The sequence below is a fragment of the Bufo bufo genome, chromosome 3 (genome assembly GCF_905171765.1).
Source record: "Bufo bufo chromosome 3, aBufBuf1.1, whole genome shotgun sequence".
In the NCBI taxonomy this organism is placed as follows: domain Eukaryota; kingdom Metazoa; phylum Chordata; class Amphibia; order Anura; family Bufonidae; genus Bufo; species Bufo bufo.
In genome coordinates this window covers 573795043-573939221 of record NC_053391.1, presented here as the reverse complement: position 1 = coordinate 573939221, position 144179 = coordinate 573795043, and positions in this window count along the sequence as shown.

Genomic DNA, 144179 nt, shown 5'->3' with positions numbered 1-144179 from the left:
ATGGCCAGGTCCGTACTAATAACCTGAATCCGAAACTGTCCTTATTAAATCTGCCTGTGGCTCTATTAGCACATAAAACTGGTTTTTATAACCTGTTATTCACCTACCTAAGGAGCCCAAGGGGACGTCGCTTCATACAGTGTGCCCGGCTGCACCCATCTCTGTCTGGTGCCCAGCGCCGCCTTCCCAGTTGAAATCGCCGCCTTCCTCATCTCAGCCCCGCCTCCGTAATCGTCCGGTCCCTCTGCCAGATCCCGCGCGTACGCACTAGGCATAACCTGAGGGACCGGACGATTGCGGAGGCGGGGCTGAGGTGAGGAAGGGGCGATTTCAACTGGGAAGGCGGCGCTGGGCACCAGACGGAGATTGGTGCAGCCGGGCACACTGTATGAAGCGACGTCCCCTTGGGCACCTTAGGTAGGTGAATAACAGGTTATAAAAACCAGTTTTATGTGCTAATATAGCCACAGGCAGATTTAATAAGGACAGTTTCGGATTCTGGTTATTAGTACGGACCTGGCCATATGTTTAGGTTATAGGCCTAAAATGTCATGACAGAATCCCTTTAATATTCCTAAATATATCAGGGGTCAGTACAGAGATCTATCCCATCATCTATTTATCCACAGGACTGTGACGAGGGGACATCCTCTTCGTCTGGAGGAAAGAAGGTTTATACACAAACATAGAAAAGGATTCTTTACGGTAACAGCAGTGAGACTATGGAACTCTCTGCCTGAGGAGGTGGTGATGGTGAGTACAATAAAGGAATTCAAGAGGGGCCTGAATGTATTTCTGGAGCGTAATAATATTACAGGCTATAGCTACTAAAGAGGGGTCATTGATCCAGGGAGTTAGTCTGATTGCCTGATTGGATTGAATTTTTTATTCCCCTAAAGTGGGGGAAATTGGCTTCTACCTCACAGTTTTTTTTTTTTTGCCTTTCTCTGGTTCAACTTGCAGGATAACAGGCCGAACTGGATGGACAAATGTCTTTTTTCGGCCTTATGTACAGTCGTGGCCAAAAGTTTTGAGAATGACAAAAATATTAGTTTTCACAAAGTTTGCTGCTAAACTGCTTTTAGATCTTTGTTTCAGTTGTTTCTGTGATGTAGTGAAATATAATTACACGCACTTCATTCGTTTCAAAGGCTTTTATCGACAATTACATGATTACAATTACATGATTACATTTATGCAAAGAGTCAGTATTTGCAGTGTTGGCCCTTCTTTTTCAGGACCTCTGCAATTCGACTGGGCATGCTCTCAATCAACTTCTGGGCCAATTTCTGACTGATAGCAACCCATTCTTTTATAATCACTTCTTGGAGTTTGTCAGAATTAGTGGGTTTTTGTTTGTCCACCCGCCTCTTGAGGATTGACCACAAGTTCTCAATGGGATTAAGATCTGGGGAGTTTCCAGGCCATGGACCCAAAATGTCAACGTTTTGGTCCCCGAGCCACTTAGTTATCACTTTTGCCTTATGGCACGGTGCTCCATCGTGCTGGAAAATGCATTGTTCTTCACCAAACTGTTGTTGGATTGTTGTAAGAAGTTGCTGTTGGAGGGTGTTTTGGTACCATTCTTTATTCATGGCTGTGTTTTTGGGCAAAATTGTGAGTGAGCCCACTCCCTTGGATGAGAAGTAACCCCACACATGAATGGTCTCAGGATGCTTTACTGTTGGCATGACACAGGACTGATGGTAGCGCTCACCTTTTCTTCTTGCCCCAAACAATCGGAAAGAGGCTTCATCAGAGAATATGACTTTGCCCCAGTCCTCAGCAGTCCATTCACCAGACTTTCTGCAGAAGATCAATCTGTCCCTGATGTTTTTTTTGGAGAGAAGTGGCTTCTTTGCTGCCCTTCTTGACACCAGGCAATCTTCCAAAAGTCTTCGCCTCACTGTGCGTGCAGATGCGCTCACACCTGCCTGCTGCCATTCCTAAGCAAGCTCTGCACTGGTGGCACTCCGATCCCGCAGCTGAATCCTCTTTAGGAGACGATCCTGGCGCTTGCTGGACTTTCTTGGACGCCCTGAAGCCTTCTTAACAAGAATTGAACTTCTTTCCTTGAAGTTCTTGATGATCCTATAAATTGTTGATTGAGGTGCAATCTTAGTAGCCACAATATCCTTGCCTGTGAAGCCATTTTTATGCAACGCAATGATGGCTGCACGCGTTTCTTTGCAGGACACCATGGTTACTAATGGAAGAACAATGATTTCAACATCACCCTCTTAACATGTCAAGTCTGCCATTTTAACCCAATCAGCCTAACATAATGATCTCCAGCCTTGTGCTCGTCAACATTCTCACCTGAGTTAACAAGACAATTACTGAAATGACCTCAGCAGGTCCTTTAATGACAGCAATGAAATGCAGTGGAAAGTTTTTTTGGGGATTAAGTTAATTTTTATGGCAAAGAAGTACTATGCAATTCATCTGATCACTCTTAATAACATTCTGGAGTATATGCAAATTGCTATTATAAAAACTTAAGCAGCAACTTTTCCAATTTCCAATATTTATGTAATTCTCAAAACTTTTGGCCATGACTGTACTATGTTACTATGTTACTGTGGTGGGCAATGGTGCGTGGGGCAGTGGCCCGCGGTTTGGGCAGAGAGAGGTTGGGTGAAAAATATGGCTCTGTTGGAGCTTTTCCCCATTGTGGTTGCAGTATTACTTTGGGGTGAAGTGTTTCGGGACAAAAAGGTGAGGTTTCACTGCGATAACTTAGGAGTGGTTAATGCGCTTAACAGGCTGTTTGCTTTGTGCCCTTTAGTGGTGCGGCTACTTCAGCATTTGATTTTGGAGTGCTTGTCCATCAATGCTTGGGTGGTGGCGGTGCACGTACCCGGGGTTGACAACTGCATTGCTGAAGCTCTTTCTCGTTCGCAGTGGGACCGTTTCCGGCGGTTGGCTCCAGAGGCGGAGGAGGAGGGGTTGGTCTGCCCGAGTTATCTGTGGGAGCTGCGGGAGGAGCAGTGGTGGGGCTGATCCGAGCGTCTTTGGCGCCTGTACGTGGGGGTTGTACATGAAGGCTTGGAGGTGTTGGGAGGATTGGTGTACAAGGCTGGGCGTGATAGGGACTTGGAGGTTCCGCATCTTTGGTTCTTAGGCCACTGCAAGCAGGAGGGTTGGGCGGTGAGTAAAATCAATGGTTATGTGGCTGGGTTGACATTCGAATTTAGGTTGAGGCAGATGAAGGATTTTACTAAACCTTTTTTGGTGGCGCGTGCGTTAAAAGGCTGGCGTAGGATACGTGTGGGGGTCGATTGCAGACGGCCGGTGTCTTTTGAGTTGTTGGTGCAGTTGGGGCAAGTGTGCAGTTCCGAGTGGGAGGTGCGGTTGTTTCAAGTGGCCTTCTCGTTAGCCTTTCTCGCGGCGCTACGGTTGGGGGAGTTGGTGGCTCCATCGGTTGGGCGCGCTGGTGGCTTGAGAGGGGATGATGTGAATTTGTTTCCAGATAGAGTAGAGTTCCTTATTCGTAATTCGAAAACGGACAGGGAAGGTAGAGGGTGCCGGGTAGTGCTCTTTGGGATATCTGGGTGCATCATGTGTCCAGTGCGCTGTTTGCGGGTTTTTGGCTTGGTCAGGGAGGGTGGGGTTGCGCCTTTACTGGTGCATGCGGATGGTTCTTTCTTGTCCAGGTTTCAATTTATAGCAGTTTTTAAGAAATGTTTGGGTCAGTTAGGGTTAAGCCAAGAGGGATACTCAGGACACTCGTTCAGAATAGGGGCCACTATGGAGGCGGCGAGGTGGGGGTTAGGGGACGATGTGATTAGGAGGATAGGCCATTGGGAGTTGATTCGTTTCAGGTCGTACATTCGTATGGATAGAGTGTGAGGTTACGGTAGGGGTGGTTATTGTGCCTGTTTTCCTTGCTTCTTGTTGTTTGTTTTTCTCGTTTCAGGTGCTGGGCCGGCTCCTGTATGGATTTGTGGACACTCGTTTGTATTCTGGAGAGCCGATCGGGCGGCAGCCCGGCCGGATGGTTGGCAACTTGGTTTTAGTCGTTCGGAGTCTTTGGTAAGATGGATTGGGCGCCGGGGAATGGTTTGGGGGGTGAGTTCTGCCCAAGTTTCACAGGTTTGTTCGGCAGGACAAGGCCCCGGATGTGCTAGTGTTTTACGTGGGGGGGAATGATTTGGGAGCACACCCGTTTCATGAATTGGTAAAGGATGTGAAGTTTGACTTTTTGAAGTTGTGGTTGCTGTTCCCTGGAATGGTTACAGTATGGTCGGATATAGTTCCGAAGCAGAAGTGGAGGAGGCCCAGTCAGTGGAGGGTATTAATAGAGCCCGGGTGAAGGTTAACCGTGCTATAGGGCATTTTATGGCTGGAAATGGCACGGTGGTGGTGAGGCACTCTGAGCTGGAAAAGCGCATTGGGGCCTTTTGGTGGTCGGATGGGGTGCACTTAAATGCAGTGGGGACGGACATGTGGAGCCTTGGCTTACAGGATGGAATCGAGGTGGCATTGAGAGTTTGGAGTGATGTGAAGTCTTAAGGGGTCCAGGCTGCGCGTCAGTGGGAGGTCCTTGGAGTTGGAGATAATATCAAGTGGTGAGGATGGGAGGGCCCCACGGTTGGGGCTGGACTCCCATGGAGGCAAATCGATTGTGGCTTGAGTTGGGGGGGCCATCAGTGGTGCCTCTTAGCTGGGATCAACAGCTGGAGGAAAGATGGCCCTTTGCGGCGGGGATCTCAGTTGTTTTGGGGCTCCAAGGATCTCCCTTTGTATTAGGTTACATTTAGGTTATATATGCTGTTGCATAGGGATAAAGGGTTTGGGTAAAATGGTTATGTCAAAAGTTATATTGGTTATTTATTTAATTTTATAATAAACGGCTGCTGTGGCCAATTAAATCAAACTTGCTGTCCGAGTCTTATTGGAGGGCACTTGGGAGGGATGGTCAGTGGCTAGGGGCAAAAAAAAGGTTGGGTTGATGCAGAAGACCAGGTAGGTATTGGGTAAGGGGTCAAGTAGTTGGTAACCAATGCCCTTGTCAAGAATAGCTGGACTGGGGGGTGTAGCCTTTAGGGGAGGCGCCCATGATGGGGGTTTGGTTCAGGGAGACCCATTGAATGGGATAGGGCACTTCAAGTTAAAGGGGCGGGGTATGAGGGATTAAATAGGTAGGAGAAGGGGTGGGGGTAGCCATTTTGATTAGAATTAGCTCCCGCCCACCCTCCCCCTTTTTTGATTTTGGCATCTTGTGTCCGGTGTGAGGGTGGCCTAGGGGGTTTGCACTGGGATGTTTGGGGGATTGGTGGGATCAGGTTTCAGGTACTTATGTCACAGCGGCTGTGGCAGGGGGAGGTCCTTGGAGTTGGAGATAATATCAAGTGGTGAGGATGAGATGGCCCCATGGTTGGGGCTGGACTCCCAAGGAGGCAAGTCGATTGTGGCTAGAGTTGGGGGGGGGGCATCAGTGGTGCCTCTGAGCTGGGATCAACGGCTGAAGGCAAGATGGCCCTTAGCGGCGGGGATCTCAGTTGTTTTGGGGCTCAAGGATCTCCCTCTGTATTAGGTTACATTTAGATTGTATATGCTGTTGCATAGGAATAAAGGGTTTGGGTAAAATGGTTATGTTAAAAGTTAAATTGGTTATTTATTTAATTTTATAATAAACGGCTGCTGTGGCCAATTAAATCAAACTTGTTGACCGAGTCTTATTGGAGGGCCCTCATATTTGACCCCTGTATGCCAAAGAAAGAAGAAAAGACCCAGCTTGAAATGGCAGAACTTTGAAAGTCTGGAGGTGACTATAAAGTCTACTTAAGAATGCATGCAACAGGGACCTCTAATTTATTGTTCATCATTGGGTCTCTCATAACCTAAACATCTTCAAATAACAAATCTTAAAGATCACCTGTGAGCAGGATCAACTGTGTTAAACCAGGTATACTGCCTGGTAGAATTGATCCTGCAGGTTAAAATGATATCTTTCTTGTGAAAATCAGTTGCAATAAATTACTGTAATGGTTCAATATTCAATATTCCAGATAATTAGTACTTGCCATTATCAATGTCATCTAGAGTTGTTGCACTCACTTGCAGTTTATTTGCACTGACACTTTATAGATTCATTCATTTTCTTGGATTTTGTTGGGGCCGATTGTGTTGAAGGTTGAAAGTGTGGATTTATTATTTATTTTGTCCACTGTTTCTATGGTACATAAGTTTTTAATGGTTTTTAACATTTTTATGATCATGTTTTGGATATGAATAGTGATGGACGAACATCGGCCGGGACAATTCGCGAACGCAATCGCGCAAACACAATCAAATGTTCGCGAACCGCAAGTTCGCAGCGGGCCCCATTCACTTTCATGGCAGGCGAACCTGAAAAACCTTCAGGTCATATTTGCAGCCACGAAATACTTACCAGAAGTGCACAAATCGTCCCACAACATGGACAGTGACATATCAGAGGGGGGTCAATGGCAAAGATTCACACAAAATGTATTTTAATCAGGGGCCATTTTTATGTGTCTTAAAGGGAAACTCTCAAAAATGTGCCCTGCTGGAGCCTAGAAAAAAATGTATTTTAGTCCACGGGAGTACAGGCCCCAAACATTAGGCATTCACCGAACAGAAAACATCAAGTGATTATGTGACTGGAGGTACCATATATTAGACGGTCAGTGGTTAACAATTTTACTGTAGGCCAGTGGAGTACAGGCCAAACATTAGGCATTCACCAGACAGAAAACATCAAGTGATTATGTGGCTGGAGGTATATTAGACGGTCATTGGATATCAATTTTTTTGCAGGCCAGTGGACTACAGGCCCCAAAAATTATTCATTCACAGTACAGAAAAGAACAAGTGATTATGTGGCTAGAGGTATATGTGGCTGGAGGTCAATGGATATCAATTTTACTGTAGGCCAGTGGACTACAGGCCCCAAAAATTATTCATTCACCATACAGAAAAGAACAAGTGATTATGTGGCTGGTGGTATATTAGACGGTCAATGGATATCAATTTTACTGCAGGCCAGTGGACTACAGGCCCCAAAAATTATTCATTCACCGGACAGAAAACATCAAGTGATTATGTGGCTGGAGGTATATTAGACGGTCATTGGATATCAATTTTACTGCAGGCCAGTGGACTACAGGCCCCAAAATTATTAATTTACCATACAGAAAAGAACAATTGATAAGGTGGCTGGAGGTACATTAGGCGTTCACCGTATAACAATTTTACTGTTTGCCAGTTACATTACAGGTCCCAAAAATTATGCATTCAAGGTACAGAAAAGAACAAATCATTATGTGGCTGGTACATTAGGCAGTCACCGTATGACAATTTTACTGTTGGCCAGTTAGATTACAGGCCCCAAAAATTATGCATTCACAGTACATAAAACATGTACGGTGAATGCATAATAAGTGATTATGTGGCTGGAAGTATATTAGACGGTCAATGGATATCAATTGTACTGCAGGCCAGTGGACTATAGGACCCAAAATGTATTCATTCACCGGACAGAAAACATCAAGTGATTATGTGGCTGGAGGTATATTAGATGGTCATTGGATATCAATTTTGCTACATGCCAGTGGAGTACAGGCCCCAAGCATTAGGCATTCACTGGACAGAAAACATCAAGTGATTATGTAACTGGAGGTAGCGTACATTAGGCGGTCACCGTATAACAATTTTACTGTTGGCCAGTTACATTAAAGGCCCCAAAAAATATTCATTCAACGTACAGAAAAGATCAAGTCATTTTGTGGCTGGAGGTACATTAGGCGGTCACTGTATTACAATTTTACTGTTGGCCAGTTAGATTACAGGCCCAAAACATTAAGCATTCACCGGACAGAAAACATCAAATGATTATGTGGCTGAAGGTATATTAGATGGTCATTGGATATCAATTTTACTGCAGGCCAGTACAAATACATGTCAAATACATATGTTTAAAAGAACTAAAAATATAAAATTGGATTAAAAACATGGCTAACGAAATCCCCCCTCTTAATAAAAAAAAACAAACAAACAATGGTAGTAGGTGAAATTCAATTAAACGTGATCATCACAGGTGTTGAATTCCTCCGAGATCCATGCCTCATACATTTTTAGAAATGTGAGGTAGTTCACACTGTCGTGAGCTAGTCGAGTGCGCTTAACGGTCACAATCCCCCATGCTGCGCCGAACGTCCTTTCGGACAGGACACTGGACGAGGAGCAAGCCAAGAGTTCCATGGCAAATTGTGCCAGGTCTGGCCACAGGTCAAGCCTGCACACCCAGTAGTCAAGGGGTTCCTCACTTCTCAGAGCATCCAGATCGGACGGTTAACCCGATGTAGTCAGATACCTGTTGGTCTAGGCGTTCCCTGAGGCTGGATCCGTAGGGCGGCTGTCGATGGGTTGCCTGCAAGAATGATCTTATATCCGAAGTGATCAACACATATTCAAACCGCCCTCTTCTTGCATGCGTTGTAGGATTGGTACCCGCAACTCTTTCTCTGTGGGTGGAAATTCCTATGCCAGAATGGCAGATGAGGTTTAACACTGACAAATGTAAAGTTATGCACATGGGAAGGAAAAATGCAAGTCATCCGTACATACTAAATGGTAAAACACTCGGTAACACTGACATGGAAAAAGATCTAGGAATTTTAATAAACAGCAAACTAAGCTGCAAAAACCAGTGTCAGACAGCTGCTGCCAAGGCCAATAAGATAGTGGGTTGCATTAAAAGGGGCATAGATGCCCGTGATAAGAACATAGTCCTACCACTTTACAAATCGCTAGTCAGACCACACATGGAGTACTGTGTACAGTTCTTGGCTCCTGTAAACAAGGCAGACATAGCAGAGCTGGAGAGGGTCCAGAGGAGTGCAAATTAATATGTATAAATATATCAGGGGTCAGTACAGAGATCTATCCCGTCATCTATTTATCCCCAGGACTGTGACTGTGATGAGGGGACATCCTCTGCGTCTGGAGGAAAGAAGGTTTGTACACAAACATAGAAAAGGATTCTTTACGGTAAGAGCAGTGAGACTATGGAACTCTCTGCCTGAGGAGGTGGTGATGGTGAGTACAATAAAGGAATTCAAGAAGGGCCTGGATGTATTTCTGGAGCGTAAAAATATTACAGGCTATAGCTACTAGAGAGGGGTCGTTGATCCAGGGAGTTAGTCTGATTGCCTGATTGGAGTTGGGAAGGAATTTTTTATTCCCCTAAAGTGGGGAAAATTGGCTTCTACCTCACAAGGTTTTTTTTTTTGCCTTCCTTTGGATCAACTTGCAGGATAACAGGCTGAACTGGACGGACAAATGTCTTTTTTCAGCCTTATGTACTATGTTACTAGAATGCAGCATCTCTCGAAGCAAGGCCTGGAAATGCTGCATTCTGACAGCCCTCTGTGATGCTGGTAACATGTCCGTCATTTTGTTTTTGTACCGGCTGTCTAAGTACATTGCCACCCAGTACTGGTCCTTGCCCTTTATGCTTCTTCAAACACTGGAGCATGAAGGCCCCCATTTGCACTAAATTGGAAGCGTTTGAGCGGCCTGGCTCCTGCTCATTGCCCAGGAGAATGTCGTCCTCGGTCTCCTCCCTCCATCCACGGACAACACCAGGGATCCCAGAAATGTTTAAATGCACCATCCTCCTCTGACTCCTCTTCAGACTCCTGCTGACTTATCTCAGATGGAGTAGCCCCCCCTGGGAATTCATCCAGCATTGCGACCTCCTCATCTTCGTGCTCCTGCTCCTCGACGGCTTTATCAATGACACGACGCAATGCACGCTCCAGAAAGAAGGCGTAAGGTACAATGTCACTGATGGCGCCCTGGCTGCGACTGACCAGTTTGGTAAATTCATCAAATGGCCGCAGAAGTCTGCATGCGTCGCGCATGAGCAGCCACTGGCACGGTGAAAAGAAACCAAGCTCCCCAGAACCTCTTCTGCTGCAGAGTTCATACAGGTAGTTGTTAACGGCAGGTTGCTGCTGGAGCAGCCTATCAAGCATATACAAGGTGGAGTTCCAGTGTGTCGGGCTGTCACAAATCAGACGTCTGATGGGCAAGTGGTGTCGCCGCTGAAAGTCAGCAAGGCGAGCCATGGCTGTGTAAGAAGTTCCGGACCCCGAGGTATTTGGCAACGAATCGCTGCACGACTAAGTTCAGGACGTGTGCCATGTACGGCATGTGTGTCTTTTTGCCCTGTTTCAGCGTGCTCAGCAGATTGGCACCATTGTCGCACACCACTTTACCAACTGTCAAATTGAGTGGGGTTAGCCACTGATCGGCCTGTGACCGCAGAGCTGAAAGGAGTGCAGGACTGGTGTGGCTCTTGGCTTCCAGGCACAACAGCCGCAGCACAGCATGGCAACGTCTCACCTGGCATGTTAAATAGGTTCTAGGGAGCTATGGGGGTGCAGCGGAAGAGGCGGTAGCAGTGGAAAATGAGGAGTCAGCCGAGGAGGAGATAGAGGATGGAGTAAGAGGAGGAGAAGAAGAGGCAGGCCTGCATGCAATTCTTGGCAGTACCACTAAATCCACATGGGTTGCATGCTTGACAGCCGTCAGAAGGTTCACCCATGGGGCAGTAAAAGTTATGTACCTTCCCTGCCCGTCTTTGCTAGACCATGTGTTTGTGGTCAGATGTATCTTGGCACAGACACTGTGTGCCAGAGATACATTCACTTGCCGCTGTACATGGCCATATACTGTAGCTCTGGAATGCCCTTCTGGGAGAAATATTTCCTTCCGGGTACCTTCCATTGCGGTGTGTCAATGGTCACAAATGTTCTAAAGGCCTCCAAGTCCACCAGTATATATGGCAGTAGTTGGCGGGCTAGCAGTTCCGACAAGCCGGCGGTCATCCATTGGGCAAGAGGGTTACCCGGCGTCATCAACTTTTAACATTCGAACATTTGGGCCACGGAAGCCTGCCTTTTGCCAGATGAACGTAGCGATGACACGGTGGAAGTTGGAGTGGAGGACAAATGGGAGGAAAGAGGAGAAGGCGAAGAGGCAGGATGTAGAGCGCCGGGTAGTGTAGCTTTGTGGGTTCTGAAGGTGTTGCTCCCACTGGGCTCGGTGATTGGAGGCCTTCTTACGGCGGTCGTCCCTAGGTGAGTGTTGGGCTTACCGCGACTTATGCGTTGACAGCACAGGCAGCAGATCGCAACACTATTGTCAGCAGCTGACACGTTAAAAAAAACGCCCACACTGCGGACCCAGCAGCAGAACCGTACACAACTGCTGCACAATACAAATGCACTAAGTAGAAATTATATTATAGGTATATCACACCCCTGCCTCAATCAGTTTTTTGGGGGGGCAACTTGTATATCATACCAGTTGCAATTAGTTGTTCCAATAGCATTTGTCCCTCTATATAGCTGCGGTATCGCAGCAGAACCGTACACAACTGCTGCACAATACAAATGCACTAAATAGAAATTATATTATAGGTATATCACACCCCTGCCTCAATCAGTTTTTTTGGGGGGACAACTTGTATATCATACCAGTTGCAATTAGTTGTTCCAATAGCATTTGTCCCTCTATATAGCTGCGGTATCGCAGCAGAACCGTACACAACTGCTGCACAATAAAAATGCATTAAATAGAAATTATATTATAGGTATATCACACCCCTGCCTCAATCAGTTTTTTTGGGGGTGCAACTGCTATATCCCACCAGTTGCAATTAGTTTTTCATATAGCGTTTATCCCTCTGTATAGCTGCGGTATCTCAGCAGAACCGCACACTACCGCTGCACAATACAAATGCATTATATAGAAATTATATTATAGGTATTTCGCACCCCTGCCTCAATCAGTTTTTTTGGGGAGCAACTGGTATATCACACCAGTTGCAATTAGTTGTTCCAATAGCGTTTGTACCTCTGTATAGCTACGGTATCACTGCAAAACCGCACACAACTGCTGCACAATACAAATGCACTATATAGAAATTATATTATAGGTATATCACACCCCTGCCTGAATCAGTTTTTTGGGTGGGCAACTGGTATATCACACCAGTTGCAATTAGTTGCTCCAATAGCGTTTGTCCCTCTGTATGGCTGCGGTATCTCAGCAGAACCGCACACAACTGCTGCACAATACAAATGCACTATATAGAAATTATATTATAGGTATATCACACCCCTGCCTCAATCAGTTTTTTGGGGCGGCAACTGGTATATCACACCAGTTGCAATTAGTTGTTCCAATAGCGTTTGTCCCTCTGTATAGCTATGGTGTCGCTGCAGAACCTCACACAACTCTCACACAACCCTATTTCATTTACTTACACTTCTTAAGACTCAAGGGTGCTGACAGGCTTGGCCTCAGGGGTGCTGGCAGGCTTGGCCTCAGGGGTGTTGGCTCGCTTGGCTGGGCAGAAGGAATGTGGGAGACTGTGAGGAGTTTTTTCTCCAAGCTGCTCCGGAAAAAAAATATTTTCCATTATACCTCAGGTCAGACCACCAATCAGACCCCCAATGTTAATCAGACCTCAGCTAACAGCCCCAATAAGATCCCCAATGTTAATAAGAATCCAATAAGACCTCAGATCAGACCTCAGCTCAGACCCCAATATGAATGACCCCAATCAGACCTCAGATAAGAGCCCCATGCCTCACAGCAGCCCCCAGTAGCCTCATATCAGCCCCCAGTAGCCTCATATCAGCCCCCAGTAGCCTCATAGCAGCCCCCAGTAACCTTATAGCAACCCCCAGTAGCCTTATAGCAGCCCCCAGTAGCCATATATCAGCCCCCAGTAGCCTCATAGCAGCCCCCAGTGCCTCTCACCAGCCCACAGTAGCCTCTCCATCAGCCCCCAGTGCCTCTCACCAGCCCCCAGTGCCTCTCCATCAGACACCAGTGCCTCTCTATCATCCCCCAGTGCCTCTCACCAGCCCCCAGTGCCTTTCACCAGCCCCCCAGTGCCTCTCACCAGCCCCCAGTGCCTCTCCATCAGCTCCCAGTGCATCTCACCAGCGGCCCCCCAGTGCCTCTCACCAGCCCCCAGTGCATCTCCATCAGCCCCCAGTGTTTTTCACCATCCCCCAGTACCCTCTCCATCAGCCACCAGTGCACCCTCCCCGGTATTAAAATCATTGGTGGGCAGTGTGCCCCCCCTCCCCACTATTAAAATCATTGGTGGGCAGTGCACCTTCCCCCCCTCCCCGCTATTAAAATCATTGGTGGGCAATGCACCCCCCGTCCGGTATTAAAATCATTGGTGGGCAGTGCACCCTCCCCGGTATTAAATCATTGGTGGGCAGTGCACCCCCCCTCCCCTGTATTAAAACCATTGGTGAGCAGTGCTCCCCCCCTCCCCTGTATTAAAATCATTGGTGAGCAGTGCGCCCCCCCTCCACCGGTATTAAAATCATTGGTGGACAGTGCGCCCTCCCCCCTTGGTATTAAAATCATTGGTGGGCAGTGCGTCCTCCCCCCCTCCCCGGAATTAAAATCATTGGTGGGCACTGCGCCCTCCCCCCCTAGTTTTAAAATCATTGGTGGGCAGTGGGCAGTGCGCCTCCCCCATCATTGTTGGCAGCAGCAGTTCCGATCGGAGTCCCAGCAGTGTAATGCTGGGGCTCCGATCGGTTACCATGGCAGCTAGGACGCTACTGAAGTCCTGTCTGCCATGGTCAGTTAGTCAGCAGCATACTTACATGCGCTACGGCTGCCCGGCGCTCCTTCTTCTTGTAACTCACAGGTCTGTGCGGCGCATTACTTATGCTTATAGCAATGCGCCGTACAGACCTGTGACAAGTTTCAAGAAGAAGAAGCGCTGGGCGGCCACAGTGCATGTAAGTATGCTGCAGAGTAACTGGCCATGGCAGACAGGACTTCAGTAGCGTCCTGGCTGCCCTGGTAACCGATCGGAGCCCCAGCATTACACTGCTGGGACTCCGATCGGAACTGCCTCTGCCACCAATGATGGGGGGGAATACTGCAGGATACGGATTAGGATAGCGAGGCCGGTGTAGAGTAGCGCTGCGCAGAGCAGGAGAGTTAGAGCCGCCGGCCCTGCCAGCATAAAATTCGGGGCACTGGTCAAAACATCCGGGGCTCAAGCCCCGAATGTTTTGACCTAATGAAGCCCCAGCCAGGCAGTATGCCTGCTTTAATAGGGTTGACCTTACAGACAGGTGCTCTTTAAAGGCATCTTCCCATCTTATAACGAGGTGACATATGAAGTCCTGGGACCCCCATGATCCTGAGAATAAAGAATTTAGTTACAGACAGTTCACAGACATTATTTTAAAAACATGTATCAAAATTTTCTAAAATTGGTAATTCATGTTATACAAATATAGCTTCAAGTGAAGATGCAGCAGGCAAGGAGAAGTGAGTGGAGGATGGAAGTGATGTTTTTGGATCTGAGGGTGGTGATCTCCACTTGCACTCCCTAGGGCCAAGCAGTGACTGGAGGGTGAACCCTTGTTTCTGGGATCCTGCTTGGCTTTGATTAGGGTGCCCTTGATGTTGGATGATTTGCTGGATGTAAGTCAGGACCAATGAACAATGGAGGCCCAGGCCCATTGCTAGCAATAACGTCTCTCTTTACTGTCGCAAACATAACATTTTCCATTCGCGAACGGCGAATGCGAATTTCCGCAAATGTTCGCGAATGGGCGAACCGCCATAGACTTCAATAGGCAGGCGAATTTTAAAACCCACAGGGACTCTTTCTGGCCACAATAGTAATGGAAAAGTTGTTTCAAGGGGACTAAGACCTGGACTGTGGCATGCCGCGGGGGGATCCGAGGCAAAACTCCCATGGAAAATTACGTAGTTGACGCAGAGTCGGGTTTTAATCCATAAAGGGCATAAATCACCTAACATTCCTAAATTTTTGGGAATAACGTGCTTTAAAACATCCAGTGTGTGTATACGATCAAGTATGATGTTGTATCGATCATGTAGTGTAAGGGTTACGCCCGCTTCACAGTGACAGAATTAACTCCCCGTTTAACGCACCGGAAACAATCCATTTGCACAACTGCAAACTCCCCATTTGCACAAAGTTGGATACCAAGCTAGCCATATCCTGTTCCTTGTCCTCACTGACGTCATTGAAGGTCTCTTCCTCCACCCAGCCACGTACAACACCAAGGGTCCCCGAAAGCTGACAACAAGCCCCCTGGGACGCCTGCTGTGGTTGGTCTTCCACCTCCTCAAAGCCACCTTCCTCCTCTGATTCCTCTTCTTCAGACTCCTCTCTCTGCGTTGCCGCAGGTTCAGCAATCGACGACGACAAGGCTGCTTCTGGTGGTGATGGTGACCACAATTCTTCCTCTTCATGATCATCTACGGCCTGATCCAGCACTCTTCGCAGGGCATGCTCCAGAAAAAACGCATATGGGATGAGGTCGATGATGTTGCCTTGGGTTTGACTGACCAGGTTTGTCACCTCCGCAAAAGGACGCATGAGCCTACAGCCATTGTGCATGAGCGTTCGGTAACGCGGCCAAAAAATACCCAGCTCCGCCGAGGCTGTCCTCTTTTTTTTTTTATTAAAAAAATCTGTTCTTACCAGTTTAATCTCTGTTTTGTTCCCTATCAGGGGCCGTTGTATAGAATAGATTTTAGGAACCGGGAGATGGAAAAAGATGGTTGGTCGGTCCTCTTACTCCCAATTTGGGGCACGGCGCGTGCGCCGTGCAATTTACTGTGCCACCCTATATGAGTGGTGTGTTAAGTAGTACTATTCCTATCATTTTAATCCCTGTTACGTCCCCTATCAGGGGCCGGTGTATGGAATAGATTTTAGGAACCGGGAGATGGAAAAAGATGTTTGGTCGGTCCTCTTACTTCCAATTTGGGGCACTGCGCGTGCGCCGTGCATTGTACTGTGCCACCCTATATAAGTGGTGTGTTAAGTAGTACTATTCCTATCAGTTTAATCCCTGTTACGTCCCGTATCAGGGGACGTGTATCGAATAGATTTTAGACAACCGCAAAGAGTTGTCAATAGTTGACACACTCATGACATAAATGTTATTCCTCTATGCGTCAATCTTGGTGTAGTGATGACTGCAGGCGATGGCGGTTTTTCAAAGCCTATGGTCATGCTGAGGTAGTTCAGTGACAGTTAAGTGAACTAGAAAACAACGATTCTGCAGTGTGGGCCCATTGTTGGCCTAGTAGGCTTTAATGATCACTTTAGATGATCACAAAGAAAATTTATGTTTTTTCTATGAAAAATTATCCAGCCAATCGCTTTTGGTCTGTTCACAAAGAAGCAACGACCTTATCATCTGGGGTGTGTCAACATTGCCAACACACTCATAGAGGTGATCGCCTCATTGTGATACGCAAGCCCCTTCACCACAACAAGATAACGATCACAAAGGGGAATTGACACATGTATGTGCCTTTTTTTTGTTTTGTTTTTGCAGCCACAGTGCAGCACCAGAGGCCAGAAAAATTAGGCATGTACACATGCCTGAAAAATTTGGTATTGTTGCCGGAAAATTGTTGCTGGAAAAATTTATGTTTTCCAGGCAGAAAGTGTACTAAAACATTGCGGCTTGAACCCTAGTTGGTGGCGGAGAAGTCACGCAAGTCATCCGGCATGCAGAGATTAAATACAGAAGCGTGGGGACCATTTTTAGCCCAAGGCATCTCATCAGGCCTTTTTTAGTCAAATGCATCCCCCACTGTCAGTCTCTTCGGTATCCACGCCTCATTCATCTTAATAAACGTGAGGTAATCTAGACTTTTTTGACCTAGGCGACTTCTCTTGTCAGTGATAATACCTCCTGCTGCGCTGAAGGTCCTTTCTGACAGGACACTTGAAGCGGGGCAGGCCAGAAGTTTTATCGCAAATTGGAATAGCTCAGGCCACAGGTCAAGCCTGCACACCCAGTAGTCAAGGGGTTCATCGCTCCTCAGAGTGTCGATATCTGCAGTTAAGGCGAGGTAGTCTGCTACCTGTCGGTCGAGTTGTTCTCTGAGGGTGGACCCCGAAAGGCTGTGGCGAAGCGTAGAACTTAAAAAGCTTCACATGTCCTCCATCGACAACACGTCTGTAAAGCGTCCTGTTCTTGCCAGCGTGGTCGTGGTAGGAGGAGGATTACTTTCACCTCTTCCCCTGTTAGATTCCCGTTGTGCTGTGACATCACCCTTATACGCTGTGTAAAGCATACTTTTTAACTTGTTTTGGAACTGCTGCATCCTTTCCGAATTCCGGTAATTCGCTAACATTTCAGCCACTTTCTGCTTATACCGGGGGTCTAGTAGCGTGGCCACCCTGTACAGGTCGTTCTCCTTCAGCCTTTTTATACGAGGATCCCTAAACAGGCATGACAGCATGAAAGACCCCATTTGCACAAGGTTGGATGCCGAGCTAATCATGTCCCGTTCCTCGTCCTCACTGATCTCATTGAAGGTCTGTTCTTCCCCCCAGCCACGTACAACACCACGGGTCCCAGATAGGTGACAACGAGCACCCTGGGATGCCTGCTGTGGTTGGTCATCCTCCTCCTCAAAGCCACATTTCTCCTCTGACTCCTCTTCCTCAGACTCCTCTTCCAGCGTTGCCGCAGGTCCAGCAAGCGATGATGATAAGGCTGTTTCTGGTGGTGATGGTGACCACAATTCTTCCTCTTCCTCCTCATGCTCATCTACGGCCTGATCCAGCACTCTTCGCAGGGCACACTCCAGGAAGAAAAAAAATGGGATGAGGTCGCTGATGGTGCCTTCGGTGCGACTGACCTCCTCAAAAAAACGCATGAGCCTACAGGCATTGCGCATGAGCGTCCAGTAACGTGGCAAAAAAATACCCAGCTCCGCAGAGGCTGTCCTAGCACCCCGGTTGTCCTAGCACCCCGGTCATACAAATACTCGTTGACGGCTTTTTCTTGTTGGAGCAGGCGGTCGAACATTAGGAGTGTTGAATTCCAACGTGTCAGGCTGTCGCAAATCAAGCGCCTTACTGGCATGTTGTTTCGCCGCTGAATATCGGAAAAGTGCGCCATGGCCGTGTAGGAACACCTGAAATGGCCACACACCTTCCTGGCCTGCTTGAGGACGTCCTGTAAGCCTGGGAACTTATACACAAAGCATTGTTGTCACACACCACTTTGCCGATCTCCAGTTGGTGCGGGGTCAGCCACTGATCCACCTGTGTGTTTAGGGTGGACAGGAGTGCTGGTCCGGTGTGACTCTCTGCTTTCAGGCAAGTCATCCACCCGACGCCGTGACACTGACGTCGGCGGGATGAGGAATAGCCCCTGGGGAGCTGGGGGGGTGCAGTTGATGTGGAGCAAGACGCAGCAGCAGAAGAGGACTCAGCCGAGGAGGTTAGCGAAAAGGATGGAGTAGGAGGAGTAGAGGAGGTGGCAGCAGGCCTGCCTGCAAGTCGTGGTGGTGTCACCAACTCTGCTGCAGAGCCACGCATTCCATGCTTGGCAGCCGTCAGCAGGTTTACCCAATGCGCAGTGTACGTGTTATACCTGCCCTGACCGTGCTTTGCAGACCAGGTATCAGTGGTCAGATGGACCCTTGCCCCAACACTGTGTGCCAGACATGCCATGACTTCCTTTTCCACAATAGAGTACAGGTTGGGGGATTGCCTTTTGTGAAAAAAAAATTTGGCCGGGTACCTTCCACTGCGGTGTCCCAATAGCTACAAATTTTTTAAAGGCCTCAGACTCCACCAGCTTGTATGGTAAAAGCTGGCGGGCTAAGAGTTCCGAAAAGCCAGCTGTCAGACGCCGGGAAAGTGGGTGACTCTGTGACATTGTCTTCTTACGCTCAAACATTTCATTGACAGACACCTGACTGTGGGCAGAAGAGCAGGAACTGCTGAAGGTGAGAGGCAGAGTGGCGGGTGGTTGAGAGGGAGCAAGGAGGACAGCAGTGGTTGACGTGGCTGAAGATGCTGGACCAGGAGGAGGATGGTGGCTTTGAGTTTGTGTGCTGCTTGCACTCATGTGTTGATCCCATAGGCGTTTGTTGTAGTTAGGTGGGTGTTGGACTTCCCAAAACTCAGTTTCTTTTGGCACAGGTTGCAAATGGCATCTCTGTTATCAGAGGCAGACACACACAAAAAATGCCACACTGCTGAGCTGTGCAATGACGGCATTCTGGTGGTGGCAACAGCATGCGTTGATTGGAGTGCTGTCTGGCTGACCCCGGGTGCCGATACATGCTGTCTGACTGTGCCACTAGCTCCTTGCGACGACCTCCCCCTGCTTCCAACACGTCTCCTCCTCCTCTCTGTCTCCCCATCTGAACTTTCCCCCTGTTCTTCTTCTCATCTAGCGGGCACCCACGTGACATCCACAGACACATCGTCATCATCAACCGCTTCACTTGTATCTGACAACTCAGCAAAGGAAGCAGCAGCGGGTACAACATCATCATCATCACACCATACGTCCATGTGTGTAATGCTGCCTGACTGAGACATATCCCTGTTATCTACATTCTCTGGCAATAATGGTTGCGCATCACTCATTTCTTCCAACTAATGTGTAAATAACTCCTCTGACTGATCAAGTGAAGCGGCTGTGGTGCTAGTGTTGGTGGTGGCGGCGGGCGGGCGAGTGGTAACTTGAGAGGTGCCCGAAGCTGAGCTGGAGGAGGATGGTGCGTCAAGGTTCCGAGCGGAAGCTGTAGAAGATTGGGTGTCCTGTGTAAGCCAGTCAACTATGCACTCAGAATTTTTCGAGTTCAGGGTACGTGGCCTCTGAACACTGGGCATTATTCTAGGGCCAAAGGAAATCACAGCACCACGACCACGACGGCCCCTGCGGGGTGGCCTGCCTCTGCCTGTCATTTTTTTTTGTGGTACTATGCGTGCAAGGTACTGTGCCACCCTATATGAGTGGTGGGCAGTGGGCAGAGTACAGTCTGTGGGCCTGACACTCACTGGCAGGCAACTGCAATTATATTACAGAGGAAAAATTTAATGACTTTTTTATCTGCAAGGTTCTATGCCACCCCATATGAGTGGTGGGCAGTGGGCACAGTACAATCTGTGGACCTGACACTCACTGGCAGTCAACTGCAATTATATTACAGAGGAAAAATTAAATGACTTTTTTATCTGCAAGGTGCTGTGCCACCCTATATGAGTGGTGGGCAGTGGGCACAGTACAGTCTGTGGACCTGACACTCACTGGCAGGCAACTGCAATTATATTACAGAGGAAAAATGTTATGACTTTTTTATCTGCAAGGTGCTGTGCCACCCTATATGAGTGGTGGGCAGTGGGCACAGTACAGTCTGTATGCCTGACACTCACTGGCAGGCAACTGCAATTATATTACAGAGGAAAAATTAAATGACTTTTTTATCTGAAAGGTGCTGTGCCACCCTATATGAGTGGTGGGCAGTGGGCACAGTACAGTCTGTGGGCCTGACACACACTGGCAGGCAACTACAATTATATTACAGAGGAAAAATTAAATGACTTTTTTATCTGCAAGGTGCTGTGCCACCCTATATGAGTGGTGGGCAGTGGGCACAGTACAGTCTGTGGGCCTGACACTCACTGGCAGGCAACTGCAATTATATTACAGAGAAAAAATGTAATGATTTTTTATCTGCAAGGTACTGTGCCACCCGATATGAGTGGTGGGCACTGGCAGTGGGCACAGTACAGTCAGTGGGCCTGACACACCCTGGCAGGCAACTGCAATTATATTAAAGGGTAAAAATGAAATAACTTTTTTTTATCTGCAAGGTACTGTGCCACCCAATATGAGTGGTGGGCACTGGCAGTGGGCACAGTACAGTCTGTGGGCCTGACACACACTGGCAGGCAACTGCAATTATATTAAAGGGTAAAAATTAAATGACTTTTTTATCTGCAAGGTACTGTGCCACCCGATATGAGTGGTGTGCACACAGTACAGTCTGTGGGCCTGTGGCCTCTCACACACGGGCAGGCAACTGCAATATATATATATAGAAAAAATAAATAAAAGCAGACTGATGTACCAGCCCTATTAAGGGCTTTTTGGGGTGCTGTCAGGACGCTGTCCTTACAGCAGATGAGTCTTTGAGGACTGGAGTGGACACAGAACACTGGCCTAGCTAACAATTTCCCTATTAATTCAGCAGCAGCAGCAGCACTCTCCCTGCTCTAACTAACACTGCAGCTTCAGAATGAATCTAAGATGGATGCTGTCCTTGCTTTTTGATAGGAGGTGGGAGGGTCTGGGAGGGAGGGTATGCTGATTGGCTGGAATGTGTCTGCTGACTGTGAGGTACAGGGTTAATGTTTGCTCAATGATGACGTATAGGGGGCGGATCGAACGTCGCATATGTTCGCCCGCCGCGGCGAACGCGAACAATCGATGTTCGCCGGCGAATAGTTTGGGACATCTCTTTTAAATAAGTTGACGATAGGGATTGTAGTACAAACAGCAGCAAAAGGCACAGTTTCACAGTATGTCACAATATAATAATCTCTATATAGCAGCGTATGGATAGCAACAATGATAATGGCATTCCCTCTTACTAAACACACTTTGCAGGCACTCAGCAGAGTCACAGTCATGCAATAAGTAGTAATGAGTGGCAAGGGCAATATTCGAATTTGCTATATTTTGTGAATATTTTGCAGAAAAACTTGTCATATGTTCGTGAATTAGAGAATTCGAGATTATATTCTTGATTGCGAACATCGGCAATGTAATATTCACGTAATGCGTGCAAAATACAGGCATGGGTCACTTATGCTACATTTTTCAAGCTGGTATAAGTTTCCTGAGACTGGAGAAAATGGTTGGCACGGCAGAACATTAGAATAGCTTTATATCCAGATAGAGTGCTCCAATATATTTGCGCTTGCAAATTTACAGCAATAGTAAGGGGTAGGCAACTTTTCTATTGGTTGCTAGGGATGTTGCTAAGCTGTGACAAAGCCTTCTCAATGGCCCACAAGCTAGAAGAAGGGAGGAATGATCACCTGATGTGTACTGTGTTAAAAAAAAAAACTAATATATTCAATTTTACGAATATATAGCGCTATATTCTAAATATTTGTGAATTTTTAAAGTGGCGATATTCGCGATTAAAATTCGCTATTCGGGGGCGTGGCCTGGACGTCTACAGAGATGGCGGCGTGATCCCTGAGCTCCGCTGCTCCTGCTTCTAAATCGGGCCAAATTCGCTTACAGCGGCGCGTCACATGGGGAAAAAGTTACCCCTAAAGAAGCTCACTACCCACCCGTCCTCCCGAGGGGAAAGAACCCTGGATACTTACCTTACCCGCGGCTCCCAGCTCCCGTCTTCGCAGAGCGAGCCTTCTTCAGCAACTCGTCACAGGCGCCATTACAGTGCCGGCAGCTCCTGCCTTCTCTATCACGGCAGCTGAGCACAGCAGCGCGATAACAGGGGAATCCTCCCTTTGCCCCCTGGCTGTAGATTTTGTGCCGGTTCGGCACACCGACACCCCTAGCCTGAGCCTGGAGTCCCTTGGCTGGTTACAGGGTTCCCAGTTTGTAACCGCCAATATGCCACCCAAAACGGCTCCTAAGCAGGCCAGACAGCCTGCGGCTACGCCGGCACGCCGCCGAGAATGGGGAGACAGCCCTGATATTGAGGCGGACACAGCTTCTGTCCCTTTACACCCCCCTGAAGAAATAAATATTTGGAGCCAACGTACAGCTTCTGGGGATGAAAATGGAGACAATCTCCCTTGTGCCTCCCAAGATATGAAATATCTGCAGCAAGCATTGCAGCAGATGCCCACAAAAGAGGATTTTAAAGTAATGGTGGCTGGGGTGCATGATGCCTTTAAAGCAGAAATCTCCTCTCTAAGAGTGGACTTTCAGCAAGTGTCTGCTCGTGTAGATCAAATTGAAACGGAGCATGACGACACCAGAAGATATGTGTCTAAACTACAGTCTATCATAGCCACTCAATCCCAAGCTATTAAAGAGAATACTAATCATCTGGAAGATCTGGACAACAGAGGACGCCGTAATAATATACGGGTTAGGGGTCTGCTAGAATCGAAATCTGATGAGGACTTGGACATTATATTGAACGAACTGTTTAATTAGATTTTGGCGCCTCAAACACCGCTGGTCATTAAGCTTGATAGGGCTCACAGAGCGCTTCGGCCGAAAAACACTACGTCACAACCACGGGATGTGATCTGTTGCCTACATGACTTTCGCCTGAAAGAATCCATTATGGCCAAAGCGCGCGCCTTGCGTACGATCTCTTTTAAAGGTCCACCTATACCAGGACTTATCTTGGCTGACCCTACAGAAAAGGAGAAACCTTCAACCTCTCTTAGCATGTTTGAAAGATCTCAAAATCCCATACCGTTGGGGCTTTCCCTTTGCCTTAATTGCTACAAAGAATGGCAAATCCTCAGTATTGCGCACGCACGCGGACTTATCCCGTTTTTGTTCCTCTTTGGGCCTTAACACTCCGGTCCTTGATAATTGGGAGATCCCGGACCCTCCCTCAGCTCCTACCCCATCATGGCACACAGTCCAGCGGAAAAGAAACCGACCTCCATCCCAACCGGGAGCATCTGGATCTCCCCTTCGTGACGCGCCTCCTTGAAAGTTTATTTTTGAGGGATTGAACCCCTCTGAGACCTTCAGATGACTATTCTGAGCAGCAGCTCTTAAAGTTAGTGCAATTGTTTCCATTTCATTGTTTTTCTCTCTTTTTGACCTATTTTGTCTCAGGTATTCCCTGAGCTACCACTCTTGCCTTGCCTGTTATGGCGTCCAGTCAGGTCCCTACCGACGGGACTCTATTTGTTGCCCTCTCTCTTTCCTTCACTCTAGATTTTGAGGTGGGACAGACGTGGGCTTTATTTTTCATCTTTGCTCACGTTATATTGAGTCTTGACTGGGTGATCACACCCATTGTTCAGAATTGTATATCATGTTCTTTGTCGTATATGTTGTCCTTTGTCTTCCCCTCTTCCCTTATGTCTCTTCCCCCTAGGTTCCTTAATGATGTTACACTGAGACAAGTTTCAATATATGGAGGAGGATGCTCACTACAGGGTCCCTCTCTGATCATTGGCAAGTATTGCTACACCACATACACTCATGATTAAGTGCATTTCCTTGAACGTTAAAGGTCTTAACTCTAACGCAAAGCGACGTCTAGCTCTCACTGAATGTAAATCTCAAAAAGCAGACGTTGTTTTTCTGCAGGAGACACATTTTGACAGAGAGGGTTCCTTTAAGTTTGCGGCCCGATCCTATCCACGAATATATTCAGCCAGTGCTGACACAAAAACTGCTGGGGTAGCTATTCTTTTATCTACTACATGCCCTATACAAGTTGAATCCACACAGATTGATGGTCATGGTAGATATGTAATACTCCAGGCCTCCCTACACGGTACCCCACTCATTTTATGCAATATTTATGCCCCAAATTCAAATCAGATCCCATTCCTGAAGAGGGTTTTTCGGGAACTAGAGGAATATTTGCCGGCAGCGCTTGTTATAGGCGGAGATTTTAATGTCGCTTTTTGTCGTACTGGGATAGATTGACCCCCGAAAACACACCACCGTCTAGAGCCCAACGGAAATTATCACGCCTCTTTAGAAAGCTCATCAGACAATATGCTCTATATGATCTGTGGAGGGTCAATAATCCTTCGGCCAAGACGTATTCATTTTATTCCCACCCTCACAGGACTCATACTCATATAGATTATTTCTTTGGGAATACACCTGCCCTTAGGATGTTGACAGATGCTGAGTTAGGAAATATTACGTGGTCAGACCACGCGCCAATCTCTGTCACGTTTAATCCAAGGGATGCTCATCCTAGGGTATGCCACTGGCGACTTAATGAATCTCTACTAACTAAATTGCCGACTAGGCAGGAATTGGGAAGTTCCTTGGATGAATACTTTGCCTTTAACCAACCCTCGGCCCCGTCTGTAGCTATACTGTGGGAAGCACATAAGGCCGTTTTCAGAGGCAAGTGTATTAGTGTAAGCACTAGATTGAAAAGAGATTATAATCTTCATTATAATAATACCCTTGCCCAATTAAAACAGTTAGAAGCCCGTCTGGGGACCCATCGCTCCTGTCACTTGCTACGGCGTATAGTACTCCTCCGTGTTCGATTGCGTGAAATGGCTTTTGAAAAAACTGGTAAACTTCTATTGTACTCGCGTCAATGGTTCTATATGTGGGGAAATAAATCGCACACTATTTTAGCCCGTCAGTTGCGGGAGTCAACCGCGACTACTACCCCAATGTCCCTGAGAATGAGCAATGGAGACATGGTGTACGACCCCAAAGCGATACTTGACCAATTTCAGAAATATTATGCTTCTTTATACTCCCTTACACCACAGACACCCTCCGACCCAGTTGATCGCCAGACATTATTTGACTCTTTCTTGGCTCAGAGTAGTATACCCAAACTATCATCAGAAGCAAGGTCTGCGCTTAATACCCAGATCACGACTGAGGAGATTCAAGGTGTAATTTCCCAGTTACCTAATGGCAAGTCACCTGGGCCGGATGGGTTACCTTATTCTTACTACAAGACTTTTTCATCTCTTCTCATACCCCATTTATGTACGCTTTTTAACTAATTTTTACAAGGTACAGCTATACCAGAAACCATGCTTCATTCCCATATAACTCTTATTCCAAAACCGGGAAGAGACCCCCTAGATTGCGCAAATTACCGCCCTATTGCTCTTCTAAATTCTGATCTGAAAATATTCACCAAGCTGTTAGCAGATCGGTTGGCGTATTGGCTCCCGCAATTAATACACTCAGATCAGGTTGGCTTTGTGAGAGGCCGTCAGGGTGGAGATAACACGAGAAGACTTATCAATATGATAGATATTGTCAATAGACAGCATCAACAGGCATTACTATTGAGCCTAGACGCTGAAAAAGCGTTTGACCGCTTAAGCTGGCCGTTTATGTTTTCCACCCTGCAGGCCTTTGGATTCTCTGGTCCCTTTCTCTCAGCCCTCCATTCATTATATAGCCATCCTACAGCGACAATTAAATTACCATATGCAAATTCAGCCCCTTTCTCGATTAAAAACGGCACCAGGCAGGGATGTCCACTTTCCCCTCTCTTATTTGTGCTCTGCATTGAACCCTTAGCCGCAGCAGTTAGGTCCCACCCGGACATCCACGGAATCATGGTTAACCAAGTTGAATATAAAATATCATTATTTGCAGATGATGTTCTACTTACTTTATCAGACCTACATATTACTTTGCCCAACTTATTTGGTTTGTTAACACTACAGTTGCAAGAAAAAGTATGTGAACCCTTTGCAATGATATGGATTTCTGCACAAATTGGTCATAAAATGTGATCTGATCTTCATCTAAGTCACAACAATAGACAATCACAGTCTGCTTAAACTAATAACACTCAAATAATTAAATGTTACCATGTTTTTATTGAACACACCATGTAAACATTCACAGTGCAGGTGGAAAAAGTATGTGAACCCTTGGATTTAATAACTGGTTGAACCTCCTTTGGCAGCAATAACTTCAACCAAACGTTTCCTGTAGTTGCAGATCAGACGTGCACAATGGTCAGGAGTAATTCTTGACCATTCCTCTTTACAGAACTGTTTCAGTTCAGCAATATTCTTGGGATGTCTTGTGTGAATCTCTTTCTTGAGGTCATGCCACAGCATCTCAATTGGGTTGAGGTTAGGACTCTGACTAGGCCACTCCAGAAGGCGTATTTTCTTCTGTTTAAGCCATTCTGTTGTTGATTTACTTCTATGCTTGGGGTCGTTGTCCTGTTGTAACACCTATCTTCTGTTGAGCTTCAGCTGGTGGACAGATGGCCTTAAGTTCTCCTGCAAAATGTCTTGATAAACTTGGAAATCCGTCCAGGCCCTGACGCAGCAAAGCAGCCCCAAACCATGATGCCCCCACCACCATACTTCACAGTTGGGATGAGGTTTTGATGTTGGTGTGCTGTGCCTCTTTTTCTCCACACATAGTGTTGTGTGTTTCTTCCAAACAACTCAACTTTGGTTTCATTTGTCCACAGAATATTTTGCCAGTACTGCTGTGGAACATCCAGGTGCTCTTGTGCAATCTGTAAACGTGCAGCAATGTTTTTTTTGGACAGCAGTGGCTTCCTATGTGGTATCCTCCCATGAAATCCATTCTTGTTTAGTGATTTACGTATCGTAGATTCGCTAACAGGGATGTTAGCATATGCCAGAGACTTTTGTAAGTCTTTAGCTGACACTCTAGGATTCTTCTTCACCTCATTGAGCAGTCTGCGCTGTGCTCTTGCAGTCATCTTTACAGGACGGCCACTCCTAGGGAGAGTAGCAGCAGTGATGAACTTTCTCAATTTATAGACAATTTGTCTTACTGTGGACTGATGAACAGCAAGGCTTTTGGAGATACTTTTATAACCCTTTCCAGCTTTATGCAAGTCAACAATTCTTAATCGTAGGTCTTCTGAGAGCTCTTTTGTGCGAGGCATCATTCACAACAGGCAATGCTTCTTGTGAAAAGCAAACCCAGAACTGGTTTGTGTTTTTTATAGGGCAGGGCAGCTGTAACCAACACCTCCAATCTCATCTCATTGATTGGACTCCAGTTGGCTGACACCTCAATCCAATTAGCTCTTGGAGATGTCACTAGTCTAGGGGTTCACATACTTTTTCCACCTGCACTGTGAATGCTTACATGGTGTGTTCAATAAAAACATGGTAACATTTAATTCTTTGTGTGTTATTAGTTTAAGCAGACTGTGATTGTCTATTGTTGTGACTTAGATGAAGATCAGATCACATTTTATGACCAATTTGTGCAGAAATTCATATCATTGCAAAGGGTTCACATACTTTTTCTTGCAACTGTATATAGTCGGATTTCCGGATATAAGATTAACTCCTTGAAAACAGAAGCCCTCCCCTTGAATTTGCCGGCAGCCGTTCTAGCTACGTTACGGTCTAACTATCGTTTTCGTTGGATTTTGCCTTGCGCTATTTAGGTGTGAATCTGGCGGCAACGTATTCTTCTATATATTCCCATAATTTCCCCGCCCTTTTTCAAGAACTTAAGCGTCTGATGGCTAAATGGATCTCTCTTCCCATATCCATGTTCAGCCGCATAGCGGCAGTTAAAATGTCTATTTTGCCAAAATTACTCTACTTATTTGAGACCCTCCCGGTACATGTACCAAGAACGGAACTACGAGCATTGCAGGCTGGTATATTTAAATTCATATGGAATGGGAAGAGACATAGAATAGCTAGTAGTACCCTTATGGCCCTGGTAATCTCAAGGGGGATTGGCAGTTCCAGACATTGCCAAATATTATTGGGCCACGCATCTTAGATGAATACCGGCATGGTCTAAACTCTATGCTTATTCCAGGTGGATGGAAATTGAAAAACTGCGGGATTGCTCCAATACACCCTAACTCTTTGTTGTGGTCCACAATTCCCCACGTTCAGTTACCAGAATTATTAGGACCAATGCTACATACATACAAAATATGGCAATATTGTAAACACCGTTTCTCTCTGGTTTCCGAGAAATCCTCCATGACATCTTTTCTGTTTTCACCGCTTTTCAATGATGGGTCAAAAGTCTCCTTTTTTAAACCTTGGTTTTCCAAGAAAATGTTTAGGTTTGCGGATATGATTGATTATAGAACGCTACAATTACTTTCATTTGATGAACTTAGAAGTTCTAGGTCACTTACGGAAGTTACTAGATATCAATACTTGCAAATCCAGCATTTGTTTACTACATTATTTCACTCAAAACAGGTATCTGTCCCCACATCTATTGAGAAGACATGTAAGCTCTCGGAGTCTACTAAGGGTCTTATATCCGAAATATATGTGCTCCTCTCCTCCCCGGCCTCTCCTGCATCTATCCGTCATTCATACATGTCTAAGTGGGAATCGCTCTTACACCGTTCTATTTCAGTAGATGATTGGGGGACAATTTGGCAGAGAGCTGCGATGACGTCAACATGTGCTATTCACAGAGAGAACACTTACAAAATAATGATGTTTTGGTACCACACTTCACAGTTATTGCATAAGTTTAACCCTGACATTTCGGATCGTTGTTGGAGATGCAACACGGAGGAGGGTTCACATATTCATATCTTCTGGGAATGCCAGATTCTAACCCCATTCTGCATTATGGTAGAGGAAGTTCTATACAGCTTGTTTGAAGTAAGATTTCCCTTAGACCCTTACATATATTTGCTGAATATTCCACACATACCTTTGAAGAAACACCTATTAAAGTTAATGTTATACATCTTGACTGCGGCTAGGCGTTTGCTAGCAAGATTCTGGAAAAGGATAGATTGCCCATCATGGGCTGAACCTATAAATAGTGTATTAGAAGTCAGACGCCTAGAACACATGTCGGCTACATTGCTTGCCTCGGTGGATAAATTTGACAGAGTTTGGAAGCAATAGGACATGGTGTTTGATGTCTCAAACTGAATGAATCTATACCTTATCCCACCCATCCTAACCCTAATGTGTCAAGTCTTGTCATTCCCCTTTTTATGTCCAAATCTTTCTTACAGTAAATTTTGTATTACTCTGCATAGTTAGCGAGAAAATGGATACTTTGTTATTTTAGTAGCCTGTAGGCTCTTATTACAGTACTACTCATCCATGATCATTGTGTATGTATTTTCTCAGACTTATTCAATGTAAAGATATATATACACCAAAATATGATGTATGCTAATTTTCTTTTTTTTTTTTGCTCAAATGCCCTTAGTTATATCTTTGTATTAGGAATAATGTACACCAAAGTCATGCTTTCTTTTGTATGTACATGTTTATTCTTGGAAAAATCGTCAATAAAAAGACAATTAATAAAAAAATTCGCTATTCGAATATTCGCGCTCAACACTAGCAATAAGGTTCTTGCTATTTCCAGATTGATGGGTGCATAAACTTTAGATATGGGTGGCCAATCTGTCTTTAATGCTTTAGTAGTAGTCTTTCAGCAGCAGCAAAGCCATTCTTCCATAAACAAGTACAATGCCTTCCATCTTAGATACCATATTTTTCGCCCTATAAGACGCACCGGCCCATAAGACGCACCTAGGTTTTTGAGGAGGAAAATAAGAAAAAAAAAAATTTTAACCAAAAGGTGTGTTTTTGGTGGGTTTGAACTAATGGCGGTCTGTGCATGACACTATTATGGGGGATCTGTGGATGATGCACTGTTATGGGGTGGGGGATTTGTGGATAGCACTGTTATATTGGGGATCTGTGGGTGGCACTTTTATGGGGGGAGCTGTGTATGGCATTATGATGGGGGGGTCTGTGGATGGCATTATGATGGTGGTGGTATCTGTGGATGGCATTATGATGGTGGGGGGGATCTGTGGATGGCATTATGATGGGGGGGGTCTGTGGATGGCACTGTTATGGGGTGGTGGATCTGTGGATGACACTGCTATATCTGTCATCCACAGATCCCCCCATAACAGTCCCATCCACAGATCCCCCCATCATAATGCCATCCACAGACCCCCCCCATCATTATCCTATTCACAGATTCCTAGGGAGGGACTGTAGTAGGCGGGGAGAGCAGCGGGCCCGTGCAGGCACTGTACTCTGGCCCCGCAGCTCAGTATGTAATGTATTATACGTAGTGTTAATCATCAGATCTAAACTAAATAATAATGATGCGCTCCCCCTGCTCCGCATGTGCTTACCGGTACACACATATCACGCTCCTGTAGTAAGCACTAGCAGCTAGCAGGCAGGCCGGGCGGAAGTAACTCATGCAGGTCACGTGCCTGCTCCGCCTACTTCATTCATAAAGTAGGCGGAGCAGGCACGTGACCTCTGTGAGTTACGGCCGCCCGGCCTGCCTGCTAGCTGCTAGTGCTTACTACAGGAGCGTGACATGTGTGTACCGGTAAGCACATGGGGAGCAGGGGGAGCGCATCATTATTATTTAGTTTAGATCTGATGATTAACACTACGTATACAGTACATACTGAGCGGCGGGCCAGAGTACAGTGCCTGCACGGCCCCGCCGCTCTCCCCGCCTACTACAGTCCCTCCTCCCTCCTCACTAATACATCGCAGTCTGCGATGCTGCAGCATCGCAGACTGCGATGTAAATTGCCAGCATTCGCCCCATAAGACGCAGGTGCACTTTCCCCCCACTTTTGGGGGGAAAAAGTGCGTCTTATGGGGCGAAAAATACGGTATCTGGTCTGGAGTTCTTTCATAGTTTGGCTGCTTTCTGTGCAGTTGCAAGATCAGAGATTAAGGTTCTCTGAACTTGGGCCTAGCTCTCAGGAGCTAGCACACATAGGTCTTCACAGTAACTCAACTAGACTCACAAATTAGGGGGTGGACCTGGTCTATCTCCCGGCAACCTAATACAATTTGCCAAGATGTTGTGCTATTAAGTGCATTTACATAACAGATTACAACATTTAACTCAATAAACATAACATGAACTCTGTCAATGGTAATTAACCATCTGTCATCACTTTTAAATTTTAAAAGTATGATCCTTTGTAAATGTAAAAAAAAAATGATGACTGCTAAACCTACATACATTTCTCGGTGTACAGGTCTAACAAAGCAACCTTTGTCTGGCCGATAAATTTTTTAAAAGCCTTAGAATGGTGTAAAATAATAAAATAAATCATACTCACCTTAGCCACCCAAAAAATAGAAAGACCGCAGCACTCCCTTGTATCTTTAAATCCCTTTATTTCATCCAATTCATGCGACGTTTTGACCTGTGTGGTCTTTTTCAAGCAACTGACAATACAGCTTTACCAGGTTTAAATACCCTCCTACTAGGAGGAGCTAACACGCATGTCAAAAAAAATTGTCAAAATGAACATAATAAATCAAGATAAATCAAACCTAAATCATGGAGCTGGCACATATGTGAAAAGAAGGTTAAACATCATGAACCTTCCTTCAAAAATAAGGCTAAGCATCATGTCACATTATATAAACATATATGTATAACAGTAATGATTATTACTTACTTAATATTGACCCCTGTGGACTGCTGGTGGGTGTAAACAAAGGTGATGTATACAGCATGTGGATCGCATGCCTGTATCCTTTGCTCCTGCGCAGGCGTGTAGAGGCTGGACGCGCTCCAAAAGACTTAGGCTCGCAGCGTCCCTCTGGTCTCACTGCGCTTGCGCGTCAAAACTGGGTAAGCGCGTGCGCAGAAGAGATGTAGATGTGTGCAGGCGCGGTCCCACGCAGGCGCACCAGAGGTCGTCGTCCAATTACTCATAGCGCAGGCGTCAGTAGCGCAGCTCGCGCATGCTCAGTAGATGTGCTGCCAGCCGGCTGGTGACAGTACCAAAAGGACGTTCTCCCCTATGCAATGTCGGCTGCATCGCATCAATAGTATCTATGTGGGGCAAAAGGGCACTAGGTTTGGGGGTCTGGAAGACAATATTAAATAATAATTACAGCATTAGATTTATTAAATTAGGTGTCAGCAAAATGTATAGCAAGTATACCTATAACATACAACCCTCTAAGGTATCATGACCTGTGGTGGGAGAAAACTCCATTATGGACAGTAATGCAATGGTGTCTCAATATGGGAGAGGGTGGGCAAGGGATATATGGCACGGACACTGGCAGGTCACACTGGGATGTGTAACCGCCAAATGGTCCTATCACATTCAACGCTTAGGGTCACATTGTGCGGGGGTCCAACCGGGTGAGTGGGAGGACACCCCTTTTCACAGCCATGCCCGCCATTGCGTATGGTAAGAGTCAGCACCTCAGTCAGTAGGGTGACTAATTATCATGTACATCCATCCAAAGTGGAGGTACTGGTGTCCTATCCCTAGGTTCCCCATTACCTCCAGGGGTTGTCATTCAAACCAGCCCTAGAACCCTCTACCGCAGTGAAAACACGCATTGCTCAATAAGAGGTGTAAAAATACACGCTACTTACTATTTAGGTCTATAGTAATGTTTCAAGGGATGTAAGTTTGCTGTCACCTGAAAATAAAAAAGAGCTGTGTTAAAGGAGGGAAAGCATATCAAACCTCAGTAGGATCCAAATGCAACCCCAAACTCAGTGTCGCTTACAGGTTAATAGTCTAATAATATGGTTCCAAGGTATATCTACCAAAGTACAGCAGATTGTTACAAGGGGGATCTCTCTCACTGTGTCTTTGCCCACCAGACGTCCACTTGGGGTCCAATCTGTTAAAAAAAACACCTTAGCCACCCTCCATAATGTCTGTTACTATGTTCCAGTGACCTCCATCATTCTCTACTGCCTGGTTCCTCTCAACACAGATATGTGAGCACTAGTAACCAGTAGGAAGTAGAGGCTGCAAGGACCCGGGAATTGCTATGTTACATCATTCTGAGCCTTTTTTAAAGAAAAAATGAATGTGTGCTTCTACAGACAGTAAGATGAATCTTTTATATTTTCTGAAAAATAAAACAGTCTTCAGTAAGCAGTAATTGTACTGTGTCAGGATGAGGGCAGAATGCCTTTTAAACTCAAAAATTTTAAGCTATTACATCCTGCATCTCGGTAACATGTCAAGGATACATGAAGAACCTGTCGCATAATGATTGCATTTCAGCATGTTGAGGGTTTGTCACAAGCTATCCTAACTCCTTGCCTTAATCAGTCTTTTTCTATAAAATCCATCACTCTAGGCTTGGCATACGAAATTGTTTCATCTTTTTTCTTTTAGCATGGTAACAATAAAAGTTTCAACATCTAAATTTTCACATAAAGATCATGATGTCTTAGATACATCACCAAAATACACCACAGCTATACAGCCTTATACAGGATAAATGCAAAGAAACTGACATTTTAACCAATGCCTCCACAACATCACCCATAGGAGGGTTCTCCTCCTCCCAGAAACAGGAAACAACGTAGATACAGCTGATAGAAGCCTCCTCCCCTTTCCCTGCTTCAGTAGTTTCCTATCCCTAAAGGGGTTTTTACATTGTTGGACATTTCTTTTAACTTTCTTGCCCAGCTTCTTCTCTTTCCCAGGGTCCCGGGAGGGCTGCTGCAGGAAACGAGGGATGCAGGGCAACACGGCTTACCTTCTTATTTTCTGGCAGAAGACCTCTGGGATAAGGCAGTCCAGAGCTTGCAATGCTGTTCCTGAGCTAAGTTCTGGCACTATGGCGTCTATTACATGACTTGGTGATGCATGCAGACTAGGGATTCCCTTAGAGCCTAGGAATCTAAATTCTGAATTTCTGGTCACAGCGTGCTTTGCGTGGCTGGAGGCGAGCCTGAACACTCTGTATAATAGGTGGGCAGTGGATTGGGGAAGTATTCGACTCACATGCAGTGTTTACTGTGTTCTGCCATGCCGTCTTTGGGAGAAACCACCTACCTCCTCCATTTGCTTGTGACAGGCCGCCAGCCTCCATCTTGCTTGAAGATATTGGCTGAAATCCCCTGCGGCGCGAGATAACATCATCACGCCGTCTTGCGTGATGACGTTATATGTCACCACGCCAGCCGGCGTGATGACGTAATCTCGCGCCGCACAGGATTTCTGCCGAGATCTTCAAGCAAGATGGCGGCAGCCAGCCCGTCGCAAGCAAATGGAGGCGGTAGGTTTGATCAAAAAAATTTTTTATTGTTAATATTACACTCAGATGCCGCGTGTCGTATCTGAGGGGTACAATGACGGGGGAAGCGATATCGCAGCTCCCTGTCATTGCACCCGCTACTTCCAAAAAAATGCACTTTGTGACAAAGTAATTCATCAAGAAGCAAATTTTGGGGGGAAATTCAGCGAATCAGCCAAATCGAACTTTTAAGAAATTCGCTCATCTCTAGTCCTAATGGAGCTAATGGTGTTTGGTTACGTCTGATTGTCCACAAAGGCTCGGACTCTCTCTCTCTCTCTTCCACCCTCCACTGTTTTCCCCTCTGATGGCCATTATTATTATTATCATCATCATCATCATCATCATCATCATCATCATCATCATCATCATTATTATTACTATATATTTTAGGGCTTGGAAGTTCCCACTTTAAGATCTCCTAAAAACCATAAGAGTGACTATGAAGACTGAGAACATTAAAGAGCCACAATCAATTCAAAACCCAAATGTTCCAGGGGTTAGAAAAGAGGAGGAAAATAATTCCCTTCCATCTATAATAATTTTAAGAAACTGATTTCTAAAAAGTGGAGGGAACCAAAAAAAAGAACAGAGACTGCTACTATATTTAAAAGAAAATATCCCTTCCGGATGAGGATACTGAGATGTGGGATAAAACCCTAAAGTTGATGCGTCTGTAGCCCATATTTTTTTTTTTAAATCCATCCCGCTGTTTGATCATATAGCTTTGTTGAGGGATCTGATGGACAAAAAATGTGAAGGTCTCTTGAAGTGGGCCTATGAGACAAATACAGCTATTTTCCGACCCTGCATTGCAGCCACTTGTACTGCTAGGAGTCTATCAGTATGGCTTAGTCAGCTAGAAGAACATGTGGCAGCAGGGACCTCTAGAGAGGAGAATCCCTTCTTATGAATACTTCTTGCAAGAGGTTTCTTTAGTCAATGCCTCTGCTGATCAGATGCATAATACCATGTTCCGATTTATCAAGATTACAATATTGAGCTTTTTTTCAAAAAGCAAACTGCAAAACTTTCAGTCTTCAGCTCCCACGATCTTCTCGAATTTTCTCCTAAAGAAGAAAGTTCTGGTGGTACCATATGTCAATGACATCCTGATTGCGGAGTGACACTTCCCCACTTAACAAGTTTTCAGCGGATCCGTGTTGCCAACTTTGTTTAAATAGAAGTGTTCTTTGCCTAAGCATGCCTAATCATGCAGTCCACTTTTTCAGTTCACACAGCCTTCAGAAGTCAATCACTTTAGTTCATCCCCTGAAACAGCCTCTTTCAGTCAAATGCCCTCCTAGATCTTGCACTCAAAGACACAGGTAAGAAATTCAATAGTGAAGTACTGTAAGGGTTAAAATCCACAAGATTTATTATACTCACAGGAAATTAAAATTCATGAATATTTTATTAAAATAATAAAATCACATCCTTTCACCCCGACCAGCTCTATAAAAATGTCACATGGCCTACCCAATCAGGTGACATTAAAAATAAAAACGGTGCCAAAAAAGGCATTTTTTGTCACCTTACCTCACAAAAAGCGTAATAGTGAGAGATCAAAAAGTATTATGTACCCCAATGAAATGGGTACCAATGAAAAATGTCACCTCATCCCGTAAAAAAAGAGCATCCACATAAAACAATTGCTATAGAAATAATACAGATATGGCTCAGAAAATGGCAATATAAAAACAAGATTTATTTCTTTTCAAAAATACTTTTCTGTGTGAAACTTAAAAATATTAGGTATCACAACGTCTGTAACAACCTGCTCTATAAAAATATCACTTGATCCACCCCATCAGATGAATACTGTAAAAAATAAAAACTGTGCCAAAATAGCCATTTTTTGTCACGTTGTCTCACAAAAAGCATAAAAGCGAGCAATCAAAAAGTCGCATGTACCCCAAAATGGTACAAATGAAAACATCACCATATCCCACAAAGAGTCCCTACATAAGACGATCGCAATAAAAATAAACAAAATATGGCTTTCAGAAAATGGCAACACAAAAAAGCTGTAAAAAAATAAAAAATAAAAACACTGCCAGAACAACCATTTTTTGGTCACCTTGCCTCACAAAAGATATTGTGAGATCAAAAAGAAGCATGTACCCCAAAATGATAATCATCAAACCGTCACCTCATCCCACCAAAAACAAGCCCTCAAACAAGTCCATTACCAGAAAAATATTTTAAAAAAATATGTCTTTCAGAAAATGGTGATGCAAAAACATGATTTTTCTTTACAAAAATGCTTTGTGTAAAAGTGGTAGCACGTAAAAAAAACTATATAAAATTGGTATCTCTATAATCGTACTGACCAGCATAATAAAGATAACGAGGGACATTAATTAAGCTACTTACACCAAAAGTGTGGGGTACAAAAGTCGCACATTATGGCGCATGCCATATGTGTGCCATAATTTGCGACTTTTTAGGTTTCTTGCCACTTTTCCAAAGTGATGAGAAAAGGGGGCAGGGCTTGGCAGAACAGGGTGGGGCTTTTCAACACCCGCTGCATTTACTATAACTTTCACCAGAAAGTGGCAGAAGTTATAGCTGAAGTCTACGCCAGCCTGTAGCTGGTGTAAACTTCAGTTTCTGGCTCATGGCAGAGATGTGCCTTATTTGTTAAGAGGCGGCCTTTCACTCCAGAGCAGGAAGATCAAGACTGGATGTGCCTGTCTTGATATATCTCCCCCAACATGTCATTTTTCCCGCATAGTGCACGCCGCAATAATAAAACAAAAAAAAAATCAATGGCCGGATTGCTGCCATATCTTTATCCTGCTTCACAAAAAGCAAAATAAAAAGTGATTAAACAGTTGTATGTACCCAAAATAGAACCAAGAATGATGGCAACTCCTACCCTCAGAGACAGCAGAGAAATTCTAATTTCGAAAACAGTCATTTTTTCAAAATTTTCTGTAAATTTGGGATTATTTTTATAAATAAAGATATAGCATATTGATTCAAATTTACCACTACCATCAAGTACGTACGATGTGTCATGAGAAAACAATCTCAGAATGGCTTGGATAAGTAAAAGAGTTCCAAAGTTATTACCACATAAAGTGACACATGTCAAATTTGCAAAATGTGGCCTGGCCCTTACGGTGAAAACTGTCTATGTCTTAAAGGGGTTAAAGGGGTTGTCTCACCTCAGACATTGGGGGCATATCGCTAGTCTGATAAGTGCAGGTCCCACCTCTGGCACCCGCACCTATCTTTAGAACTGAGCCCACAAACCTAAGGGAATGTCGAAAATTGCTGGCTATTTTCAGCAGTCCCATTGACATTATTGGGAAGTGCACCACACAAGCGCAGCCACCGCTCTATTCCCTTTTATGGGGATTACGGAAATAGCCAAACCAGTGTTTGGGTATTTTCGGCACCCCCATAGTAATGAATGGAGGGCGGTCATGCATGCACGGTGCGCCCTCCTTCACTTTGCGGGCTACGCACCTATCAGACATTGGCAGCATATCCTAGCAATATGCCCCCAAATGTCTAAAGTGAGATAACCCATTTAAGCTAGTAATGAGACCATGCAGTTGAAGGGTGTCAAGATAGTAAAGCCACTCCACTACTTTTTGGTTTCTCTATCTGCCTAGGTATTGTTGCCCCCCCCCCCCCCTCTTTTCCAGTGCCCTAGAGCAGGGAGTACTTTGATATTTGGACATTTGTGGACATTTGCCTATATATCCCCTATGCAAAGTTAAAACTTCTTACTTTATTTCTCTTGAAAGGGTTAACTTATACTGTTTAATACTGTGTACCTGCATTTTATATGTTGCGATATATATCCTGTTCATTATCACTGTATTTACATGGCTCTGTGGAAAAGGTTAATGAATACTGAGAGACTGTTAGGGCTTTGATTGAGAAGCTGGTAATTTTCCACAGCTGCTATAGGGTTTAAAGAATACCATGTTTTGGAGGGAAAAAAGTCAGACTTGTTTTTGTCTGTAAAACCTGCTGTGTCATTGCCATTGAGTATCATTGAAGCTCTAATGTAAGACTATACCAGACGGGAGCTGAAACAATGTATCTGTTTGTGCTGAGTTTCTCCACTCCACCCTTCCCACTAGAAGGTTTGAGTCTAGCAAAAACTGTATATAAGGAGAGCAGTCAGAGCCCCTAGTGTAAGGGACCTGCCTGTATGAGTGACCAGAAGAAGATGCTGAGATGGGGATGCTGAGCCACAGAACATGGGTCACTAGCCCTGTGACCAAGGAGCCACCAGGACTACTGAGCTACAGACCATGGGCCCTTGACCAGGATGCCAGACTTCTGAGAGAGAGAGGGACAGCTAGCTCAGGCCTTTGCTCAGCATCAAACCCTTCTTCTGCCAGGGAGGAGACTCTGCCAGACTACTGAGTGACCAGAAGAAGATGCTGAGACAGGGATACGCTGTCACAGACCCTGGATCACCAGCCTTGGACCACGGTACCAGCCTTCTGAAGAGAGAGAGGGACAGCTAGCCCAGGCCTTTCCTCAGCATCAAACCCTTCTTCTGCCAGGGAGGAGACTGGAGAAGCCAACCTAATGCCTCGCCTGCATTGTTTTGTACCTGAATTCCTCCAATAAAGAAGTACCCTGGTTTATTGCAGACCCTGACTCTCTGGACTTATTTTCCATTGGGGTGCACCAAGCCTTACCCTCCCTTCCGGAGAGCAGCAACACATGGTGACACCTCTACCGTGTCCGGGGGGACACATCATAGCGGGGGCCTTGCCACTGCACTTCCCCCCAACTCTTTTTAACTGGCTCAGTACCAACAAACATAAGCCCCTTCAGATTTCTATCATGACACTTTTAAAAATTAAGCTAGACACTAAGGGGGGAATTTATCATGAGGGGAGTATTTCAAGTCAGTTTGCCACATTTATCAAATGTCACATATTGTTTGATTACATATCCAAGCCACTATGAGATTTTCTCGTGACACATTGTACTTCTTGTTAGTGATAAATTTGAGTCAATATGTTTTACCTTTATTTATAAAATAAAAATCCAAACTTTACTATTTTCTAAACTTGAATTTCTCTACTTTTAAGACAGATAGGGATACCTCATAAAATAGTTATTAATCAACATTCCCCATATGTCTTCTTCATGTTGCCATCATTTTGTAAATGTCATTTTATGTTTTAGGAGCCTTAGTATTTTTTGTTAGAAGTCTTAGTATTTAAAAGCAATTTTTCAAATTTCAATTTTTTTTCCAAAACCCACATTTTTAAGAACTAATTCAGTTTTAAAGTGACTTTAAGAGGCTTATATAATAGAAAACCCCAATTAATGACTCAATTTAAAAACTTCACCCTCAAATTATTCAAAATTGATTTAAAATTTTTGTTAACCCTTTAGGTGTTTCACAGGAATAAAGGGAAAACATAGGCAAAATTTCAAAATGTCACTTTTTTGCAGACTTTCCATTTCAATACATTTTTTTTGCACCACAGCAAGCATTAACTGCTAAACAAACCTCAATATTTATTACCCTGATTCTGCAGTTTACAAAAAACAGCTATATGGGTACACAGCAGGGCTCAGAGAGGAGTGATATATGGCTTTTGGAGGGCAGATTTTGCTGGAATGGTTTTCAGATGCCATGTTGCAATTGAAGAGTCTCAAAGGTACTCCTACAGTGGAAACCCCCCCAAAACTGACCCCATTTTGGAAACTACACCCCTCAAGGAATTTATTGAGGGGTGTAGTGAATGCTTTGACACCACATGAGTTATATAGAATTTAGAAACTCTTGGCTGTGAAATGAAATATTAAATTTTTTCCAATAAAATGTTGATTTAGCCCCAGATTTTTCATTTTCACAAGGGGTGACAGGAGAAAAACAGCACGCAATTTGTTGCCCACATTCTCCTAAATATGGTAACACCCCATATGTGGTCATAAACTGCTCTTTGGGCACATTGCAAGGTCCATAAGAGAAAGAGCACCATGTACATTTGAGGCCTAGAAGTGCTATACAGCACCGGCCAACAAGCGCAGAGGCTCTGAGGTTAAATAAAAAAGAAACCCCCAGGAGGTGACCCCATTTTGGAAATCACACCCATCACAAAATTTACCAAAGAGTGTATTGAGCACTTTGACCCCACAGGTGTTTTGCCGTGCTTCCTGGTTTTATAAACACCCTACATGTGACCCTAATCTTTTACCTGGACATACAACAGGGCTCAGGAGTAAAATAGCACCATGCACGCTTGAGGCCCAATGTGGTGATTTACGCATCTTGTGCTGACAACTGTAGAGGTTCTGGGGTCAAATGATAAATGTAACCACTGAGAAGTGACTCTATATTGGAAACTACGCCCCTCAAGGAATTTATTAAGTGGTGAAGCGAGCATTTCCACCTCACAAGTGTTTTGCAAAAATGTGTAAACTGCAGTGTAAACTGCAGTTTTTTCCACAGATATACCATTTCAATGCCCAATGTATTGTGCCCATCATATGCCAGGGTGAAAAGCAAGCCCTCTTATTATTATGCAGTGCTTCCTGGTTTTAGAAACACCCTACATGTGCGGGGGTGCACTGAAATGGTGCCCCAACCCCCCAATGCCAATTTTTTTACCTAACTCCTTCCCTCCAACCCTACTGTTAAAGACATATGGCGGTTCCGCAATACACGGGGCACTGGCCGTGTGCATTCCGCATCACAGATGCGGACCCATTCACTTGGGTCCGCAAATCCGGAGATGCGGTGCTTCTGTGGGGTTCCGATTCGTGCTTCCGTTCTGCAAAAATTTTTACATGTTCTATCTTTTTGCGGAATGGACGGATCACGGACCCATTCAAGTTGAATGGGTCTGGATCCATTCTGGCCGCCGCACGGACGTTGCCCATGCATTGGGGGACCGCAAATTGTGGTCCCCAATGCACGGAACGGAACCACAATGGCCGTGCGCAAGAGGCCTTAATCAGAATTTTTTTCCTGAACAAGAGGGTGGCTATAATAAATCTAAAAGAAAACTGAAACAGATCAGATTGGCCACTGGGACAGAAAGTTCTGTTTCAATACATTAATAAATTAATAAAATACATTAATAAAGTTCGACTACTATTTCTCCACAGTATAGAGCTGCGGTGTTCCCTTTTTACTAGATGATAGATAGATTGATAGCAAAAAATAAAGGATACTGCGGCACCTCTAATAAAGTGACATGTGTTTTATTCACCAATTAGGCGCAACGTTTCAGTTCACTCCATGGAACCTTTTTCAAGCAGTGATAACAAACAATGGTGCCAATACAAGTATATAAAGGAGTGCAATAATCAATTAATCAATTCATCCAATTAGTACAAAACAATACATAAGATCACAAAATATTTATAAAAAACATGATTTAACTATATTGTATTACATGTACATGATCCAATATTATAAAAGTGTATAATCAATAAAATATAAATGTCATTCCCATGTGTAAATATAATCCACATATGATAATTCCATAATTGTTCGTGATTGCATCATTAGTGTCAGACATGAAAGTGACAGGTGCAAGATTAAAAACATAATTATATAAATGAATAAGGAGGGATCAACCAACGAGCATGGAGAAACAATCTGGGTTCACGGCGTCTCAATATGAAAAATGCGCATGTCCAAGACGCATACCGGAACTACTGTGAATCACTATCAGCTGATCACAGCACATCCGGTATGTTCCTAGAACTCACTAATTGGATGAATTGCTTAATTGATTATTGCACTCCTTTATATACTTGTATTGGCACCATTGTTTGTTACCGCTGCTTGAAATAGGTTCCATCGAGTGAACCGAAACGTCGCGCCTAATTGGTGAATAAAGCCCATATCACTTTATTGGCGGTGCCGCTGTATCCTTTATTTTTTGCTGTATGTACGGGTGGTAGGACCGCCGCCTTAACCGCTGACACTCTGACTTTATCTCGGTTTGGTGGTGCAGGAGCTTTAATTTTTTATCTAGATAGATAGAAGGGACTTATGCAATTCAAATGTGCTTAGATTTTTATTATTGATTTAGCTAAATTGAAGGGGTTTTCCTAGATTTTTATACTGATGACCTATCCTCTGAAGTGGTCACGGCTGATCAGCTGTCTGAGAACACATTGGCACTCTTGTGAGCACCGCGGCCTTCTCCAGCTTTCTCTAGGGCTCGGTCATGTGACGTCAGGTTCATTGGTCACATGGCCTAGGCACAGCTCAGCCCCATTGAAGTAAATAGGGCTGAGCATGATACCAAGCACAGCCATTATCAAATGAACGGCACTGTGTTGTCTGTGAGCTGAGAGAAGGCCGCGGTGCTACTGTGAGCGCTAGTGCCTTCTCAAACAGCTGATTGGCAGAGGTCCTAGTTGTCGGACCCCCACCGATCAGATACTGATGAGCAATCCAGAGGATAGGTCATTGGTTAAAAATAATCTCAGAACCCCGTTTAACCACCCATTGAAAAATTCTGTGTTATAATTTACTACGGTATGTGAAAACATGTTCATTTCAATTCAAGATGCACAATGAGGCTCAGACTGCCAGTGCAGGAAGGTTTTATGCTATCATACATTTCCCCGCCATAATAATTTACAAGTGGTTCCTCCATGAGCTTTTCCAGCACCACCTGAGCATTGAGAAGGGCTATGCTTCTGATGCATGAGTCTTTGTAAATTTAACTTTCCTCCCAAATAGCTGCTTCATTTATAATTCCTGGGATAATATTCACAATATGATTCTGTAAGGGGTAACTGCTGGATGTATTCTAGTGTAATCCTGACGCTCTGCGATTGTTTCATCCCAAGGAAAATAGTTTGGCAGGAAAATAGTTCTTGTAATGAATTATTTGCAAAGAAAGACTCAGATGCATTTATGGATGAGCCGATGTGATGTAAGGTAAAAGTATTAATCTACTAAATATGACAGTGTCTCTGGCGCCTTGTACTTCTTTCGAACAGATTTATTCAGACTTTACAATAGCTCTCAGCAGTTTAAAGGCTTTCAGCAGTATAAATGCCGTCCTTTATCTCTTTATCACTTTTATATAAATAAAAAATATGTAGGTATCCGGTATATGTGACTCTTCACTATCATGTTTAGACCTGTAATTGTGGGTGAATGCCTCTCACCCCTATTTGTGTTATTTTTATGGGAAAGCTTAGATTAAAGCATGTGGCCCCTTTAAACAGCTTATCAGATAGGTGCCGAGGGTTACACAAACACAGTAAAAGTAGATATCAGCTCAGAGTCATCACCTAGTACACCACTACAAAAAGTTAGGGATATTTGGCTTTCAGGTAAAAAACAGTTCAAGCTACAGTGAAATTATATCAAGAAAGTAGGGCATTTAAGTAGAAGCATGCAATGGTGATTTCCTCATCTCAAACCATTTATTGAAACAAAAGCCAACAACAGTGGAGGGTATACCACCCAAAAATGTCCATGGCTCAATAACTTGTCGTGTGGCCTTGAGCATAAATTACAGCTTGACAGCGATGTCTTATGCAGTTCACAAATCGACTTATTGTCTGCTGAGGCATGGCATCCCACTCTTTAGGGCGGCTCCCTTAGGTCATTGAGGTTCTGGGGTACAGAGTTACGAGCTTTTACATGGCGACTCAGCTGATCCCATAGGTTTTCAATGGGATTCAGGTCTGGAGAAAGTGCAGGCCACTCCATTTGAGGTACCCCAGTCTCCAGCAGCTGTTCCCTGATGATGACACCTCGATGATGCATTGGCGCATTGTCGTCCTCGAAGATTAAATTAGGCCTGTGTTCATGTAGAAGCACAATGACTGGATTAATGATGTTATTCAAGTAGTATGGGCTTGTCACTGTACCATTCACAAAGTGTAGGTCAGTTCTGTTTTGACTAGAAACACCTGCCCACACTGTAACACCACCACCACCACCAAAGGCTCATCTGGTGACAACAGTGGCTTATGCATAGCTCTTTCCTTGATGTCTCTAACATTGTTGGTGGCCCTAATTTCTGCTCAGCATGAATCGACTTTCATCAGTGAACAGCTATGAGGCCCACTGGTCCCTCATCCAACGTAGATGCTCCCTGGCCCATGCAAGGTGATGACGCATGTGCCTGTTGGTGTGGTCAGGTCATCTAGCATGCAGACCACGCTGATGTAAACAGTTTAAAATGCTCTGACGTGACATTTGGGTGCCTCTCACCTGCCTTAAATGTGCCTGGAGTTGTGTAGAATTCATCATCTGGTTCTGCAGGGTATTGTTCACAATGAAGAGGTCATCAGTGTGTGATGTGGCCAAAAGACATCCATTTCGATTCCTTTCTGTGACTCTTCCAGTCTTTCTGTATCTCTGTTGAAACCTGTTGATCACACTCTGTGACACTCTAAGCTCAGTGGCCACTTCCGTCTGAGGACATCCTGCTTGAAGCCTCGCAATGGCGAGGTACTGTTGATAAATTATTAGGTGTTATCTTTGTCTCATGATGTCAAAATGTGAACAGCATGATGTGGAGGACTGTTTAAATATCAATTCTAATTGACCCAGGAAATGTATTGGGCGATTCATGGATCAAACACCTGTTGTGAATTTTGCCATTAAAGGGCTTCTGTCACCCCACTAAACATTATTTTTTTTTTTTGGTTACTTATAATGCCTATAATTCGATTTATCCATACATACTATAATTAATCATTTTCGTTTAGCAGATTCTGTTAAAAACTTACTTTTAAAATATGCAAATTACCTTGCTACCAGCAAGTAGGGCGGCTACTTGCTGGTAGCAGCCGCATCCTCCTATCCTAAAGACGCCCCCTCCGCATGCTGATTGACAGGGCCAGCGGATGGGATCTTTCTCTGCTGGCCCTGTCTGCATTCAAAATCTGGCGCCTGCGCCGTAGCTGTCTTCAGTCGGCGCAGGCGCACTGAGAGGCGGACGCTCGCTCGGTCGCTCCTTCCTCAATGCGCCTGCGCCGGGTGTAGATGTTACGTCATCGGCGCAGGCGCATTGAGGATGGAGCGCCTCTCAGTGCGCCTGCGCCAACTGAAGACAGGTACAGCGCAGGCGCCAGATTTTGAATGCAGACAGGGCCAGCAGAGAAAGATCCCATCCGCTGGCCCTGTCAATCAGCATGCGGAGGGGGCGTCTTTAGGATAGGAGGATGCGGCTGCTACCAGCAAGTAGCCGCCCTACTTGCTGGTAGCAAGGTAATTTGCATATTTTAAAAGTAAGTTTTTAACAGAATCTGCTGAACGAAAATGATTAATTACAGTATGTATGGATAAATCGCATTATAGGCATTATAAGTAACCCAAAAAAATGTTTAGTGGGGTGACAGAAGCCCTTTAAGCTCCTTGCTAGAGAACAGCAAGTTGTGCAAAAAGTACTGAAACATTGAACACTTGGATGTGTGCAATTAAAAGTTTAGAGAAGGTCACATTAAGTTCACCTGTAAAAGTTAGAGTGCATTTTAGGTTCATCATGAAATTTCACCCACAAGCCAAATATCTAACTTTTTGTGAGTAGTATAAATATTTAAGCTGACCAACTGCAGGAGATAATGAGCATCCAGTGTGTGGAAGAGAACACAAAGCTCCAAGGAAGACAGTATGAGTGAATGGATTGTATAAGAAACTGATTTGTCATGCAAATCATAGAAAATCATAAAAATTATTCTTCTAAACGAATCTGAAGTTTTGGAGATTCATGCAGAATGATGTTTGCTATTTTACTATTAAAATGCTGGGAAACAGGGCAGGGAGCATGAAGACTGAGGATCACATGACTCTAGGAGGGGGCTTGCCCACAACCAACCTGATTGACTGACAGTCTGTCAGCCAATCAGGGTGCAGGATATTGGCCAGTCTTTCAGACTGTGGGCTAGCTCAGAAAAACAGGTGTCAGTGTGAGCTCAGCCAGCAATGTGAGAGGATGTGTATCCTATGTGTCTGACATCTCTGGTGGACACCAATTACAGACACAAGGGAGCAATCTTATGGTGTTTCAGGGATAGTTTAGGGATATATTTAGTTAGGTAGATTTAATTAATAGATACAAAAGTCAGGGAGAGCATAGGGGCATTGTCCTGTGTGTGTGTGTTTTACAGTGAGGGCAGCTGAAGCTGTTCATATAATGCACTGCAAATACAAAAATCCTGTAGTGCCTACACATAGATCTTTTTTTTTTCTGTACATGAACAGCCAGGCTTTAAAAAAAACTCAAGCTACAGATCATAAGTGTTTTTTTATATACAATTTTGCTACCGTTTAAAATAGTGCAGTTTAATGCATTTTACTGTATAAATATACCAGTTTAATTCATTGCATTTTACTGCTTTGGTATAATAGGCAAAATGAGAGAACTAGAGAATTTATAGAATCTTCATGACCAAGCATTGGAGTCAGTTAGGTAACCTGCTCCCAAATGCTAAGCTAAGGGCTCTTTCACACTTGCGTTGTTCTGTTCCGGCATAGAGTTCCGTCTTCTGGGCTCTATGTCGGAAGAATCCTGATCAGGATTATCCCCATGCATTCTGAATGGAGAGAAATCCGTTCAGGATGCATCAGGATGTCTTCAGTTCCGGACCGGAACGTTTTTTGGCCGGAGAAAATACCACAGCATGCTGCGCTTTTTGCTCCGGTCAAAAATCCTGAACACTTGCCGCAAGGCCGGATCCAGAATTAATGCCCATTGAAAGCTGTAACGGCACCGGACGGGGTTAAAAGCAGAGTGTGCCTGGCGTTCATGCTGTACCTGCGCTCCCTGGACTTTGTGTGTCTGTCATGGCCCATAAACTGGTAGGAACTAGTGTTAGGGACCACTCATAGAGGCGACCTTGACGTGGTGAGTGGCTTATTACACTTTGGCCAAAATGTACACCAATGCCTCATTCAACATCCAGCATGGAGGCAGGGCAGAGTGCTGGTTGCAGAGTGCTATTGCATTTGTGTTTTTTTCTTTGAATATGTATTTCGCCATGGCGATGTGCACCTGCATATAGGGTTGTGCTGACTGAACCCCCCACATTTAATCCGGATCCAGCCTTAAGCTAAACGTCGTTTCGGCGCATTACCGGATCCGACGTTTAGCTTTTTCTGAATGGTTACCATGGCTGTCAGGACGCTAAAGTCCTGTTTGCCATGGTAAAGTGTAGTGGGGAGCGGGGGAGCAGTATACTTACCGTCCATGCGGCTCCCGGGGCGCTTCAGAGTGACGTCAGGGAGCCCCACACGCATGGATGACATGATCGCATGGATCACGTCATCCATGCGCATGGGTAGCTCTGACGTCATTCTGGAGCGCTGAACAGACGGATCAGTCTTCAAATGCTTTCAGTTCACTTGCGGTGTTACAGATCCGGCGGGCACCTCCGGCAAATGGAGTACACGACGGATCCGGACAACGCAAGTGTGAAAGAGGCCTTAGAGATACGGTTAAAACACCCTTCACAACTGGACATGACCTGGCTAGTCATATCTCTAAAAAAAAATCTGATTTGGAATTGACTTGAATTTCTGGAAAATTTGGGTAAAATTCAATTTGTTTAGATTTCATTTGCTCATCTCTGTTATTGAATTATGTCAAGTTCAGGTTTTGGGAAAGGAGGGTGGACCCACTATTGGGTTTATGGCAGGCAATCATACTTTTGCAATGGTTGGTGGTTGTAATGTCCAGGCATTACAACCACCAACCATTGCAAAAGTACGATTGCCTACCATAAACCCAATCAGATTTTTTTGGGTGATTCTATTCAAGCAAACTTATCAAAGTGGTGTGATCCATTTTTCAGATCATAAGACAGTAAAGATAGAGGATCACATGACTCTACAGATCACATGACCCTCCCAAATCAGCCAAATTGAATTTCAAGAAATTCGCTCATTACTAATTATACTGTAGGTTATGCTTTTTTGTTGCATTAGGTGCCAGTTATAAGCTGGGATACTGTCATCATGTGTGAACCTAATGTATATTATATAATCTTGATCAAAGCAGTTCTTGAAATAGTCCCTTTTTTTTTTTGCGCTTTAATTTCACGTCAATTTTAGATGACAAATTCATTCTTTCCATTTTTTTTTATTATCTCGTGCCTTGTTTACTATTGATGACATCTGTCGTGTGAGCGTATTTATTTTTGTACAGTATGTTATAGCTTTAAGGTGGATGTTTAGATTCTGTTTATGTAGGACTTTTTATTATTGCTGATGGTGCGCACTAAAAAGCGTGAAAAAAAGCAGATGTCTTGTTTCCAGAACAATTCCATCTTGTGTACCAACAATTAAAAAATGTAATGACTTTAGATACAGCTGTCAGACTATAAAAAGAGTGTACATATCCTGGATTTGTCAAGCTACTGTTAAGAGAATGAACGTAGGAAATATATTGCCTGTTTCACACTAGGAGGGTAAATGCCAAGTATAGTAGGAGAGCAGGTTCTTCTAGGAATACTGTATATTAAGGTCAGGTACAGTGTCTGCATCATATTTCCTGCAGTTTTGGAAGTAATATCTATATTTTTTTATTTTAACCAAGCAATTTCAGTCTATGACAATTTCTAAGCCTTTGAAGGGAGTGTCCAGTAGAGCAAACTCTTTAATAAAGTGCCACAAATGGAATAAGAAAAATCTGTGAATTGATACTCACCCTCATCAACTCCCCATCTATGCCATTCTAATCCTTACTGGGTAACCACAGGCAAGCAACAGAACAGCAGTGGCAGAGCCTAGGATTGGTGTTGGTATCAGTTTTAAAAACTATTTTTACACCATTCAGAGCAGTTTTCTACGAATATTGCCCATTGGAAGCTCCTTTAAAGGGTTTTTCCTGTTTGTATCAGCATCCTTTAAAATAATCATTTATGAAGGAAGCTGTAATTTTGTAATGTATTTCTTTTACCTTTATTGCTCATATCTCTCGTTCTGGGCTGTGGTCACATGACCATGTCCAGGCAGCTCTTTCTTATTTCCTGTGATGTTATGTCCATTGGCGGGGCAGTGATATCGGAGTGTCCATGTAACTGGATCGGTGGGAGGAGCTATAAACTATCTGGGCTTGTTAGGGGCGGTGCTGGAGCTGAGAAAGGAGAAGTGCATTATGGGTTTGGCTGGCTACAGCAACAGGAAGTGCTACATGCAGGATGGAAACAAACCAGAGGGATTTGTTGACATAAATACAATAGGTTGGAAAAGTTGAAATTGAAAAAAAAAAAAAAGGATGGGGAAGATGTACAACTACATGATTGTATGTGTTAAAAACTATGGTAATCCTGGAAAACCCTATAAAAGGTGAAGCCCCACTTTTGCATTATTGTTACTATTATTAAATATGTATCCATATAAATGTGGTCTGCTGTTCTGTATCTCCCTCAAGCTTTACACTGCAGCACTGGCTGTTCAATTTTGCTCCTGTGTAAGTGGAAGGTCAATACGTGGGGAGATGAAAAGGTTACAGTAAGGACAGAAGATAATAAACTACAGGGACCCAAGCTCTCAGAGAGAACTATCAGGAAGCTGCTGCATGTAGATGGAGGGGAGGGGCATTAATAAGGGGTAAGCAGTGGCGGATTCAGGGGGGGGCAACGGGGCAATTGCCCCCCCCCGAGCTGGCGGCGGCGGAGCACAGGGAGATGAGCGCTTCGTGGAAGCGCTCATCTCCAGTCATCTGTATCGCCGTCCTCAGGACAGCGATACAGATGCCTGTGCTGTGGCAGGGGAGGGAGATGCGTGTCCCTTTCCCTTCCTCTGATAGGCTGCAGGCACTAGTCCGGCAGCCTATCAGAGGCCGGCGCGATGACGTCATCGCGCCGCCTGAGCCATACAGCGCAGGACACAGGCCAGAAGAGGCCTGCATCGCATCGCTGACATGGAGGTAAGTATAAGTGTTTTTTTTTTATATACACTGCTCAAAAAAATAAAGGGAACACTTAAACAACACAATGTAACTCCATGTCAATCACACTTCTGTGAAATCAAACTGTCCACTTAGGAAGCAACACTGAGTGACAATCAATTTCACATGCTGTTGTGCAAATGGGATAGACAACAGGTGGAAATTATAGGCAATTAGCAAGACACCCCCAATAAAGGAGTGGTTCTGCAGGTGGTGACACAGACCACTTCTCAGTTCCTATGCTTCCTGGCTGATGTTTTGGTCACTTTTGAATGCTGGCGGTGCTTTCACTCTAGTGGTAGCATGAGACAGAGTCTACAACCCACATAAGTGGCTCAGGTAGTGCAGCTTATCCAGGATGGCACATCAATGCGAGCTGTGGCAAGAAGGTTTGCTGTGTCTGTCAGCGTAGTGTCCAGAGCATGGAGGCGCTACCCGGAGACAGGCCAGTACATCAGGAGACGTGGAGGAGGCCGTAGGAGGGCAACAACCCAGCAGCAGGACCGCTACCTCCGCCTTTGTGCAAGGAGGAACAGGAGGAGCACTGCCAGAGCCCTGCAAAATGACCTCCAGCAGGCCACAAATGTGCATGTGCCTGCTCAAACGGTCAGAAACAGACTCCATGAGGGTGATGTGAGGGCCCGACGTCCACAGGTGGGGGTTGTGCTTACAGCCCAACACCGTGCAGGACATTTGGCATTTGCCAGAGAACACCAAGATTGGCAAATTCGCCACTGGCGCCCTGTGCTCTTCACAGATGAAAGCAGGTTCACACTGAGCACATGTGACAGACGTGACAGAGTCTTGAGACGCCGTGGAGAACGTTCTGCTGCCTGCAACATCCTCCAGCATGACCGGTTTGGCATTGGGTCAGTAATGGTGTGGGGTGGCATTTCTTTGGAGGGCCGCACAGCCCTCCATGTGCTCACCAGAGGTAGCCTGACTGCCATTAGGTACCGAGATGAGATCCTCAGACCCCTTGTGAGACCATATGCTGGTGCGGTTGGCCCTGGGTTCCTCCTAATGCAAGACAATGCTAGACCTCATGTGGCTGGAGTGTGTCAGCAGTTCCTGCAAGACGAAGGCATTGATGCTATGGACTGGCCCGCCCGTTCCCCAGACCTAAATCCAATTGAGCACATCTGGGACATCATGTCTCGCTCTATCCACCAACGTCACATTGCACCGAAGACTGTCCAGGAGTTGGCAGATGCTTTAGTCCAGGTCTGGGAGGAGATCCCTCAGGAGACCGTCCGCCACCTCATCAGGAGCATGCACAGGCGTTGTAGGGAGGTCATACAGGCACGTGGAGGCCACACACACTACTGAGCCTCATTTTGACTTGTTTTAAGGACATTACATCAAAGTTGGATCAGCCTGTAGTGTGTTTTTCCACTTTAATTTTGAGTGTGACTCCAAATCCAGACCTCCACGGGTTTAAAATTTGATTTCCATTTTTTAATTTTTGTGTGATTTTGTTGTCAGCACATTCAACTATGTAAAGAACAAAGTATTTCAGAAGAATATTTAATTAATTCAGATCTAGGATGTGTTATTTTTGTGTTCCCTTTATTTTTTTGAGCAGTGTATATACAATGCTGTTATTACTGGCACAGAGGGGCTGTTATTACTGGCGGGGGGGCTGGTATTACTGGCAGGGGGGCTGTTATTACTGGCAGGGGGCTGTTATTACTGGCACAGGGGGGCTGTTATCACTGGCAGGGGGGCTGTTATTACTGGCACAGGGGGGCTGTTATTACTGGCAGGGGGGCTGTTAGTACTGGCACAGAGGGGCTGTTATTACTGGCGGGGGGGCTGTTATTACTGGCAGGGGGGCTGCTATTACTGGCACAGGGGGGCTGTTATTACTGGCAGGGGGGCTGTTATTACTGGCGGGGGGGCTGTTATTACTGGCAAAGAGGGGCTGTTATTACTGGCACAGGGGGGCTGTTATTACTGGCGGGGGGCTGTTATTACTGGCACAGGGGGGCTGTTATTACTGGCGGGGGGGCTGTTATTACTGGCACAGGGGGGGCTGTTATTGCTGGCACAGGGGGGCTGTTATTACTGGCACATGGGGGGCTGTTATTAATACTGGCACATGGGGGGCTGTTATTAATACTGGCCCATGGGGGGCTGTTATTAATACTGGCACATGATTGGGGGCACTATAGGGGCACAAAGAAGAGGTATTTTATATTGGCGCTCTGTACAGTACAATTTTATACTGGGACACATTATGGTGGGTACTATGGGGAAGGGGGGAGAGGAGTACTATGGGATCATCTACGGGGGGCACTAAGAAGGGGTATTTTATACTTGCAAATCATGGGGGACACTGAGGGCATCTACTGGAGCATTTTATACTGGTACATTATGGGGGACACTAGGAGGAAGGAGGGTGTGGAGCACTATGGGGGCATTTACTAGGGGCACTATATAGGGGTATTTTATACTGGGACATTATGGGGGCACTATGGGGACATTAGCTCAACTGGGGGCATTACAAGGGGGTATTTTTTGCACTGTCACATTATAAGGAGAATTATTTCTACTGGGGGGGGCTTTATTACTCCCCCATGGTATGACCCCCTAGTAGCAGCACCAGCCTCTCCCTGCTCTGCTATCCCTCTGCCCATTCTACAAATCCTTATTATGAAATCTTTCTCATTAGGATAAAACACATCAGCTCCACCGAGCCCCCAGCCAAAGTGTTGAAGTGGCGTCCGAGATCCCCAAGGGCCAAGTCAAGTAATTGTAAGTTTTCATGTGAAATATGTTTGTTATACACATATAGCTTACACTGTGTAGTCTGTTCTATAAGCACCATTGTTTTGTGGCGGCGGACAGAAAAAAAATCTGAAAGTGCCCCTCCCGAGACCAAGCTCTGGATCCGCCACTGGGGGGAAGGGCCTGCTTTCATTAGCCATTGATTAGTAAACTCTTGACCCTTCCTCCTGAACGGTGCAGGACTCGCTGTGGGAGGAGAGGTTTTGGGGAAGTTGCTTGGGGTGTTTCCAATCGCCAGTAATCGTAATCACCAGTGTGGGCACAACGCAAAAATACACATCTCATCTACTGCAGACCATCTTATGAGAAGGACAAGGCCTTATCCAAGCAATCAACGGTGGTCAGGAATCTCTTACTTACTTTTCAGAAAAGAGATTATCCAGCATCTGCATTTTAAATTCAGTAATTTTATTTAAAGGATCAATAATAATAATCAGCAACCAAATCAAACTAAAAATGTGAAACAGAAAATGTACTGTAAAGGTAAAAAGCAATGTATCCTCGAAAACTGAAAATCTGCATCCATTAAACAAACACTATCCATATATCTTAGTTCATTAACAGATGTTCTGGCCATTAAGTGGTTAAAATAATCTGGCCTTCATCCTGGCAGAGTATTGTAATGTCACCACATTTGCATAGAATGTTATAGAACTGGGCCTACAGCTTTGATGTCACTGGATGACATAACAATGATGAATTTGTGAAGGTATGATTCCATGTTGGATGCACAACTTCAGGAAAAAGATTGGACGTCATCATGAGGATTCATAGGCATCAGCGATATGTTGATCGGCAGCTGTTGGTCCGTTGGCTCACTCCTTCTGACCCAATTCAGAAATTTTTTATCAAAAATGGAGAACTCTGATGAGGAACTCCAGCTTCATGGCCAAGAAATCAGCCATCATGACACAGGCCAGGAGCTTCTTCAGGTCAGTTACCTTAAGACGTAAAAACCACGTCAGAACCAATTTTATTTCTGATCCAAAAGTTGCACAGGAGGGGCCCCTAATACCATAAGTCATGTCCCTGGGAGAAAAAACAGAAACTGGGGAACCCCCACAAAAAAGACCCCAGGATGTTGATGCTGTGGAGCCATTCTTTTTCCACAAAGCACCACCTGCTAAAAAAAAAACACCAAAGAGCTGTAAGCGACGATGTAATAGAAAGACTCGTCAAAAACAAGACACAGCAGTGAAGGATGATGTCTTTTTAAATTTTGAGACCCTTAAAACATTGGACAAGAAAATGGCTGAATCTGCTGAAGACCTTTTGAAGGCATCTCGTGAAGCTTCCAAAGCCAGTCTTAAATGGAAAGCACCAACCTGCAATGACAGTCATTCCGGGACATTTCCACCAGCCAAAAGAGCTGCGACAGAAAACACATCTGCTCCATCTACAAAGATGTATGAAGCCCGGAGCTGTGGACACAACAAGTGGAGACGGTCTATACCCGGAGAGCACAGAACAACTTGTCTCCAAAGCACTTATCCATCCTGAAGAGCAGCGGCCAGGAAGGCATGTTGGACAATGACATTATTAACAAGGCCCAGGATCTCCTGCAGAATCAGTTTGGGGACTTTAATTGCCTGCAGCCTGCCACTGCTATTCTATTTCCAGGGTATAGTGTGCTAAAGAAGGCTGTACAAATCCACTGCGACAAGGACAGAGTGCACTGGCTGACCACCTGATTCAAAAATGGCGACATCCTAGTGGCTGACAGAATCAAGGCCAGCAATTTGCCTCTATCTGTTTGCAAGCAGATTAATAACATCTACAGTGTAGTGGTCAATGAGCCCCTGAAACATCAAAAATTTCTCAAAGTGGATCAGCAGAGAAACACCTATGACTGTGGGGTGTTTGCCATAGCATTTGCCTTTGAGTTTCTGGCAGATGACAGTGAACCCACGGCAATCTTCCAGCACAACGTGATGAGAGATCATCTAATATCCTGCCTGCAGAATGGCAGGATCACAGGTTTTCCCAAAAAGGTAAATTAGCGACTCCATGTCTCATGACATGTCGAGTGTGTGATAGGCCAAGAGATTGCCAGAAGCCTGATATTACCAAAACAGACCTGGATCCTCTGCATCACCAAAGCTGCAATCTCTACCCAACCCCAGATTACAACTGTTGACCCATGGTACAGGTCTAGAACCCACATTACTAGAACCCGCATCGGGAAGTAACAGGTGACTTTTCTAAGTTTGATCCTCTTCATGTACTGATTGTAATTATGTCTTCTCATGTGATAATATATGTATGTGTAATAAGTACTTAGACGACCACCAAAGGTTCGGGATAATCACACCCCACAAACATTGGCCTATTAGCCTATGGGCCCCATAACTTTGCTGCGTCTATAGTTACCTATTAATGAGGGGGGTATGCTAATTTATTATTTTAACTCGGTCCTAGATTATCAGGCAGCAGTGTCCCAGGAACATGTGTCAGACTATCAGATGATAGTCCATGACATCCATGAGAAGACCATGTATCTTCATTGGGTATATTGATGCTTTGTGATTTTTCTGCTTCTTGATATTTATGGTGTTTTCTGTATAACTTGGACACAGCAGTATACTGGTCACCACTAGAAATAAAAACAGCCTGGGGTTCAGAAGGCAATTGCAGAAGATCTGATCACCAGAGGTCTGAGACAAAATGAGGCGCGGAATAAACCATGTCCTGTTCTTCACTAGTGGCCCCTGATTGAATGTATTGCTCTTAAGAGCCAAAAAGATCCCTAAATAAGGTAAGATCCTTATAAAATGTAATGTGATTTATGACAGGAGCTCATAATAATAACAGACATGATGCCAAGTTCTGGAGACACCAGATTGATCACACAAAATAATTTAGGGTTTAGAGTCTCCATGAAGATGAGCAGAGCAGTGGCCATTAGTAAAAAATCATTCAAATCGCCTGATACTGTACATGGCATATAAGTATGATAAAATTCTAACTGCCCGCAGTCACCACTAGGGGGAGCTCCCATTGACCTTAATATATAGATCCCCTTGAGCAATGGCTCCCAGAATTTTAGAGGTGATGTCTAGAGATGGCCTTGCGGTTCGCCTGGCGGTCGTTTTGCAGAAAACTTTGCTCGTTCGCGATTCCCTGAACATGGGAACATATGGCTAATTCTGCCTGCGCCATATTCTTTTGCATTGCGCCAAAATTTGACCTATGACACATCCATCAGGTGGGACAGGACAGCCAATTGAGATGTTTCAGCACATGGACACACCCCCACCCTATAGAAGAACCCGATCTGACAGCCATTTTACATTCTGTGTTTTGCCAGTGTAGGGAGAGGTTGCTTTGTGGGGCAGGTACAGGCTGTTAGGGACACTAAACGCTAGCTAATAGGGCCACAAAAGTCCTTTTAAGGACTGATATAGGTGTGCTATCGATAAGTGTGATATACTGAGGGGTGTAATATACTTATAATATACTTTCTTAAATAGAAAGTATATTATAATGCATTTGTATTGTGCAGCAGTTCTACTGCGATACCGCAGCTATAAAGAGGGACAAACGCTATTGAAACAACTAATTGCAACGGGTGTGATGTACCTGTTGCACCCCAAACAACTGATTGAGGGGTGTTGTAACGGCATACAAGGGAATGCTTCAAACTCCGAACGGAACCTCACGAATAGCTGCTAGCAGATGAATAGGAAACGCACCCAAGCGGTTTACATCCTAGCAATCAGTCTCTAACAGCATACAGTAAATCCCCCCAAGAACGAGACGAGGCTCCGTGTTGAGGGTCAAGCAGTGGTCACCCAGAGCTGTGTGTTTATTGTTCTTATATAACATTGTTACACACTAGTACCACTAGTTTTTTGGAAAAACAACCAATAAGCACGTACAATACAGTAAAACACTCCCACACAAAATCCTCCCTTCTGCCTGTGATACAATTACCTTACACAATGGGTTGATGTAATTATCACAGGCAGGAGAATACACAATTTCTTCTGTCCTGGAGACAACCAAGGAGTAATTCAATTATCTCTCAGGGCAAAGGGAAATCGCCAATACACATGTGGAGACAATAGGACAGACATCACTACTCAAATATACAATGTCTCAACCATTACAGAAACATAGACATTTAACATATCCCCAGATGGCTTGGATCTGAGCACTCAAAATATCCAAACAGCGCTCAGATGCCACAAACACAGTCAAATCGCCATGGGGTTTTAGTTTAGCATGGGCTGATGAGAGGGCCCATAATCCTGGGGCAAGAGGCTGGCAACCAGGCCCCTCCGAAACCCAGTGGCGAGGTTAGTTTCGCCACAGGTGTAATATACCTTCTTCCACAAAATACTGATTTAGGGCTGCGATATACCTGTTTCCCCAAATAAAAAGGGTGGTGTGATATAACTGTTGTGGCAAAAAAAAAATATTTAGGGGTGTGATATACCTGCTTCTACAAAATGCTGATTAAGGGGTTTGATAGACCTGCTTCCACCAAATATTCATTGGGGGGGAGGGGGGGGGGTGATATACCTGCTTCCATAAAATACTGATTAAGAGGTTTGATATACCAGCTTCTACCAAATATTGATTGAGGGCTGTGATATACCTGCTTCCACATAATACTGATTAAGGGGTTAGATATATCTGTTTTACCAAATATTGATTGAGGGCTGTGATATACCTGCTTCCAAAAAATACAGATTAAGAGGTTCGATATACCTGTTTCCACCAAATATTAAGTGAGGGTGTGATATACCTTTCACAAAATACTGATTAACCCTTTAAGGACTCAGCCCTATTTCACCTTAAGGACTTGGCCATTTTTTGCAAATCTGACCAGTGTCACTTTAAGTGCTGATAACTTTAAAACGCTTTGACTTATCCAGGCCATTCTGAGATTGTTTTTTTTCCGTCACATATTGTACTTCATGACACTGGTAAAATGAAGTAAAAAAAATTCATTTTTATTTATAAAAAAATACCAAATTTACCCAAAATTTGTAAAAAAAATTGCAAATTTCCAAGTTTCAATTTCTCTACGTCTATAATACATAGTAATACCTCCAAAAATAGTTATTACTTTACATTCCCCATATGTCTACTTCATGTTTGGATACAAGGCTTAGAAGTTTAGAAGCAAATCTTGAAATTTTTCAGACATTTCCAAAAACCCAATTTTTAGGGACCAGTTCATGTTTGTCATGAGGAAGGACCCACATATCCAAGAGGTCTGAAACGCGTTGATTTACACTTGTACACAGATTTTTATTACGCTGGAATAAAGTTATATACTTCACCTGAATTGAGCCGGATTTTTCTTCACTATTTTCTGGACTTTACCGCATCCAGGTGCGGCATCCGTGCACATCAGGTGATCCAACTACCGCAGGTGAGAGCTGCCTTTCTATTTCATTAGTTCAGGTCTAAAGTCACTTTGCGAGGCTTACATAATAGAAACCACCCAAAAATGACCCTATTCTATAAACTACACACCTCAAGGTATTCAAAACTGATTTTACAAACTTTGTTAACGCTTTAGGTGTTCTTTTTTATGACACCATGTCCCATTTGAAGCCCCCCGATGCAACCCTAGAGTAGAAACTCCATAAAAGTGACCCCATCTAAGAAACGACACCCCTCAAGGTATTCAAAACAGATTTTTACAAACGTCGTTAATCCTTTAGGTGTTCCACAAGAGTTATTGGCAAATGGAGATGAAATTTCAGAATTTCAATTTTTTGGCAAATTTTACATTTTAATCAATTTTTACCAGTAACAAAGCAAGGGTTAACAGCCAAACAAAACTCAATATTTATGGCCCTGATTCTGTAGTTTACAGAAACACCCCATATGTGGTCGTAAACAGCTGTACGGGCACACGGCAGGGCGCAGAAGGAAAGGAATGCCATACGGTTTTTGGAAGGCAGATTTTGCTGGACTGTTTTTTTTGACACCATGTCCCATATGAAGCCCCCCTGATGCACCCCTAGAGTAGAAACTCCATAAAAGTGGCCCCATTTTAGAAACTATGGGATAGGGTGGCAGTATTGTTGGTACTAGTTTAGGGTACATATTTTTGGTTGCTCTATATTACACTTTTTGTGAGGCAAGATAACAAGAAATAGCTGTTTTGGCACCGTTTTTATTTTTTGTTATTTACAACATTCATCTGACAGGTTAGATCATGTGATATTTTTATAGACCAGGTTGTCACGGATGCAGCGATACCTAATATGTATACTTTTTTTTTATTTATGTAAGTTTTACACAATGATTTCATTTTTGAAGCAAAAAAAAATCATGTTTTAGTGTTTCTAAAGTCTGAGAGCCATAGTTTTTTCAGTTTTTGGGCGATTACCTTAAGTAGGGTATGATTTTTGCAGGATGAGATGACGGTTTTATTGGCACTATTTTGGGGTGCGTGTGACTTTTTGATCGCTTGCTATTACACTTTTTGTGATGTAAGGTGACAAAAAATGATTTATTTAGCCCAGTTTTTATTTTACATTTTACAGTGTTCATCTGAGGGGATAGGTCATGTGATATTTTTATAGAGCCGGTCGATACGGATGCGGAGATACCTAATATGTATACTTTTTTAATTTATGTAAGTTTTATACAATAATATAATTTTTTAAACAAAAAAAAATCATGTTTTAGTGTTTCTATAGTCTGAGAGCCATAGTTTTTTCAGTTTTTGGGCGATTACCTTAAGTAGGGTATGATTTTTGCAGGATGAGATGACGGTTTTATTGGCACTATTTTGGGGTGCGTGTGACTTTTTGATCGCTTGCTATTACACTTTTTGTGATGTAAGGTGACAAAAAATGGTTTATTTAGCACAGTTTTTATTTTACATTTTACAGTGTTCATCTGAGGGGATAGGTCATGTGATATTTTTATAGAGCAGGTCGATACGGATGCGGAGATACCTAATATGTATACTTTTTTTAATTTATGTAAGTTTTATACAATAATATAATTTTTTAAACAAAAAAAAATCATGTTTTAGTGTCTCCATATTCTGAGAGCCATAGTTTTTTCAGTTTTTGGGCGATTGTCTCAGGTAGGGGCTCATTTTTTGTGGGATGAGATGACGGTTTTATTGGAACTATTTTGGGGTGCATATGATTTTTTGATCGCTTGCTATTACACTTTTTGTGATGTAAGGTGACAAAAAATGGTTTATTTAGCACAGTTTTTATTTTTTATTTTTTACGGTGTTCATCTGAGAGGTTAGGTCATGTGATATTTTTATAGAGCCGGGTGATACCAAATATGTATACTTTTTTTTTATTTATGTAAGTTTTACACAATAACAGCTTTTTTCAATCAAAAAAAATTATGTTTTAGTGTCTCCATATTCTGAGCCATAGTTTTTTTTATTTTTTGGGCGATTGTCTCAGGTTGGGGCTCATTTTTTGCAGGATGAGGTGACCCTCATGACCCCCCCCCCCCTACATTGTGACAGGATGCCTGCTGAATGATTTCAGCGGGCATCCTGTCCCGATTAACCCCCGCTGCGCCGCAATCGCGGTTTAAAGGGATTCTGTCACCAGGTTTCACCCCTGTCAGCTAAACATATGCTGATGTTCAGGGCCTCATCAGGATTCCTAATGTGGGCTTCTAAATGTGATCCGTAGCCTTATTTTGCTAAAAAACAGGTTTTACTAACCTGTCACTCAAAGAAATAAGGTGCCCAAGGGGATGTCAGGGGATGTCAAGGGATGCAAGGTGCCGGCCGCACCCACCACCGTTTGTGCCCAGCGCCGCCTTTCCAGACTTCTGCACCACCTCCTAATCCTCTGTGCCGCCTCTCGCTCTGAAAAATTGGGAAAACTTTGAAAGTAAGGGCTATTTGACCATGAAGGAGAGTGATGGGGTGCTGCGCCAGATGACCTGGCCTCCACAGTCACCGGACCTGAACCCAATCGAGATGGTTTGGGGTGAGCTGGAACGCAGAGTGAAGGCAAAAGGTCCAACAAGTGCTAAGCATCTCTGGGAACTCCTTCAAGACTGTTGGAAGACCATTTCAGGGGACTACCTCTTAAAGCTCATCAAGAGAATGCCAAGAGTGTGCAAAGCAGTAATCAAAGCAAAAGGTGGCTACTTTGAAGAACCTAGAATATGACATATTTTCAGTTGTTTCACACTTGTTTGTTATGTATATAATTCCACATGTGTTAATTCATAGTTTTGATGCCTTCATAGTCATGAAAATAAAGAAAACTCTTTGAATGAGAAGGTGTGTCCAAACTTTTGGTCTGTACTGTACCCGCTTCCACAAAATACTGTCACGGCGGGCAGGATCTCAGATACACAGATAAACCAACCAACAAGTTTCTAGGCGAGAAGCTGGGGATCAGGTCACCTCCTAGCCAATCCCTAACCGCTCTCCCTATGCTGCTAAGCCCACATTCAGACCCTTAAGGTGGGAATAATGTGTCCTCGTGCCTGGGCTGAAAATACCCTAGAATCCCTGAGATGGTGAAAGGGGAAAAGGAGCAGCCTGCTCCCTCAGAACCTGGAGAGGACAGACGCCACACAAACAGCCTAGACAGCAAACAACAAAAACAGAAACCAAACTTATCTTATCTGAGCTGGAACAGACAATCCTTCCATCCTTGCTTCCAAGGCCAGACTGATTTCTATAACCCGCACGGAACACTGGGAGTGAGGGTAATTTAAACCAATGACCCCACCCAGTGCACCTGAAGGGAGGCGGATCTGGCACGACTCCAAAACAAAAAACTAAACACGTGCTGCTAATCTGGCCGACCTCCGCACATAGTCAGAGCAGGGCATGACAAATACTGATTAAGAGGTTTTATATACCTGCTTCCACAAAATACTGATTGAGGGCTGCGATATACCTGCTTCCACAAAATACTGATTAAGGGGTTTGATATACCTGCTTCCGCAAAATACTGATTGAGGGCTGCGATATACCTGCTTAAACAAAATACTGATTGAGGGCTATGATATACCTGCTTCCACAAAATACTGATTAAGGGGTTTGATATACTGTACCTGTTTTCACCAAATATTGATTGAGGCCTGTGATATACCTATTGAACAAAGTCCCTTTTAGAGACCCTCGGGATATTTGTATTAGTGCAACAATGGTCTTTGAGACCTAGAATCCCTATAGGGGTCCCTAATTAATGTTAAAATTATATCTTTATTAATTAATTTTTAAAAGATTTTTGCAAACACACACTGTAAAGAAGAAAAAATATTTAAAATTATCAGTGTCCAGTGTCATATGGGATTATTCCAGTTGGAGTAGTGTAGTTACATTCACAATTGTTTTGTCAGGGTCCCTTAGTTGGTATATCTCATCCCACCTTTTCCATATGGGATGGTATTCACACTGGCAACCTGTTGCGCTGACCCCTGTCATGCAATCACATACAGAACACTAGTGGAGGTGTCACTCCTGCAGTGGTTCTCCACTATTTGTCCCCTGTTGTCACGGCTGAGGATGGGGGAAATCCTCAGCCGTGCGTGCCAGGTGATGTTATGGCTGCTCAGCCAGGAGAACAGGATAGGGAGCAGGTCACCTCCTAACAGCGTCCCTACCCTGACCCTAACTCCTAACTGCATGGGCCGACCTTAAAGGTAGGAGGACCCATGCGCAGGAACCTCGGATCCCTAACTCACCCTCCGTCTGGTCCCTGCGCTAAGAGTCAGGGTAAGACGACCTACTCCTCCTAGGCACGGAGGAGCAGGAGTCTCACTGGCCAAGCTGTTGGGAAAAGGGGAACAAATGCAAGCCTATGTATATGGCAGGTGCTGCACTAGTTCCAGCCACCTGCCACAGCCCTGCTGACTGGATCCGTGTGCAGGAAAGCTGAAGTCCACAAATAGCAAACAGAAGTCAGCACAAACTTATCCACACACCGGAACCCAGATACATGGCAGCACTGAATAATACAGGAAAACATAAACCGAACATCACACAGACTTAGCTAAACTTAAACTTAAACTTATGACCACAGTGGTGGCTCTCACAGGCGGATAGAAAAGACAGGAGGCTGCTCCAGCTAGCAAGACTGAAACAACCTCCTGAGCTCTGCTAAAGAGAGGGTCTATATAGGCCCAAGTGGCCACCCCCAAGGGTTGGACACACCCAGTGACATCACACACACACTGGGAAGGAAGTTAACCCTTCCAGTACCACAGAAGGGAAAGACACATAAAGGGGAAGTGCACACAATACAAAATACACCATGCACACAACACACACACCTAACATAAAGAAAGTCAGGTGAGACCGCATGCCAGGGCAACAAGCTGCCTAGCGACGCTCAGGCTGCTCTGCTGCTAAATACAACACTAGTTGCCCGCGGCAACCACAAGTGAGGCCACAAACAAGCGGCCCTCACCCGTGGTTGAACACCCATACAACTGCATGCTGTAAAGAAGTCACGGTCATGGGCATGGCCGTGACACCTGTACTCAGGGTGACCATTCAACTGACAATGTTGCTGTCCTTTATTATTTGTAACTGCTTGTCTCCACCGCAGGGCTACCTCTGATTCCCTAGTCTCTCTTTCTGCTGTTTCCCTACTCTCTCTCTCTGCTAAGGCTGCGCTAAATCCTCTATTACTATTCATAGAGGTCTAATGACACTGTGAATACCTGTTTCCCTCACTCTGACACTCTCCTGTTTGCTACGCTGCTGCTACAGCGTGCTTTAAACAGTTACTCCCTGCAACTAGACACTGTGTAAAATATGTCACACTATACCACCCCTCCCGACATGTTTCGCCACATGCTGTGGCTTCGTCAGGGGATGTGGGGTATATGTGTGTGCGCGCTCACTACGACCTTCCTTTATGCTTTTACAGGTCCCGCCCACCTGTCAAGACTCTCACTTGCGACCAATCACAGCCGCTTCCTCCAGTCTGTTCCACTATGCACAGACTGGACCCGTCTGCCGACGCATATCCTGTGCGCTACTCCAACTGGAATAATCCCATATGACACTGGACACTGATAATTTTAAATATTTTTTCTTCTTTAGAGTGTGTGTTTGCAAAAAATCTTTTAAAAATTAATTAATAAAGATATAATTTTAACATTAGTTAGGGACCCCTATAGGGATTCTAGGTCTCAAAGACCATTGTTGCACTGTGATATACCTGCCTCCACAAAATATTGATTAAGGGGTTTGATATACCTGCTTCCACAGAATACTGATTAAGGGGTTCGATATACCTGTTTCTACTAAATATTGATTGAGGCCTGTGATATACCTGCTTCAACAAAATACTGATTGAGGGCTATGATATACCTGCTTCTACAAAATACTGATTAAGGGGTTCGATATACCTGTTTTCACCAAATATTGATTGAGGCCTGTGATATACCTGCCTCCACAAAATATTGATTAAGGGGTTTGATATACCTGCCTCCACAAAATACCGATTAAGGGGTTCGATATACATGTTTTCACCAAATATTGATTGAGGGGTGCAATATACCTGCTTTCACAAAATACTGATTATGGGGTTTGATATACTTGCTTCCACAAAATACTATTTGAGGGCTGCGATATACCTGCTTCTTAAAAATACTGATTGAGGGGTTCGATATACCTGTTTCCACCAAATATTGATTGAGGCATGCGATAAACCTGATTCCACAAAATACCAATTAGGTATTCAATATACCTGAATCCACCAAATATTGATTAAGACCTGCGATATACCTGCTTCCACAAAATATTGATTAAAGGGTTTGATATCCCTGCTTCCAAAAAATACTGATTGAGAGCTACGAAATGGCTGCTTCCACAAAATACTGATTATGGGGTTCGATATACCTGTTTCTACCAAATATTGGTTGAGGCCTGCGATATACCTGCTTACACAAAATATCGATTAAAGGGTTCGATATACCTGTTTACACCAAATATTGATTGAGGGGTTTGATATACCTGCTTCCACAAAATACTGATTGAGGGCTGCGATATACCTGCTTCCACAAAATACTTATTAAGGGGTTCGATATACCTGTTTCCACCAAATATTGATTGAGGCCGGCAATATACCTGCTTCTAGTGTTGGGCGCGAATATTCGAATAGCAAATATTAAACGCAAATATCAGCACTTCGAGAATTCGCGGAAATTTTGACTGTAGCGCTATATATTCGTAAATTCGAATATTCGTGTTTTTTCCCACAGTTTACATGATCCCTCCCTGCTTCTAGCTTGTGGGCCAATGCGAAGGCTGCAAGAGCTTAGCAACTTCCCTAGCAACCAATAGGAAAGTTGCCTACCCCTTACTATATAAGAGAGCCACAGCCATTTTGTGCTGTTTCATGCGATTGTGAGAGATAGAGAGGAGTGTGATCTTTGTGCTGTGCTGAATTCCTGTGACTTCTGATACCTCATATATATAATCCAGATAGTGTTAGATAGTGTAGGTTAGTGAGTGAATAGTGTAGCTGATAGTTTCCAGCAGGGGCGGGCTGGGCTGGGGGGCAGGGAGGCAAATGCCCCCCAGGCCGCCCTAAAAAAACGGCCGCTGGGCCGCAGGTCTTTAACAAAAATGATTTTTACTTTTTATTCTTCAGGGCCGCACTGCCGAGCACCACAGGCGGCGCGGCCCTGGATGTAATTGCGGCGGTGGTGGCAGCTGTGTGCTGTGGGGCAGGGGAGGGAGAGATGTGTCCCTCCCCTGTTCTTCTGATAGGCCGCAGGTCATTATCATCGCGCCACCTGAGGCGGGCAGCACACAGCAGGGACAAAGGCCGGAAGAGGCCTGCATCGCTGCTGATGGAGCCAGGTAAGTATTAGTGTTTTGTTTTGTTTTTCTTTGCGGGGGGGGGGGGCTGTCACTATGGCTATAGGGGGGAGCTGGCACTATGGGGGGGAGCTTGCACTATGGGGGGGGGGCTGGCACTATGGCTATGGGGGAGCTGGCACTATGGGGGGGCTTGCACTATAGGGGGAGCTGGCACTATAGGGGGGGCTGGCACTATGAGGGAGCTGGCACTATGAGGGAGCTGGCACTATGAGGGAGCTGGCACTATGAGGGGGCTGGCACTATGGGGGGATAGTGATGAGCGGGAGGTGCCATATTCGGTTTCGCGATATTTCGTGAATATTCGCATGAATATTCGTGTTATATTCGTCGAAATCGAATATTCGCAATTATTCCAATTATCGCGAAATTATTTTTTCGCATATTGCGAAAATTTATCTTGATAGTATAAGGCAACGTTCCTATGCTAATGACTATGGCTAGGCTAATATGTGTATTTTACGAAATTTCGTAATATTGCTCTAACTTCGTCTCTTAGAATATTACGAATATTCTAAAAGACGAAGTTAGAGCAATATTAAGAACATTTGCAAAAGTCGAAATTGCGATGCGAGTAATATAACACGAAATAGTCGCATGAAGATTTAAACTTAGCACTGCTATATTCCATATTCTAGCCTAATATGGAATATAGCTGTGTTAAGTTAGCACTGCTATATTCCATATTAGGCTAGAATATGGAATATAGCTGTGCTAAGTTGAAATCTTCATGCGACTATTTCGTGTTATATTACTCGCATCGCAATTTCGACTTTTGCAAATGTTCTTAATATTGCTCTAACTTCGTCTTTTAGAATATTCGTAATATTCTAAAAGATGAAGTTAGAGCAATATTACGAAATTTCGTAAAATACACATAGATTGTATTTAAGCTAATATACTGCTATAGTAATAATTTTTAATAGTGTACATATTTTACAAAACTTAAGTTCTGAAGAGGCAAAAAAAATTACAGGAAAAAAAAGGGATTATAGCACTATATTAGCTAAATTACAATCTATATGTGTATTTTACGAAATTTCGTAATATTGCTCTAACTTCGTCTTTTAGAATATTCGTAATATTCTAAGAGACGAAGTTAGAGCAATATTACGAAATTTCTAAAAGACGAAGTTAGAGCAATATTAAGAACATTTGAAAAAGTCTAAATTGCGATGCGACTAATATAACACGAAATATTCGCATGAAGATTTCAACTTAGCACAGCTATACTCCATATTCTAGCCTAATATGGAATATAGCAGTGCTAACTTAGCTCAGCTATATTCCATATTAGGCTAGAATATGGAGTATAGCAGTGCTAAGTTGAAATCTTCATGCGAATATTTCGTGTTATATTACTCGCATCGCAATTGCGACTATTGCGAAATTTCGTAAAATACACATATAGATTAGATTGTAATTTAGCTAATATGGAATATAGCAGTAAGTTGAAAACGCCACTGACTGGAGCAGCCAGGAAGCCAGGAATCCAAAGGACAGGTAAGAACAACTTTAGGGAAGTGGGAAAGAAAAAATATAATAAAAAAAAAAAGAAAAAAAACGAATATTCTATTTCGCGAATATATAGAACGATATTCTAAATATTCGCGAAATCTCGAAATTGCGATATTCGAGAAAAAAATTCGCAATTCGAATATTCGCGCTCAACACTATGGGGGGAGTGGCACTATGGGGGGGAGCTGGCACTATGGGGGGAGTTGGCACTATGGGGGGCTGACACTATGGGGGGGTTGGCACTATGGGGGGGAGCTTGCACTATTGCAGGAGCGGGCACTATGGGGGCATTTCTTACTGGCACATTATGGGGGGGCACCATGGGGGAGAGGAGCACTATGGGGGTATCTGGGGGCTCTAAAGGGGCTTTTTTTTAAATTATTGGCACATTTTGGGGGGACACTATAGGGGAGAGCAGCACTATGGGGCATCTGGTGTAACTATAGGGGCATTATTTGGGGGCACTATGGGGAAGTGGGGGCTCTAAAGGGGCCTTTTGTATTGGAAAATTATGGGGGGCACTATGGCATTTGGTGGCACTAAGGGGGCATTTTTTACTGGCACATTATGGGAGGCACTATAGGGGAGAGCGGCACTATGGGGCATTATTTGGGGGCACTATGGGGGAGTGGAGCACTATTGGGGCATATGGTGGCACTAAGAAGGGGCATTTTTTTACTGGCACATTGTGGGGGAGAGGAGCACTATAGGGGCATCTGCTGGGGGCACTAAGAAGGGGCATTTTTTTACTGGCATATTATGGGGACACTATGGGGAAGAGGGAGAGGAGCACTATGAGGGCATTTACTGGGGCACTATATAGGGGTATTTTATACTGGCATACATTATGGGTAGGGATGAGCGAACCCGAACTGTATAGTTCGGGTTCGTACCAAATTTTGGGGTGTCCGTGGCACGGACCTGAACCCGAACATTTTCGTAAAAGTTCGGGTTCGGTGTTCGGCGCTTTCTTGGCGCTTTTTGAAAGGCTGCAAAGCAGCCAATCAACAAGCGTCATACTACTTGCCCCAAGAGGCCATCACAGCCTTGCCTACTATTGGCATGGCTGTGATTGGCCAGTGCAGCATGTGACCCAGCCTCCATATAAGCTTGGGTCACGTAGCGTTGCACGTCACTCTGCTGATTCAAGCATAGGGAGAGGTTGCTGCTGCGACGTTAGGGCGAGATTAGGCAGATTAACTCCTCCAAAAGACTTAATTCAGTGATCGATCTCCAGCTGTGGATCATTGAAGTGCTGATATTGAATTGCTCACTTTTTTTAGGCTGCCCAGAGCGTTTTTATATCACTTTTTTCTGGGGTGATCGGCGGCCATTTTGTGGCTTGTGGTGCGCCAGCACAAGCTACCACCAAGTGCATTTAACCATCAATAGTGTGGTTATTTTTTGCTATATCCTACATCAGCTGCAGGCTGAGCCTGTGTCACCCAAGTGCATTTAACCATCAACAGTGTGGTTATTTTTTGGCCATATACTACATCAGGTGCAGGCTGAGCCTGTGTCACCCAAGTGCATTTAACCATCAACAGTGTGGTTATTTTTTGGCCATATACTACATCAGGTGCAGGCTGAGCCTGTGTCACCCAAGTGCATTTAACCATCAATAGTGTGGTTATTTTTTGCTATATCCTACATCAGCTGCAGGCTGAGCCTGTGTCACCCAAGTGCATTTAACCATCAACAGTGTGGTTATTTTTTGGCCATATACTACATCAGGTGCAGGCTGAGCCTGTGTCACCCAAGTGCATTTAACCATCAACAGTGTGGTTATTTTTTGGCCATATACTACATCAGGTGCAGGCTGAGCCTGTGTCACCCAAGTGCATTTAACCATCAATAGTGTGGTTATTTTTTGGCCATATCCTACATCAGGTGCAGGCTGAGCCTGTGTCACCCAAGTGCATTTAACCATCAACAGTGTGGTTATTTTTTGGCCATATACTACATCAGGTGCAGGCTGAGCCTGTGTCACCCAAGTGCATTTAACCATCAATAGTGTGGTTATTTTTTGGCCATATACTACATCAGGGGCAAGTTGAGCCTGTCACCCAGCGCCTAAAAAATAGACCTGACATTTATATTCCTCCAAATCAGTACAGTTTTAGCTGGTCAAGTTATTTGTAGTGACCGTAAAAGCACAGTTTTTGTTCTGGATCGAAAAACTATTCCCAAATTTGCCATTCTTAAAATTAGTAGTTTCTGCTATATCAGGCCTACTTCAAATCTATCCCAAAAAGGATATCTTAGATTGAAGGTGCTGATAGTGTCATTCTGAAAAACTTAACACACACGCTACCATGCAGATACAAGTCTAATTCTGTGATTAAAGGTATATCTGTCACACAGCGCGTAAAAAATAGGCCTGACATTTCTATTCCTCCAAATCAGTACAGTTTTAGCTGGTCAAGTTATATTTAGTGACCGTAAAAGCACAGTTTTTGTTCTGGGTTGAAAAACTATTCCCAAATTTGCCATTCTCAAAATTAGTAGTTTCTGCTATATCAGGCCTACTTTAAATCTATCCCAAAAAGGATATCTTAGATTGAAGGTGCTGATAGTGTCATTCTGAAAAACTTAACACACACGCAACAGTGCAGATACAAGTCTAATTCTGTGATTAAAGGTATATCTGTCACACAGCGCGTAAAAAATAGGCCTCACATTTATATTCAACCAAATCTGTCATTACTTGTGTGCCTGTATTAGTGTAATACGGTACCTAAATAGATAGCCAGACAGTGTTAGGTGTCTGTAAAAAAAGGCCTGAATTTTAATTCAATACATTGGCCCGAATAATATTTTTCTTATTGTGGTGAACGGTAACAATGAGGAAAACAACTAGTAAGGGACGCGGACGTGGACATGGTCGTGGTGGTGTTAGTGGACCCTCTGGTGCTGGAAGAGGACGTGGCCGTTCTGCCACAGCCACACGTCCTAGTGTACCAACTACCTCAGGTCCCAGTAGCCGCCAGAATTTACAGGGATATTTGGTGGGGCCCAATGCCGTTCTAAGGATGGTAAGGCCTGAGCAGGTACAGGCATTAGTCAATTGGGTGGCCGACAGTGCATCCAGCACGTTCACATTATCTCCCACCCAGTCTTCTGCAGAAAGCGCACAGATGGCGCATGAAAACCAAGCCCATCAGTCTGTCACATCACCCCCATGCATATCAGGGAAACTGTCTGAGCCTCAAGTTATGCAGCAGTCTCTTATGCTGTTTGAAGACTCTGCTGGCAGGGTTTCCCAAGGGCATCCACCTAGCCCTTCCCCAGGGGTGGAAGAGATAGAATGCACTAACGCACAACCACTTATGTTTCCTGATGATGAGGACATGGGAATACCACCTCAGCACGTCTCTGATGATGACGAAACACAGGTGCCAACTGCTGCGACTTTCTGCAGTGTGCAGACTGAACAGGAGGTCAGGGATCAAGACTGGGTGGAAGACGATGCAGGGGACGATGAGGTCCTAGATCCCACATGGAATGAAGGTCGTGCCACTGACTTTCACAGTTCGGAGGAAGAGGCAGTGGTGAGACCGAGCCAACAGCGTAGCAAAAGACAAAGAGGGAGCAGTGGGCAAAATCAGAACACCCGCCGCCAAGAGACTCCGCCTGCTACTGACCGCCGCCATCTGGGACCGAGCACCCCAAAGGCAGCTTCAAGGAGTTCCCTGGCATGGCACTTCTTTAAACAATGTGCTGACGACAAGACCCGAGTGGTTTGCACGCTGTGCCATCAGAGCCTGAAGCGAGGCATTAACGTTCTGAACCTTAGCACAACCTGCATGACCAGGCACCTGCATGCAAAGCATGAACTGCAGTGGAGTAAACACCTTAAAAACAAAGAAGTCACTCAGGCTCCCCCTGCTACCTCTTCTGCTGCTGCTGCCGCCTCGGCCTCTTCCTCCGCCTCTAGAGGAACGTTGGCACCTACCGCCCAGCAAACATGGGATGTACCACCAACACCACCACCTGCGTCACCAAGCATCTCAACCATGTCACACGGCAGCGTTCAGCTCTTCATCTCACAAACATTTGAGAGAAAGCGTAAATTCCCACCTAGCCACCCTCGATCCCTGGCCCTGAATGCCAGCATTTCTAAACTACTGGCCTATGAAATGCTGTCATTTAGGCTGGTGGACACAGACAGCTTCAAACAGCTCATGTCGCTGTCACGGCTGTATGTGAGCAACAATAGTATACACAGTAAAAGAGCTACTGACCGGACCCAAACTAGGGAGGATAAAGGGTGACCCCTGTCAGGCCCTCAAAGCTCTCCCTATTCTGCTAAAGCACATGCCCGGATCCAAATGGCGGAACGAGGCATGCCCACGTGCCTAAGACTGATGACCACTGTAACCCCTACAATAGTGGAAGGGGCACGGCCACCGGTGCCCTACTCAGTATATGGAGGGAACCGTGGCCACCTCAGATCCAGTCAGAAAATAATCAGGTACACAACAATGTCTGTACACTTAGCTGAAGGTGTTGCAGCCGCAGAGAAGACGGATCCAAGGACAGCTGGCAATATCCGGAGTGCTTGCTGCGGCAGAACACAGGTCCAGTGAACTGATAGCTACAAGTGAAGATACTAAAGCAAGAGCTACAACTGAAATGAGAACTATAATCCACGCCCTAAAATAGGAGGAGGGGTGATATAAAGAGAGGGAAATCAAACGCATGAGGAACAGCTGGGAGGAAGGAAACCAAAAGTAAACAGAGCAGTGAGAACTCCTCCCAGCTCTAGTAGTGACATCATCACAGGGGTGGAGAAACAGAGCTGTGAGAACGTCCCAAAGCTCTGGTAGTGACAGTCGCTTGCTGTCCCACAGTATGTTGTTCCCAGCCGCCACTACTTCTCCAAGAGAGCCGTGCCTTCCCTGCACAACCAAGTGTCCGATAAAATCAAGTGTGCACTGCGCAACGCCATCTGTGGCAAGGTCCACCTAACCACAGATATGTGGACCAGTAAGCACGGCCAGGGACGCTATATCTCCCTAACTGCACACTGGGTAAATGTAGTGGCGGCTGGGCCCCAGGCGGAGAGCTGTTTGGCGCACGCCCTTCCGCCGCCAAGGATCGCAGGGCAACATTCTTTGCCTCCTGTCTCCTCCTCCTCCTACTCAGCTTCCTCCTCCTCTTCTTCCACCTGCTCATCCAGTCAGCCACACACCTTCACCACCAACTTCAGCACAGCCCGGGGTAAACGTCAGCAGGCCGTTCTGAAACTCATATGTTTGGGGGACAGGCCCCACACCGCACAGGAGTTGTGGCGGGGTATAGAACAACAGACCGACGAGTGGTTGCTGCCGGTGAGCCTCAAGCCCGGCCTGGTGGTGTGCGATAATGGGCGAAATCTCGTTGCAGCTCTGGGACTAGCCGGTTTGACGCACATCCCTTGCCTGGCGCATGTGCTGAATTTGGTGGTGCAGAAGTTCATTCGCAACTACCCCGACATGTCAGAGCTGCTGCATAAAGTGCGGGCCGTCTGTTCGCGCTTCCGGCGTTCACACCCTGCTGCTGCACGCCTGTCTGCGCTACAGCGTAACTTCGACCTTCCCACTCACCGCCTCATATGCGATGTGCCCACCAGGTGGAACTCCACCTTGCACATGCTGGACAGACTGTGCGAGCAGCAGCAGGCCATAGTGGAGTTTCAGCTGCAGCACGCACGGGTCAGTCGCACTGCGGAACAGCACCACTTCACCACCAATGACTGGGCCTCCATGCAAGACCTGTGTGCCCTGTTGCGCTGTTTCGAGTACTCCACCAACATGGCCAGTGGCGATGACGCCGTTATCAGCGTTACAATACCACTTCTATGTCTCCTTGAGAAAACACTTAGGGCGATGATGGAAGAGGAGGTGGCCCAGGAGGAAGAGGAGGAAGAGGGGTCATTTTTAGCACTTTCAGGCCAGTCTCTTCGAAGTGACTCAGAGGGAGGTTTTTTGCAACACCAGAGGCCAGGTACAAATGTGGCCAGACAGGGCCCACTACTGGAGGACGAGGAGGACAAGGATGAGGAGGAGGTGGAGGAGGTTGAGGATGAAGCATGTTCACAGCGGGGTGGCACCCAAAGCAGCTCGGGCCCATCACTGGTGCGTGGCTGGGGGGAAACACAGGACGATGACGATACGCCTCCCACAGAGGACAGCTTGTCCTTACCTCTGGGCAGCCTGGCACACATGAGCGACTACATGCTGCAGTGCCTGCGCAACGACAGCAGAGTTGCCCACATTTTAACGTGTGCGGACTACTGGGTTGCCACCCTGCTGGATCCCCGGTACAAAGACAATGTGCCCACCTTACTTCCTACACTGGAGCGTGATAGGAAGATGCGTGAGTGCAGTATCCCAGGGGGTCAGTAGCCGCTTTGGGTATGCAGGGAGTCGTAGTGCAGGGCAACCCACTAACCTGGGATTCACTGTCGTCTTCAATCTGGGTAAATACTGGAACAGGCAGTTCATAAATGTCGTGACGCCAGTGCCAATTGAACGGTGACACACCGTGTAGTGATAGGTGGAATAATGGAGGAGTCCAGGTATTCATACAACAGGTCAACTTTACTGCATGGATTTGTAGTAGGCTGAACAGCCAGAGAATACAGTTCCAAAGTTATTCCACACTTTACCATACAGTTAACAGTAGTGGTTCAGGCTTTTACTTACAACAAGGTTAACTTCGAGACAGGCCTCCTAGGTTCAGGGATTCCCTCTTATGCTACTTGCAGCAATATCCTCAAGGTCCGGACACCTAATTCCTGGTGATAACCCTTGAGCAAATAATTGGTAGAGGTCTTCTTCCCTCCTGATGGCAGGCTCTATCTCTTGAGTTCTTCAGGTATAACTAACCTGGGAAGCTGGGTGGGTATGACCCTCCACACCAGTAGTGCAATCTCTGCACTCTTGACTGAGCCCTGAATCTCTCAGCACTCTCTCCAGAAACTTCTAACTAACTTCCTAGACTAGGCCCTAGCCTATTTATACTGAACTGGGGGCTCCCTCTGCTGGCTGTAATAATGATTGCCTGCAACAGGCCTAACTGGCTTAAAGGGAAATACACCTCACAATCTAGCAGTGTCGGGTAACCTACCCGTATGCTGCACACCCCCAGACTTTAACGTGAGTAAGGCCTCGTACTCACACACACCTTCCTGAACCGGCATAACATGGTACATAACATAAGCATTCTATTATAAATATAATAAATAATTATTTCACACAGAAAACATAACATTGGTAACTTCATGAACAAATGACGTAAGGAAAAGGGGCGTCTTCTTGCTTCTTAGGCACGGCCGCTGACCTGGCACAGCGGACTTAGGGTGAACCAGGTTAGTCCATTTTCTTTGGTGGCAGTATAATAACGGAACTACCCAGGGGTTTCCTGTGGGTGTATCACAGGCAAGGGCTCACGTGGGGGAGTCCATTCTTGCGCACAAATGTCAAGCAAGGTATTACCAGTAGCAACTGCTCGGGAGGAGACACCACCAGTATAGTCAAAGTCTCCTAAACGGACTGGCGGACGTCCCCTGGTCATCCGGGTGGACCTTCTCAAGACAGGGGTCTCCTCCTCCCTTAGCAACGAGGTAGAAGAGAGAGGAGCAACAGGAGGGTCTCCATCAGTGAGACCTTGGTCAGGAACAACAGGAACAACAGGAACAACAGGAACAACTAGATCCACTAGAGGGGAAACTGGATCCGGGGCATCTTGAACCGGCTCTTCTGGAGGTGAAGATACAGTAGGTGCCGGAGCGGGCACCAACAAGTTCAACCATGGTGTCAGAAGCCAATGCATGGGATCAGCGTCATACCTTAGATTACTGACAGCCTGCATAGGATCCTCGGGCTGTATTGATGACTCTGACACAGGGGATTCAGATCTAGAACTCTCGGCACTGGGTTCTGGTGTCAGGCAGAGTTTTAACCGGTTTCTGTGTACAATTTGGGATCCCTTGTCTTCCCGGGTGATCTCATAAGTATGAGTCCCAACATTTGGGATTGCAGTGACAACATAGGGACTTTGCTCCCATTTACTGTCCAGTTTACTTGTACGACGGTTATTTTTTAACCATACCACAGCCCCTATTGTCAAGGGTTCTGCATGGGCTGCTTGATCATAGTCTCTCTTGTGTCGGTCTCTAGCATAATCCATACATTCCTGAACAATGGCTTTGGCCGTATTCAATCGCCTTTGGTGCTCAGCACCCAGTCGGTGTTAGGTAATGGGTTAATGCAATCAGGTACGTGTATGTCCAATGAGTGATCAGCAGGCAATGTCCCTTGGCGCCCAAACATCAAATAAAAAGGGGTATACCCAGTGGAACAATGGATGGTATGATTGTACGTGAACATGAGCTGTGGCAACAGATTAGGCCAATCTCCTCTGGTTTCAGGAGGCACGGCCCTCAGCATCTCTATCAAGGTCTGATTCATTTTTTCACATAATCCATTACCTTGAGGATGGTAGGCCGTTGTCCGGATCTTCTTACAGTTGTGTAAGCGGCACAGTTCATGGAACAGATGGGACTCAAAAGCAGGTCCTTGATCGGTGAGGATCTTTTCTGGACATCCGTAGGGCAGGAGGAAATGCTTCCAGAACAGTTCGGCTGTAGTCTTGGCTGTCTGGTCTCTCACAGGCACCGCTACAGCAAACTTAGTGAAATGGTCAATAATAGTCATGGCATAAGCATACCCTGAGCGACTAGGCTCCAGTTTCACATGGTCGATGGCGACAAGTTCAAGAGGACGGGTACTTACAATGGGTCTCAGTGGTGCCCTCTGATCATGGTGCTCACTTCGTTTTAAGGCACAGGCTACACACTCCCGACACCACTTCTCAATGTCTTCTCTCATGCCCACCCAGTAAAACCGCTGGCGGATATTAGCCTCAGTCTTTTGGACCCCAAAGTGACCGGATTGATTGTGGTACATCTCCAACACCATACCTGCATCTCGTCGGGGTATGAGAATCTGGTGTACTCTTTCGTTGGACACTGGGTCTAGGCTTCTCCGTAGCAATAGGCCCTGTTGTATGAAGAGTTGATGGCGCTGTCTCCACAGTTTGATGAGCTCAGGATCTGCACTCTTACGCTGAATCCTCTCAGGGGCTCTGCCACTAGTAATGAAGTCCAACAACTCACCCAGCACTCTACTTTCAGACTGTAGTTTCACCCACCTTTCTTCTTTAGGTTCAGGCCTACTGGAGGGTGAAGGAACTGCAGCTCTGTCATTGGTAGCTCGAGCCTGATCCTGTTGAGCAAATTTGTTATAGAAGGCCGGCATCTCTACATCTTCCCAAGCATCTCGCACATCATCAGGAGCTGTCTCTGTGGGAAGCCTGGATAAAGCATCAGCATTATCATTAGTACGTCCAGCACGATATTTTACAGAGAAATCATAGTTGGCGAGGCGAGAGGCCCATCTCTGCTCCAAGGCCCCTAATTTAGCTGTATTTAGATGTGCCAGAGGGTTATTGTCAGTGAATGCAATGAACGGGGTGGCGGCTAGATAATCTTTGAATTTTTCCGTCACTGCCCACACTAATGCCAGGAACTCTAGTTTGAAGGAACTATAATTCTGGTCATTTTTCTCAGCTCCTTTCAGGGAGCGGCTTGCATATGCTATCACTCTCTCTTTTCCCTCTTGGATTTGGGCCAACACAGCTCCCAGGCCTCGCTTGCTAGCATCGGTATACAGATGGAAGGGTTTGCTATAATCTGGATAACCTAACACAGGAGGCTCGGTCAGTTTCTTTTTTAGCAATTGGAACGCTATCTCTCTTTCCTCGTTCCACTCAATGGGCACAGGAGTTCTAGGACTTTTCTTGGCTTGCCCCCTCAAGAGTTCCTGGATAGGATCAGCTATTTGAGCAAAATGGGGGATAAACCGTCTATAGTAGCCTGCAAAACCAAGGAAACTCCTCACCTCTTTGACGGTAGTGGGGACCGGCCAATTACGAACAGCTGCTAGCTTATCAGGGTCAGGTTGCACGCCCTCTCCGCTTACCACATGCCCCAGGTATTTTACCGCAGGTTTGAGCAAGTGACACTTGGATGGCTTTACCTTCAAGCCATATTTGATAAGGATTTCAAATACTTCTGCTAAATGTTTCAGATAGTCCTCATATGTTTTTGAGTACACAATGACGTCATCTAGATACAGCAGCACTGTTTTGAAGTTTTTGTGACCCAAACACCGCTCCATTAGTCTCTGGAAAGTTCCTGGGGCATTACATAACCCGAACGGCATACAATTGAATTCGAACAGGCCCATGGGAGTGGTGAAAGCAGTCTTTTCCCTATCTGCAGGGGCCATGGGTACTTGCCAGTAGCCACTGGTCAAGTCCAATGTGGAGAAATAGGCAGAGGAGCCCAGAGCAGTTAGTGACTCCTCAATTTGGGGCAGTGGGTATGCATCTTTGTGGGTTATTTGATTAATTTTCCTATAATCCACACAGAAACGGATACCACCATCCTTCTTCTTTACAAGGACCAGGGGTGCCGCCCACGGGCTACGACTGTCCCGGATTACATTAGAGTCTTTCATCTCTTGGATCATCTCTTTTACAGTCTGATATGAAGTAGGCGGTAAAGGTCTGTATCTCTCCTTGATAGGAGGATGAGAGCCATTAGGTATGGTGTGTTGTATGGCACTAACCTCTCCATAATCAGTAGCATGCTTACTGAAGGCCTGGTGGTGCTCTTTGACAAGCTGTATAATCCCTTCTTGTTGTTGTTGGGGGGTAGTCTCGTCCCCGACATGGAGCTCTTCCCACCAGGGCACCTGTGGCTGGGTCACCGGCGAACATCCACTGACTGCAGCTGGCGGCTTTTCTGTCACTGGAAGACGAATGATGTCTTGGAAGGACACCTGGGACAGCTGAGCAACAGGGTAATGCTTAGTAAGCGCCATAGGATGATCACTCAGGTTAATCAGACGGACAGGTACTTTACCTTGGGAGACGTTCACCAGGCACTTGGCAGCTCTCACATAAGGGTAGTTCTCCATCTGGATTGGTTCCACCAGGGCTGGATAATCTTGGCCTTGGACTCCCAGGACAGCACGACACCATAAAAGAGTTTGAGAATTAGGAGGCAAAGTCACAGGCTTAATATCACGGATCCTGGCAGTACAAATTTCTCCTTTCCCATTAGCAAACCTCTGCTGAGCACTTAACACAGTAATAGTCTTCTGAATCACCCTCTTGGATGCAGAGGAAGCAGTGGGCAAAGTCTGGTGTAATACGGCAAGTATTTCAGAATAACAGTTTTTGAAGACATTGGTGCCTAGAATGACAGGATGTCCTCCTCTGTCGCCGGCCTGTACTACTATCACCCCCTGTTGCGGTAAGGTTACTTCTCCCACCTGCAGGGTGGGTTCCCAGTATCCGTGAATCTTTACTGGTTTGCCATTGCTGGCGATAATCTCCACCCAGGATTCAGGCGGCTGGGTTAACTGGTTGGTGTCCCAGAACTTTTCAAATGCAGGCAGCTGAATGGTAGTGACCTGGGACCCAGTATCTAATAGGGCTTCAAAGGGGACCCCATTGATCTCTATATTGATTTTAGGATGGGATCCTACATACCGTGGCATCCAATTTGGATCTTTTGGACCTATTGTTCTACCTCCCGAGGGGTGGTCCTCAGCCTCAGGGGTTGCCCGTTTAACTGCCAGCACGTGGATTCTGTGTGTCCCACCTTTTTGCAGTATGTACACACGGGCCGCTTGTGATTTCTATTACGCCTCCCAGGATCCCTGGGGTGAGTCTCTTGGTATGGAGGTGGGAATGGCCTAGGAGGTGACAGGAACTCTTCTTCTGACATTATGGGTTTTTCCCATTCCTCTATTTTTCTGCACACTCTCTCTAGACTTTTAGTGAGGTGATTTACTTGCTCTGTCAGCATGGCGATAGTATCGGTAGCTGAAGCTTGAACAGCTTGACCGGCCTGAGCTTGGTTAGTGATAAGCGGTTTTGGCCTGCAGGCTGATGACTCAGGTGGGGTGCTCAACTCCGTAGATACTGCTGACCCCAGAATTTTTATAGCCAGTTCTTTAAAGTCCAGAAAGGCACTGTTAGGGTGCTGGGCGGACAGCATCTTTAATTGGGTCCTTATTTGCTCACTAGACACCCCGGTGATAAATTGTTCCCTTAGGGTCTGGTCCTGATTATCAGCCTCTTTGGGATCTATCTGGATTACAGCCCCTAAAGCCTCCTGAAGTGATAGGGCATAGTCACGGAGGGACTCACCGGGCTTCTGTTTCTTGCCAAAAAAGTGCATCTTTATCTCTGAGGCAGTCCTGGTTTCAAAAGTGGCCCTGAGGCGAGTGAATATCTGCTCTAGAGTACTCCGCTCAGCAGCAGGCCAGGATAATACTTCTCTGCGGGCAGCTCCCTCCAGTTGTGCTAGCAGGATTTCCATTTGCTGGTCGGCATTTATGGGGTACAGTTTGAATAATGCCAGCAGCTTTTCTTTAAAGTCTCTTAGGGTATGGGTCTCTCCTTTATAGCGGGGAAACCATGGGGCCCCAAAATAGTAAGGCATGGTAAAGGGCATCATGCTGGGGGCTATAGGATGATTAGGAGCCGCAAGCTCTCCCGGGGCCGGCTGCTCGGGCACTCCCGGTTCCGACATATTAGCTTATTACGATGTGGCCGCTGGCGACTAAAGGGGCCGGAACAATCCCCTTCCCTCCGGTTACAAGTCCTTACCGGTATCGCCGGGTTTGCGCAGTCCAAATCTCGAGAGACTCCGGACGTCCTGAGTACGCGGTGACATAGAAGAAGGGCCGCGGCGGTGCGATGATGAAGAGGGGCGGGATTCTCTGTGTCTTTGAAGGGATCCGCCCACGAAGGTCCTCCAGGCGGCCGATGGCCATCTTGGTCACCATTCCCTGACAGCAAGCAGGGATGTTGACAAGTGAATAAATTGTAATCCACAACACGATTTTCTTTTCCTGGGGGTAGCGCAACACAGCACAGCGCCTCCGAATCCTCCCAGGCACACTTGTAATCCACCGACTTGGGAATAAAGGGTACAGTCCTTGCAATACGGCGGTGGAATAGTTAAAGCACACAGTTCACACTTCTCTGCACTCCAGAAGCACGCGGATCCTGTTCGTGACGCCAAAAAGAGCGATGCAGTATCCCAGGGGGTCAGTAGCCGCTTTGGGTATGCGGGGAGTCGTAGTGCAGGGCAACCCACTAACCTGGGATTCACTGTCGTCTTCAATCTGGGTAAATACTGGAACAGGCAGTTCATAAATGTCGTGACGCCAGTGCCAATTGAACGGTGACACACCGTGTAGTGATAGGTGGAATAATGGAGGAGTCCAGGTACTCATACAACAGGTCAACTTTACTGCATGGATTTGTAGTAGGCTGAACAGCCAGATAACACAGTTCCAAAGTTATTCCACACTTTACCATACAGTTAACAGTAGTGGTTCAGGCTTTTACTTACAACAAGGTTAACTTCGAGACAGGCCTCCTAGGTTCAGGGATTCCCTCTTATGCTACTTGCAGCAATATCCTCAAGGTCCGGACACCTAATTCCTGGTGATAACCCTTGAGCAAATAATTGGTAGAGGTCTTCTTCCCTCCTGATGGCAGGCTCTATCTCTTGAGTTCTTCAGGTATAACTAACCTGGGAAGCTGGGTGGGTATGACCCTCCACACCAGTAGTGCAATCTCTGCACTCTTGACTGAGCCCTGAATCTCTCAGCACTCTCTCCAGAAACTTCTAACTAACTTCCTAGACTAGGCCCTAGCCTATTTATACTGAACTGGGGGCTCCCTCTGCTGGCTGTAATAATGATTGCCTGCAACAGGCCTAACTGGCTTAAAGGGAAATACACCTCACAATCTAGCAGTGTCGGGTAACCTACCCGTATGCTGCACGAGTACAAGCGCACGTTGGTAGACGCGCTACTGAGAGCATTCCCAAATGTCACAGGGGAACCAGTGGAAGCCCAAGGCGAAGGCAGAGGAGGAGCAAGAGGTCGCCAACGCAGCTGTGTCACGGCCAGCTCCTCTGAGGGCAGGGTTAGCATGGCAGAGATGTGGAAAAGTTTTGTCACCACGCCACAGCTAACTGCACCACCACCTGATACGGAACGTGTTAGCAGGAGGCAACATTTCACTAACATGGTGGAACAGTACCTGTGCACACCCCTCCACGTACTGACTGATGGTTCGGCCCCATTCAACTTCTGGGTCTCCAAATTGTCCACGTGGCCAGACCTAGCCTTTTATGCCTTGGAGGTGCTGGCCTGCCCAGCGGCCAGAGTTTTGTCTGAACGTGTATTCAGCACGGCAGGGGGCGTCATTACAGACAAACGCAGCCGCCTGTCTACAGCCAATGTGGACAAGCTGACGTTCATAAAAATGAACCAGGCATGGATCCCACAGGACCTGTCCATCCCTTGTGCAGATTAGACATTAACTACCTCCCCTTAACAATATATTATTGTACTCCAGGGCACTTCCTCATTCAATCCTATTTTTATTTTCATTTTACCATTATATTGCGGGGCAACCCAAAGTTGAATGAACCTCTCCTCTGTCTGGGTGCCGGGGCCTAAATGTGTGACAGTGGCCTGTTCCAGTGGTGGGTGACGTGAAGCCTGATTCTCTGCTATGACATGAAGACTGATTCTGTGCTGACATGAAGCCAGATTCTCTGTTCTGATTCTGTGCTGACATGAAGCCAGATTCTCTGTTACGCGACCTCTCTCCTCTGCCTGGGTGCCTGGGCCTAAATATGTGACAGTGGCCTGTTCCAGTGGTGGGTGACGTGAAGCCTGATTCTCTGCTATGACATGAAGACTGATTCTGTGCTGACATGAAGCCAGATTCTCTGTTACGGGACCTCTCTCCTCTGTCTGGGTGCCAGGGCCTAAATGTGTGACAGTGGCCTGTTCCAGTGGTGGGTGACGTGAAGCCTGATTCTCTGCTATGACATGAAGACTGATTCTGTGCTGACATGAAGCCAGATTCTCTGTTACGGGACCTCTCTCCTCTGTCTGGGTGCCGGGGCCTAAATATGTGACAGTGGCCTGTTCCAGTGGTGGGTGACGTGAAGCCTGATTCTCTGCTATGACATGAAGACTGATTCTCTGCTGACATGAAGCCTGAATCTCTGTTATGGGACCTCTCTCCTCTGCCTGGGTGCCTGGGCCTAAATATGTGACAGTGGCCTGTTCCAGTGGTGGGTGGCGTGAAGCCTGATTCTCTGCTATGACATGAAAACTGATTCTGTGCTGACATGAAGCCAGATTCTCTGTTACGGGACCTCTCTCCTCTGTCTGGGTGCCAGGGCCTAAATGTGTGACAGTGGCCTGTTCCAGTGGTGGGTGACGTGAAGCCTGATTCTCTGCTATGACATGAAGACTGATTCTGTGCTGACATGAAGCCAGTTTCTCTGTTACGGGACCTCTCTCCTCTGTCTGGGTGCCGGGGCCTAAATGTGTGACAGTAGCCTGTTCCAGTGGTGGGTGACGTGAAGCCTGATTCTCTGCTATGACATGAAGACTGATTCTGTGCTGAAATGAAGCCAGATTCTCTGTTACGGGACCTCTCTCCTCTGTCTGGGTGCCTGGGCCTAAATATGTGACAGTGGCCTGTTCCAGTGGTGGGTGACGTGAAGCCTGATTCTCTGCTATGACATGAAGACTGATTCTGTGCTGACATAAAGCCAGATTCTCTGTTACGGGACCTCTCTCCTCTGTCTGGGTGCCAGGGCCTAAATGTGTGACAGTGGCCTGTTCCAGTGGTGGGTGACGTGAAGCCTGATTCTCTGCTATGACATGAAGACAGATTCTGCGCTGACATAAGGCCAAATTCTCTGTTACGGGACCGCTCTCCTCTGTCTGGGTGCCTGGGCCTAAATATGTGACAGTGGCCTGTTCCAGTGGTGGGTGACGTGAAGCCTGATTCTCTGCTATGACATGAAGACTGATTCTGTGCTGATATGAAGCCAGATTCTCTGTTACGGGACCTCTCTCCTCTGTCTGGGTGCCTGGGCCTAAATATGTGACAGTGGCCTGTTCCAGTGGTGGGTGACGTGAAGCCTGATTCTCTGCTATGACATGAAGACTGATTCTCTGCTGACATGAAGCCTGAATCTCTGTTATGGGACCTCTCTCCTCTGCCTGGGTGCCTGGGCCTAAATGTGTGACAGTGGCCTGTTCCAGTGGTGGGTGACGTGAAGCCTGATTCTCTGCTATGACATGCAGACTGATTCTCTGCTGACATGAAGCCAGATTCTCTGTTACGGGAACTCTCTCCTCTGCCTGGGCCTAAATATCTGACAATGGACTGTTCCAGTGTTGGGTGACGTAAAGCCTGATTCTCTGCTATGACATGCAGACTGATTCTCTGCTGACATGAAGCCAGATTCTCTGTTACGGGACCTCTCTCCTCTGCCTGGGTGCCGGGGCCTAAATATATGGCAATGGACTGTGGGTGACGTGAAGCCAGATTGGGTGACGTGAAGCCAGATTCTCTGCTATGGCATGAAGACTGATTCTCTGCTGACGTGAAGCCAGATTCTCTGCTATGGGTCCTCTCTCCAATTGATATTGGTTTATTTTTATATATTTTATTTTTATTTTAATTCATTTCCCTATCCACATTTGTTTGCAGGGGATTTACCTACATGTTGCTGCCTTTTGCAGCCCTCTAGCTCTTTCCTGGGCTGTTTTACAGCCTTTTTAGTGCCAAAAAGTTCGGGTCCCCAAACATTTCCGGGAAGTTCGGCCGAACTTCTCGAACCCGAACATCCAGGTGTTCGCTTAACTCTAATTATGGGGACATTAGCTCAACTGCGGACACTGAGCGGGGTATTTCATGTACTGTCATATTATAAGGAGAATTATTACTACTAGGGGTATTATGGGGATTTTACTACTACTGGGGGGCTATGAGGAACATAATTACAAGGGTACTATAGGGGCATTATTACTACTAAGTGTGCTCTGGCAGAGAATTATTTCTATTGGTGGGATTTTGGGGAGCACTGTTACTTTGGGGGCACCCTGGCATAGTATCAGCTTAGCACAATTATTTTTGGGGGACATTATCTTTATACTATTAGTGTCTGGGCGCAGTTATTTTTTAGAGCACTGTGTGCCAATAATTGTTTAAGGGGGCACTATCTGTGTGGTAGTAGTATTCCCAGGGGTACTGTTTCTGCAGTATAGTATTGGGGGCATAGCGGGCACAGTATTGGGGCACTATCTGTGTGGTAGCAGTATTTCCAGGGGGACTGTTTCTGCAGTATAGTATTGGAGGCATAGCGGGAACAGTATTGGGGGCACTATCTGTGTGGTAGTAGTATTTCCAGGGGGACTGTTTCTGCAGTATAGTATTGGGGGTGGCAGGAAAGGGTGTTCAGAAGAAGTGAAGATGATGGAAATGTGGGAAACTAATGTCTGTTTGTCAATCTCTGCAGAGACGGGAGATGGCAGAAAAATCATCATGGCGGTCTGGTCTGAATGGAGAAGATAAAGAAAGAGAACGTCTACAACAAAGGTGACATCACTGGATGTATGAGGTATGTGGCGCTATGTAGGAGAGGAGATGCTCCGGCTCTTCCCCCCCCCCCCCCCCTTCCCTGCAATTTGCAGAAGGAGGATTCAGAGCTGGGCGAGGACGACGAAAGGGGGCAGCAGGCCACGGGCGGGTGGCAGATGGTGGGGGAACCACAAGCCTTGAGCAGGATCAGGGGAGGGAGGAGCTCCCTGGCTGTAGCCTGCTGTTTATTGTACAATGTGAAGCAGGCAGTGCAGCCAGGACACGCCCTCCCCTCTCTGTATGATGCGTAGAGACAGGCCTCAACAATAGAATTTCAGCTGTACAGTGTTTGTTGGGAGTGGCCAGTTATATGCAGGAGGGGCTTTTAATAATGGGCTGGGCTAAAATGGGTCACTTGACTGGATTTTCTCCCCAGGACTAAGGCTGCCAGCCCTCCCCTGTTTCCAGTGTAAGGTGTTAGGTACATTAGTTAGGTAGCTCATATATATAATCCATTCAAGTGAACAGAGCTTAGCCCCGCCCATGCTAGTTGATACTAGTCGTGACGTCACTGGGCCAGCGGTAAACAGCGAGAAGGCCGCGGCGCTGCTGAAGCGCTGCTGCCTTCTCAAACAGCTGATCGGCGGGGGTCCCGGGTGTCAGACCCCCGCCGATCAGATGCTGATGATCTATCCAGAGGATAGATCATCAGTTAAAACAAAGTGCAGAACCCCTTTAAGCAAAAAGCCTAGATGTGGTAGGCAATAACAAGTGCTCAGCGGCACTAAATCAGGTGCTCGGCGGCACCAAATCAGGAACCATATGTCCTACCACAATCCGGGGGGCTCCAGTGCACATGCATGAATCCCGGAGGGAAAGCAAAAACCATCTATCCCTGGGCTAGATGATGATGTGGTATTAAAGGACAGGGTGGGCAAAGAACTGTCCCTGATATTGCCCTACAAGGGGGTGCTATTCTGGCCCTGATAGCCTAACCACAGACCACCTGCCCTGATAAGAGCGACCCCCTCCGGAACCTTACCCTATATAAAAATGGCCCTAGTAAGCCCCTAGCCCCCTGACTTCCAGGTGATCACTATATGTGTTTTTGACTCATTATAAATGTATAAGTACAGGGTGGGCCATTTATATGGATACACCTTAATAAAATGGGAATGGTTGGTGATATTAACTTTCTATTTGTGGCACATTAGTATATGTGAAGGGGGAAACTTTTCAAGATGGGTGGTGACCATGGCAGCCATTTTGAAGTCGGCCATTTTGAATCCAACTTTTGTTTTTTAAATAGGAAGAGGGTCATGTGACACATCAAACTTATTGGGAATTTCACAAGAAAAACAATGGTGTGCTTGGTTTTAACGTAACTTTATTCTTTTATGAGTTATTTACAAGTTTCTGACCACTTATAAAATGTGTTCAATGAGCTGCCCATTGTGTTGGATTGTCAATGCAACCCTCTTCTCCCACTCTTCACACACTGATAGCAACACCACAGGAGAAATGCTAGCACAGGCTTCCAGTATCCGTAGTTTCAGGTGCTGCACATCTCGTATCTTCACAGCATAGACAATTGCCTTCAGATGACCCCAAAGATAAAAGTCTAAGGGGGTCAGATCGGGAGACCTTGGGGGCTATTTACCTGGCCCACGACGACCAATCCACTTTCCAGGAAACTGTTCATCTAGCTGGCACGTTCCCTGAGTTTTTCCAGCAAGATGGTGCACCACCACATTATGGGTGTCAGGTCCGAGCATTCCTAGATGAACAGTTTCCTGGAAAGTGGATTGGTCGTTGTGGGTCAGTTGAATGGCCCCCAAGCTCTCCCGATCTGACCCCTTAGACTTTTATCTTTGGGATCATCTGAAGGCAATTGTCTATGGTGTGAAGATACGAGATGTGCAGCACCTGAAACTACAGATACTGGAAGCCTGTGCTAGCATTTCTCCTGCGGTGTTGCTATCAGTGTGTGAAGAGTGGGAGAAGAGGGTTGAATTTACAATCCAACACAATGGGCAGCACATTGAACACATTTTATAAGTGGTCAGAAACTTGTAAATAACTCATGAAAGAATAAAGTTACGTTAAAGCCAAGCACACTATTGTTTTTCTTGTGAAATTCCCAATAAGTTTGATGTGTCACATGACCCTCTTCCCATTGAAAAAACAAAAGTTGGATTCAAAATGGCCGACTTCAAAATGGCCGCCATGGTCACCACCAATCTTGAAAAGTTTCCCCCCTCACATATACTAATGTGCCACAAACAGGAAGTTAATATCACCAACCATTCCCATTTTATTAAGTATCCATATAAATGGCCCACCCTGTATATCGCACCCCTCTGTGTATCACAAATATAGATAGAACACCTACACTCACCTAAAGAATTATTAGGAACACCTGTTCTATTTCTCATTAATGCAATTATCTAGTCAGCCAATCACATGGCAGTTGCTTCAATGCATTTAGAGGTGTGGTCCTGGTCAAGACAATCTCCTGAACTCGAAACTGAATGTCAGAATGGGAAAGAAAGGTGATTTAAGCAATTTTGAGCGTGGCATGGTTGTTGGTGCCAATCTGCTCAGTTACTGGGATTTTCACGCACAACCATTTCTAGGGTTTACAAAGAATGGTGTGAAGAGGGAAAAACATCCAGTATGCAGCAGTCCTGTGGGCAAAGATGCCTTGTGGATGCTAGAGGTCAGAGGAGAATGGGCCGACTGATTCAAGCTGATAGAAGAGCAACGTTGACTGAAATAACCACTCGTTACAACCGAGGTATGCAGCAAAGCATTTGTGAAGCCACAACACGCACAACCTTGAGGCGGATGGTCTACAACAGCAGAAGACCCCACCGAGTACCACTCATCTCCACTACAAATAGGAAAAAGAGGCTACAATTTGCACGAGCTCACCAAAATTGGACTGTTGAAGACTGGAAAAATGTTGCCTGGTCTGATGAGTCTCGATTTCTGTTGAGACATTCAAATGGTAGAGTCCGAATTTGGCGTAAACAGAATGAGAACATGTATCCATCCTACTTCCAGCAGGATAATGCACCATGTCACAAAGCTCGAATCATTTCAAATTGGTTTCTTGAACATGACAATGAGTTCACTGTACTAAAATGGCCCCCACAGTCACCAGATCTCAACCCAATAGAGCATTTTTGGGATGTGGTGGAACGGGAGCTTGGTTCCCTGGATGTGCATCCCTCAAATCTCCATCAACTGCAAGATGCTATCCTATCAATATGGGCCAACATTTCTAAAGAATGCTATCAGCACCTTGTTGAATCAATGCCACGTAGAATTAAGGCAGTTCTGAAGGCAAAAGGGGGTCCAACACCGTATTAGTATGGTGTTCCTAATAATTCTTTAGGTGAGTGTATACTAGTCCTTAAAATGACTTTTGTGGCCCTATTAACTAGCGTTTGGTGTCCCTAACTCCACACAGCAACCTCTCCCTACACTGGCAAAACACTGATGGAAAATGGCGGCCAGATCAGGTTTATTTATAAGGTAGGGGGTATGTCCATGTGCTGAAATGTCTCAATTGGCTGTCCTGTACCACCTGATGGATGTGTCATGGGTCAAAGTTCTTCATAATGTAAAAGAATATGGTGGGCGCGAATTTCTCCATATGTTCGCATGTTCGGCAAATCGTGAACACGCAAAGTTCGCAGCGAAACGACCGCCGGGCGAACCGCAAAAGTTTATTTGGCAGCCTTTGCTGCGTATGTCATTGTGAGATACACCCATAATACATTTGGGTTAGATTCAGAGATTTGAAATACCGCCATTTGATGCACCAATATTGAATTCAGGCCTACAGTGGGTCAGGGCGTTTGAGATACACCCTGTATATACAGGGCTTATATTATTTTATTAATAAAACACCCTTTTTGGGGCAAAATATACAATATTTCAGGCCTTGCAGCATAAGCACGTTAGAAATTCCTGGGTTATATACTGCTGCCATATTGAGTTATTAACCCCTTTAGGACACAGCCTTATTTCACCTTAAGGACCAGGCCATTTTTTGCAAATCTGACCAGTGTCACTTTAAGTGGTGATAACTTTGAAACGCTTTAACTTATCCAGGCCATTCTGAGAATGTTTTTTCGGCACATATTTCACTTCATGACACTGGTAAAATGAAGTGAAAAAAAATTATTTTTATTTATAAAAAAATACAAAATTTACCCAAAATTTTTCAAAAATTGCAAATTTCCAAGTTTCAATTTCTCTACTTCTATAATACATAGTAATACCTCCAAAAATAGTTATTACTTTACATTCCCCATATGTCTACTTCATGTTTGGATCATTTTGGGAATGATATTTTATTTTTTGGGGATGTTACAAGGCTTAGAAGTTTAGAAGCAAATCTTGAAATTTTTCAGAAATTTTCAAAAACCCAATTTTTAGGGACCAGTTCAGGTCTGAAGTCACTTTGCGAGGCTTACATAATAAAAACCACCCAAAAATGACCCTATTCTGGAAACTGCACCATTTAAGGTATTCAAAACTGATTTTAAAAATTTTGTTAACCCTTTAGGTGTCCCACAAGAATTAATGGAAAATAGAGATACAATTTCAAAATTTCACTTTTTTGGCAGATTTTCCATTTTAATAATTTTTTTCCAGTTACAAAGCAAGGGTTAACAGCCAAACCAAACTCAATATTTATGGCTCTGATTCTGTAGTTTACAGAAAAACCCCATAGAGTAGAAACTTCATAAAAGTGACCCTATCTAAGAAACTGCACCCCTCAAGGTATTCAAAACTGATTTTACAAATGTCGTTAACCCTTTAGGTGTTCCACAAGAGTTATTGGCAAATGGAGATGAAATTTCAGAATTTCAATTTTTTTGCAAAATTTCCATTTTAATCCATTTTTTCCAGTAACAAAGCAAGGGTTAACAGCCAAACAAAACTCAATATTTATGGCCCTGATTCTGTAGTTTACAGAAGCACCCCATATGTGGTCGTAAACCGCTGTACAGACACACAGTAGGGCGCAGAAGGAAAGGAATGCCATACGGTTTTTGGAAGGCAGATTTTGCTGGACTGTTTTTTTTGACACCATGTCCCATTTGAAGCCTCCCTGATGCACCCCTAGAGTAGAAACTACAGAAAAGTGACCCCATTTTAGAAACTACGGGATAGGGTGGAAGTTTTGTTGGTACTAGTTTAGGGTACATATGATTTTTGGTTGCTCTATATTACACTTTTTGTGAGGCAAGATAACAAGAAATAGCTGTTTTGGCACCGTTTTTATTTTTTGTTATTTAAAACATTCATCTGACAGGTTAGATCATGTGGTATTTTTATAGACCAGGTTGTCACAGAGGCGGCGATACCTAATATGTATACTTTTTATTTATTTATGTAAGTTTTACACAATGATTTCTTTTTTTAAACAAAAAAAATCATGTTTTAGTGTTTCCATAGTCTGAGAGCCATAATTTTTTCAGTTTTTGGGCGATTACTTTGGGTAGGGTATAATTTTTGCGGGATGAGATGACGGTTTTATTGGCACTATATTGGGGTGCATATGACTTTTTGATCGCTTGCTATTACACTTTTTGTGATGTAAGGTGACAAAAAATGGTTTATTTAGCACAGTTTTCATTTAAAAATTTTTACGGTGTTCATCTGAGGGGTTAGGTCATGTGATATTTTTATAGAGCCGGTCGATACGGACGCGACGATACCTAATATGTATACTTTTTTTTTTATTTATGTAAGTTTTACACAATAATATCATTTTTGAAACAAAAAAAAATAATGTTTTAGTGTCTCCATATTCTGAGAGCCATAGTTTTTTCAGTTTTTGGGCGATTATCTTAGGTAGGGTCTCATTTTTTGCGGGATGAGATGACTGTTTGATTGGCACTATATTGGGGTGCATATGACTTTTTAATCGCTTGCTATTACACTTTTTGTGATGTAAGGTGACAAAAAATGGTTTATTTAGCACAGTTTTTTTTTGTTTGTTTTTTTACGGTGTTCATCTGAGGGGTTAGGTCATGTGATATTTTTATAGATCCGGTCGATACGGATGCGGCGATACCTATGTATACCTTTTTTTTATTTATGTAAGTTTTACACAATAACAGCTTTTTTAAAACAAAAAAAATGATGTGTCTCCATATTCTGAGCCATAGTTACTTTATTTTTTGGGCGATTGTCTCAGGTAGGGGCTCATTTTTTGCGGGAAGAGGTGACGGTTAGATTGGTACTATTTTGGTGGGCAAACTCCTTTTTGATCGCTTGCTGTTGTACTTTTTGTGATGTAAGGTGACAAAAAAATGGTTATTTAGCACAGTTTTAATTATTTATTTTTTACGATGTTCATCTGAGGGGTTAGGTCATGTGATATGTTTATAGAGCCGGTTGATATGGATGCGGCGATACCTAATATGTATACTTTTTTTTTCTTTCAATTTTTTACCAATTTTTTTAAAACTTTATTTGGGGAAAATAACGTTTTTGTTTATTTTTACTTGAAACTTTTAATTTTTGGGGGGGGAAACTTTATTTTTTCAACTTTATTTTCACTTTTTTTTTTTTGTCCCACTTTGGGACTTTAACTTTTGGGGTTCTAATCCCTTTACAATGCATTCCAATACTTCTGTATTGGAATGCATTGGCTGTATGAGTAATACAGTGAGTATTACTTATACAGCTTCCGGCCTGTGAGATCCAGGGGCTGGATCTCACAGGCACATCACAGGAAGGCAGCGGCAATGCCTCAGGAAGGCATCGCGCTGCCTTCCATGCCATCGGGTCCCCCCTACAGCCCCACGGGGACTCGATGGCACCGGCGCCAGCCGCCGCAACCGCAGGTAAAAGCCGCAAACCGCAGGTCTGAATTGACCTGCGGCTTGTGGCGATCGACGACACGGGGGGGTCACGGGACCCCCCGCGCATTTACCTGAGGTGCCTGCTCAATGATTTGAGCAGGCAATGGGTTACGATCACCGCCCGCCGGGTGGCGGTGATCGGAAATACACATGACGTACCGGTACGTCATGTGTCCTTAAGTACCAGGACAACATGCCGTACCGGTACATCATGTGTCCTAAAGAGGTTAAACAAACACCCATTTGGGCAAAAAAAGTTTATTTGGCAGCCTTTGCTGCATATGTCATTGTGAGATACACCCTTAATACATTTGGGTTAGATTCAGAGATTTGAAATACCGCCATTTGGTGCACCAATATTGAATTCAGGCCTACAGTGGGTCAGGCCGTGTGAGATACACCCTCTACATACAGGGGTTTGATTCAGGCATTTTAAATACAGCCATTTTGGGCAAAAAAATCTTTAATTCAGGCCTACACTGGTTCAGGCCGTGTGAGATACACCCTCTACATACAGGGGTTTGATTCAGGCATTTGAAATACAGCCATTTGAAATACAGCCATTTTGGGCAAAAAAATCTTTAATTCAGGCCTACACTGATTCAGGCCGTGTGAGATACACCCTCTACATACAGGGGTTTGATTCAGGCATTTTAAATACAGCCATTTTGGGCAAAGAAATCTTTAATTCAGGCCCACACTGGTTCAGGCCGTGTGAGATACACCCTCTACATACAGGGGTTTGATTCAGGTATTTGAAATACAGCCATTTTGGCCAAACAAATCTTTAATTGAGGCCTAGTCTGGTTCAGGCAGTGTGATATACACCCTTTACATACAGGGGTTTGATTCAGGTATTTGAAATACAGCCATTTTGGGCAAGGAAATCTTTAATTGAGGCCTAGTCTGGTTCAGGCCTTGTGAGATACACCCTTTACGTACTGTCGTTCTATTCTACTATTAATTAAACACCCATTTAGGGCAAGATCCTAAATTCAAGAAATATGAGGAGAGCGTCAAATAAGGGATGTGGCCCAGGTCGTGGTGCTGCTGGTGGAGCTCCTGTTGCAGGGAGAGGACGTGGTCGATCTGTGCCAGCTACACGCACAAGTGAAACCCCTTCCTCAGGTGCGAGTAGGCAACAAAACCTGCAGCGGTATTTGGTCGGGCCTAATGCGGCTCTACGAATGGTGAGGCCTGAACAAGTACAGGCGATAGTAGATTGGGTTGCTGACAGTGGATCTAGTTCCTTCACATTGTCTCCCACACAGTCTCCTGCGGAAAGACCACAGTTGGCATCTGCAGCCGATGTCCATCAGTCTTTCACCTCACCCCCTTTCAATCAGCCAAGCAGTCTGAGCCCCAAGTCATGCAGCAGTCTCTTCTGCTTTTTGATGACTCTGTTAGCAGGGTTTCCCAGGGCCATCCACCTAGCCCTGCCCCAGAAGTGGAAGAGATTGAGTGCACCGATGCCCAGCCACTTATCATTCAAGATAAGCACATGGGAGGACCATCGCAGCACGTCTCGGATGATGACGAAACACAGGTGCCAACTGCTGGGGCTTTCGAAAGTGTGCAGACCGACAAGGAAGGCAGGGGTGAAGACTAGGTGGAAGATGGTGTGGAGGACGATGAGGTCCTCGACCCCACATGGAATCAAGGTCATGCGAGTGACCTATGTAGTTCGGAGGAAGAGGCGGTGGCGCACACCGGTGGCGCCACCAGCACAGCAGAAGAGGGTACAGGGTGCAAAAGCGGAGCGGCCGTCCTCTAGACAGTACGCCTGCTACTGCCCACCGCACCAAGGGACCGAGCACACCAAAGCCAGCTCCAAGGAGTTCCCTGGCGTGGCAGTTCTTCAGACAATGTGCTGACGACAAGACACGAGTGGTTTGCACGCTGTGCAATCAGAGCCTGAAGCGAGGCATGAACGTTCTCAACCTGAGCACAACCTGCATGACCAGGCATTTAAGTGCAAAGCACGAGCTGCAGTGGAGTAGACACCTCAAAAACCAAGAAAGGTCTCTGGCTCCTCCTGCTTCCTCTTCTGCTGCAGTCTCGGCCTCTTCATCCTCCTCTGGAGTGACAGTGCCACCTGCCACCCCGCAAACAGAGGATCTGCCAGCAACACCAACACCTGGGTCACCAAGCATCTCCACAATGTCCCACGGAAGTACCCCCCTACCCATCCACGATCCCTAGCCCTGAATGCCAGCATTTCTAAATTACTGGCCTTTGAAATGTTGTCATTCCGTCTGGTGGAGACGGATAGTTTTAAAGGCCTTATGGCGGTGGCTGTCCCACAGTACGTCATGCCCAGCCGCCACTACTTTTCAAGGCGAGCCATCCCTTCCCTGCACAACCAAGTAGGGGACAAAATCAGGTGTGCACTGCGCAACGCCATCTGTGGCAAGGTGCACCTGACTACGGATACGTGGACCAGTAAGCACGGTCAGGGCCGTTATATCTCCATAACAGCACACTGGGTAAATGCAGTGGCGGCTGGGCCTGAGGCGGATAGCAGTTTGGCGCATGTCCTTCCACCACCGAGGATTGCAGGGCACTTCAGTTTGCCTCCTGTTGCTTCCTCCTCCTACTCTACTTCCTCATCCTCTACCAGCTCCTCATCCAGTCAGCGTAACACCTTCACCACCAACTTCAGCATAGCCAGGGGTAAACGACAGCAGGCAGTTTTAAAACTTATCTGTTTGGGGGACAAACCCCACACTGCGCAGGAGCTGTGGACGGGCCTTGAACATCAGACCGATGAGTGGTTTGTGCCAGTCAGCCTCAAGCCCAGCCTGGTGGTGTGCGATAATGGGCGAAATCTCGTAGCAGCTCTGGGACTAGCCGGTTTGACGCACATCCCTTGCCTGGCGCATGTGCTGAATTTGGTGGTGCAGAGATTCCTTAAAAATGACCCCGATATGTCAGAGCTGCTGCATAAAGTGCGGGCGGTCTGTGCGCGCTTTCGGCGTTCTCACCCTGCTGCTGATCGCCTGTCAGCGCTGCAGCACAACTTCGGCCTTCCCGCTTACCACCTCATATGCGACGTGCCCACAAGGTGGAACGCCACCTTGCACATGCTGGCCAGACTGTGCGAGCAGCAGCAGGCAATAGTGGAGTTTCAGCTGCAGCACGCACAGGTGAGTCGCTCGGCTGAACAGCACCACTTCACCACCAATCACTGGTCCTCCATGCGAGACCTCTGTTCCTTGTTGCGCTGTTTTGAGTACTCCACCAACATGGCCAGTGCCGATAACGCCGTTCTCAGCGTTACTATACCACTTCTATGCCTCCTTGAAAAAACGCTCCAGGCGATGATGGAAGAGGATGTGGCACAGGAGGTGGAGGAGGAAAAGGGATAATTTCGTAGGGTTTCCGGCCAGTCATTCCCAAGTGGCTCCGAGGGTGGGTTCCTGCACCCACAAACCCAAGGTACACAATTGTCCAGCCAGGGCACAGTTCTGGAGGATGATGAGGTGGAGGATGAGGAGATGGAGGAGGAGGAACCATGTTCACAGCAGGGTGGCACCCAGGCCAGCTCATGGCCACCACTGGTGCGTGGATGGGGGGATACAGAGGACACAGACTATACACCTTTCACAGAGGACAGCTTTTCGTTGCCTCTGGGCAGCCTGGCACACATGAGCAATTACATGCTGCAGTGTCTCCGCAACGACCGCCGGGTTGACCACATTCTAACTTGTGCTGATTACTGGGTGGCCACGCTGCTGGATCCACGTTACAAGGACAACGTACCGTCCTTAATTGCCTCACTGGAGCGTGATCGTAAGATACGCGAGTACAAGCACATGCTGGTAGACGCGCTGCTGGTGGCATTCCCACCTGACAGCGGGAGCACAGTAGAAGCACAAGGCGAAGGCAGAGGAAGAGGTCGCCAACCAGCACCTTAGAAGGCAGGGTTAGCATGGCCGAAATGTGGAAAAGCTTTGGCAGCACGCCACAACAACCAGCACCACCAGCTGATATGGAACTTAGCAGGAGGCAGCATTTCACCAACATGGTGGAGCAGTATGTGTGCACACGCCTACACGTACTGAATGACGGGTCTGCCCCCTTCAACTTCTGGGTCTCCAAATTGGGCACATGGCCTGAGCTTGCCCTTTAAGCCTTGGAGGTGCTGGCCTGCCCTGCAGCCAGTGTATTATCTAAACGTGTGTTTAGCACGGCAGGGGGCGTCATCACAGACAAGCGCTGCCGCCTGTCCACAGCCAATGTGGACAAGCTCACGTTCATTAAAATGAACCAGGAATGGATCCCTCAGAACTTGTCCGTACCTTGTGCAGAATAGACATGTATACCGGCACTAACCAGCCATTTTTATACTGCAGCGCAATTGCTCACTCTTTTAGAGTGTACCCTAATTTAAAAAAATTAAATTAAAACCAAAAACCTGTGTTGGCTACCTCGTCCTCCTCCACCGCCGCTTCCACCTACACCGCTACGTCCACCGCCTCCTCAAACTCCTACTCTATATGGAACTCCACCTCATAAATCAATTTTTTTTTCTTTATTTGTACGTATTTTATTTTATATCATTTCACTACTTTGTCATTTACATTTTCGGGTGAATTCACCAATTTTTGGGTGTATAGTACCACTGCTATACCTAGTAGGCCGGTTAAAAAAAAAAAATAATTGTCATTAACATTTTCGGGTGAAATTCACCAATTTTTGGGTGTATAGTACCACTGCTATACCTAGTAGGCCGGTTAAAAAAAATAAAAATTGTCAGTTACACTTTCTGGTGAAATTAACCAATTTTTTGGTGTGATGTACCACTGCTATACCTAGTAGACAGGTTTAAAAAAAAAAATTGTCAGTTACATTTTTTGGCGAAATTCACCAATTTTTGGGTGTAATATACAGTCAGGTCCATAAATATTGGGACATCGACACAATTCTAAAATTTTTGGCTCTATACACCACCACAATGGATTTGAAATGAAACGAACAAGATGTGCTTTAACTGCAGACTGTCAGCTTTAATTTGAGGGTATTTAAATCCAAATCAGGTGAACGGTGTAGAAATTACAACAGTTTGCATATGTGCCTCCCACTTGTTGAGGGACCAAAAGTAATGGGACAGAATAATAATCATATATCAAACTTTCACTTTTTAATACTTGGTTGCAAATCCTTTGCAGTCAATTACAGCCTGAAGTCTGGAATGCATAGACATCACCAGGCGCTGGGTTTCATCCCTGGTGATGCTCTGCTAAGCCAATGTGCAACTGTCTTCAGTTCCTTCTTGTTCTTGGGGCATTTTCCCTTCAGTTTTGTCTTCAGCAAGTGAAATGCATGCTCAATCGGATTCAGGTCAGGTGATTGACTTGGCAATTGCATAACATTCCACTTCCTTCCCTTAAAAAACTCGTTGGTTGCTTTTGCAGTATGCTTTGGGTCATTGTCCATCTGCACTGTGAAGCGCTGTCCAATGAGTTCTGAAGCATTTGCTGAATATGAGCAGATAATATTGCCCGAAAGACTTCAGAAATCATCCTGCTGCTTTTGTCAGCAGTCACATCATCAATAAATACAAGAGAACCAGTTCCATTGGCAGCCATAAATGCCCACGCCATGACACTACCACCACCATGCTTCACTGATGAGGTGGTATGCTAAGGCTGGGTTCACACTTGAGCGTTTTACAGCGCGTTTTTCAGCGCTGTAAAACGCTCAACACATGAAAACCAATGCTTTCCTATGGCCCTGGTTCTCACTTGAGCGTTTTACAGCGCTGAAAAACGCGCTGTAAAACGCCCTACGCTCAAACAAGTACTTGAGCTTCTTTGGGGCGTTTTGACGCACGTTTGTGGCCATAGGACATTGCAGTCAATCACACAAACGCGCGTCAAACGCGCGTTTACTATTGCAAAAAACGCTCGTCAAAAACGCGCGTCAAAAACGCGCGTTAAACGCGCATATCAAAGACGCTCAGGTCTGAACCCAGCCTTAGGATCATGAGCAGTTCCTTTCCTTCTCCATACTCTTCTCCTCCCATCACTCTGGTACAAGTTGATCTTGGTCTCATCTATCCATAGAATGTTGTTCCAGAACTGTGAAGGCTTTTTTAGATGTCGCTTGGCAAACTCTAATCTGACCTTCCTGTTTTTGAGGCTCACCAATGGTTTACATCTTGTGGTGAACCCTCTGTATTCACTCTGATGAAGTCTTCTCTTGATTGTTGACTTTGACACACATACACCTACCTCCTGGAGAGTGTTCTTGATCTGGCTAACTGTTGTGAAGGGTGTTTTCTTCACCAGGGAAAGAATTCTTGGGTCATCCACCACAGTTGTTTTCTGTGGTCTTCCGGGTCTTTGGTGTTGCTGAGCTCACCGGTGCGTTCCTTCTTTTTAAGAATGTTCCAAACTGTTGTTTTGGCCACGCCTAATGTTTTTGCTATCTCTCTGATGTTTTTTTTTTTTTTTTTTTTTTTTCCAGCCTTATGATGGCTTACTTCACTGATAGTGACAACTCTTTGGATCTCATCTTGAGAGTTGACAGCAACAGATTCCAAATGCAAATAGCACACTTGAAATGAACTCTGGACCTTTTATCGGCTGATTGTAATTGGGATAATGAGGGAATAACACACACCTGGCTATGGAACAGCTGAGAAGCCAATTGTCCCATTACTTTTGGTCCCTTAACAAGTGGGATGCACATATGCAAACTGTTGTAATTCCTACACCGTTCACCTGATTTGGATGTAAATACCCTCAAATTAAAGCTGACAGTCTGCAGTTAAAGCACATCTTGTTTGTTTCATTTCAAATCCATTGTGGTGGTGTATAGAGCCAAAAAAATTAGAATTGTGTCAATGTCCCAATATTTATGGACCTGACTGTACCCCTCCTCTACCTAGTTGACAGCTTAATAAATTTCAATAATTTTTCTGTTACATTCCTGGGTTGAAATTATACAATTTTAGACGTGAATAAACACCTGCTATGCATAGGTGACAGGGAATAAAATTTAATATATTATTCAGTAATTAATGCGCGCCACATCCTTGCATTCAATGCTTAAACTTTGAAAAGTTGTCACACTTTTATGCTTTAATAATTTCTCCCATATTTCAACTCTATAATTTTAAATTTGAAAAAATGAATCCTCCCTTGGATGTGGTCTCTCTTTCTCACGCTCCCTCTCTGGCCTGGAACCCTGATTCCCCGCCACCCATGATCACCATGGTAGGCGCATAAAAGAACATCGAAAGTTGATAGAGCAGATATCAAATTGGACCATGAACATCACGGGGACGTGCGACATGGTGGGGCAGTAAGTGTGCACACGCCTACACAAACTGACTGACAGGGGTCAACCCCTGCAACTTCGGGGTCTCCAAATTGGGCACATGGCCTGAGCTTGCCCTTTACCCCTTGGAGGTGCTGACCTGCCCTGCAGCCAGTGTATTGTCTGAACGTGTGTTTAGCATGACTGGAAGGGGGTTATCACAGGTTATATTTCCCAATGTTTTGGGGTGTACCCTAATTTTAAATTTTTTATTTAAAACCAAAAAGCAGTGTAGGCTACCTCCTCCTCCTCCACCGCCGCTTCCATCTACACCACAACATCCACTTCGTCCTCCTAGATCAAGATTTTTTATTTTTACCTATTTTATGTTATTTAAAGTCATTTCCCTATCCACATTTGTTTGCAGAGCACTTGCCATGCTCTTAACCACATTTTGATGCCATTTTCACCCCTCTAGTCCTTTCCATGACAATTTTACAGCCATTTTAGTGCTCAAAAGTTCGGGTTCCCATTGACTTCAATGGGGTTCGGGGTCAAGTTCAAACTTTTTTTTCAAGTTCGGCCGAACCCGTCGAACCCGAACATCCAGGTATCCGCTCAACTCTATTAGTGAGTTAATAGTGTAGCTGATAGGGTTCAGTGCAGGGTGTAGTGTAGGTTAGAAAGAGATGTAGTATAGTGTAGGCTTTTGCTGTCTGTTTCATTTGTGAAAAAAAAAAAAGTTTGTTTCTGTGTTTTAGGGTTTCGTGTGGGTAGTGATTAGTGTAAGCGTCTTTTGTCTTTGAAAAAAAAAAACTAAAGAAACAAAAAAAAAGTATTTCTCTGTGTTTTAGAGTTAGGCCCCTATTACACGGGCGAGTATTCCGCGCTGATGTGATGCGTTAGTTGAACGCATTGCACCCGCACTGAATACCGACCCATTCATTTCTATGGGGCTGTTCAGATGAGCGGTGATTTTCACGCATCACTTATGCATTGCGTGAAAATCGCAGCATGCTCTATATTCTGCGTTTTTCACGCAACGCAGGCCCCATAGAAGTGAATGGGGTTGCGTGAAAATCGCAAGCATCCGCAAGTAAGTGCGGATGCGGTGCGATTTTCACGCACGGTTGCTAGGAGACGATCGGGATGGAGACTCGATCATTATTATTTTCCCTTATAACATGGTTATAAGGGAAAATAATAGCATTCTGAATACAGAATGCAAAGTAAAATAGGGCTGGAGGGGTTAAAAAAAAAATAATAATTTAACTCACCTTAGTCCACTTGCTCGCGTAGCCCGGCATCTCCTTGTGTCTCCTTTGTTGAACAGGACCTGTGGTGAGCATTAAATACAGTTACAAGACCTTTGATGACGTCACTCTGGTCATCACATGGTACGTCACATGATCTTTTACCATGGTGATGGATCATGTGATGACCGGAGTGACGTCATCAAAGGTCCTTTACCCAGGTCCTAAAGAAAGAATACAGAAGGAGATGCCGGCTGCGCTATCAAGTGGACTAAGGTGAGTTAAAATTTTTTTTCTTTTTTTTAACCCCTCCAGCGTTATTTGACTATGCATTCTGTATTCAGAATGCTATTATTTTCCCTTATAACCATGTTATAAGGGAAAATAATACAATCTACAGAACACCGATCCCAAGCCCGAATTTCTGTGAAGAAGTTCGGGTTTGGGTACCAAACATGCACGATTTTTCTCACGCGAGTGCAAAACGCATTACAGTGTTTTGCACTCACGCGGAAAAATCGCGGGTGTTCCCGCAACGCACCCGCACATTTTCCCGCTACGCCCATGTGAAAGAGGCCTTAGTGTTTTAGAGTTCCATGTGGGTAGTGATTAGTGTCAGCGTCCTTTGTCTGTGAAAAAAACAAACAAAAAAATAAAAACGTTTTCTGTGTTTTAGGGTGAGTGTTTTAGGGTTTCATGTGGGTAGTGATTAGTGTCATCGTCTTTAGTCTTTGAAAAAACCCAAAAATAAAGTATTTTTAGAGTTAGTCCGGATGCGTCCCGGTGCATTGCGGCAAACCCGCGCGAGTAGGAACGCAATTGCAGTCAGTTTTGACTGCGATTGCGTTCCGATGTTCAGTTTTATGCACGCGTGTGATAAAAAACTGACTGTGGTACCCAGACCCGAACTTCTTTACAGAAGTTCAGGTTTGGGTTAGTTGTAGTGTAGATTGTATTATTTCCCCTTATAACATGGTTATAAGGGAAAATAATAGCATTCTGAACACAGAATGCATAGTATAATAGGGCTGGAGGGGTTAAAAAAAAATAAAAAATATTAAACCTTAATCCACTTGTTCGCACAGCCGGCATCTCTTCTGTCTTTAACTGTGAGCAATAGGACGTCACTACGCTCAAGACAGAAGAGATGCCGGCTGCGCGAACAAGTGGATTAAGGTGAGTTAAATATATATTTTTTTAACCCCTCCAGCGCTGTTTTACTATGCATTCTGTATTCAGAATGCTATTATTTGCCCTTATAACCATGTTATAAGGGAAAATAATAATGATCGGGTCCCCATCCCGATCATCACCTAGCAACCGTGCGTGAAAATCGCACCGCATCAGCACTTGCTTGCGGATGCTTGCGATTTTCCCGCAACCCCATTCATTTCTATGGGGCCTGCGTTACGTGAAAAACGCACAAAGAGGAGCATGCTGCGATTTTCACGCAACGCACAAGTGATGCGTGAAAATCACAGCTCGTGTGCACAGCCCCATAGAAATGAATGGGTCCGGATTCAGTCCGGGTGCAATGCGTTCAACTCACGCATCGCATCCGCGCGGAATACTCGTCCGTGTGAAAGGGGCCTTAGTGTTTTAGGGTTTCGTGTGGGTAGTGATTAGTGTAAGCATCCTTTGTCTGTGAAAAAAAAAAGTCTATTTCTGTGTTTTAGGGTTAGTGTTTTAGGGTTTCATGTGGGTAGTGATTAGTGTCAGCGTTTTTTCCTGTGAAAAAAATAAATAAATAATTTTTTATGTGTTTTAGGTTTTGTGTATATTTTATTTTACATTTTTTGCCCCATTGTCCCCAACCCAATAAAGTTTCTATGTTTCTATATGTTCGCCCAAATTCCCTCATTATTTTCCTTATATTTTTTTTTCGTATCCAAAAACACATCATGAGTGCATGTGGGTTCCTCTACCCACGGAGGGGGGGCACAGGTGGCATCGGTGTCTGCCTCATACGTGATTTTTTTTGGGGGCGTGACAGCCACCCCATTCCATCTCAAGACGCCAAGGCAGTGGTGTCATTCGTGACACAAGCTAGTGGCAAGAAGTCCTCTGCCCCGGCTCTGAGCAGCAGCAGCTCTCCGCCTCCCGCAGCACCAGCCCCCAGCCCCTAAGAATCGACCCTGATGCTGTTTGATAGTGACAGTGAGAGGGACATCTTGGGGGTGTTAATGCTAGAGCTTGGTCTGGATGCTCAGGACCTTTTGGAAGTGATGGAGGAGGAGGAGGATGGGGTACCGCCCATCAGTACCCCAATGACATCCCTTCCAACTGGTGCAGGTGGTTTCAGCCACAGAACCCCCGCACCTATTCAGACCCAGGTGTCAGCGAGGGGACAGCAGAGCCAGGTCAGGGGCTCCACGTCTGCTGTTCCCCTCAGTCAACCACTGGTCGACCTTGGGTCTGACATTACAGGGGATGAAGAGGAGGGTGACTTAGAATGGGTGCCACCTCCCTTGTCAGGTGACGGCAGCACTGATGAGGAAGGTAGGCACCCGAGGCAAACGGTGCGCCAGGTCACCAGGGAGCCCAGTGGCAGGGGCTCCAATGGTAATGGCAGCAGGAGGCGGCGGCAGTAGCAGCAGGTGCCACCTCCACCTGGTCGCACCGAGCGCGAACAGGCGCAAGCCAGCACAACCCCCTCTGACAGGAGGTCGATGCGTAAGTTGCCTGTTTGGGCTTACTTCACCCTGGTGAGAGTCAACCACTGATGGGAGTGTGAACAGATGCAGGGTGGTCGCAGCAGCGCTAGCAGCAGTGCGCAAGGGACAGCAGCTCCTGCCACTGACATTCAGCCACCCCACCCCCTTCCAACAATGCATTCACACTCCCCCACTCCCTCTCCTAGGGGTACTGATACCGGCAGCCAGACCTCTGCCTCCTCTGCACCCTCCTCTATCGATGCATTTGAACGCACCGCGCCCTTCGCCCCCGGGGACTGACGCGTGCGTTCACTCAATGGGCTCCTGGCAAAGGTTATCGCCCTGAAGCAGGTCCAACCCAGAAGGTGTGTCCACAGCTGGCATTTCTTTGTCAGGACCGGTGTCCCTGCACATTGTGCAGAATGAATCCCTGTCGCTGAATCACGCTGTCAGCGACAGGGTGCATCTGACAATGGATGCCTGGACCAGCAGACATGGGCAGGGATGATACATCCGTTTTACAGCCCATTGGGTATCCCTCCGAGGCGCCGGGGAGGCATCATCAGATGTGGCGGCATCTCAATTTGTGGTGCCGCTCCAGGGTGTCCGGGGGAGAACTGCTGCTCTCCCTCAAGCAACTCTCCACCGCAATGCATCTGGAGCGAGCCATCCACCATGCACGGTTACTTCTGGAGCTTCCAGGAAGCCGGCACATAGCTCTGCAGTGTGTGCTTTTTTTAACAAGTCAGCTGCTGACAATAGTGTTGCCAACTGCAGCCTGTGCTGTCAACACATAAGTCGCGTTAAACCCTGCACTCACCTAGGGACGACCGCCTTAAGAAGGCACCTGGCCTCCCATCACCGAGCCCAGTAGGAGCAACGCCGTCAGAACCCACAAAGCCCCACTCCCGGCGCTCCATCCATGTCCTGCCTCTTCTCCTTCTCCTCTCTCCTCCCATTTGTCAACCACTCCACCTTCCACCGTGCCGTCATCGCGTTCATCTGGCAAAAGGCAGGCTTCTGTGGCCCAAGTGTTCAAGCGTAAAAAGATGATGATGCCGGATAACCCTCTTGCCCAACAGCTGACCGCTGGCCTGTTGGAACTGCTAGCCCGCCAACTACTGCCATATAAACTGGTGGACTCCGAGGCCTTTCGAAAATTTGTGGCCATTGGCACACGTAATGGAAGGTCCCCGGAAGGAAATATTTCTCCTAGAGGGGCATCCCAGAGCTACTGTAGATGGCCATGTTCAGCGGCAAGTGAATATATCTCTGGCACACTGTGTCGGTGCCAAGATACATCTGACCACAGACACGTGGTCTAGCAAACACGGGCAGGGAAGGTACATAACTTTTACTGCCGACTGGGTAACCCTTCTGACGGCCTCCAAGCATGTAACCTGTGGCTCCCGTGTGGATTTGGTGTTACCGTCAAGGATTGCATGCAGGCCTGCCTCTTCTTCTCCTCCTCCTACTCCATCCTCCGTCTCCTCCTTTGCTGACTCTTCCTTTTCCACTGCTACTGCCTCTTCCGCTGCGCCCCCCAAGCTCCGCAGAACCTATTCGACGTCCAAGGTGAGACGTTGCCATGCTGTGCTGTGGGTGTTGTGCCTGGAAGCCACGAGCTACACCGGTTCTGCACTGCTTTCAGCTCTGTGGTCACAGGCCGGTCAGTGGCTAAGCCCTCTCAATTTGACAGTTGGTAAAGTGGTGTGCGACAATGGTGCCAAGCTGCTAAGCATGCTGAAACAGGGCAAAATGCCACACGTCCTGAACTTAGTCATGCAGCGATTTGTTGCCAAATACCCCGGGTCCAGGACGTCTTGCGGCAGGCCAGGAAATTCTCTGGCCATTTTAGAAGCTCTTTCACGGCCATGGCTCGCCTTGCTGACGATCAGCGGCGACACCACCTGCCCATCAGACGTCTGATTTGTGACAGCCCGACGCGCTGGAACTCCACCTTGTATATGCTTGATAGACTGCTCCAGCAGCAACGTGCTGTTAACGACTACCTGTACGAACTCTGCAGCAGGACAGGTTCTGGGGAGCTTGTTTTTTTTCCACTGGGCCAGTGGCTGCTCATGCGCGATGCATGCAGACTTCTGCGGCCATTTGATGAGATCACCAAACTAATCAGTCACCGCCAGGGCACCATCAGTGGCATCGTAACTTACGCCTTCTTTCTGGAGCGTGCATTGCATCGTCATTGATCAAGCCATTGAGGAGCAGGAGATGGAAGATGAGGAAGTCGCAATACTGAATGAATTCCCAGGGGGGGCTACTCCATCTGAGACAAGTCAGCAGGAATCTGAAGAGGAGTCAGAGGAGGATGGTGCCTGGGGGGAGGAGGAAGAGCAAGAAGAGCAGGGTGTGAGGGGGACTTTAAACTTTTCTGGGATCCCTGGTGATTTCCGCGGCTGGGGGGGAGGAGACCGAGGCCGACATTCTCCTGGGCGATGAGCTGGAGCCATGGCGCTCCATAGCTTCCAAATTAGTGCAAATGGGGGCCTTTATGCTCCAGTGTTTGAAGAGGGACCATCGTATAAAAAGCATAAAGGGCAAGGACCAGTACTGGGTGGCAACGTACTTAAAACAAACACTAAATGGCGGACATGTTACCAGCATCACAGAGGGCTGGCAGAATGCAGCATTTCCAGGCCTTGCTGCAAAGGATGCTGCATTCTGCTGTCGCTGGGGCGTTGGCAGAGGAATTTCCACCCACAGAGAAATAGTTGCGGGTACCAATCCTACCACGCCTGCAAGAAGAGGGCAATTTGAAGATGTGTTGGTCACTTCGGATCAGATCATTCTTGCAGCCAACCCATCGACAGCCGCCCTCCTACAGCCTCAGGGAATGCCTAGACCGACAGGTGTCCCACTACATCGGGTTAACGGCCGATGTGGACGCTCTGAGAAGCGGGGAACCCCATGACTACTGGGTGCGCAGGATTGACCTGTGGCCAGAGCTGGGACAATTTGCCATGGAACTGTTGGCTTTCCCCTCGTCGAGTGTCCTGCCTGAAAGGACGTTCAGCGCAGCATGGGGGATCGTGACCAATAAGCGCACTCGCCTAGCTCAATGTGGACTACCTCACATTTCTAAAAATGAATGAGGCAAGGATCTCGGAGGAATTCAACACCTGTGATGACCACGTGCAATTGAATTTCCTCATCCCAGCTCACACATATCCGCCACCACCCAGAACAAAGAATGGTCCTTGTATTATGTATATACAGCAGCATAAAAGGCCTTTTCTGTCAGGTGAATGCCTAATTTTTAGGGCCTGTACTCCAGTAGCCTATAGTAAAAATTTTATCCAGTGACTGCCTAATGTACCTCCAGCCACATCATCACAACTTCTTTTCTGTCAGGTGAATGCCTAATTTTTGGGGCCTGTACTCCTGTGGCCTAAAATAAATTTTTTCTAGGCTCCAGCAGGGCACATTTTTGAGAGTTTCCCTTGAAGACACATAAAAATGGCCCCTGATTGAAATACATATTTTTTGTGGGAATTTCTGCCAATGATCCCCCTCTGGTATGTCACTGTCCATGTTGTGGGACTATTTGTGCACTTCTAGTAAGTATTTGGTGGCTGTAAATGCAGCGTACTCAAGTTAGGTTTAGAAATGTTCCTGGGTGTTGTAGTGCAATAGACACTAACCTGAGACGGCTGACTCTCTGCAAGGGCAGGTGATGATGAGAAATGTTCGTGACGCCAGTGCCAATTAAACGGTGGCACGCCGTTTGCTGATAGCAGGAATAACTGAGGAACCACGTGATGTTAAAACAGAATTCAAACTTTAGTAGTCATCATATAGGGACATTGACGGAAGTGCAGTTCCTTTGAAGACAGTTGATTTTCAATACAGTTGATGCAGGCAATATATATATATATAGCAAGGTGACTTTAGAGTGTTAAACACAGGACTTGCAGTACAGGCAGCTTGCACTCTATTCCTGACTGATCCTGGAACATAGAAACTCTTCTCCAAGGTCCAATGCCCTAGCTCTGGCGTATATCCTTGGTTTTATCTCTATCAAGTACCTCCTCTGTAGTCTTGAGTACCTCTTGCTTTTCTTGACTTGCCTCTGTCTCTCTCTCAGTTTCCTCAGGCTCTAGAAACTTCTGAACTCCCAGGCTGTTTAACAGTGGTCTTCCTGCTTCTGCATATATAAATTCAGGAGGGGAACCTTCTCCTTGGATCTGGAACCCGGTTACAGGGACTGCAATACCCTCTCCTGGTCCGCAGGCTTCAGGCCTGGACTTGACTCTGACATAGCCTAATCTCTGGATAGACTAGACTACAGACTTCAGACTCCAACTACAACTCTAGACTGACTTTTCTTTCCCTGACTGGGCCTTATATAAACTAGGGCTCCCTAGCTCCCTCTAGTGACTAAGAGCTGGAATGACACCCCTAGCAGGCCTTTACATGCACATTTTACAGCAACAGGGAAATACATAGCATTACATTACATTACATTTTATAAAGATGACTTATACCAACTTCCCCATAAATAAGGGGGGACGACAGCACACCAAGTGACCCTTCTGTAGTGACGGGCATTACAGTCCCCGTACACTACATACCCCACTGCTTTAAGCTGAGTACGACCTCGTACTCCATCAGGGCCCACCCAACTGGAATCTTTACCTGAAACAGAAAAAGACACATGCAGGCATACATATATGTAATTCATCTGCATTTACATTCATATCAGGTCCAATTGGCAAAGGTGAAGGGTGGTGACAAGGGGCGTCGTTCTCTTCTCTCAGGATAGTGAATGGAACTGGGGCGCTGACCTGGCACAGCGTGACATTAATACCAGGATAGTCCATGACAATGAATAAGTCCATATTAGAACAGCAAGAAACGGTAAAACAGTATAAAAGTTCTTGGAGGCTCAAAGAACAAATATGAGTCCATACCCAGGTTATTTTCCTATAAATCACAGAGGCTCTCGTGCGGTGGAGTCTTTCTCTGGGCACATTTCTTTTAAAAGAGCAAAAATCTCAGAGGCTCAGGTTCTTTTGAGTCTATCTCCGGGCACGGTTCCTTAGTATCAAGTTGCACAATAAAATTGCATAATTTAAAGCAAGTGCTGTAATACCCCTGATCAACCTGAAAAGGGGGTTAAGGGTAAAAGGTGCAACAAAGGAACAGGCACAACTTGGCGTGGGATAGCAAAAGTAGGCAGGAGGTCCTGGAAACAAACTTGGCTTCGTTGACTTTAACACTTCAGTGGTTAACACCTACCACTGAGCCGTGGATAAACTGGCAGCAGCAACAAACGACCAGGAAACATAGGACTCCTGTCCTGGAAGGGTTAACAACATCATTCTTTGGTGAAATAAATCAAAGGCCTAGCAGGCTGATTCACAGTGGCATGTCATAATTACCCGGCTCTGCTGGCAAGTACGGCCTGTAGTAGTCCTCTACAGGAGGATGTGCCCACATAACGGTGTCAGGGGGCAGCTGCAAGGTAAAGGGGCCCCTAATAGGTATTGGCCCCATGGGCCTAGGGGTAAACCCTCGGGTGGACCGTACCGGTCCCGGCATACTGATTGTGGGTGGTGCTGCATTGGGTACCGCCGCCGCAAGCGGTCCGATGGGCTCTGTGCAGCAGTTCACAGCACTAGCGGGTCCTCTTTGGGGCCGCAACAGAGCGGGGGTGACAGAAGGTGGTCTACGGGTGGTGACAGGCACCCTTACCTCATCCTTCTTAGGCGGCGTCCGGATCCTGGCGGTGGCAATCTTGCGCAGCTCCCGCAACTTTTCCTCCAGCCGGACGATCTGGTCACCAATGCTCTCTGTGTCGGAATCGCTGTCCTCTGCTGGCGCCGCCGGCGCAGGTACAGTCAACGATGCGTCGGACGCGGCCGCGTCAGGCTCCGGTGGCGCATCGGGTCTCCTACCCTTCCGGATATTCTCCAAGGTAACCCGAAGTCCTTTTAAGTTCTCCATGTCCTGTACGGTCTTCTCCCGACGAGGCAGCTCGGGGGAAGGATAGGGGCTCACCCATTTTTCCAACACGGTTGGCTGCCAGAAGACATTAGGCCCAATGAAGGAGCCCCGCTCTTGGAAGGCGTGATGGGCCGGCTCTGGAGAGCGTTCAGGTTCCCGCTCGCAGCCAGAGTAGTCTTCTTCTGCCTCCCAGTCCTCAGGTTCTCGCTTGGGACGGGTCACGGCAGTTGCATCAGGGCCTCTCAGGCTCTCGGCAGGGGTGAACTCCACTTCCTCTCCCTCGCGGAGGCTGTGCTGATAGGAAGGGAGGTAGTCTCTCTTGACAGATCTTCTGTTAACATATAAGTCTCTGCCAGTTAAATAATCTTGGATGAACCCGTAGCCCCGGGTTTTGTCAAAGGACACCACCAACCCCTTTCTCCTTTCCAGGCGGGGTTGGGTGTTGGTGTGTCGTTCATGGATAGTCTTGGTCAGTTCCTCGTAATATATTTTAGTCTTTGTATTCCGCTTTATAGCGGCCTCCCGGATCTCTGCCATTAGTGAGGACCACTTGAAAGAGGGCTGAAAGAAGTCTCTCCAAGAGCCATAGCAGGGCTCCGGTCCTTTCTCCCGTGGTGGGCAGGCGGGTTTCTCCGGTCCCGGAGAGTAGGCCGGTGGAGCGTCCTCAGGCTCTACACCAACCTTATCCATCTCTGGTATTTCAGGCGCGGACGTTGCGGCAAAGCTGTGCTCACTCTCCAACATGCTCGATCCTTCTCTGGAGAGCGACAGGGTGGCGCCAATAAGATCAGCCAGATCCTCCCATTGCACTGGGAGGCCGCCCCCCAGGTATTCCAGTATGGAGAAGGCGGAGTCCATGCTGGCCGACATGCAAATGTCCAGATAAGCAGTGGCGCCTGACCTTGAACTCCTTCCCGCTATTTCCTCAGAAAGGCGCCAATTTTTCCCGCTTTTTCGGAATGAAGATGACGCAGCAGCTATTTCAGTAGCCTCAGCGGCCATCTTTAGCAAAATCCGCTGTCTATTCACTGACAGCAAGCAGGATGGTAAAAAGTCCATAAAACCACACTCCGGTGTGGCGATTTTCTTCCTCTTGATAGCGCAAAACTGCACAGCGCTTTTTAGGGGTTTTAGGCACACTTTGGGTATGTTTTTCAGTCCACAAAGTCCACTTTAATAAAACAGGCAATTTGTCACTTTGGTCACAGGGCAACTGTATAAGGCACAAAGTTCACGCTTCTTGCACTAGAAAGCGTGCGTATCCTGTTCGTGACGCCAAAAGAGAGGTGCAGCATACTCAAGTTAGGTTTAGAAATGTTCCTGGGTGTTGTAGTGCAATAGACACTAACCTGAGACGGCTGACTCTCTGCAAGGGCAGGTGATGATGAGAAATGTTCGTGACGCCAGTGCCAATTAAACGGTGGCACGCCGTTTGCTGATAGCAGGAATAACTGAGGAACCACGTGATGTTAAAACAGAATTCAAACTTTAGTAGTCATCATATAGGGACATTGACGGAAGTGCAGTTCCTTTGAAGACAGTTGATTTTCAATACAGTTGATGCAGGCAATATATATATATATAGCAAGGTGACTTTAGAGTGTTAAACACAGGACGTGCAGTACAGGCAGCTTGCACTCTATTCCTGACTGATCCTGGAACATAGAAACTCTTCTCCAAGGTCCAATGCCCTAGCTCTGGCGTATATCCTTGGTTTTATCTCTATCAAGTACCTCCTCTGTAGTCTTGAGTACCTCTTGCTTTTCTTGACTTGCCTCTGTCTCTCTCTCAGTTTCCTCAGGCTCTAGAAACTTCTGAACTCCCAGGCTGTTTAACAGTGGTCTTCCTGCTTCTGCATATATAAATTCAGGAGGGGAACCTTCTCCTTGGATCTGGAACCCGGTTACAGGGACTGCAATACCCTCTCCTGGTCCGCAGGCTTCAGGCCTGGACTTGACTCTGACATAGCCTAATCTCTGGATAGACTAGACTACAGACTTCAGACTCCAACTACAACTCTAGACTGACTTTCCTTTCCCTGACTGGGCCTTATATAAACTAGGGCTCCCTAGCTCCCTCTAGTGACTAAGAGCTGGAATGACACCCCTAGCAGGCCTGTACATGCACATTTTACAGCAACAGGGAAATACATAGCATTACATTACATTACATTTTATAAAGATGACTTATACCAACTTCCCCATAAATAAGGGGGGACGACAGCACACCAAGTGACCCTTCTGTAGTGATGGGCATTACAGTCCCCGTACACTACATAAATATGATCTGAAGGTTTTTCAGGTTCGCCTGCCATTAAAGTCAATGGGGCCCACCATGAATGCACGGTTCACGAACATTTGATCGCAAACGAGCTGGCCGATGTTCGTCCATAACTAGTGATGACTCTACCACAAGTCAGCGACATGGTGGCCACTGTGTCAGGATCAGATGACCTGCGCTTCAGCAAGAGGCAGATTCCGAACTCGGTCTCAGCACTCAACCACCGGACTTTCTGCATTCAGATGTATTCATTAAAGAAGTGAATTTCCTGTTCCATCAAAGGAAGATTCCAGGCCTGGTCTCTGCAATAACCACTGGATTTGACATTCACCAGGCTTTCCGTAGACTGATGTATTAAAAAAGAAGTGAGTTTTGTGCTGCATTCAGAGGTAGATTCCGGGCTCAGTCTCTGCAGTCAGATATATTCACTGAAGAAGGCTTGGTATCTGCAGAAATCAACGCACTTGTCATTCACCATTGATTCAAGGAAAAATATACCGTCCTTGTCACATGCCATCATTTTCCTCCACTGCCTAGGGGAAGGGCAGTCCTTCAGCCATTGTTCCCTAGAGGTTTCCTCCACTGGGGGTTTTTCCTCTCCTGAGTGCTGAAGGCCCAACTCTTCATGAGTCAATGGCCTATCATCAACAGGGCCACATTTAAGACCAGTGCGCTGACTTCTAATTAGAACATCTACATTTGATACCTTGCAGTTAATAAAGAAGTCAGTGTATATTAAGTAGTGGTGTGTCTGAGCGTCTTTATGAATCTTCATAGTCAACTGGATGGGGGTACTGATCAGATAGTGATGGACTTTCTTGGTTTTAAAGCTCAGCTTATTTTTTTATCCTGTACCCACAGGATAGGGGATAAGTATCTGATCGGTGGAGACTGGTCCCCCATGATCATTAGAATGGGAATCCTGTGTCCCCCCAAAAAAATGAATGGTAGGTAAACTATGTTCTCTACTGCTTCATTTAATGTCTATGGGACTTCTGGAAATGCTGTACATTGAATATATGTAGTGCAGTCAGTCTACTGTGTTATGTGCCACTTATGCAGGGGGTGAGAGACTAGGGGCCCACCAGGGGATCACCTGTACCCCTGTGGGCCAGTCCAAACCTGCTGTCACCACAAATAAATTCTGAAAAAGCAGATATTTAAATATATAAAATATTTCCTTAAAGAGGACCTGTCACCACTCCTGCCAGCATTAGCAGTGGTAGCATTAGTAGTAGTAGTAGTAGTATTAGAAGTAGAACCAGCATTAGTATTGGCAAATTTAGTAGTAGTAGTTTTAGTATTAGCAGTAGTACCAGCATTAGTTGTGGTAGCATAAGTATTAGTAGTAGTAGCAGTAGTAGTTGTACCAGCATTATTAGTGGTAGTATTATCAGTAGTACCAACATTAGTAGTGGTAACTTAAGTAGTAGTAGTATTAGCAGTAGTATCATCATTAGTAGTGGTAACATTAGTAGTTTTAGAAGTAGAACCAGCACTTGTAGTAGTAGTAGTTGTTGTAGTTTTAGCAGTAGTACCAGCATTAGTAGGAGTAGTACCAGCATTAGTAGTGGTAGCATTAGTAGTAGTAATATTAGCAGTAGTACGAGCATTAGTAGTGGTAGCATTAGTTGTAGTATTAGTAGTACCTGCATTAGTAGTGGTAGCATAAGTAGTAGTAGTATTAGCAGTAGTATCAGTGTTAGTAGAAGTAGTAATATTAGAAGTAGAACCAGCACTAGTAGTGGTAGATTTAGTAGTAGTAGTTGTTGTTGTTGTAGTATTAGTGATAGTAACAGCATTCGTATTAATAGCATTAGTATTGGAAGTAATGATAATATTAGTATCAATATTATTACTAGGAGCATTTCTAGTCAAATACAAGGGAATTATGAAGTTAGTTTCCACTGACTGTAGTCTGTGATTTTGTGTAGAAAACACAGGGAACTTTTCTTCTTATTGCCCTGCACCACACGCAGTCTTCATTGTAAGGGAGTGCTGTATAATGAAACCTTTACAATTTCATTTGCAGCTACTTCGGTAGCAATGTACTTTAATATAAGTGAATATTTAAACAGTAGTTATATTTATCAAAGTGTCTGTGCTGGGAATATGGTGTAGACATAGAAATCACACAGGGAATTGTTGATCTACAGACTCAATATCAGCAGTACTAGAGTAATTACACAGACATAATAGGGGCAATTTCATGGCAGCGCCAGGGCCTTGTATGATAAACTGTGAATAAAGATGGATAGCTTACATTTATTGCAGTTTAAATCTTGGAGGATATTCACTGATTCTTCTTCTATGTCTATCTTATTCTAATCTTCTTTCCGTGCCCTTCTTTTTAGCCTTTCACCTTTTACATTGCTGCTGATTTTGGGTTGCTAAGCAACTGATTGTCTCGAAGTTTGCGAAGTCCTAAGTCTCCATGCCAACATAATGTCTACAGTACAATCGGGCCAGACCACTGGCTATCAAGAGACTACCTCAGGGGACAAGCTATGGTTTTGTTTGCATAGAGATTTAAAGAGAAGTCTACGAACATTATTCCAGCCTCAAAGATGCATAAATCAAGTCAAAAGCAACATCAAGGCAACACATTTTAGATATCACAGATTTAAAATATGGGAAATAAGAGCATACCACTGAGCTGACATTTTCCTTAATATAAGAACTTCAGCCTGTTTTTCTTCTAGGGGGAGCTTCAGCTCAATATCAATAGCGAATAAATGTTACAAAATCAGTTACTCTGCATATACCATGAGCTTACTGAAGAAAATGGGAAACAGGAGATCTGGATTGATGGCTGTTTTTTAAGATCGCATTTATTTTCTTACTGACCCAAGACAGAGCTTTAAGTATTGTTAAAAGGGTTCTCTAGGGCTTTAACTAAAATCTCTCTTTCAGCAAACCTGTCAACTGCTTCTTCAGTGCTCAATTTTTTTAAATAAAATTTTTGCTCTCTCTCCACACTTTTAGGCATTTTAACGCAATGACAGCAATAGCAAATAATATCAGAGTGATACTGACTTATATAGCTATGGATAAATGTATGGTGGTTGGCCTTATTGGTGACGGATGGTGTTTAAACACACAGTAACGCAAAAAACAGAAGCTTGTTAGGAACAAGCCTCCAAAAATGATGCCTTAATGGGGCAGAATGCATGCCTCTATTTATACAAACACAATTGGTAATTGTCAGAAGAATCAGTGGTTTGTTCTGCACAAGACTGGTAAAAATTCTTCTTTTTATTTGGGAGCAGCAGCAGTCTAGTGTGGATGTGGAAAGTGTATAGTACTAATGGCATATGGCTGCAATAGTAACGGCAGCAGTAGCAGCTCAGCATGGAATAAACAAGGCACAACCACCACTGATGGATTGCTGGGTGGTCTGTATCCATGGAAACGAGCAGTGTATAATGTTATGGAAAAATGAATCCAGCCAGCAAAGGAAACAATATACATTAGTAAGTGCCTTGTATTAACTTTCTCTACATGATAAATGCTACTTACTTGCTATTTTCGTCTCTCCGTTGTGGCTATCAGGGCCTCGATTCCCTGCTTGCTGGGGGTGGAGCTGAGCACTGACGAGATGGCCGGGGCCGGGAGTGATTGCGCATGTGCAAGAATATGTGTGCGCTCACTCCTGTGAAACCCGGCCACCAGATCAGCCGGCCAAGCTTCTGAGTGCTTCTGTGCACCTGCGCGGCCACCGCTGACAACATTACAGCGGTGGCCCTAACCCCTAGAAACGAGCATGAAAGTTTGGGCTGTTTGAAGGAGAAGACAAGGTGACAGAGGCATAATTGAAAAAACAACTGCATGGATGGAAGGATCCTAGGACTACAAGGAATTGAATAAACATTGATTACTGAGGTGAGACAACTACTTTAAGTTACAAGTATTACTGAATCTTGTTGCTCAAAATTGTGTATCAATCTGCTCAGCGTGCTCTACTCTATAACCTGCTCCCCGCAGATTGGACTGCATTTTGGGTTCCCTTTAATCATCACTTACCGTGTAGATGGTTTTCTGATGACACTAAGCAGATGGAGGCAAAGCAATATCCAGTTCTATTAGACATGTAATCATTTGTGTGTACATCTACCATTTGTTTCCTTTACACATTTACTTGACTTCAGGCAGTAATTAGTAGATAGAACCTACAATCTCATTACTGCTTTAAGTAGGTAACTAATCCTTTTTCTGTCATAGTTTCTAATCTAATTTTCATACAAAAATCTATCCAGCAGATTTGCCATGGACAACTCTTATTCTTTAAAGCACTGACTAAGCGTAGAGTTTTATAGGAAAAATGATAAGGTTAGATTTCGCACAAAACCGCATTTAGATTTAACAGGCATGAAATTAATAAACTGTATATATCAGAAATATAAACCTAAGTTTACGAAAAATGTCTAAAGCCAATATACATTCATATTCCCAGTGTATGTGAATTATTACAATTTGTGTAAGTTGATAAAACAAGTTAATTGTTCTTAAAGAAGCACGGCCACAAAAATGTTTATTTTCTCGCCCATTAGAAAAGTACATGATGTAAATTGTAGTAAAGGTTATCTCCCACCCTCTAGTTGACACAGCGTCCTATGTGCGGACAGGAAGTCAGTTTCTCTATTCATCCCTGTAGGAGCCTCAATGTCAGTCTCATAGGAATGAATAGAGAACCTCACTTCCTGTCCACACATAAGAAGCTGTGTCAGTTGGAGAGTCAGAGTGTTGGTCACATGACACAGCCAGAAGTGCACCACCAATGAGGCCAGGTGAGGCAATCGCCTCAGGCAACACCAGGTAGGGGCAAGAGGAGGGCAGTGGAAGGGCCATAGGCAACGAGCGCTTACATTGTGGCAAAGGGGTTAGGTTAAGAAATTGGCATTGGAGGGGGTACCGTTTAATTTTTTGCCTCAGGCAGCAGAAAGGCTAAGAGCACCCTGGACACAGCTAAACATCAGAAGGGAGTGGATGACTCACAATTACAAGCACCCGAAAAGGTACCTTCACTACAATTTATATCATGTGCCTGAGGCCATAGAATATACATTTTTGAGAAAGGTTTGGGTCACACAGTTGATATATGTGTACCTTAAAAAGGGATACAAATATTGACATATGTTTGCCATATGTTGGCATATATCTTCCCTGTATTGTACTGCATTGAAACAAACCCTGAAATGTTGAAGTCCCATAGTGCGACACAAATAAAAAATTGAAAAAAATGCACTTTCCAATAATCAAGCCATGCACAGTAAACAAATAAAAATAGAAATATTAGGTATCACCATGTCTGTAATGACCAGTTCTATAAAAATATCTACCCCAGCAGGTGAACACTGTAAAAAAAACAAAAAAAACTGTGTCAAAACCATTTTTGGTTACCTTGCCTTACAAAAAACATAATAGAGCGTTAAAAACGTACTATGTACCCCAAAATGGTACCAATGAAAACATCTTTTCAGACCCTCTTTAGGCCCCAATCCTCATTAGACCCCCAAATCAGACCTCCACTCTTCATCAGACCTCCAATCAGACCCTAAAATTAGAACCCTAGCCTCCATCAGCCTCAGTTCAGACCCTTATTAGACCCCTAGCCTCTATCAGCCTCAGATCAGACCCTTCAGCCTAAATCAGCCTCAGATCAGCCCCCCATCAGATCCCCCAGCCCCTATCAGACTCAGATCAGACCACCAATCAGCCTCAGATCGGATCCCATCAGCCTCAGATCAGCCCACTCTGCCTCTGATCGAACCCAATCAGACTTCAGATCAGATGTTAAAAAAATAAAATCAAATTTAAAAACTTACCTCGCTTGCTCCGGTCAGCGCTGCAGATGAATGACTTACCGCTCCCCATGTTGCTTCTTCCGGCCCCGCTGTACTGTGACCTGACGTCGCACAGCATCAGGTCATAGTGCGCAACTACATGCACTACGTTCTGACGCTGTACATGGTCAGGACACAGTGCACAGTGGGCCCAGAAGAAGACCAGGGAGGGTGAGTACAACCAGCGCAGTTTGGCCCCCACCTTCCCGTGCCTCCCACATGCTGATGACTGCTTCTATAATGAAAGCAGTCATAAGCATTCGGACTATAAGACAAGGGTGTCTTATAGTTTGAAAAATACAGTATATAAAATTGGTATTTCTGTAATCGTACTGACCAGCAAAATAAAGATAACATGTCATTTTTCTCGCACAGTGTATATGTAGTGTCCCACTACCTAAGGGTGGGCACTACTAAGGGACATGTTGCCCCCACCTCCTGTGGGAAATTCCTATTGTGTTTTGTATTGCATTGTAATGCATATTTTCATGTTATTTCCTGTGTACCAGGCCTGCTAGGGGTTTAGTTTCTCCTCCCAAGCTGTAGTATATATAGTTAGGCCCAGACAGGAAAGGATTAGTTCAGTCCAGTCCAGGAGGCTATGTAGCTCAGTCTAGCCTGCCTGAAGTCCTGAGCAAGTGAAGCTCAGAAGTTAGTCCAGGAGAAGAAGTTTCCTCCTGAAGTTATCCTGCATCAAGCAAAGTACAGAGCAGTGCTAATTGTATCCAGCCAAGTAGAAAGCTGAAGGACAGAAGTTTATTGTACAGCAAGAGGATTTATACCAGAGGAAGGTTTCCCTACCCAAGGATAAAGCCAGCTATTAGGCATTCGGGCCTTGGAGAAAGTCAGACAGGATTCTGCAGATAGTACAGCCTGATCTGTGAGTTTATTCCCTCTGAGTTATCTTGCCAGGATTATACCTGCCATTTATATAAAGCCTGCCTGTTACCAAATCTACTTCATATGGAACTGTCTGAAACTTGTATATAGTTGAACTGTTCAGTAAAGAGGAGTTCTGGGGGGCGTGGCCTGAGCATGCAGCAGTGAACACGCACATTACAGAGCTCCCGGAACCTTGGCCCTTATAACGGTGTAATTCAGCAACGATTTTGATGCTACTGACCTGAAAACCATGGTCAGACGATCGGGCCGCCGTGGGTCCACTTTCATGTCCTCGGATCCCAACATATCGAAGTATTTCACGGCTACGCCGAATCCTGCTCCAGACCCCACCAAGATGGCGCCGACAGAGGAAGGAGCCGCACTGCAGACCGCATCCTCGCAGCTGGGTGACGGCGATTCACAGCGGATACAAGCGGATCCCCTGCCTCCGCTCTCACCACCCTCTGAATGGCCAGCTGTATCCTCCGCGCCCGTGAGCCATACATACGGGCCGGGCAGGAAATCGTATGTGCAAGCAGCCGCATGGCCTAAGATGGCGGCGGAGGACTCAAGGGAAGTTGAGATGCTTTCAACGCCAGCAGGACACTCCGGTCTCACCTCACAAGCCCCTCAGCAGAGGGTTCACTTACCACTCGTCGTGTCTGGAAAGGATCCCCACGTACCACCTCCTGCGTTTGCTCCCAGACTTGAGGATTCTGACGGGACCTCCGTTCTGGCTCCGGTGAGTGAGATAGGCTTTGAACCCCCACGCAGGCCATCAGCAAAGGCCCTGCCATCTCCAAAGCACCCCTTTGATCACCTGGTGACTCCTGTTCCATTACCAGAGGAACCCATTAACACGCACAGGCCTCTGATACACGCTCCTGATTTGCAGGCCTTGAGTGGTACACAGGCAGTGGCTAGAAGTGGCAGGCCTACCCAGGCCCATTCGCCTGATATCCCTTCTACCCCAGCTATATTCCACCCATCAGCAGCCTCTGATTCATCGGGGGAATCCTCATCCACCTCTTCCTCCCAGGGCAAACCTGCTAAACGTCCCAAACTGAAGGACATTTGGTCTTTGCTAAGCGCGCTGCCAACTAAGGCAGATCTTGAGGTGATCATACAGAGAGTCGAGGCCAAACATGATCAGGCTATTGCTGAAGTCAAGGCGGACTTAGCATCCATCTCTACAGAAGTGACCTCGCAGGCCCAAATTACATCGGATTTACATACCCGCCTATCTAATGTGGAAAAGATGGTCTCATCACAACAGGCCTTAAACAGGCACCTATTGCTACAGATGGATGACCAAGAAAACAGAGGCAGGCGTAACAATATCAAAATCCGTGGGATCCTGGAGGAGGTCCCGCCTGCCGATTTGAGAAAGGTGGTGTCAGCAGTATTTAACTCGCTTCTGGACAGACCGGAGGAATCTATTATAGAACTTGACAGGGTTCATAGAGTCCTAGGCCCTAGACGTTCAGAAAACTCCTTGCCTCGTGATGTCCTATGCAGAGTTCACTTTTTTAGAGAAAAAGAGGATCTTCTACAAAGAGCCTGGAGACAGGGTCCTATCCCTTTCAGAGGATGCCAGATCCAACTTCTACCTGATGTGTCAAGGAGAACTTTGTTCATGAGGCGTACGCTCAAACCTCTCCTACAGATAGTCATCAACGCTGGAGCCACATATCGCTGGGGCCATCCTTTCCACCTAATCATCCGCAAGAACGGCGTCTCGTTTGCTCTACACTCTCCAGACCAAGCGGGTGAGCTTAGTCGGTTCCTGGACTGCCCGCTCATCTCACTACCGGATTGGCAGGATGTTCCAATTTCTTCAACTCTAATGGGGGGGCCTCCTCCACGTTTGTCCGAGGATCGCCGTCAAGCTCGTCCACCAGCCCCACACTCACCTGGATAGAGGACTTTTTGGGCCCAAATGGCTCTAGTTAAGATGGGTTGTATATAACCCATGCTCTTTGACCATGGTACCTGATGTTGTGCCGGGGTGGGTGGGGGTGCAGGGAGCGGGTTGCTGCCTAGACGTTCTTATTGCTGGTACTCTGTGATTCGGGTCGGCGGCCGGCTCCCTGTACCCCCTCCCCTACCAGGTATTGTTGTTGCTATAGTTACTGGGCCGGGGGAAAGGGCAGCTTTCTTTTTTGAGTGCTCTTTTTCACCCCCCACTAGGTCAGTGAATCTTGGTTGGCTCTTTTTTCTGGGCTACCTGAGAATCACATAGTGGATTGCTTTCTCCACTGGTTTATTTTGGTTTTGAATTTTATCTGAACCAGATTAGCTGGTTCTGATACTTCGCCTTACAGGCGTGTCTGTATTTGTTTGTATACCTTGTAGTGTTGTTTACCCATCCTTGTGTTTGTCCCTCCCTTCCTCCCCCTCCTCACATATTCCCCCCACCCCTACTTTCTGTTTTTAACAGGTTCGGATCATGTCGGAGATCACCTTTTCCTCCATTAACGCCAATGGGCTGAATACCCCTGAGAAGCGTTCCTCCATTCTCCGGCTTCTATGGAGTAAAAAGGTACAGATCGCCTTCATTCAGGAGACACACTTTCGTAGGGATACTATGCCAAAGTTTAGCTCCCCCCGTTACCCGGACGCTTATCATAGCTGCTATAGTGATTCTAAATCAAGAGGTGTGAGTATCCTCATTGCTATATCCGCCCCCTGGGAGTTCCTAGACTCTAGCACTGACGATAATGGCAGATATTTGTTTGTTAAGGGAAGAATAGGGGGCCAATTGTATACTTTGGCCAATGTATATTTGCCCAACACAAAGCAATTGAGAGCCCTTACGGTAATCCTGTCTAAATTGGATAGCTTTGCCGAGGGCACGCTTCTGGTCGGGGGAGATCTTAATGTGGCCCTGGACCCATTGGTGGATGTCTCCAAGGGTTCCTCTCACCTGCCTTACTCTTACATTCGCCGTTTCAGGGGCCTCCTTCATTCTCATCAGCTGGTAGATGTATGGCGTGTGATTAATCCGGAGGTCAAGGACTTCACATTCTACTCCACTCCTAGAGATGTTTATTCCAGATTAGACTATTTTTTGCTTAGACACTCGGCAGTACCTCTTATTGCCTCTTCCACTATTGACCCAATTACTTTTTCGGATCACGCCATGCTGCATGTGTCATTGAAATCCCCTCTGCCCTCGCCCCGGTCCTGGAGATGGCGTCTCAATGAATCCTTACTTCAAAATATGGAGGTGGCGCAGAGTATTGACTCGGCCCTTTCTCACTACTTCGAGGAAAACCTAGTAGATGACGCCTCCCCCCTTACGGTATGGGCAGCGCATAAATGTGTGATCAGAGGGGAGTTCATCAAGCATGGAGCACGGCGTAAACGGGAGAGGGCTCTGGAAATTTCCCAGATTTTAAAGAATATTTCCGATTTGGAACAGATCCATAAACGCTCCCATGCACAGTCTGTTCGAGCTGAGCTCACACAGGCAAGCTTAAAGATAAACTAGATACCCGTACAAAAATCCTCCTTTCACAGGGTAGGAGACACTTTTTTGAATATGGCAATAAGTGTGGTAGACTCTTGGCCAGATCCCTACGTGAACAAAGGGCAAGGAATTATATTCCACGCATAACTCCACCAAGGGGACCAGTAATACATAATCCTGACTCGATCACAGAAGCTTTTTCTCAATTTTATCAGAACCTGTACAATCTTCCTCAACCCAGTCAATCTAGTCAGGCCTTGAATTCGGCCATGAGCTCCTATTTGGTTAAGTCAGGTTTACCGAAATTACCGAGTGAGACCATTGAGAGTTTGAACAGTCCGTTTACGGCTGATGAGATTGGGGAGGCTCTGAAATCAATGCAACCTAGTAAGGCTCCAGGCCCAGATGGCCTACCGGCCTCTTATTATAAAGGATTCCTTCCCCTCCTGTGTACTCCCCTTACCAATGCCTTGAATAAATTAAGCTCCGGAGTTCCTCTCCCTAAAGACATGTCTCATGCACACATTACTGTTATCCATAAAGAAGGAAAGGACCCGACCGCTTGTGCTAGTTACCGGCCCATTTCTCTACTTAATGTGGACATTAAGCTCTTCGTAAAAGTTCTGGCCACCCGCCTGACTCCATACCTGACAGACCTTATTCACTTAGATCAGGTGGGTTTCATTCCCTCAAGGGAGGCGAGAGATAACACCACAAAAGTCTTGAACCTGGTCCATCTGGCCAAGATTCACCGTTCCAATCTATGTCTCCTGTCCACAGATGCTGAAAAGGCTTTTGACAGGGTTGGTTGGCCTTGGATATTTGCAGTATTAAGCCATGTGGGTGTGGAGGGTTCCTTATTGACATGGATCCGTTCCTTATATTCCTCTCCCTCGGCAGCCACAAAGGTTAATGGTGTCCTCTCGCCTCCCTTTGAGATTAGGAATGGGACGCGTCAGGGTTGCCCTCTATCTCCTTTAATTTTTATCCTCACCCTAGAACCTCTCCTGAGGACTATAAGGGAAAACCCGGGCATTTCTGGTCTCACGGTGAGAGAGAAGGAGTTTAAGATAGCAGCATATGCAGACGACCTGATGTTCATGATAACCAATCCTCAAGTTGCCCTCCCTAACCTAATTGAGGAATTCAAAGTATTCCATAACTTGTCCAATCTGAAAATTAACTTACAGAAATCGGAGGCGCTTAATGTCTCCATTCCATCGGCTCTGGAAGCCGAACTGGCGGGTTCCTTGCCTTTCCGTTGGGCGACAGGTGCCATTAAATATTTAGGCACAATGATTCCCAGGGATTTGCGTGAGCTTTTCTCCAGGAATTTTGCTCCCCTTCTGAGTCGGATCAGAGAAGACCTCAAGAGATGGTCCAAAGGCCTATATACGTGGTTCGGCAGGTGCGCCATTTTTAAAATGAACGTTCTCCCACGCTTATTGTATTTGTTCCAGACCCTTCCTATCCACATTCCGGCCAGTTTCTTCTCTATTGTACATCGGGACCTCTTTAGATTTCTGTCTAGATCCTTATTACATGTGCCGAAGGAAAGGGGGGGCCTGGGGATCCCTGACCTAAGAAAGTATTATGCAGCTTCTATGTTTCAACGGGTGGCAGATTGGTCCCGACATACTCAGTTCAAACAATGGATCTCAATTGAGCAACTCATATCACGGACTCCTTTGGCCCTCCTACCATGGACAGATAGGAAGGTCCCTAGTGACCTCTCCTCTCATCCTTTCATAGGCCCTACCCTAGCTCAATTCCGTAAGTACCAACAGATCTCTACAATTTCCCCAGCGCCCTCTCCGATGTTCCCTGTCTTGGGACATCCGGACTTTCCGGCGGGTTGCTCAGGAGGTCCGTTCGCACAGTGGAGATCGAGTGGTAGGTGTAGGGCACCATTCTTCAGAACTTCTGGTAGGTGGCTCACTTACTCTGAATTATTAGGCCTGTCAGATCCCTGTCCTCTGGGTCCTTGGAGGTCAAGACAGCTACATCACTTCCTTTCCTCTATCCCGTCCTCTCAGGAACTTGATAGGGCGCTCACTCCTTTTGAAAAGATATGTATAGGCTCCGGCCTTTATCGGCACTCTCTCTCAGAATTATACAAGGCATTGGTAACGCCGGGTACGGACTACCTCCCCCCCTACTCAGCTAAATGGGCTCAGGACTTGCAGAGGGATATTTCCTCCGACCAGTGGCTTCGAATTTTCCAGTTTACTCATAAATCGTCCATTGCAAGTAAATATCAGGAGGCCAGTTACAAATTACTATCAAGGTGGTATTATGTGCCTACCCGTCTCCAAAAAATGTTCCCATCGGCCTCTCCCCTTTGTTGGAGATGTGAAGCCAACCAAGGTTCCCTCCTACATATTTTCTGGCAATGTGACAAAGTCAAACCTTTCTGGGAATCTGTCCAAAAGGCCCTGGCCTCCATTTTTCCCTTTTCAATTCCTAACACACCAGAGTTTTTCTTACTCTTCCTTTCGGACTTGCCGTTGATATTATTTCGACGATCCTGTCTGCGTTATCTGGTTATAGCAGCCAGAGCTTGTGTCCCTGCAAGGTGGAAGTCTGGTTCTCCTCCCTCTGTGAGAATGTGGATTCAGAAGGTGGAGGAGATGCGGAGAATGGAGGAACTCACGGCATCTTTGAAAGGTGGTAACAGAACATTCGTGGCTATGTGGTCCCCATGGTTTTCCTTCCAGGATACCCCGGAGTATCGGAATTTACTGACATGAAAGTCTCGTCTGGTCCTACACATACAGTCCAGTTACCCTCCCCCAACCCTCCCCCTATTTCTCTGAACCCAGTGTCCATTAACTCTTCCTCTTGTATCACTGTCTTGTGTCCCCTCCCCCCCACCCCTTTCTTTTTTCCTTGTTATCGTCAGTCGAATTTATTTTTATGTTCTGGCAGTGGCCACTTCTTCATTGGCCCTTTGATTGATATATGTTTTTTTGTTAAATGAATCAAGGGGCTTCATTGTCACACTAGGCTGAATACCAAACACAGACTAAAGTGTCATATCTGTTTGTGCGTTGTTGGATTATGCCTCAGATTTGTAATGTATGTGTTTCAACATGCAATAATTTTGTTATTTTTGCAAAATGAGAAATAAAGAATAAAAAAAAAATAAAAAAAGTAAAGAGGAGTTCTAGTTCACCATAATCGTGTGTACCTCAATTATTCCTCCAACAAATCGGTGTGCCACCGTTACCAGCACTGGCATCACGAACTGTAAGGGATCTTGCCACAGGCATGCTAAACTTTCAACACCCAGGGCACCTCACCTATCACCTGGCCTGGTCCCTATATCCAGAGAGTGCACCAGACGATCTACGTGCCAGCCTCTCCATCACTGCTGTACGCCTGCCCAGGGTATACTACAAACTGTGAGTACAAAGAGCAACCCTCGGTCTGTTAACTGACCCCCGTGACCTCACATTCGCTCACCCTGCAGGACTGGCGTACTGCATATGCTGCAATAACAAAACCAAAAAAGCAATGACAGAATTACTGCCTTTTGTTCACACTGCTTCCCAAAAAGCTAAATGAAAAGTGATCAAAAAAAGTTGTATGCAACCCAAAATAAAAAAAGGACGGTTCCCAGAAAATAGCTGTACTGGTGCCTCAGAGGCTGTTCAATAGCAACATGGCACGCGTAAACCAATCCATCAAAATCTGCATAGCAAAAAGCCAAAAGGTGGTCTTTCCCTTCTGAACGCTGCAGTGTACCCAAATAGCAATTTACATCCACAAATAGCAATTAATTTACATCCACATATATGGCATTTTAGTACCCAGTAGAGCCTGCCTATCAATTTATAGCAAACAGTGTGTCTCAGATGGTACACCTTGGCACAACATATTGGGCACTTGAAATCCCATATGTGTGGAAAACTTGCAGTTTTCACTTTGCACAGTGGGGTCCAGAATTGGGTCACTTTTTGGGGGCTTCCACTCTATGGGTACCTCAGGGTCTTTTCGAATGTGACATGGCGCCTTCCAGCAAAATCTGCTCTCCAAAAACCAGATGGTGCTTCTTCTCTGCTGTGTCTCCAAACAGCAATTGCGACCACACATGGAGTGTTGCCGTGTTCAGGAGAAAATGTGTAACACAATTTAGGGTGTATTTTCTTCTGTTACCCCTTTTGAAAATGAAAAATAGAGGGCTTATGCAACCTTTTTTTGGAAGAAATGAAAATGCTCATTTTCACAGCCACATGTTTCTAAATTCTTTGAAACGCCTGCGGGGTCAAAACGATTAGTGCATCCTTCAATAAATTCCTTGAGGGGTAGTTTCCAAAATGGTCACTTTTTGGGGGGTTTCTACTGTAGGGCTAACTTAGGGTCTCTTCAAATGCGACATGGTGCCCAAAAGCAATTGCAGCAAAATATACAGTATCTACCATGTATTGTACTGCATTGAAACAGGGATCAGACCCTGAAATGCTGAAGTCCCATAGTGCGCCAAAAATAACAAAAACAGCAAAAAAAAAAAGCCTTTTCCCATAATCAAGTCATGTACAACAAACAAACAAAAAATAGACATATTAGGTATCACCATGTCCGTAATGACCAATTCTATAAAAATATTACGTGATCTACCCCCTCAGGTGAACACTGTAAAAAAATCAATAAAATAAAAATGGTGTTAAAACAGCCAACGCACATGGAGTAATGCCATGTTCAGGAGAAAATGTGTAAAAAAATTTGGGGTGCTTTTTCTTCTATTACCCCTTGTGATAATGAAAAAAGGTAGGCTTATGCATTTTATCGGAAGAAATGAAAATTTTCATTTTCATAGCCACGTGTTTCTAAATTCTATAAAAAGCCTGTGGGGGTCAAAGCAGTTAGTACACCCTTTGATAAATTCCTTGAGGGGTAGTTTCCAAAATATGGTCACTTTTTTGGGGGTTTCCACTATAGGGGTAACTTAGGGTCTCTTCAAATGTGACAAGGTGCCCAAAAATAATTCCAGCAAAATCTTGCCTCCAGAAACCATATGGCACTCCTTCCCTTCTGAGCCCTGCAGTGTGCTCATGGGGTGTTTCTGCAAACCACAGAATCAGGGTAATATCCCAATATTATACATATTACTGATTGACCATTACTAGGTTTCGGCGAATTGACCTTCGGATCATAGATCATAGATCCGAAGTCGATTCGTTCAAATACTTACATTTTATTGCTGTATCCGTACAGCATTAAAACGTATTAGCTCTGCGGAGCCAAAGTTCGTTTTGCTCGGTTGCGCAAGACTTCGATTAATTCCTACTATATGCTTATCTGTGTATTAAAAAATAATTTAAAATGACAATCTGAACTGGGCTTTGGTACTGGCTGGTACCCAACAGTTTTTTAATACTCAGATATGCATACAGTAGGAATTACTCAAAGTCTCGTGCGACTTCGGGCAAGAAGAACTTTGGCTCCATAACATTTTAATGCTGTACGGATACAGCATTAAAGTGTAAGTATTTGATCAAATCGACTTCGGATCTATGATCTGAATGTCGATTCGCTCAAGCCTAACCACTATATCAATAATTGCATGACTTATTATGTACTAATATTTGCGTTGTTTAGTTGAATTCTAAAAGGGAGCAGCGGGCTATGTTTCCTCTTTAAGCTTTTTTCTGTCTTTACTGCACAAATCTGAATGACTGCCCAGATCAGCACATTTTCTGTCAGAATACAATATTTCTATCTTTATATATTATGCCCCTGTAAAGTTTATAAGCCACCAAGGAGATTTCTTCACAGAGCCTGTATACATGCCAGCTAGTTGTAGTATATATCTGGCGCATTTGGGAAGCAGATAAATCACTGCCGCTGAAGTCTGCTGTGCCCGGCACAGAGGCTGCACCACATCACATTACACTTAATTTTGCTGTCTTTCTAGATGACAGATTTTGGAAATTTATTTAGAGCATAGGATAACAATGAAAAGATAACTGTTATTTCTTTGTTCACATGCTCTGTAATTGCACAATTAATTAAAAGTGAGTATTCAATAGACAGGATAATCTATAGCAGGCATGCTCAACCTGCGGCCCTCCAGCTGTTGCAAAACTACAACTCCCAGCATGCCCTAACAGCATACAGCTATCAGCCTACAGCGGGGCATGGTGGGTGTTGTAGTTTTACAACAGCTGGAGGGCCGCAGGTTGAGCATGCCTGATCTATAGCTACTGGACAGCTGCTGACACCACCACTGATCAGCTAACCTCTTGTACTTAGGCAGCACCAGTGGCCATTCATATGGAATAAATGGTTGTTCAGAATCTCCACACAGGCTGACGGGGTGTCTAGAGGGGCAGTCCTCTTGTATTCAGCAGTGGCTCCGGCAGCAGAATTATTGCATAACAGCTAATTGGCAGGAGTGTGGTTTGTCGGACCCCTACTGATCAGATAGTGATGGTTGACTATAGTATAGTGACTTTATGGGTGTAAAATATACATATATAGCTTGCTTTCCTAAAATTTTTAAATTTTGAAATATTTTGTCTTGAAATCTTCTGTAACAAAAAACAATTTGAAGAAACGAAAACTATACATTCTTTCAGAATTTTGACAGATTTCCCTTAAATATTTATTTAAATATTATATCTGTCATCTAAGGGCACAAAAGAAAGGTCTAAGATGTCCTGTAAAAATAATTAGGGATGAGCGAATCGACTTCGGATGAAACATCTGAAGTCGATTTGCACAAAACTTTGTTTCGATACTGTACGGAGCAAGCGAGTATTAGAATGAATTGGCTCCGATGAGCTGAAGTTATTACTTTGATTTCTACTATAAAAAACGATTTCCCGACCTCGTGTTCGGTTCCAAGTGGTACCTTGGAACTGAACCCGAGTTCGGGAAATGGTATTTTTCAGTAGAAATCAATTTATGAAGTTATTATGCGAGACTTCGCAAAGTAATAACTTCGGCTCATCGGAGCCAATACATTCTAATACTGTACGGAGCGCTTGTTTCAAAACCTAGTCAGTCGCACCGAAGGCACCATCAGCGACCTCATCCCATTTTTTTTCTTCCTGGAGCGTGCCCTGCGAAGAGTGCTGGATCAGGCTGTTGATGAGCGTGAAGAGGAAGAGTTGTGGTCACCATCACCACCAGAAACAGCCTTGTCATCATCGCTTGCCGGACCTGTGGCAACGCTGCAAGAGGAGTATGAGGAAGAGGAGTCAGAGGAGGAATGTGGCTTTGAGGAGGAGGAAGACCAATCACAGCAGGCATCCCAGGGTGCTCGTTGTTGTCACCTATCTGGGACCCGTGGTGTACGTGGCTGGGGGGAAGAACAGACCGTCAATGACATCAGTGAGGACGAGGAACGGGAAATGAGTAGCTCGGCATCCAACCTTGTGCAAATGGGGTCTTTCATGCTGTCATGTCTGTTGAGGGACCCTCGTATAAAAAGGATGAAGGAGAACGACCTGTACTGGGTGGCCACGCTACTAGACCCCCGGTATAAGCAGAAAGTGGCGGAAATGTTAGTGGCAGTATTGAAACAAAGTTTTGTGGAAATAGACTTCGAATGTTTCATTCAAAGTCGATTTGTCATCCCTAAAAATAATATCAAATACATGTAAGGTTGGCTGAGAAATTAGTTATTTGCATTTAGATAAGACCATTGCTAAAATTGAAAAAAATTGGCCTGGTATGGAAGGGGGATAAACACACTGGTAATGAAGCAGTTAAGCTTTGAGACCATGTTTATTACCCATGTGCTGCAGCATCCTGGTTCTCAGACATCATTGTATTTACCTGTATATGTTATTAGCTGTTATATCACTGTATGCCAGGGGTATAGCTAAAGGTTCATGGGCCCTGGTGCAAGAGTTCAGCTTGGGCCCCCCTTCCCTTAGTACTTTGTGGCCAGAGGCCAGGAAAAACATAGGCCCCTTGCAGACGAGTGTGTCTGGATTAGGTCCGGATGCATTGCTTCTGCGATCAGGGAAAATCGTGCGAGTGCATACGCAATTTCTGTCAGTTTTCACTGCAATTGCGTTGTGTTGCTCAGTTTTTTCCGCCCGAGTGCAATGCAGACCCGAACCCGGACTTCTTCACTGAAGTTTGGGTTAGGTGTTCTGTAGATTTTATTATTTTCCCTTATAACATGGTTATAAGGGCAAATAATAGCATTCTTAATACAGAATGCTTACTAAAATGTGGCATGAGGGGTTAAAAATAAATAAAATTAACTCACCTCATCCGCTTGTTCGCGCAGCCGGCATCTTCTTCTTTCAGGACCTGCACTGACATCACCGTGCTCACCACGTGGTGAGCGCGATTACATCATCAAAGGTCTTTTGGCAGGTCCTGAAAGAAGAAGAAGTAAGTAAGCATTCTGTATTAAGAATGCTCCATGGGGTTGCTCTTTCCTATCATCTCCTAGCAACCATGCGTGAAAATCGCACCGCATCCGCACTTGCTTGCGGATGCTTGCGATTTTCACACATCCCCATTCATTTCTATGGGGCCTGCGTTGCGTGAAAAATGCAGAATATAGAACATGCTGCGATTTTCACGCAACTCACAAGTGAAGCGTAAAAATCAACGCTCATCTGAACAGCCTCATTGAAGTGAATGGGTCTGGATTCAGTGCGGGTGCAATGCGTTCACCTCATGTATTGCACCTGCACAGTATTCTCGCCCGTGTGAAAGGGGCCACAGCCTTCGTGCTGCCTGAGGAAAGAATTGAAACGGCACCCCCCACACCTGCACTGTGATGTCACTGGGGTGAGTATTTCTGTGCTTCACTTAAATTTGGTCATATCAGTGTCATTATTGTGACTATGCAGCGGTTACATACTGTATACTTTGTATTTATTAAATCTTTACTGTCATATTGCTGTGTTTTTTTTATCACTGTAATGTGCCATCATTCTGCTCATCATCTCTGTGATGAGATATGATTCTCTTCATTATCCATGTCATGTGGCTTAACTGTCAGAAGAGTTATTCCTTTGTGGTGACATCACTGCGGGCATTTTCAGCGCATTACACTTAGGACGTGCTGAGGCTGCGTCTACACCTGTTCTGTTAACACTTGTGTTACATATTTGCTTTTTGAGGCCTCTTGCACACGACCATATGGATTTTTCAGTATTTTGCAGTTCACAAAAAAACGGATCCGCAAAATATACGGATAACGTCCGTGTGCATTCCGTTTTTTTAGAACGGAACAGCTGGCCCCTGATAGAACAGTACTATCCTTGTCCGCTATGCGGACAATAATAGGACATGTTCTATCTTTGAACGGAATGGAAAAACGGAAATGCGGAAACAGAAGGCATACAGAGTACCTTCCATTTTTTTGTGGATCCATTGAAATTAATGGTTCCGTATACAGTCCGTATACGGAACGCAAAAAACGGAAGGTAAACAAAAAAAATACGTTTGTGTGCAAGAGGCCTGTCCGTCAGTAAACAAATCTGGCAGACCCTTATAAATTGTTCCATTCAGATTTGTTGCAAAATAGATGCATATTGCTCATATAAAAGCAGACATGATGGCAGTGTGAACAAAGCCTTAGGAAGGGCCATGTGCAGCGACCCCAGCAGGACTAAAAACCACAACAGCATATCCTTCTGCTGCAACTGATGCGTTCTTTCCCATGTGTTTTTGGAGGTAAAACAACCATGTATTGCAAAACCGTGTTGATTTATGGTGAAGCCACAAGCTGTGTCTGCTACATGTGGCCTTAGGTTGGGTTCAGAAGGACCGAAAAATAAGCCAAAAAAATGGATCCTATTGCTGTTGTATTTTAAGCATCCATTATGCTTAGTTATGCACATTTTGCATCCGTTGTAGGCATTTCCACATGAGGTCCGTTATTTTAGATGAAAAAAAAAACTTTGTGTAGTATTTTTTTCCCATCTAAAATAACAGATCTCAGACGGAAATGGCTAAAACGGATGAAAAATGTGCATAAGGCCTTATGCACGCGAACATGTGCCGGCCGTTCCATGCGGTTGCTGCAGATCGACGCAGACTCATTCAACTTGAATAGCGCCGTGATCCATCCGCACCGCAAAAAAATAGAACACGTTCCGCACCGCTCCTTCCGGATTGCGGACCCATTCAAGTGAATGGATACGCATCCGTGATACCATGTGCACACGGCCGGTGCCTGAATATTAGGGACCCGCTGTTTGTGGGCCACAATACGGGCATGGCCAGGCAGCAGCCATGTGCGTGAAGCCTAATGCTAGTTTCACACTAGCGGCAGCCTTCTCCGGCAGGCTTTTCCAGAGGGTGAACAGCCTGCCGTATCCGTGCTGCCTCTAGTGCACTGTGCCACCGGAAGTCCGCTCCGGCCCCATTGACTATAATGGGGGTGGGCCGGAGGTCCGGCCGCAGCACTGCAAACATGCCGTCATGGTTTTATTAAGGCCGCCTCTCATCATGTTTGCCGTGCAGGGCCGGCGCCACCAGTAAGGCGAACTAGGCAGTCGCCTAGGGCGCCACATAGCAGGGGGCGCCCGCCGCGATTTAAAAAAAAAAAAAAAAAAAAAAAAAGAAGTTGGTTAGAACTAACATAACAGTGGCGGCCGGCGGCGCCCCTCATGCTGCGCCGCCAGAGCGGCTGAGCGCTCTAAAGAATCCCGGCGGGCCGCGGCGGCGGGCGGCACATGTCAGACAGGCAGCGCACACAGGCAGCAGGCTGCGCACTGCGCAGCACTGGGCTGAGCCGGCGCCTGCTGACTCCTGACTGTGACAGTCTGTGACTGAGCGCTGCTGCCTCAGTAAAGCCGTGGGGGCGGGGGGGGGGGGGGGGGGGGGGGGGGGGGGGGGGGTCTGACGTCCTGACTCTGAGTGACTATTCTAAGTTCTAACTGCTGCTAGCTTATGCCGGCTTACCTGGCTTCAGGCTGCAGTGCAGAGGGTGGAGCGGAGGCGGAGCTCTGCTGACTTTGGAGCTAATGAGGGGTGGAGCGAAGGAGGAAGAAGAGAAGGCGGCAAGGCCGCACACTCAGCAGCCCAGCAGCCAGCCAGAGCCACAGTGGCCCACCACCAGCAATTTGCCTCCCCCGACCCCCAGTGCGGCAGTGCAGTCGTGCAGTGCCTGTGCCTTCTGGGACAGAACTAGAAGTGGGCTCCTAGCCTCCTACCTGCCTGGATTGGAGTGCAGCCTGCAGGTGCAGCTGCTTTCTTCTTCCCCAGGACCCCAGCCAGGGCGACATTCCTGAATGGTGTACGTACCGTGTTTGTCTCCAGTCCCCAGAGCCCGACCAAGAGCCAGACTGCAGCCAGAGACCAGCTCATCTTATTGTCCTGGACTGGTAAGTAGTCAGTAGACAATGCAATATGTTTATTATTTACTGTATTTTTTGCCTTATAAGACGCACTTTTCCCCCCAAAAGTGGGGGGAAAATGGCCGTGCGTCTTATAAAGCGGATTGGGGATACTTCGCTGGCCGCTATGCTGCACAGCGCGGCCAGCGAAGTATCAGTGTGGAGGGAGGAGGTGGGGAAACTCATGGCGGGGCCCGGTGCAGTGACTCTACTCTAATACACCAGGCCCCGCAGCTGTTAAGTACATTCAATCCGAATGGGTCCGCAATTACTGTACTGTACTTACTGTAGTACCTTATGTATAGCAGTATAATGGCGCAGACCAGCAGCTCACTCGGTCATGCGCCGCCTGCCGCAGCTCCCTCCTCATGCGCCGCCTGCCCGTCTGCCTGTTCATTCATAAAGTGAGATAAGCAGGCAGGCGGCGCATGAGGAGGGAGCTGCCAGTCTGCGCCGTCTTAATGCTATACATAAGGTACTACAGTAAGTACAGTACAGTAATTGTGGACCCATTCGGATTGAATGGACTTAACAGCTGCGGCGGGACCCAGTGTATTAGAGTAGAATCACTGCACCGGGCCCCACCATGAGTGTCTCCGCCTCCTCCCTCCACACTGATGCATCTGATGGGGGATCTGTAGATGACACTTATGGGGATCTGTGGATGACATAAGTGTCATCCACAGATCCCCTTCCCCCATAACAGGGAGTCATCCACAGATCCCCCCCATAACAGTGAGTCATCCACAGATCCTCCCCACAACAGTGCGTCATCCACAGATCCCCCCCATAACAGTGCGTCATCCACAGATCCCCCCCCCATAACAGTGCGTCATCCACAGATCCCCCCATAACAGTGCGTCATCCACAGATCATCTGATAAGGGGGGGGGGGGCGGCAATTTTTATCTTGCCTAGGGCGGCAAAAATCCTTGCACCGGCCCTGTTGCCGTGCTGCGGCCGGACCTCCGGCCCACCCCCATTATAGTCAATGGGACAGGAGCTGACTTCCAGCACCACGGTGCACTAGCGGCAGCACGGATCTGGCAGGCTGTTCACCCACCGGAACAACCTGTCGGAGAAGTAGCCTAACTGAGCAGAATGGATGCTTAAAATACAGGATCCAATTTTTTCTGTTCTTTTTTTTGTCTGTTCTTCTGACGGTTCAGAAGAACTGAAAAATAAACGGTGATATGAACCTGGCCCAACCCTTGTAGTATGAAATGCATGGGGCTAAACAGAATAGTGAGGGCTACAATATCAGACTGCCTTAGCTGCAGTTACTATTGCTTTCCTCAGCATACCAAGCACACAGAATGGGTGGTCTTTTTCTCAGTAAACAGCAGGAAGCAGCCACGATTATACCATAAATAAAGTCAGGAGATCCAAGCTGGGAGCTCGATTACATGGATCCAGTTAGCAGAGGGCACCCTGCTGATTGCTGATGGACCCATTATCGGCATTCAGTAATATCTTCTCACCGTTACATTACAACTACATTTGTCAGCAGCCAGTGAGCCCTGCCAGATGACATAGTAGTAAACAGAATACGTCTTCTGTTCTGTCATGAAAATCGTTATTTATCTTATGTATTTTACCCTCAGCTCAACATATAGATTTCCAGTAATAAATCCATCTCACTCCGCACTGTAATCTATGCATATATTTGTCAGTGTCACATATCCCCATATGTATGGCGCAAGGATATGGTAATTCATCTCTCCTCTGCAGTTCCTCAATATTGTACTGCCAGGAATAATGCTCAGCATATACATTCACGTCATCAGTGTATTTCAGCTTTATAGGCAAATCCAATAGAAATAAACTGTATTCCGGAAGTTTATCACTCAAAGAAATGTGCTATTATTTCTCTGTCACAAAAATCAACTCCTGTCCGGTGCGAGAATTTACAGACTGTTGTATGGTCTATCGAATTGCCACATTTTATTGACCTTTGAACAATGGGAATTAGGATTTCTGATGATAAAACCTTGGGAAGTCAGTATCCACCTAATATAGAGCTTTATATTAAAAACTCGCTCCCATTGGAAATTTTATGGGATACATAAAAGGCGATATCTCAAATGTAGACCAAATGGATAAGTTAAATCGGTTTTCCTTCTCAACATTTATGGCATATAACAAGGCTATGCCAAAAATGTTAGGTAGGTGCAGGTCCCACCTCTGGTATCTTCTCCTATTTCCAGAATGGGATGCCCGATGTGAAGGGAGAGCAGTCATGCATGCATGGCCGCCCTCCAAATAGCTGGAAGAGAGCTGGTTTGTCTATTTCTATCAGTCCCATAGTGGTGAATGGATAGGTGGCCATGCTTGCTCAGCTAGCTCCCCATTCTCTTCTATGAGACTTTTTAAAATAGCTGAGCGGGCCCGCTCAGCTACTTTCAGTAGTCCCATGGCAGTGAATTGAAAGGGAGTCATGCATGCATGATGTGCTCTCCTACACGTCAGGGGCCCAGTTCTGGAGATAGAAGCTGGTAGCAGAGGTGGGACCTGCACCTATCTAACATTTTTTGCATATCCTAGCAAAATGCCATAAATGTTGAGATAGACAATACCTTTTAGGAGCTGAAGACCAGTTAACAAAAATAAAGCAGCTCCATCAATTGATCATACAAAATAGGGAAGCACTTAAGTGCAGTGACCCATTGGTTTACTGTTAAAGGGTTAATGCTATAATACTATGGGTTAATGTTGCAGTGTTGTAGTACATTACTGAAGTAGTTAACTGGCAGTCTTAAGTTTTAGTTGTCGTGTAGTGGGCTGGTCCCATGTTCCCCTGGTTAGTAAGTGGAGATTCATCTTTTGAACAGGCAAGAGATAGGTCCTGTTTTGTGTGTGCTGCTGCCAAGTAGGCAAAGACAGAAGCCTTATTCAGTAAAACACCATTGCTGAGAGTAAAAACTGCCAGAAAAGCAACTTTGCTAAATATAAACCTCTGAGATAAGGAAGCATTGAATAATTGCAGAAGGTTGAGGAGCATACAAAACATGTTTGGACTGAGACAGTAAAGGTAACACACACATACAGCTTTAGATTTTACTTAATTTGTTCAGGGTAAATTGCTTCTGGCACCCACCAAAATACTGTGATGGACTAGCCACCAGATCTAGAACTGTACTCTGCAATTCAGCATTGTTGAATTGTTGAAGGATTGCATGTCTTTGGTCATTTGGGAAGATTTTTAGTGTCCACAGAGAGAGAGAGAGACTCTCAAAACAGCCACCTCCTATTTACAGCCTTTGGGAACAGCCTACTCTGTGAAATACCTGAGAACTGTGCCTGCAACTTGTATGTGTAATACAACCCCCATCATCTATTCATTAAAGAGAGATTTTATTTATTATAATCAAGTCGGCCTGGTCATTGGCCTCCACAATCCAATCTCTGTTTTCCTGCCTTGCACCTTGCTACCCATTTACCCAACATCTAGCGCACCCAAGCCATCACTAAGCAGGAGACCACAACAACCAGGATGTGCCATCGCTACTCCAATTTTCCTCTCCAGCCCTGCACGCCCTGCACGCCCTGCCTCTACGGGCCTCTCCTTGTATATTGAATGTCTTATCCAGTTGGACACATTTCTCATACTATGGAAGTGTGTGGGTTTGACATGAAGCCTTAGGGTACCTCCACATGGGGTAATTTGTGGCACAACAATCTGGAACAAATCGCCACAATATCCTCATGAGTCACATGCAGATATGTCATGGATTTTGCTGCAGAGGTGCCATGGATTTCACCCTAAGCATTGCAGAGGGCGAAATCTGTAGTGGAAATGCACACCATAAAGCAACATATGCGGCTTTAAAATCCTCAGTAGCATGTAGATAAGATTTGCTAAAATCTCATTTGCTTAGCGGATACTGTGATACACTGCATTTATAGCATGCAAATCTGCTACAGCAAATCTTCAGCGTATCTGTGCTGTGTGAATGTACCCTAAACGGGGCTATTTTAGAAAATTCTTACTGTCCCTTGATAACAAGCATATCATGCATAGTTCCCTTGCTGAAGCTCCAGTGGTCAGCTGTAGAGATGAGTGAATTTCCTGAAACTCACTTTGGGTCCTATATAGGCTGGCAGATTCGATTTGGGTACGAATAAATTCAACCTGAATCAAAACTGCTCAGATTGTCCTGAAAAGTCTGGGGTCTCCTAGGACTGTATCCAACCATTCAAGTGCATTAATAAGGTCAGAGTGATGTATATGGCTCTGGGTAAAACTGATGGTAGTCGCTGGTAACAATCAGCCTGTTTAATAACACACTGCATTGTCTGATTTTATTTTTAACCACTTCAGCCCCCCTAGCTTAAACACCCTTAATGACCAGACCACTTTTTACAATTCTGCACTACACTACTTTCACGGTTTATTGCTCGGTCATACAACTTACCACCCAAATGAATTTTACCTCCTTTTCTTCTCACTAATAGAGCTTTCATTTGGTGGTATTTCATTGCTGCTGACATTTTTACATTTTTTTATATTAATCAAAATTTACCGAAATTTTTGCAAAAAAATGACATTTTTCACTTTCGGTTGTAAAATTTTTCAAATAAAACTACATTTCTATATAAACTTTTCTCTAAATTTATTGTTCTACATGTCTTTGATAAAAAAAAATGCAATAAGTGTATATTTATTGGTTTGGGTAAAAGTTATAGCGTTTACAAACTATGGTACAAAAATGTGAATTTCCGCATTTTGAAGCAGCTCTGACTTTCTGAGCACCTGTCATGTTTCCTGAGGTTCTACAATGCCCAGACAGTAGGAACACCCCACAAATGACCCCATTTCGGAAAGTAGACACCCTAAGGTATTCACTGATGGGCATAGTGAGTTCATAGAAGTTTTTATTTTTTGTCACAAGTTAGCGGAAAATGATGATGATTTTTTTTTTCTTACAAAGTCTCATATTCCACTAACTTGTGACAAAAAATAAAAACTTCCATGAACTCACTATGCCCATCACGAAATACCTTGGGGTGTCTTCTTTCCAAAATGGGGTCACTTGTGGGGTATTTATACTGCCCTGCCATTTTAGGAGAAGTAATTTGGAATCCAAATGCGTAAAAAAAAATGCCCTGTGAAATCCTAAAGGTGCTCTTTAGAATTTGGGCCCCTTTGGGCACCTAGGCTGCAAAAAAGTGTCACACATGTGGTATCACCGTACTCAGGAGAAGTAGGGCAATGTGTTTTGGGGTGTATTTTTACATATACCCATGCTGGGTGAGAGAAATATCTCTCTAAAAGTCAACTTTTCCCATTTTTTTATACAAAGTTGTCATTTGAGAGAAATATTTCTCTCACCCAGCATGGGTATATGTAAAAATACACCCCAAAACACATTGCCCTACTTCTCCTGAGTAGGGCGATACCACATGTGTGACACTTTTTTGCAGCCTAGGTGCGCAAAGGGGCCCAAATTCCTTTTAGGAGGGCATTTTTAGACATTTGGATTCCAGACTTCTTCTCACGCTTTAGGGCCCTTAAAATGTCAGGGCAGTATAAATACCCCACATGTGACACCATTTTGGAAAGAAGACACCACAAGGTATTCCGTGAGGGGCATGGCGAGTTCATAGAAGTTTTTTTTTTTGGCACAAGTTAGCGGAAATTGATTTTTTTATTTTTTTTTCTCACAAAGTCTCCCTTTCCACTAACTTGTGACAAAAAGTTCAATCTTTCATGGACTCAATATGCCCCTCAGCGAATACCTTGGGGTGTCTTCTTTACAAAATGGGGTCACATGTGGGGTATTTATACTGCCCTAGCATTCTAGGGGCCCTAAAGCGTGAGAAGTAGTCTGGAATCTAAATGTCTAAAAAAATTTACGCATTTGGATTTGGGGTATGGTGAGTTCATGTGAGATTTTATTTTTTGTCACAAGTTAGTGGAATATGAGACTTTGTAAGAAAAATAAATAAAAATAAAAAAATTTCCGCTAACTTGTGCCAAAAAAAAAAATCTTCTATGAACTCGCCATGCCCCTCAAAGGTGATCTTTTTATAGCGCTGCAGCGATTTTACGGTGTTTTTGCAGTGATCAGAAAATTTCTGTCACTGCGGTGGGGTGGACTGAACGCAAGTGTGCGCACAAGATCAGGCCTGATCGGGCGAACACTGCGTTTTTTGTAGAGCCTATAGAACATGTCCTTTTCTTGTCCGCAATTTCTTGTCGCCGCTGGCAGGCTGCACATCCACTCGTTTACCTTCGGTTTCTGTGAACGCGCGCGCCTGTGTGCGCGCGTTCACAGGAAATCTCGCCTCTCGCGAGAGGACGCGCCGGCGCGTCCAGGAGGAATAACAGGGCCTGCGTACGACGGTCCTGAGGCGGTTAAATTAAATTTTTGGACAATTCAAGGCAAATTCGATTTCTAATTAGCTGTTATCTATGGGGAAAACTTGTAGTAATGGCTCAGTCTTCCCGGAGCGCCACCACGGGGGAAATTAAGCATTGCACAGTGGCCATTCAAATCACTGGAATGTCTGTGTAAGGGCTTGTTCACACGACCGTTGTTTTCGTCCGCATCCGAGCCACATTTTTTGCGACTCGGGTGCAGACCCATTCACTTCTATGGGGCCACAAAAGATGCGGACAGCACACTCCATTCCGTGGCCCTGCAAAAGTTATGAGTCATGTCCTATTCTTGTCCGTTTTGCAGAGATGAATAGGCATTTCTATAAAGGGCCGTCCATTCCGCAAATTGCAGAAGGCACACGGGCGGCATCCGTGTTTTGCAGATACGCAATTTGTGGACCGCAAAACGCGGCACGGTCGTGTAATCAAACCCTAATACAGGATGGGATACAGTAAGTCCTCCAGGGCACAATATACTCATTGTAAGGTGTCCTGTACAGATATGTCATTACCCCTGACATATTTGTCTTGATAAATAATTGTATTCCATGTTAAAGTGAATCTTGGAACATTATCTGCTGTAATACATAAGAAATCTTGCAGATAGTAAGTCCACATCATTATTTTTTATTTATCTGTTGCCCTCCATTCCCCATTCAGAGTAGCTCTGAAATACACAGTCAGGACTGCTGCACTACACTAACATAACGTAGAGGACTACTGTATGTGAACCCTGCAGTCCTGATAGCAGGGGATCAGAGAAAAGGAAGAAAATAAAAAATATTGATCTACACACCTTATCTGTAGTACTACTCATGTAGTACTGCATATAATAGTACAAGATCATGATGACAATCTCCTTTTAAATGACTATTCTGGAGCATCTATTATTATGCCACAATGTTGTGCTATTTCTATATTATTCCTACTAGAAGATTACCAGTTGTGGATGTAACCCTGCACATAGAGTCATAACAATAGATGCTCTGGAATTGGTATTATATAGGAAATGCAAGTACTTACTAAAACAGATATGTCAGAAGAGGTGACAGGTCCTCCTTATGCAGCCAGCCAGTCGCAGGGGCAACACGTGAGGTGCACGGTGGACCGATGAGGGGCCAAATCATATAACACACAGTTCATCAGTTTATTCACGGTTAGCAGATAGCCTCCCTGGGCTGGCAGCACAGTGTTGTGGTGGAGAGCACGAAATCCTCCGGGGCACGCTCTGTGGTAGGAAGCATCAGCCAAGATGGTGGTTGAGGTGCCCTTGATGTTAGGGGTGCTTAGGATGCTTGTTGCGGCTGAGTCCCTTGATGGTTTTTGTTGTGACGCCAGTACCGTTAATGGTGGTACAACCATAGGTAGTAATAATGAGGTAGACAGTGGTAAGATACAACTCACAACTTTTACTTTGGGTGTCTTTTGGTTGCAGCGGTACAAATATGCAGTCTCTAGATGGTACAGAGTTAATTCTGCAAATCCACTGTTTTAGGCTGTTTTAGGTTTCTTGGTTTTGGAGCAGTGGGTTACTTCAATGTCAGTGGAACTTCTGGTGAGGTTGCCGGAGGCTATGGTATCCTTCACCTAAAACATCCCAAAAGTCCTTTATGCCTGGTTTACGGCTTTTATCCTTTGGATGAATTTGAATCTGTCCTTTTCTCTTGTCCCTTTCTGGACTAAAACTTCTTTTTAGAGCTGACGTGCTGGATCTGCACCTTTTCACTCTCTCAGTGTCAATATACTCACTGATCTTCACACTGACCTGTGGTCTCAACTGAACTCCACTCTTAATCTGCCTAAAACTCTCCTGTCCCACTAGGCCTGACCTAGATATATATAGGACCTGAACTTTATCCCCATCTAGTGGTGGGATGTATAAATTGCACCTAATAGGCCTGTTAACAGGGATTTTGCAGATACATAAATGCAAAGTTATACCATACTGTACAATTCAATTGTTAGGATCAAAAAGTACTTTTAAGCAGCGCCCACACACATGTAGTGGGACACTGCACTTATTTGAAAAGTTTTATTGTCTGGAATGCCAAAATAAGAAATCCTAAACAGGTAACACTTCCCCCTCTCTGTTAATTGAAATTGGGTATATGAAAATGTTTTTTTTTTTTAACTTGAGAACTCCTTTAAAGGGAACCTGTCATCAACTTTATGCTGACCTCAGTGATTTCAGCGGTGTGTCACTCATGAGTTAAAAGTAAGTGGTTGCTGAGAACCAGCATCATAATCATTGCAGCACAGGCCTGGAAAAGTCAAATCTACCTGAGAAGAGTCCTGGTTTTTCACAATCTCCTGCTCTCTCACCCATCTGCTGATGATTGACAGGCTTCTACCTAGTTTTCTCCCTTTCTCTCTAGGAGAGAACTGTCAATCATCAGCACATGGTCGGGAGAGCAGGAGATTATAATAACCAGGACTCTTCTCAGGTAGATTTGACTCTTTTCAAAGCCTTGGCTGCAATGAATATGATGCTGGTTCTCAGCAACCACTTACATTTGACTCATGAGTGACACACCGCTGAGATCAGTATTTCTGTCACTATTTTATGCTGCCCTCAGTACAGTCAGCATAAAGTTGATGACAGGTTCCCTTTAAGGCCTCATGCCCATGGCCGTTGTGCGGCCGTTCCGTGCATTGGGGACCGCAATTTGCCCCAATGCATGGCCAACGTCCGTGCGGCGGCGGGGACGTATCGAGACCCATTCAACTATAGGTCCGTGATCCGTCCGCACATGTTCTATTTTTTTGCAGTGCGGAGGCACGGACAGAAACACCACAGAAGCACTCGGTAGTGCTTCTGTGGGATTCCGTGCCTCTGTTTCACACCCCAGCTTCAAGTGAATGGGTCTGCATCCGTGATGTGGGGAGCACACGGCCGGTGCCCACATATTGTGGACCCGCTGTTTGAGGGCTGCAATATGGCAACGGCCGTGTGCAAGAGGCCTTACTCAAGACCTGCCAGGAATGTAGCTCCTACAAAAATTCATATGGCAGATACAATGACTAGAACTATTTCCCTAGACATGACTTTCTTAAGAAGGTGTAAAGAAGGGTTAATTCGAAAGACTACATTATTTTCAGTCACATCTTTTTGCCACAACATTATATTTTCATCAAGTTATTTTTCATTTCTAGGGTACAGAATCTGCTCAGATCAGCAATTTTTAGTAACTGGATTACTGCTGTCTCTCCCAAGAGAGAACGCACTGCTTGTTCTGTATTGACCAGGGAATATTACTGCAGGCTCATTTCACAAACATTGTTTTCTGCTAATACCATTTAAAGAGAGATTTATCAATATGTTTAAAAAAATAATAATATATATATATATATACAGATAGATAATAGATAGATGGATGGATGGATGTATAGATAGATAGATAGATAGGCAATAGATGGATAGATAATAGATAGATAGATAGATAGATAGATAGATAGATAGATAGATAGATAGATAGATAGATAGATAGATAGACAGTGACTGCTTGAGAAAGATCCCAGGAAGCGGATCGAAATGTTGCGGGTCTGGTGAATAAAGCTTTTCAACTTTTTTACGCCTTGGAAGTGCCGTGGAATTATTTTTGCAAATTATTTGGAGGGGGATCGCCTTCACAGCAGCTGGCACTCCATCTGTATCTGATAGACAGCTAAGCTGCCCACACCTTTTCTATTTTTGCCTAGATAGATAGATAGATAGATAGATAATACATTTTAAAAAAAAAGTAGCTTTTTTTTTTTAAACACAAACCAGCGGTTTTGGTACCATCAAAATGTTACATCTCTGGGCTTGAATGGAATCAGCAGGTGGATATCTTCTAAGGCAAAATGAATCAAATGGTCCAAAAGAATATGTAACTGTAATTTATTAATACTGAACCATTTATTTACCCAAAAAAAAGTTAGAGCCAAAAATTATAGTATTTCCTTTATTCTTCTCCCTCCATTCCTGGTGTGACTAAATGCTTCACAATCATCTGGTTCACATAGTGTAGTTTTGCATTCATGTCTTTTGTGTGTCCGGTAAAGCCAAAACTAGCAGAGAAATTTAAAGGGGTGGTGCACTAATTTGCAGACCTCTCAGACTGGCGGGACCCGTGTTGGTGATTATACTAAGGGTACTTTCACACTAGCGTTTTTGTTTTCCGGTATTGAGTTCCGTCACAGGGGCTCAATACCAGAAAAAAAACTGATCAGTTTTATCCTAATGCATTCTGAATGGAGAGCATTCCGTTCAGTATGCATCAGGATGCATCAGTTCAGTCCCTCTTACGTTTTTTGGCCGGAGAAAATACTGCAGCATGCGCAGACCTTTAAAAATGTCACAAAGATAAATACCAGATCCGTTTTTCCGGATGACAACCGGAAAGACGGATCCAGTATTGCAATGCATTTGTCAGACGGTTCAGCATCCGGATCCGTCCTACAAATGCACTTCAGTTATTTGATCAGTTATTTCCATCAGTTATTGTGAACTAAAACCAGGTGCAGGTGCAACGGGCGGGGTCCTACCAGGGGTCCCTTAAAGTGAAAGAGTCCCTGGCCTGTCATGACGCCACTTGCTTTGCAGCGGGACTTGGCATAAACGGTAATCCAAACAGTTTCCAAACTGTATCTTGGTCATCAGCAGGTAGTGGCTTAATCTGCCAGGCAAACATTTGTTTGCTACAATCTCAGCTCTGCTATGGTAGCTGGAGTAAATAGGAACTTTCCTCTTCTGCTGGAACTTAGTTTAGCTGTCTGTAGTCTGTCTCTTACTTTAATCCTAGGACCTTCTTGTCCTGGCTTTGGAGTACCTCAAGCTTTAGCTTCAGCTTGGATGCAAGCCCAAGAGGGAACAAGCA